Source organism: Capra hircus, chromosome 13 (assembly GCF_001704415.2).
Source record: "Capra hircus breed San Clemente chromosome 13, ASM170441v1, whole genome shotgun sequence".
Taxonomy (NCBI): Eukaryota; Metazoa; Chordata; class Mammalia; order Artiodactyla; family Bovidae; genus Capra; species Capra hircus.
Window position 1 is genome coordinate 56594430 of NC_030820.1, and position 143152 is coordinate 56737581.

Here is a 143152-nt window from a genome sequence, read left to right on the forward strand (position 1 = left end):
TGTTTAATATTTTCATAAAGAACAAAAGAAAGAATGAAAAGAAACCGAAATTTCTTACCATGGGTAGCTAGATGGTAAGGAAGGGACACAGGCGAAGGAGACAGGACTGAAAATGAGATCTGTAAGAAAATATTCTGTTTTGCAGAACTGATCTTGGAACTTTGTACATATTTTACATAAGTAAAAGTAAAGCTAAAAGAGCAACCCTAAAAACTGACAATGAGCTGAAATAAATGAATCTGAGTGAATATCAAATTGGTCCCCAACCAGATACACAAAAAGAATTATTTAAATGATTTTAAAACACAGTATCTGGACTCTCTCTCCCTAATAATGTCTATCCAGGATAAAATGAATTGTAAATAAATTTTAACTCATATTTAAAAGTCTTGTTTTCAGTAAAGATATTGGTATTGGTATTTTGAAGCTATTACATGAATAATGCAGGTTAAAGCAAAGAGCAATTATGAAAATATCATAGGGAACTAAAATTTTAAGTTTAAAAGTAAAGAGATATACATATAACACCTGAAGATGTAAAACTCTATCATCTTAAAATATGAATCAGAAAACATCAATATAAACTAATGAGTTATTTTCTCCTCAAAAAACCAGCTTACATAGTTCTTAATTGTATCCACTGGAAATAATTATTAAACCAGTGGCAGTGAGCACCCCAAGGATCTAGATTGTGATCTCAAATTAACATTTTCTACTATAAAGAACTGAAGGCCTCTCAGAGAAATGTCTAGGGCAAGAAATATACAAGCTAAACACAGGAGATTCTGTTCCGAAGGAAAGCAAGAAAACTGTCAAAGACTGATAGGATCCTGTTGAAAGGAAAAAGGATAACACTGGGCTTCCACTAGCCAAAGATGGACCAGCTTGAGCAACAAAAAGAGTAACAATTGTAGCTGACTGAAATAAATCAATAAGGTCAAAGAGATACTTAAAAAAATTAGAAACTCCTTCAGTTCAGTTCAGTCGCTCAGTCGTATCCAACTTTTTGTGACCCCGTGGACTGCAGCACACCAGGCTTCCCTATTCTCCACCATCTCCTGGAACTTGCTCAAACCCTTGTCCATCGAGTCGGTGATGCCATCCAACCATCTTGTCCTCTGTCGTCCCCTTCTCCTCCTGCCCTCAATCCTTCCCAGCATCAGGGTCTTTTCCAGTGAGTCAACTCTTTGCATGAGGTAGCCAAAGTATTGGAGCTTCAGCATCAGTCCTTCCAGTGAATATTCAGGACTGAGTTCCTTTAAGATTGACTGGTTTGATCTCCTTGCATCCAAGGGACTCTCGAAAGTCTTCTCCAACATCACAGTTCAAAAGCATCAGTTCTTTGGCACTCGGCTTTCTTTATCGTCCAACTCTCATATCCATACATGACTCCTGGAAAAACTATAACTTTGACTAGGCAGACCTTTGTTGGCAAAGTAATGCATCCGCTTTTTAATATGCTGTCTAGGTTGGTCATAGCTTTTCTTCTAAGGAGGAAGCATCTTTTAATTTCATGGCTGCAGTCACCATCCACAGTGATTTTGGAGCCCAAGAAAATAAAGTCTGTCACTGTTTCCATTGTTTCCCCATCTATTTGCCATGGAGTGATAGGACCGGATGCCATGATCTTAGTTTTTTGAATGTTGAGTTTTAAGCCAGCTTTTTTACTCTCCTCTTTCACCTTCATCAAGAGGCTCTTGAGTTCCTCTTCATTTTCTGCCATAAGGGTGGTCACTCTTAAAGACTGATATGGTACCAGCCTAGTCTGAAAAATTATAAACAAAGGAAAAGAAATAAGCATTTATACTGTATTTCTCCACAGGTTGATGGCAGAAGGTTCTCTGTAGAAGAATTTTAGTTACTGAGTAAAAAAGGAATAATAGAATTAGAATCTTTATTATTTTGCTATTTTCAGGTTTCCCAGGTGGCCCGAGCGGTAAAGATCCATCTGCCAATGCAGGAGACACAAGAGACTCAGGTTCAATCCCTGGGTCAGAAAGATCGCCTGGAGTAGAAAGTGACAACTACTCCAGTATCCTTGCCTGGGAAATTCCATGGACAGAGGACTGGTGGGGCCTTGGGGCCGCAAAGTCCTTGGGGCCACAAAGAGTCAGACTGAGCGACTGAGCACATTTTGCTATTTCCAATGAAATTTGGATCCAGGACAACTTCAACAATAGGAATTTATTATCTCAGAGTCCATCCTGGCTTCTTCCATCTTCGGGGGGCCCCAGGCCTTCCCTGACTTGTGGCCACATCCCTCCAGTCTCTGCCTCCATCATCCCATGGCCTCTTGTCTGCAACTCTGAGTATCGAATCTCCCTCTTATGTCTCTTATAAAGACATCAGTCACTGGATTGAAGCCCAGCCTAAATCCACAATGATGTCACCTCAAGATCTTTCCTTGGCTTAGGGAGAAGCAGAGGTGGGATAGTTTAAGCAAATAACATTGAAACACATACATTACCATATGTAAAATAGGTAACCAGTGCAAGTTTGATGTGTGATGCAGGGCACCCAAAACCGGGGCTCTGTAAGAATCCAGAGGGATAGGGTGGGGAGGGAGGTGGGAGGGGTTCAGGATGGAGGGCCAGATGTATACCTTGGCTGATTCATATTGATATGGCAAAGACCATCACAATATTGTAAAGTAATTATCTTCCAATTAAAATAAATAAATATATTTTTTAAAAAGAGACCCTTAGCTTAATTATAGCTCAATTAAATTAATTAACTCCGAAATAAGGTCACATTCACATGATGCTTTTGAACTGTGGTGTTGGAGAAGACTCTTGAGAGTCCCTTGGACTGCAACAAGATCCAACCAGTCCATTCTGAAGGAGATCAGCCCTGGAATTTCTTTGGAAGGAATGATGCTAAAGCTGAAACTCCAGTACTTTGGCCACCTCATGCAAAGAGTTGACTCATTGGAAAAGACTCTGATGCTGGGAGGGATTGGGGGCAGGAGGAGAAGGGGACGACAGAGGATGAGATGGCTGGATGGCATCACGGACTCGATGGACATGAGTCTGAGTGAACTCCGGGAAATGGTGATGGACAGGGAGGCCTGGCATGCTGCGATTCATGGGGTCGCAAAGAGTCAGACACAACTGAGCAACTGAACTGAACTGGGGTTAGGATGTAACAGAACATGTGAGAGGGTGGAATTCACCACTTACAGGCCCCCTCCCCAGCAGTAACTCCTTTGCCTCTCGCATAAGCTCCTTACCCTCAAATCCTTATCTCAGGGAACCAAGCCTAGAAAAGAAGGCAACTGAGTCGTGGGGACAGCGGAACAGTTTGATGTCTATCCAGAGAGAAAAGGATGTATCCACATGGATAGAAAGGCCTATTGAGAACCACAAATTAAAAGTGATGTAGGCTTCCCCGGTGGTTCAGTGGTTAGGAATCCACTTGCCAATACAGGGGTCACAAGTTTGATCCCTGGCTCTGGGAAAATCCATATGCCCTGAGGTAGCTAAGCCCATGGGCCACAACTACAGAGTCCGCGTGCCCTAGGGCCTGTGCTGCACAAGAGAAGCGCCTGCATGGAGAAGCCTGATCATCACAACTAGAGAGCATCCCCTGCTCTTGGCAACTAGAGAAAGCCTGCACACGTCAACAAAGATCAGCGCTGCCAAAAAATTTTTAAATAAATAAATAAACGATGTTTTAAAAGTGATGAGGGGTGGATGGGAGTTTGGGATTAGCAGATGCAAACTATTATACTGATATATAGAATGGATAAACAATGAGGTCCTTCTGTATAGCATAAGGAACTATGTTCACTATCCTGTGATAAAACATAATGGGAAAGAATATGAAAAAGTATATATCTATGTATGTATAACTGAATCACTATGCTGTACAGCAGAAAGTAACACAACATTGTAAATCAACTATACATAAATAAAATAAATTTTTGTTAAGAATGATGAAAATCTAGTACTTCCTGTGTCTGAAACTCACAAGACTTCTGCTACTACTTTTCAAACCCCCATTTGATTGAACTGAATACCGAAGTATATGTGTGTGTTCATGTGTATGTGTGTGGATATGTATGTGTGTGTGTGAGAGAGAGAGGTGTATGTGTGTGTTTCCATAGCCACTGTTTATGGAACATTCTCAGGCACACAACCTCATTAATCCTTCAGCAGCCCTGAGAAACGTGACATCTATTTATATCCATATACTTCCCCCAAAGACTTAGGTTGACTTATGATGACAGCCTGAGATACCATCAACCCATAAAACTTTGAAGACAAGCCTAAAAGAAGGTGGAGGGTGAGGGCAGCAGGTCAAGTACAGCCTCATTGTGGAAAACCAGACCAGTTAAACACAACAGCTTTCTCTAAGCTTCCTGGAAACCAAGGCAAAAAGAGAAACAATTCTAATGGTCACAGAGCTCTTATTGTCTAAAGAAGAAAAAATATATGTAAGTTTGCCAAGAAAAGCAAGCTTTTTCCAAGCCCTAACTTTAAAGCAACTTTTCTCCCAAGGGTTGTGAATAAAGGGCAGAGAACAAATTCATGGCTGGTGTTTCTGAGAACAGTTTTTCAGAAAATGGCCATTTCTCCTATCGATGGTGGATAAAAGCTCAGAGCATGATGTTAAATCCTGTTCTGTAAAGGCAGTTCTGCAAGGTGTTTCCAGGTCTGCCCCTTCCAGCAAGCTGGCCCTGTCGAGGGTGGGGCTCTGGGAATGGAGACAACCAGCAGCCAGTCTGCCCTCAGCAGCCAAGTCCTTCCAAAGAACAGCCAACATATCAGAAGGCAGGCTCCACCGCCCTGGAGGCAATGGGCTCTGCTGTGCTGCCTGTTCAGAGGAAAGCCTCCTGCACCGGGCTGGGGATTCTCACACTTGACAAATTTATAAGTTGGTTCCCCTGGTGCCTCAGCCAGTAAAGAATCTTCCTGCAATGCAGGAAACCTGGGATCCATCCCTGGGTTGGGAAGATCCCCTGGAGAAGGAAATGATGACCCACTCCAGTATTCTTGCCTGGAGAATCCTGTGGACAGAGGAGCCTGGTGGGCTATGTAATCCATGCGGTGGCAGAGTCGAACACTACTGAACTACTAACACTTTCACTTCTTTCACTTTCCTTATTTATAGGAAATGATATAGAGTTTCCAACTGTTATTTTGCCAAATAGAGACCCCTCATCCCTCCGCCAAAATGCCTCATCCACTCGATTGTCATTGTTATTTCCTTAAAGTGGAGGTGGGGGCAGTTTATACTGAAAAATGAGGTTCTCTCTTTAAATTGAATAAGTCTAGCTTAATGGAAAAACCCACTACCTTGAGCCTATTTTTTCCCCCTTATTTCACCAGTGAAGTGAAAAGCTGGTCTTGAACCAACTTTTAGGAAGGCTCTGCCCCCCATGTCTGACTGAAGACAGCAAGGCTACATTTGGCTGGGGTTATGTGAAAGCTTGACCTGGTCCTCCATCCGTGACGAGGGACAGCCCTGGTGACCCCTGCTGGTAGCCCCATTTTTGTGTAACCCTCTCGCCTCGGGAGATGTGACTTGTTTCTAACCCATGGAATATGACCAAGGTGGCAGGAGGTCAGTCCCCAGACAGGGTTACATTATGCAGGACTCCCTCCTGGCCAACTGGAGAGAAAGATTCCCCTTACGCACTTGATGGAATTAGCAGCCATGTGGTGGATGCTCGAATGGCAGGTGTAAAAGTTTTCCAGGGCTGCTAATTCCTCACTCTGGGTGGTTTAAACAATAGACGTTTGTTTATGACTGTCTCTGTGTCCCAAGTTCCCCTGTTCAAAAGGACACAGTCAATTATATTGGATTAGGGCCCCCCTCTGACCTTATCTGAACCTGGTCATCTGTGACAACCCTGTTTCCAAACGAGGTCCCGTTCCCAGGTACTAGAGCACTGAGATTTCAACATCTTTGGAGAACAGAATTCAGCCCTAACAGCTGGGAGCTGTTAGCCCCCACTAGAGCCCGAAAGTAGCCCCCATCCAACAGCTGGCAAGAAGCTGGGGCCCAGCGTTCTAGCACCACCAGGAAACGGATTCGGAATTTGCCAACCACCAGGTAAGCATGTGAGAAGACCTCTGCCCCCAAGATGGAAATATAAGTCAGCTGATGCCTTGATCGCAGCCAGGGGAGACCCTGGACAGAGACTCAGCTGAGCCGTGCCCGGACTCCTGAGTCACAGAAACTGTGAGATAAGAAATGCGCGTATCGTGTCAAGCCACCAGATGTGTGGTAATCTGCCACAGAGCACAGAAGACTAACACAGGAGGACGTCCAGCCTCTCTGGGAGAAGGGCTGCTGTGCTGGATGCCTGCAGGCAGGCTGCCCTCGGCGTGGGAAAGACCAGAATCCTGGCCCCACACTTACCCACTGTGGTTTTGACCCTATTGACATGCGTTAAGGGCAGAATAGGGGCTGATCAGTATTTGGGAGGCTACACTGACTTATGGTGCTGAGAGATGTGGGTGCATTAGGGTCTAGTGTGTGGACTCCAGGAGAGCATTCTCTTCTACAGAATAAGGGATGGGGAAGCACCTCGTATCCTAAGACGTTATCGCTGGAGCATCTCCTTTTTTTTATTGGAGGATGATTGCTTTACAGCGTTGTGTTAGTTTTTTTCTGTACCACAAATGATCAGCTATACATAAAAGTATATACCCTCCCTCCCACCCCCACCTCCATCCCACCCTTCTAGGTTATCAGAGAGCAGCAGTTTGAGCTCCCTGCGTCATACAGCAGCTTCCCACTAAGCATCTGTTTTACATATGGTAGTGTATATATGTCAATTCTACTCTCTCAGTTTGTCCCACCCTCTCCTTCCCCCTCTGTGTCCACAAATTGGTTCTCTATGTCTGCATCTCTATTCCTTCCCTGCAAATAAGTTCATTTGTACTATTTCTCTTGATTCCATGATATTTGTTTTTCTCTTTCTGACTTACTTCACTCTGTATGACAGACTCTAGGTCCATCCACATCGCTACAAATCACCCAATTATGTTCCTTTTTACAGCTGAGTAATATTCCATTCATATACGTACATATATATGTATCACATCTTCTTTATCCATTAATCTACCTGGAACGTCTTCTTGACTTATAGATAGAAACAGGCTGACTTTAAATAGGGACACTGAGGATTGAGCTGGTAGACCTGGTAGTGGCCATTTCAGGTCACAGCAAATTCGCCCCAGACATGAGATACAATGTCCCTGTCTCTGAGGTTTCCCAGCTGATGGTCAGCACCCTGATCTTTGCCCTCAAAGCCTCAAAACTCCAGGGAAATCACAATAACTGAAAAGAAAACAAACAAAAGGCTAAGCCTACAATAAATCCAAAGAAACCGTAGCAGAAGGTTTCTGATAAGACCCAGAGAGAGTTCAAGGCCAAAAAAAAGCTGAAAACACTTTGCTAATCATAAAATACCACCCATTCCATGAGGTCCAAGAACCCATGTCCACCTACCAGTTTAATTTTTTTTTTTTTTTTTTTGGCTCCATTGGGTCTTAGTTGTGGCACGTGAGATCTTTGTTGAGAGGGTTTCTCTCTAGTTGTGGTACTCTGTGGTATGTGGGATCTTAGCTCTCTGACCAGAGATCAAACCCGTGTCCCCTGCATTAGAAGGCAAATTCTTAACCACTGGACCACAAAGGAAGTCTCATCTACCAATTTAGAATCCTCAGCTCTCCAAAAATTAAATCTCTGCATCAAGCCTACAGCTTGGTAGCCCAGAATTTGGGCCAAATCACCCTCCTCCTGACCACATTGGTACAGCAAGGTTATGTCAGGAGGCCTGTTTAGAAAAAGGGCCACAGGGGTGGCCAGAGCCAGGATGCTCTAGCAAAGGACAACAGTAGATGCCACTGCTTTCCACATGAGAAAGTGCCTGGGAATGGGCAGCAAGGAGCTGAGGAGATATGATGAACCATCCATCCTCTAAACACCTTCCAGGCACTGGCAGCACAGCCTCCTGCTTGACCCAGTCAGCTCCACCACCTTTTTTGTTTTATTATAATAGGCTCCTGAAGAAAACACACACAAATATAACACTCTCAGTTAGGACCAAGTTAAACATTATCTGGCAGAACATTGTAATAAAGGCAAGGATTATTTATAAGCTAAAGAGAATATCAAAAAGGGTTCCATTCCCAGCCATTGGCACTTTTCAGAGGGTGTGATTGACAGCTTGTTCTCCCTTTTCAACAAGAGGGAACGGAGAACTTGTTGCAGAACTTAGGAGAGTGAAGCCAGAAAGTACTGGGAAGGCATAGGACGGGAGCAGGAAGGATCTAGAAGCAGTTTCACAACCTTGGCTACGTTGACATCTGTTGCCTGTTGGGGGGGGGTGGCCTCTCCATTGTAGGATGTTTAGCAACATCCCTGGCCTCCACCCACTAGATACCAAGGGGACCCCTCCCCACAGAGTCTGACAGCCAGAAATGTCCCCCAACCTTGCCAGATGCCCACTCCTGGTGGAGAAGCAGCAGCTCTGTGACTTACTAGCAGTCTGACCTCAAGCTGACCCCTTCACCTTTCTGAGTCTGCCTTTCCTTATCACTGCCCTGCTGGCTCTGAACTTTTGAGACGCTCAAACAAGATTGAGCTTGTTTGACTTTAAATTATTTTTTTTTAAGATTACTGTTTTTTAATATATTATTCTATTTTATCTTATTTATTTTTGGCTATGCTGGGTCTTCATTGCTGTGTGGGCTTTGTCTCTAGTTGCAACAAGCTGGGGCTGCTCTCTAGTTACCGTGCACCGGCTTCTCATTGCAATGGCTTCTCTTGCAGAGCAAGGGTTCTAGGATGCATGGGCTTTAGTAGTTGCAGCTCGTGCGCTCATTAGATTTGGCTTCCAGGCTCTAGAGCACAGGCTCAATAGTTGTGGCCCATGAGCTAAGTTGCTCCACGGCATGTGGGATCCTCCCAGACCAGAGATCGAAGCCATGTTTTCTGCATCGGCAGATGGATTGTTTACCACTGAGCCACCAGGGAAGCCCTCTAAATTACCTTTTAAAACTCTGAAGTTCTAGAGCCATAGAAGTTATGGGAGTTCAACCACCTGCTATTCAAAAAGTGTCTAACATCTAGAGTTTTTCATTTTCATCAAACATGAACTCTCCTGGAAGCATTTCCCTGGAGAGAGTTTTCCAGCTTTTTTGAGATATAATTGATATATAAAATGTATGCCTTTCCAAAGTGGGTGGGTGAGGGAAGCACTGGAAGTTTGGGATTAGCAGAGGCAAACTATTACATATAGGATGGATAAACAAGATCCTACTGTATAGCACAGGGCACTATATTCAATACCCTGTAATAAACCATAATGGAAAAGAATATGAAAAAGAATGTATATATGTGTATATATGTGTGTATCTGGGCTTCCCTAGTGGCTCTGCATAGCTGAGTCACTTTGCTTTACAGTAAAAATAAACATGATGTTGTAAATCAACTATACCTCAATAAATTAAAAAGAAAATTGTGTAAGTTTAAGTTGTATAATATGACAATCTGACATTATAAAATAATTGCCACAATAAGATGAGTTAACAGACCTATCACCGAACATAGTTACCTTTTTTTTAATGTGTGTGGTGAGAACATTTAAGGTCTCCTCTATTAGAAACTTTCAAGCATACAATACAATCTTATCAACTGTAGCCACCCTGCTCTACATTAGAGACCCAGAATTCATTCATCTTCTAACTAGACGCTTATACCCCTGGACCAGCATCTCTCCACTTCTCCCACCCTGAGCTCCCAGCAACCAACAATCTACTCTTTGTTTCTACAAGTTTTACTTTTTTATATTGTATATTTAAGTGAAATCATACAGCATTTGTCTTTGTCTGATTTAATTTAGCATCATGCCCTAAGATTATACTCATGTTGTAACAAACAATAGACTTTACTATTTTATGACTGAATAATATTACACTATGTGTGGCTAGACAGATAGATAGATAGACAGACAGACAAATAATGCCCTAAAGTTACTTTCATGTTGTAAAAAACGATGGGATTTCCTTCCTATTATGGTTGAGTAATATTCCACTCTGTGTGTCTCTGTGCATGGATAAATGATAGATAGACAGATGAACTCCCTTCCCTTGCAGGCAGAGGTCTTGTGTTACTCCTCTCTGTAAAGTTATTGCCAGGATAAGAGCCTGGTACAAATGAGGCACTCAATTAATGGTCATGGAATAATTGGTTTTTATGTTGCTGACTTTTCCCTAGTATTTCTTTTTTTCATTTCCCAAACCAATATCAGCTTACAACTGAACCAAAGCCAACAACGTCCAACAAGCAAACATTTAAAACCATATGAACACAAAGTTATAAAAATTGTTTTCCATTTCTGATTTCATCCAAGGACACCCAACACTGGGAATGTAAATTAACACTAGATGGAAGTTAGAGGAGAATTCACTGGACTGAGAATGACAAACAAGTGAAAACAACAAGAATATAATCTGTCCCCAAACATAGCATCCAAAATCAGACAGGAAAAGGATTAAGCTTTACAGTTGACTTACCTGCCCAGAAATTCAGCCCCTAGCTGAACAGAAAGAAGAAACCAGGCTATTTACTCCTAAATATTTTTTAAAGACTAAAATTTCATCCTATAAAGTATGGCAAGAAAAGATAACAAGTTGGTTTTCCACTCTGGTAACTGAATTTGGAAGGAGAGAACCATTTATTTTTATCGGTTTCTCATTTGCCCAGGATGGTCCTTTTGAAGTTGACGGAAAGAGCTTACAGATACCCAATCATGAGGTAGCCTGCATCCTTAGTCGCCATCCAACACGATATGAAAATAACAATTATCCCATTGCATAGAATTGATATCACCTTGCCTCTGGAGAGCTCTAGGCAGTCCTCAAATTACATTTAAACACCAAATTAAAATTTTAACTATAAAAAATAACGGGATAAACAAGAGAAATCATATTATAATATTATATTAGTAAAAATATGGCTGGGAGAAGGAAGTGGATTTTCCGTATTAACATTATGCTAAATGCAACGTTATTTCCATTAGAGCCCACAGGAAGCATATGGCCCATTTAGCATCAATCTTCATCAAGGCCCTGATCTCTCACTAACCTTTATTAACGACCCATGGATACCGGCCACTCTCCAAGTCAAGTCACTAGAGAGCAAATTCCTGTACAAGCTTTCCTAATGGTGACTAATGTGGACCTACAATTTCCTATTTTCCAAAAGATATTTTCAAAGAGAATAGAAAAAGGCATCTGGTCAAGTTGAGAATAGGCTGGCCAGTGACTTGATGCTTTGCTTTACGTCCAGGTGTCCTGGCTCATGGGGCCAAAGTCTTGTCTGACAGTTTTGCTGATGAGGGGTCATCATTTGCCTCTCAAGACCCTCCTCTTCTGTCCCTCCTGCCCCTTCGTCTTCCCTGAATGCAGAAGCCACAGAACTATTTCAAGCTATGGAGACTTTTTAAGCAGTATTGGAAAAGATGGAAGGACACATTTTAAAGGAGAATTTGGTCTCAGGATTGATTTATGTAAAATAATAAATGGTGCCACTTGGCTGTTTATAGAGTTAGAGATAAAATTAGATTCTAGACAGACCTTCTTCATGCACATGGGGTAACTCTGATGGATTACTGCTTTCATGTGACTTAGGATAACAGAGCTCATGGAAATTTACAAGGGGCTCCTTGAGAACACAATTCCCAGCCACATCCAATAATTCAGAAGGATATTTTGGGTTCTGAAAATGACTCAAATTTAATTTGGGAACAATACTTGAAAAGCATAAGCTGATAAAAAGTATTAGGTAGTTAACAATTTTGAAGTTAGTTCATGCTCCATAGCTAAGCAGCAACCATTTCTACCCAATTTCTCCCCAGCAACACCTCTATTGACACATTCTTAGCCTGGCCACCCTCAAAAACATTAGCAACAGGGAGCAAGTAAGGACCCTGGGGACTGAAGAGATGAACATTTCATCAGCTACCCAAGAAAGGAGTCTGGATTTTAGTGGGCTAATGCCCTTGACTTTGGCAGTTTTATCTTTTTATAAAGTTAGAAATCAGGCCAACCTGAGCAGCCATATGTTGTTGTTCAGTCACTAAGCTGTGTCAGACTCTTTGTGACCCCACAGACTATAGCACTCCAGGCTTTCTTGCCCTTCATTATCTCCCAGTGTTTGCTCAAACTCATCTCCATTGAGGTGATGATGCCCTCCAACCATCTCGTCCTCTGTCGCCCCCTAGCTTTAAAGACTTCTGGACCTGAGTATTCGCTACCCTCTGGCAGTAGTCAGCTATGTTGAATCCATTCACTTATGTAATAGATACTTAAAGGCAATTGCTGTGTTCTACAGACACACATGGCAGTCAGGAGCAGGCCATGGTCAATATCAGCCTATGAAGCAGGGTGCAAAGTTGATGGGATGAGCAAAAGATAGTTAAACTGAGACCTGAACAGAGAGCAAGCTTGCTTGAAGTGGAGGTGTGAGGTGGGGTACAGAATTAGTATTGATAGAAGTTGAACTTGTGACAGAAAAGCAAGAAGTCTTAGATGCCTGAACTGTAAAGAGAGAAAGGAAGAAGCATGAGCAAGGAGACTGATGAGTCAGTGAGAAGCCTGTTGATGAAAGTCCTGCCAGCCAGCCGCCTGAAGGGGCAAGTGTCTTAGGGAAATAATGTCATGCGACGCTGTCAAATGCTTTAGAAAGTACCCCCGGCTGGAGTGCAAGGATGGATGGAGGCGTGCAACAATGGGAAATTTGAATGGGAAAACCCCTGAAGACACTTCCATGTCCTTCCAGTCATCCAGGTGACTCCCACCAGGATCGGAGGCCACTACTGGAGAGGTTCCACATATATCTAAAAGGTAAAGTGCTCAGAGCTTGCTGATTGGTTGGACGTGCAGATCGAAAGAGCTAGAGACTCCAAGATCATGCCTAGGCTTTGGCGAGAGGAGCACTGGGGGAATTTACTTGGGCCAGCACACCAAAGAGGTAGCTTACAGAGAACAGCTTCTGCAATCAGTTTTGGAGAGAGAGACTTGGAAGGCACTCCTGGGGCAGAGCCAGATAGAGATGTTTCAAAAGGAGTCTACTGCAAGTGATGGGAGTGCGCCACACTCCCTTTATCTCTAGCTTGGAAGAGGAGGAGAAACTATTAGACGAGCAGGTTAAGTTCTGAGGTAACCCTTTTGCTGAAAACTGCAAGTGTCCCAGGAAAATCAGGGTTTCCAGAACAAGCCACATGAGGATGCAGCTGCTGCTGTGCGCGGTGAGAATACCTCAGGGTGCCTCACTCCACGAGGAAGGGCGGGACTTCCGCTGAGGCCGGAAGGCACTTCTTCTGCTTGAAGAAGGCCGGCAACATGGCAGCCTTCTTGGTCCCCTTAGTCTCTGATGGCGGCAGTACATGGCCAAATTCTACTGGAAGCAGAAAGGGCTTGTGCAGCTTCCTTCCTCTGCAGCCCTTACTGTCTGGTTGGGGGAGGCCATGTGTGCTTGCACTGGCAATTGTGAGGATTCCTGAAGTCTCTCGCACCAAAACTGCCTCCAATTTTTCTGCTCAACACCCAGACTCATAATCTCAGAGGGCATGGTGCTTCTTCCCATGTAAGCTCTGGACTTCATGCTTACCTTTCAGGCCCTAGGCACACACTGAGCAATAGAAATTCCAGGCAAACCTCGAATATAATTTTAGATGTTCTAGTAAATACATTTTCAAGTGAAAATTTAAATGTGAAATTAATTTTAATAATATATTTAAGCCACTATATCTGAACTGTTTTTAAATTATCAAGATTGTGTGTGTGTGTGTGTGTGTGTGTGTGAGATCTTTGATGTGATGTATATTTTTACACTTAAACCACATTTCGGTTTGCATCAACTACATTTCAATGGCTTGGTAGCCACATGGGGCTCAGAGATGATGTTGGAAAGCACAGTGTGAGATCATTAGCCACAAATCTTCCAGTCCTGAGAGCTATTAATAATAATAGCTATAAGAGCTAACCTGTATTGGGCGCTGGCTGAATACCAGAGACCATGGTAAGCACTTTATACGGGGTATAATGCAGGTAAGTGCACCGACTGAAACTTTGGTCCTGGCACCAGGGCTTACTAAATGAGGCCAGTTCCTCTATGTCTCTGTGCCTATTTCTTGCAGTGAAATGGGAATGAAAATGTTAGGGTCTGAATGTGTCCCCCCCAAAAAATTTCTTATGTTGAAACCTAAACCCTAAGGTAATGGGATTAGAAGGTGGGGCCTTTGGGAGTGATTAGGTCATTAAGGTAGAGTCTCAGAAATAGGTTTAGGAACTTCCCTGGTGGTCCAGTGGTTAAGACTTTGCCTCTCAATGAAGGGAGTGTGAGTTCCGTCCCTGGATGGGGGACTAAGATCTCACATGCCTCCTGGCCAAAAGAGCAAAACATAAAACAAATAATATTGTAGCAAATTCAATAAAGAGCCACATTAAAAAAATCATAAAAAAAAAAAAAGATGAAGAAAAAGAAATAGGTTACATGCTCTTATAAAAAAAGGTCCAGAGAGCTCCCTTGTCCCTTTTCACCCTGTGGGACACAGAAGGTGGCAGTCTGCAAAAAAGGAGAGGGCCTTCAGCAGACCCCAATCATGCTGGTACCTTGATCTGGAACTTCACAGTCTCTAGAACTGTGAGAAGTAAATTTCTGTTGTTTATGAACCATCATGTGTGTGGTATTTTGTTATAGCAGCCCAAATGGACTGAGATAGTAACATCCGGTTAGGACAGATGAGAGAATTAAATCAGCAAGTAATGAAAAAGTGCCTAGAACAGAGCCTGTTATAGTCCGCTCTGTATTTTGCTATTACTGTTATCCTAGGCCACACGCCTTCCAAAGAGGTCAATGTGACAAAGTTTGAAAACTGCCCATTGGATTTGCATTTAGTTCTTGACGATCCTGCAAATGGCAATTGATCTGAGTGGTGATAAAAACCAAAACCGGACTTCTCTGGTGGCTCTGTGGTAAAGAATCCACCTGCCAATGCAAGAGACACAGGTTCGATCCCTGGGTTGGGAAGATCCCTTGGAGAAGAAAATGGCAACCCACTCCACTATTCTTATCTGGGAAATCCCATGAGCAGAGGAGCCTGGTGGGCTACTGTCCATGGGGTCACAAAAGAGTTGGACATGACTGAGCAGCTAAACAACAAAACAACAAAAACCAAAACCAGCCTGCTGCTGTTGCTGCTGAGTCGCTTCAGTCATGTCTGACTCTGTGCAACCCATAGACGGCAGCCCACCAGGCTCCCCCGTCCCTGGGATTCTCCAGGCAAGAACACTGGAGTGGGGCCATTTCCTTCTCCAGTGCATGAAAGTGAAAAGTGAAAATGAAGTCGCTCAGTCGTGTCCGACTCTTAGCAACCCCATGGACTGCAGCCTACCAGGCTCCTCCGTTTATGGGATTTTCCAGTCAAGAGTACTGAAGTGCGGTGCCATTGCCTTCTCCGAAAACCAGCCTAGCTGTGTGCAGTGAGTAGGCAGTGAGGTGAAGTTATCCATCTTCATTTAGTAGCCATAGTTCCATTAAAACCCAGATCAGAAGTATCCTATGGGCACCTGCCTTATCTACATTACCATAAATTGAACGTCTACAAGTCTCCTTAACACCTTTCACAATACCATTCAACAACATCAGGCAGATGGCACCGGAGAAGCCAGGAGCACAATTAAGAGCACCCAGACAGTGTAGACAGTGTTCAGCTCAGTTCAGTCGCTCAGTCATATCCGACTCCTTGCGACCCCATGAATTGCAGCACGCCAGGCCTCCCTGTCCATCACCAAGTCCTGGAGTTCACCCAAACCCACATCCATCGAGTCAGTGATGCCATCCAGCCATCTCATCCTCTGTCGTCCCCTTTTCCCTCCCAGCATCAGAGTCTTTACCAATGAGTCAACTCTTCGCATGAGGTGGCCAAAGTACTGGAGTTTCAGCTTTAGCATCATTCCTTCCAAAGAACACCCAGGACTGATCTTTAGAATAAACTGGTTGGATCTCCGTGCAGTCCAAGGGACTCTCAGGAGTCTTCTCCAACACCACAGTTTAAAAGCATCGATTCTTTGGCGCTCAGCCTTCTTCACAGTCCAACTCTCACATCCATACATGACCACTGGAAAAACCATAGCCTTGACTAGACGGGCCTTTGTTGGAAAAGTAATGTCTCTGCTTTTGAATATGCTATCTAGGTTGGTCATAACTTTTCTTCCAAGGAGTAAGCGTCTTTTAATTTCATGGCTGCAATCACCATCTGCAGTGATTTTGGAGCCCCAAAAATAAAGTCTGACACTGTTTCCACTCTTTCCCCATCTATTTCCCATGATGTGATGGGACCAGATGCCATGATCTTAGTTTTCTGAACATTGAGCTTTAAGCCAACTTTTTCACTCTCCTCTTTCACTTTCATCAAGAGGCTTTTTAGTTCCTCTTCACCTTCTGCCATAAGGGTGATGTCATCTGCATATCTGAGGTTATTGATATTTCTCCCGGCAATCTTGATTCCAGCTTGTGTTTCTTCCAGTCCAGCGTTTCTCATGATGTACTCTGCATAGAAGTTAAATAAGCAGGGTGACAATATACAGCCTTGATGTACTCCTTTTCCTATTTGGAACCAGTCTGCTGTTCCATGTCCAGTTCTAACTGTTGCTTCCTGACCTGCATATAGGTTTCTCAAGAGGCAGGTCAGGTGGTCTGGTATTCCCATGTCTTTCTGAATTTTCCACAGTTTATTGTGATCCACACAGTCAAAGGCTTTGGCCTAGTCAATAAAACAGAAATAGATGTTTTTCTGGAACTCTCTTGCTTTTTTGATGATCCAGCGTAGTGTTTCCTTTTTAAAGGAAAAGCAAAAAGCCTTGTCCACATTTAAGTAACAAAAGCAAGTTAGGAAGGGCAGAGGGGAGAGCGGATAAAGCAGAAGGAAGAATGAGAAATGGATGGATAAAGAGGTATTGCTCCAGCTGCTGAGTCCTGGATATCTGTGGCCTGTGCCCTTTGCTCACAGTGCATCGAACAAAAGGTTTAAGGATCTTAGAAATGATAACCTTTTATTTAGAAATAATTTTGTTACAGAAAAGTTATAAGAATAGTACAAAGAGTTCCCAATATCTTTTACCCAAATTCACCGATTGCTAGTATTTTGCAGCATATTCTTTATCATTCTCTCTCTGTCTGAACCATTTGAGATTAAACCACATGCATGTTGTCCCTTTATCCCTAAATACCTCAGTGTGCATTTGAGGCATTCTCTAATGTAATGACAGTACAGTTATCAAATTCAAGAAATTGTTCATTGACATAATACTCTTACCTAGTCAACAGTTGCGAGGTGGGGGGTGGTGGTTGGGATGAAAGAAAAGACAGAATCAGAGGGCAGATGAATAATGAGTGCTGCTCCAAGTTCCACCTCCTCCCACCGTCTCAACAATGTCCTGCAGAGCAACTTTTTCTGGCCCAGTGTCCAATCCACTATGATGCCTTGCATCTAGAAATAACTGACTTTTGACTTCTTCTTTATTAAGTTGGATGTCCTGGACATCTGCACTAAACATCCATTGGCCTAGTTGAAAGATGCTTGGAATGTAATTTAAGTGAAGGTATCTTGGGAATTGGCAGGGAAGTTAAGGAAGGCTGGAAAAGATAGAAAGAACACTGAAAAGGTACAACTGAACATGCACTAAAAGAACCCTGTGCTGAGGAGCATGGTGTCATCTGAGTGATCCCCTGTCAAGTTACAGAGACACTAGGGTACAAATACAACTGACCCTTGCCCTGGAAGAGATGACAGATCTTTTCAATAGGAACACAGACCACTTCAATACAAAGTGGTCAATGACATAAATGCCGAGACCCATTGCTCACCTGCGGAATTCTAGTGCACTGCTGGTTCATCTTATTCTCACTACTCAGGGACTTAAAGGCCCTGGACTTGAGTTTCTAGCATCAGTTCAGTCAAGAATTTCACTACCACAGAGCACTAGCATCTCATAGGATTTGGAGGGCATTCTCCCTTTTGCATGGCCAACTACGTCCTGATAATCTTACAGGCATCCCAAATTTCTTCTTTCTTCTTCAGACCTTCTCTCTGAAACTTCCCTCTTTGTATCAGTTCTGTTTGGATCAGGCTCTTTGAACTTCAAAAAATCTAGAATTCTCAACCCAGCTCAAATAAAAGATAATAACTGAAGACCCTCTGCAGCGTAGAAATGGCACAAGACATCTCTAGGATGGTTTCAACAAGGAATTAGAAAACTCCAGGGAAGAATAGGAACTTCAGGGTTGCAGGTAGGTGTCCAAAAGCATTGACAAGTATCAACACAAGTTCATACTAGTGCGAAAATTTCAGTTCTTTTTAAAATAAGTTTGCTATCTCTCTTGAGAAACCAGAAAATCATGAATCCTCTTTGGCTCTTAGAAAAGAACATTACTAAATAAATATTTCAGCCTTCATCATCCATCTTTTTAGATTGCATGTGAAGTAATTTGGATGGCATATATCTGGTAGTGAAATTTACCTCTGCGTTCCTACAACAGTGAGTCTGCTTAGTGAATCACAAGGAGGAGAGAAGCTGAGTTCCGATGCTTCCTGCTGGCACTCCAAGTCTACACAACTGAAACAATTGTTACCCTTGCAGCAGGGTGCCAGGGAAGAGAAAATTAAAAATATGAAAGTCAATACTCTGCAAGTTAAATGGTGTCGGTACAAATAATACAATCATGCATCATTTATCTACCGTTGTTTTGTTCAGTGTTCCCTGGTAATTTTTCAGGAAGCTTAAGTTTGTGGTATAATGACAAAAGCTAACAAGTAATTAGCATCAGGAAGGAATGAACTCTGAAAGGGCGCAAGAGAAACTTGCTGTGGGGATAAAAATGCTCCAGCTTGATTGCAGTGCTGGCTGTAAACAGTCATGGCTACTCAATGCTGCTAAAGAGTAAATTTTATTGTATGTAAATTCTACCAGATAAATCTGACTCTTAAAAAGGGGGCAAGTAATTAGGACACTATCAAGGAAGTGAAAAGACAGCCTACAGAATGGAGAGAAATATTTGCAGACCATGTATCAAAAAAGTCTAGTATCAATATATAAAAACAACACACCAACAAAAGGTAAATCGTTTTAAAGTGGTCAAAAATTGGTGGTTCCTCAAAAAATTAAACATAGAATTACCCTAATGAGCCAGCAATTCCTCTCCTAGGTATATACTCAAAAGATTTGAAAACAGGTATTCAAACAAAAATTTGTACCTATTTTCATAACAGCACTATTCACAACAGCCAAAGGTAGAAGCAACCTAAATGCCCATGGACAGATAAATGGATAAACAAATTGTGATCTATATGCGCAGTAGAATGGTATATACTCAGTCATGTCCAACTCTTTGTGACCCCATGGACTGCAGCACACCAGGCTTCCCTGTCCATCACCAACTCCCGGAGCTTGCTCAAACTCATGTCCATTGAGTTGATGATGTCATCCAACCATCTCATCCTCTGTCGTACCCTTCTCCTCCTGCCCTCAATCTTTCCCAGCATCAGGGTCTCTTCTAGTGAGTCAGTTCTTCGCATCAGGTGGCCAAAGTATTGGAGTTTCAGCTTCAGCATCAGTCCTTCCAATGAATATTCAGGACTGATTTCCTTTAGGATGGACTGGTTTGACCTCCTTGCTGTCCAAGGGACTCTCAAGAATCTTCTTCAGTTCAAAAGCATCAGTTCTTCGGCGCTCAGCTTTCTTTATTGTCCAACTCTCACATCCATACATGACTACTGGAAAAACCATAGCTTTGACTAGACGGACCTTTGTTAGCAAAGTAATGCAGCGCAGCCCAACTTGAACAACCCCTGGGGAAATCTTAGAAACGAGGCGCCCCCTGGTGGTCCTCTTGACCAGGGCTCAGGGCAGATTCCAGAGAATTCTATTGCTGTGATGCACCAAGCAATTCATTTTATCTCGGTTTTTTAAATTGTTTTGATCTTTGAGATTATTTTCATCTTAACCCTTTGTTGACTAATATTTTAGAGACTATTCATTATATACTTATTTACAGCTGCATCCTAAGTTCAAAAATTAGTGGTGTGTACCTATGGAATTAAAATTTCAACTCTTCACTATAAACAACCCCACAAGAGAATCCAAACCCATCTCTCACTCAATATAGAACTTTTCAAGCTTTATGTACATTAACATAGTCATTATGCCTTTGATGGGAAATGTTTATTTCATAGAGGAGAGAATGAGTACATCGCAAAGGAGGTTAATCATTTCCTATAAGTAACTGACATTATCTTAGCAGCCTTAGGGTTATCTTCAGCTTTGAATGAGTATCTTATTATTTATATTATCTATCGTATGTCTTACTTATTCTCTGCCTCATTTATTTTTATGAAAATAACTTGCAGAGTTTTTAGTTCTGATGAATGATTTTGCTTATTTGCTTTTGAGCATTGATCAGGCACAAGTTCTAAGATAAACACTTAATTTGAGTGTATAAGAGCAAAGAGAAGCAAAACGAATTAATTTGCCAATCCACTATCATCAGTGAATATTAAAGTACATATAAATCATCACAATTCTGAATGATTCTATGGGGTTGATGAACCTCCCCATAAAGAGCCAGTGAGGAAATACGTTAGATACCTCTGGCCAGGAGGTTTCCACCACAACTACTAGACTCTGCTGTTGCAACACAGAAGCTTCCAGAAACAATCTGTAAACAAACAAGTGTGGCCATGTTCCTGTAAAACTTTATTTACCAAACTGCATGCCAGAGTTGGCTTGCAGGCCATAATCTGCTGACCCCTACTATAGTGAACCATTTTTCTCCATTGGTGTCTTCCACTTTGGAAAATAGTTTTGGACTATACATACTAAAAGTGTCAAGTAACAATATGGAGTTCATAATTCTATTCCTACTATACTAGTATTTACTTGGTATTTTCTTGATTGTATACTGAAGGATATTTATGAAGAAATGTATTAAATCTTAAACTTTTTATTGCATCTGAGTAAGTTACAACAGTTTAATATTTTGTCATATGGTACATAAGTCATCTTTATAGTTTAGTTACAAAAATTTACCAACCCATTTTTTTTATTATCATTATCTGGGCAGCCTTCTAACAGACATTAAAATGATGAAAACATAATTCTGTTCTACCCACAGGAATTCTTGCTTTCCCAGCCATATATTCTGGTTATTATCTCAAAAGTTTTAGGCAAGTACTGTTTTTATATTTTCATTCAAACATCTGTCTCATTCTATATAAAATCTCCTAAAGAATTGTATAAATTTTGTTAGTAGGGTTATAAGCTTTCTGGCTGATACATGCTTACATTATTTGCATTTAACTTAATTAGAGTTTTGAAGGGAATGCTGTAAAATCAGATTTAGTGTTTTTATGACATTTGAAATTTGTTTCCTATCCAGTTCATGGTATCAGTAATCAAGGATATTATTTTGAAAGTAGTTTATATGACTGTATCTTCATGTTTTTTGATGTTTTAAAAAATTGTCTAGAAGGTAAGACCAATCAAGACTGTGTCTTTTGATGTTTTTTAATACTGTGGCTCATGGATTTTTATCCAAATCTTCATTTATGTAGAATATTTTCATTTTGAATCATACTTTTCCCTCATGATAAGAGGGAATATCTTTATTTTGAGATTATAAACTACTCAGTATCCCAATTTCCTTAAGAATCTTACAGGTGGAGTATTGACACAATCTTGTGTGCATCAAGCAAATTCATTTTTAAATGCAATTATGCATTTGTTTTGCCGCAGACGTCATCAACCGTGGTAGGTCTACAGCCACTGGAGATCCAAAAGACCCAGGCTAGAGTACCTTATTCCTAGTTTTCTTTTTTTCAACAGCTAATGATATTTTGCTAGAAGAAATTTGGAAATGAATAGGGTAATTTGCCCCATCTGTGAATAAAACCCAACATATAAGGCAGGTCCATACTTTCCCTTTATGTCAGAGTTTTTATTTGCACCATATGTCTGGAACTTACAAAGCACCCTGTGAACGCCTTAGTAGAAGGAAAGGGGTCTGGGACTTACCATATTTTCGTCTCTACATGGCAGGTATCCTTTGATTTTCTAGAGTTAAATAGAGATAATTGATAAATCAACCAATACACTGCTCAATCAGTATCCCAAAGGAAACCTGAACAGATCAAAAGCCAGCATTTGTCTTAAGGTCTCTTTAAGTCCCAGCATCCAGAATCAGTGTCGTAACGAGCAAAAATCTTGAATGCTGTGAAGAAACACAGTAATGTCTGCCACAGAGGATATAATTGGATAAAATTTTGATTTACTCTGGTACTTGGCTCTTAGAGCGAAGATTTATTTTCCACTTTCTTTTGAAATGCTGCACATATATGGAGCAGATGAAATGATAAATGCCTGAGAAGGAACATTAAAAACTGTTTTAATGGAGTACTGAAATAAGGGTAGCTTAGCTGTTTCTTTTTTTCCTTTTTTTATTATAGGGAACCTGTTGGTTGCACAGCTGGAAATGGGTGGACGGTTTCTTTAGACCATGGTCTCTGCCAACACCAGAGGAATTCTGCCAGGGACTCAGCCCCCTCTTCTCTCAGGGCGGGTATTGGTTTTGGCTGAGATATGGCACTGCCTGGCCAGGTGAAGCAGTTAACAGTACTTTTTAAAAAATGTTAAATTTTAAATGATTTTGACTAGGAAGTATACTCCCAAGTTCAATATTATCCAGTCTTCCCTCATCTACACTGAGTCTTTACTGTCTTTGTCATGGCCCTGAATTATCCGTACCATTACTCACTTTACATTTTTCCCAGCAGTAGGCTTGTTTATTTTACCTAAATAGATCTGTTTTCAAAGCAAGCTTCATAAAACTAACATGGACAGAAAAACCAGTTATCACCAGCTTGGAACAGAAAATCGCCCTACGAAATGACTAAGCAACTATAAGGCCTACCTGCCCGTCACTTCCGTTCTGAACCTTTTCTGTGCCTCTCATTTTCAGTCTTGCTCCAGATCACATTGCCTGTAATTGTACTAAAATGAAAGCATCTCACAATAATAGTAAGAAACCACCATCTAAGTACTTCATTTTCCAGGGTTAGAACGGTGTGATTGCCAGGTCAGCGCCCTCACCGTTTCTCTGGGCTGCCTTTGGTGTAGGTCCTCAAGTCCCTGCTTCCCACCTAATAGTCTCCAAAGCTCTCCATTTATCCTGGTAGGGATAACAAGTCCTCCCCTCCCTTCTGCTGAGCCTCACCCTGTGTCCCCAGCTTTCTCCCTGCCAATACTGGGCACCTTGCCTGGAGCATGGCAGATGATCTTCAGCCCTTGGTGAAAGAATGGCTGTCAGTCTCTGTTAACAGGAGAGAAAATCTGACATGATGGGGGGTCAGGGGGTGGACAGGACTTCATGATAACAGTTAGTACCATCTAGACAAATAATTGTGGATATAGACAGAAACATAGAGTTGCAATAACCCCACACAAGGAAAAAAACTGTAAATTCCACAACGCTTTGGAAGAGCTCATTCTTTCATAGAGCAACTCCCTCTCATTGCTGCTCATGTGATCTCCCTGTTTTAGCATTTTTATCCAGTTTTTGTATTTTTATCCAGAAAGTGGTAAATAAAATATATTTTATTTCATTCTGGTTAAATTGATCTATTTGATATACTTTATGAAAAAATAAAGGGCTCTTATTAATAAGCAAACTATATTTTTATTAAGTTATGTTTTATTAAATGCAGTTTGTGAATTTAATTTCTTGACATGCTGTCTCTTGGAAGTAGATTTCTTTTGAGTGCATTCAAAAGCCATGTAACATAATTATGTTACTGTAATTGCCTCAATATTATCTCAACTAAGAGGCTTAAGTCTTTGCACAGAAATGCCATAGAGCACTTTGGAGAGCCCCAATTGTTTGCTCAGCGTGCTATATCCGGCTTTCACTGTGTTATTTTGTCTCACAGGACATAATTCACCCAGTTATACAAATGAGCTCATGTAAAAGTTCCCCAGGTTACTGCGAGGTTCTATGGAGGCACTCTGTGAGTCATCAGAACTAATCCTGAATTTCTATTCCTATTTTTATTATATGACCTATACTTTTTCCTTAATACAAAGTGTTGCATGCTAATTATGAGATAGTTGAAAATACAGCTAAGAAAAGAATTCAGTCAATGAGAAACTCATCACGTAATCCCCTAAAGCCCCCAACCTAGGAATCACCATTGTTGATGTTTTGGTATAATTATATATCAGTTCAGTTCAGTTCAGTCACTCAGTTGTGTCCGACTCTTTGCGACCCCATGAACTGCAGCACACCAGGCCTCCCTGTCCATCACCAGCTCCCGGAGTTTACTCAGACTCACATCCATCGAGTCGGTGATACCATCTAGCCATCTCATGCTTTGTCGTCCCCTTTTTCTCCTGCCCCCAATCCCTCTTAGCATCGGAGAATTTTCCAATGAGTCACTGCTTCACATGAGGTGGCCAAAGTACTGGAGTTTCAGCTTTAGCATCATTCCTTTCAAAGAAATCCCAGGGCTGATCTCCTTCAGAATGGACTGGTTGGATCTCCTTGCAGTCCAAGGGACTCTCAAGAGTCTTCTCCAACACCACAGTTTAAAAGCATCAATTCTTTGGTGCTCAGCTTTCTTCACAGTCCAACTCTCACATCCATACATGACCACTGGAAAAACCATAGCCTTGACCAGACAGACCTTTGTTGGCAAAGTAATGTCCCTGCTTTTGAATATGCCATCTAGGTTGGTCATAACTTTCCTTCCAAGGAGTAAGCGTCTTTTAATTTCATGGCTGCAATCACCATCTGCTGTGATTGATACATATATATATATAATTTTTAAGCAAGCAAAATAAATTCTTATATCCACTCTTTTCTTGTCTACTTTGACACTTTTTTCCCACTCAATATATAACAGATTTTTCTCTCATCATGATATATTCTTCTCCATTATCATTTGTTTATACTGAGGAAAAATTCACATAATGGAAACCTAAGCATTAACCATTGACCATTTTAAAGCAAGCAGTCCTGTGGCATCTAGTCCATGTGTGCAACCCTCAGTCTAGTTCTAGAACACGTTCATCACCCCAGTAGGAAGCCCAGAGCTCTCAGTGTTTGTGCTCCAATTTCCTCCTCCTCCCCCCAGCCCCTGCGGTCTTTCTGTCCCTATGGATTTTCCTATTCTGGACACTTCATATAAACAGAATCACACAATACATGGCCTTTTATGTCTGGCCTCTTTCACTTAGCATAACGTTTTCAAAGTTCATCCACGTTGTATCGAGTATCAGGCTTCATTCCTTTCTACGGCTGAAGAATATTCCATCGTATGGCTGGACCACATCATCTCTACCCATTCCTCTGTTGATGGACATTTGGATTGTTTCCACCTTTTGTCTGTTGTGAATACTGCTGCTATGAACATTCATGTCCAGTGTTGAATCTCTGTTTCCAAATGCACCTATTAGGGTATATTCCTAGGAGTGGAATTATTCGGCCTTGCAGTAATTCTGTGTTTAAGTTTTCAAAGAACCGCTGAAGAGTTTTCCACAATGGTTGACCCATTTTTTCATTCAAACTAGCAATATCTGAGGATTCCACTTTCTCCAATCCTCATCAAAGCATGTTATTTTCCAATGTTTTTAATACAGCCAGCTTAGCAGGTATGAAGTGGTATCTTATGGGTTTCATTTGCAAGTCCTCTCCAGCTTAATTTTTAATGTCTGCCTAGCATGCCACTGTGAAGGATTTATTTTCTTAGTGTTCTGATGGTGGACACTTAATTAATAACAAGTTTCTGGTTTTATAAACAATGCTGTAGTGAACATCCTCCTCATACAATCTTTATACAAATTGATCATATGTCTTTTTAATATATAATCTCTAAAAGTGGATTTGTTGGAGCAAAAATAAAGCCAAGGCTTTGAACATGTATACACAAATTGCCTTCAAATAATATCAATCCAATTTACACTTCCTGTCATATCTGACCTCTTTTTGGTAAGTTACTCATTTCTGCCAAAATATATAACAGATTTTTAAAAAATTACAACCTGCATTAAAACCTGCTGATACTAAGTTTGTATAAATCTCTGTCACTTATTTGCACACATGGATTTTTCTCTATGGTTTTGCCAGAAAGGACAACTAGTACTGTGCTTTAAAAGTATCTGAAGGATATGTTGTTATTCAGTTGCTCAGTCATGTCCGACTCTTTGCAACCCCATGGACTATAGCATTCCAGGCTTCCCTGTCCTTCACCATCTCCCGGAGCTGGCTCAAACTTATTATGTCCGCTGAGTTGGTGATGCCATCCCACCATCTCATCTTCTGTTGTCCCCTTCTCCTCCTGCCTTCAATCTTTCCCAGAACCAGGGTCTTTTCTAATGAGTCAGCTCTTCACATCAGGTGGCCAAATTATTGGAGCTTCAGCTTCATCATCCCCTGGAGAAGGAAATGGCAATCCACCCCAGTATCCTTGCCTGGAAAATCTCATGGACACAGGAGCCTGGTGGGCTGCAGTCCATGGGGTCGCAAAGAGTCAGGCACAACTGAGCAACTCACAGCTTTAGCATCAGGCCTTCTAATGAATATTCAGGGTTGATTTCCTTTTGGATTGACTGATTTGATCTCATTGCTGTCCAAAGGACTCTCAAGAGTCTTCTCCAACACCACAGTTCAAAAGCACCAAATCTTAGGCACTCAGCTTTCTTTATAGTTCAGCTCTCACATCCATACATGACTACTGGAAAAACCATAGCTTTGGCCAGATGGACCTTTGTCGGCAAAGTAACCTCTCTGCTTTTTAATGTGCTGTCTAAGTTTGTCATAACTTTTCTTCCAAGAAGCAAGTGTCTTTTAATTTCATGGCTGCAGTCACCATCTGCAGTGATTTTGGAGCCCAAGAAAATAAAGTCTGTCACTATTTCCATTGTTTCCCCATCTATTTTCCATGAAGTGATATGATACTTTCTTAAATATAAGTGAAAAACCCTTTCTCGAGACAGCTCAATTTATAAACAGTCAAATACAACTACTGAGTTGTTCAGGTTCAGTAATTTAGCTCGAGCAATGGTGGTACTAGTGGTTAAGAATCTCTCTGCCAGTGCAGGAAATGCAGGAGACTTGAGTTCGATCCCTGGGTGAGGAAGATCCCCTGGAGGAGGGCTACAGTCCACGGGGTCGTAAAGAGTCGGACACGACTGAGTGACTAACACACATGAATAAATTATACAGCATGAATTTGGATGCTCACTTCCAGAAAAACTTAGTAACCATGAATTGGTGGTATTTTTTGACAGCATGTTATTTTATCATATTTTATCTTTTTGAAGCATGACTTAATAAAGTTGATGCGGCATAAGTAATGGCAGGCCCTATTTTTAAAGGAACGTGTTACTGTAGCCTGAAGAGTGTGCAGAGGTTTTGAGTTCAGCTGGACTATTTGGGAACATTAACATAACTAATTCATGAAGACAGAAAGAAACTGGGAGATATTAAAGAGCGGAATTTTTAGCCTAGATGTATGGCACAATCATTATGATTATAATGACTGGATCATTTCTGCCCTAGGAAGAACAGTTTTGATTTACTGTGAGAAAACAAAATGATTTCCTAATTGACACTCCCAATACGTTAGCATGTTTTGAGAGCATATTACTTCCTGATGTCACAACTGGTCTTTATCTCAGGACAGAGAGATCCCAAGTAGAGCCAAAATATGAGAATATTTATCACACAGTTCATTAGTTTCAACCACTGGGACCTAATTAATAACTCTCTAGTTAATATCTAATTTTCTGATTTCTATTCTAAAACAGTTCCCTCTTTATTAGTATTGAAATAATGAATAATTTTCATTCTCTGCTTTCCAGCTTTATTAAATATTTAAAGTTTCTTGTCTTTCGTGTTGTTAACATAAGTTTGTCATTTAGATTGTATAATTAGTTAAGCTGTTTCTACTCACACAGACCATTTAGATTTTTTAGATCAGTTTGTTCAGAAAAGGCTCATGTGTTTTGAGGAGAATTTGTTCAACCTACTTTAAAAAATCATGGTTGACAAAAGCAAAATTTGTTCCCTAACCTAGTGGACATCACCTCCTCCTTCTCCTCCTCCTCCTCCTTCCTCCCAACCCTCTCTCCCTACCCACACTCTCTCCACTCTGAAAATGCCCTTCTTATCTTGGTGAAATTCTCCACTGTGAGGAGAATTTGACTCCTCTTAAAAGGGAGTCGAGGCAGGGATGCAGATGTCCCCTCCCCCCATTTCCCAGATGCCAGGATATGGGAACATACCCAGGCTCAGCCTAATGGCCCTCCTGTCCATGGCTTTGAAGTTTTAGGGAGTGACCCTAAGAAACAGGTGCACGTACAGAGTACTGAGCACGATGGGTGCAGAATTAGGAGCCGAGGGGTGGCCAGTGCACAGACAGATGCCGGAGGGGAGGCATAACGAGACTCTCCTTAATGGTCTTGGTGCCCTCGGCTTCCCGACCCTGCACAGCTGGCTCACACCCCAGGATGCCATCACCAGCCTTCTCATTGGTTCTGTGAACTGTTGACAGCCTTTCAATGAATTCCTGTCCTCTCCAGTTAATCAGAATCCATTTCTGTTGTTTGGTAATCAGAACCCTTGATTGATATCATCTATATCTGGGGTTAAACTTGAGATACAAATCTTGGGCTTGTCACTGATTGAATCTATTAATAGACAGTAAACTTGAAATTCAAATTCAATAAATATTTGTGGAGGAATGATCCTGTTTAAGCCATTATTCTGAGGAATGAAGAAAGGCTAAAAATGTTTTTGATTTTTTTCTTTCTTGGACCCAAAAATCAAGTGAAGACATGTATCCATCTGATCACACTTGCAGGGCAGCTCACTTGAAGTACTGCAGCTGAAGTAGAAGCCAAAAGTCATGAGCCTGTAGGAAGGGGGAAATCGTTCTCATCTGACTGATCCAGAGAGACTCTGATGGATAGGTGGCTGAGTCGGGCCATATCCCTCTAAGTTGGCCAGAAAGTATCCTTTTCTTGTTGAGGATGGTGATGTGCAAAGAGCTCATGGAGAGTGGTTAGAAAAAACACTATATATGTGTGTATATATGTGTGTACATATATACACACACGTGTGTATATCTATATCGTTTAAGAGCATGCCAGTCTTTTCTGTTGCTGTTTTTAATTGAAGCATAGTTGATGTACAGTGTTATATTAGCTTCAGCTGTACAGCAAAATGATCCTGCTGCTGCTAAGTCGCTTCAGTCGTGTCTGACTCTGTGCGACCCCATAGACAGCAGCCCACTAGGCTCCTCTGTCCCTGGGATTCTTCAGGCAAAAATATTGGAGTGGGTGTCCATACCCTTCTCCAGGGGATCTTCCTAACCCAGGGATTGAACTCAGGTCTCCTGCATTGCAGGTGGATTCTTTACCATCTGAGCCACCAGGGAAGCCCTAAAAAAATGGTATATTATACTGTTTTAGATCTTTTCCATTATAGATTATTACAATATATTGAGTATAGTTCCCTGGGCTATACAGTAGGTCCTTATTGCTTATCTGTTTTATATATAATAGTGTATATCTGCAAATTCAAGCTCCTAATTTATCCCCCCTTTTCCCCTTCCATAACCATAAGCTTGTTTTCTATGTCTGCAAGCCCTATTTCTGTTTTTTAAATAATCCGTTGGTATCACTTCTTTTCAGATTCCTCACGTAAGTGATATTGTATATTTGTCCTTCCCTGCCTGCCCGTGCAGGAGACCTAGAAGATACAGCTTCAGTCCCTAGGTTGGGAGGCCCCTCTTGAGGAAGGCATGGCAATCCACTCTAGTATTCTTACCTGGAGAAACCCATGGACAGGAGAACCCGGCAGGCTATGGTCCATGGGGTTTCAAAGAGTCAGACATGAATGAAGCAACTTAGCAGAAGCAGCAGCCCGACTTACTTCGCTTAGTATGATAATCTCCAGGTCCATCCATGTTGCTGCAAATGGCATTATCTCATTCTTTTCTATGTGAAGTCGCTCAGTCGTGTCCGACTCTTTGCGACCCGTGGACTGTAGCCCACCAAGCTCCTCCGTCCATGGGATTCTCCAGGCAAGCATACTGGAGTGGGTTGCCATTTCCTTCTCCAATTTTTTTCTGTGGTTGAGTAGTATTCCATTGTATGTATACATCGCATCATCTTTATCCATTCATCTGATGATGGACATCTGGGTTGATTCCATGTCTTGTCTGTTGGAAATAGTGCTGCTATGAACATGGGGGTATGTGGATTTTTTTCAAATTAGAGTTTCCCTCTTTTGCAGATACATGCCCAGGAGTGGGATTGCTGGGTCACACATGGTTGTTCTCTATTTAGTTTTTTAAGGAACCTCCATACTGTTCTCCTTAGTGACTGCACCGATTTTACATTCCCACCAACAGTGCAGTAGTCTTCCCTTCTCTCCATGCCCTCTCTAGAATTTATCAGTTGCAAAAGTTTTGATGACACCCATTGTGACTGGTGTGATGCGTAGTTTTATCACTGTAGTTTGATCTTGAGGCCAGTTGTCCAGTGCAGAGAGAAACCTTTCTGCTGCAAGAGAAAGTAAAGCAACTAAAATGTCAGTGATTTCCTTAAAAAAATTTTAGATGGTTTAAATGCAGATCTCTCTCAGGATGGGCTGAAGTTTGAGCAGATCATTCTTGTCATTAACTCCTTTTTCCTAGTAGCATTGACATTGTTTCAAAGTTCTCAGAATTCCTCATCACCACTCCCCCACCCAAATCTAAGTACTCTTTGTCATGCTTTACTGGCTCTCAAAAAATTAAAGAGATAAGTAAAAGAATCAGAAAAATAGAACAGAAGTTTAAGTTTCATTATGACTATGCTACACTCTTGGACACTTCATTTCAACTAATATTTTATATCTGAGCAACGTAAAAAAGAAGCCATTTCTTAGCTCTAATTTCCTATAACGAAGAGGAAAAATATTTTGTAACAATTTGCAAATTGTTACCATATGTTACATAGACCAAGAAGAGGTATTGATTTTAAAATTTGACATGCTGCATTTGGGGCTTTCCAGGTGGTGCTAGTGGCAAAGAGGCCACCTGCTAATGCAGGAGATGCAAAAGGTACGGGTTTGATCCCTGGGTCGGGAAAATCCCCTAGAGGGGTTGCAAAGAGTTGGACACAACTGAAGCACCTCAGCAGGCATGCATGCGTGCTGCATTTAAAATTCATTTACTTGGAAAATCTTACTTCTAACCTTACTTCTTTTGTAAAGATGTTAAATAGTAAAATTTAAATGCTTTCTTTAAAGAAATGCCCTTCCAACCAAGAACATGGGTCTGCAAATCCAGATACAGGGGAGGCGAAAAAATTGAAGTGTAGAATAAGAGGAAACAGCCCCCCTTGAAATCACAAAGACCTGGGTCCCAACTCGAATGTTTCCTCTTATGAACCATGTGAATGCCCCACTCTACAGATGACAACGTTGAGGCCCAGAAGGTTAAGGGACCTAATAGTGAGGCCCAGAAGAAACCAAAGCAGTCTGACCTCAGACCTGTGGGCTTCACTGTTCTGCACAACAGTGCTAGAGCTCACATCCATCTTGGGCTTGCCATTGGGCTTAAAGGGTGAAAAGACTAATCTAGACTGCACATTGTCCCTGTGACATTTTACATTGTGTAACTGGAAGAAAAAAAAATAGCCATAAAATGAGGGGAGGATTTTCTTCCTCTTTCCTTTTCACCTGTGTCCTCAAGCTCTCCCTGCTCACTAATGGTAAAAGCCACACCCCTGACTCATCTGTGATGGTCTCCTCACCCCCAAGGAAGCTACATACCAGTGTCCAGGCTGTGCACTGCACCACACCTAAAGGGATGCCATTCAAAGCGTAGACTGATTTACAGGAGAACACACAGGTGGCGCAGAGATCCTGGGCCTCCCACACAAGTCTTGGTACAGCCAAGGAGCAGGCCCCTTGTGTAAACCCTCGCTTTCACGTACTAAGAGGCACACGTATGCACATGATCTCTGAAACACACGCTCTCGGGGCTGCTTTCAGCTCTACAACGTCAAGTCTCCACTCCCTCACCTGATTGGAATCTGACTTGGCTCCCTCCTAAGAATGGAGGGGATGTGGGGTGCAGAACCAGAGTGAGAAGAAACATGAATGCTGCCCCTCCTTTCTCTTGCCTCCTACATTCTCACATAACCCAGTCATTCTGAACTCAGGGTTCCAGCAGCCATCCCCTCTCCTGAAAAACTCTTCTTCCTGCCAGCCAGGGGCTGCATCTTTTTCACCTTTCAAATCTCAGGTCTTAACCTGTCAGGCTCAGGTAGCCAAAACGACCTGCCTCAGGAGCTATCTGCCTCTCTGCTCCCACACGACATCCTCACTTTTTTGACCATATTTGTAACTCTCGTGCTCTCCCATGCTTTGTAATTAACAAAATGTTTGCTTGTTTAGAATTATCTTCCCCCTTCCCCCCACCAACTAGAGGGAAAACTCCATGAGGTCAGATGCCATCTCATTTTTGGTCTAATGGGCATGTAAATGGCAACCCACTCCAGTATTCTTGCCTGGGAAATCCCACAGAAAGAGGAGTCTGGCAGGCTACAGTCCATGGGATCACAAAGAGTCGGATATGACTGAACGACTCCCCTCTCACCTTTCACCTTTCAATGGACGCATAGTAGATACTAGATATATACTGGTTGAATGCATAGATACCTAGATTGGAACGGTAGAAAAGTCTTTTAAAAATCATCTTTCTCGGGAGATTCATACTATTTCCTCAGAACTTCTTAATTCTTCCATGGAAATTTCCTTTGGGAGAAAAAATAGCAGGTGCCACTTTCACATGGAGAAAGTGTTTATAGTGACAGCAAAGCTGAACGATACGAATACAGGACTTGAATCAAAGCTAACCTGCTAACCTTCCTCGCATAAATCCATTAGTCTCTCTCCTCTTTCGTAAACGAAGACAGAATGCAAAGAGCACTCAGTCTGTTTCTGAAGTTTTCTGCTTTGAAGTTTTGCTGCCAAAGTGAAATCTCCATCTTCCATATTGGAGCAGGAAACTGAAATGGAGGAGATCTGACTTTTCATAAAGGTGTTAGAAATTAGTCAGCAGAAGCAAGTAGAACATGGTTGCGAACTGGTAAGTGTGAATCAGTCTTAATTACTTCGGGCTCTATTTTTCTCTTCTAATACCCTGTCATTGAAAAGACACCAGAGTGAAAAACCCATTGTGTCATCTCTCCAGGATCCGTCAGTGCCAAAGGAGATGAAACAAATAAAGCCACCCCAAATTTCTCCTTCCCAGACATTGACATTTCTCACACCGTGCTTTCAAAAAATACAGTATTCTTAAATTATCCAAAACGTCTTGACTGTTCTTGGAGAATAAATGAGGCCATTTTCAAAATTATAGGCGAATAAAGAGCCTTCCTTTCTCATTAGAGCTTGACAATAGAGCCCGCATTTAAAAAGACTTTTCAGTGTATCCCATTGCATTCTGTAAAAGTTATGAAAGTGGTACCTATGGAACTTCCAGATGAAGTTAGGCAATTAAGTGCATTATCTTGGAATAGTATTGCTTTTTTTTAATGATTGATGGCCTGATCATTCATGATTTCTTATGGTCAAGATAACTCTCTGCAATGCATACGGCAGGTCAATTTTTTTTTTTTTTGTCATTATGAAACTCTATTTGAAACTCCAGTGTCAGTGTTATTATGAGTCAGCCAGGTTGGATACTTTATTTCAACAAGTGCTATGAGTCATTTGAAATTATGTATCATTCATAAGCAGAAAACTTTTTAAGTTCTGTTGTATCCCACCTACCTGTGACATTTTGATTCTCTATAGAGTGGGAAAAAAACAGTATACATTGTAATTTGGTGTCTATTTTTCAGGTAATTGACTTAATAAGTTGAAATGAAATCTTGTGCCACCCAGTTTGCATAAGAGCTGTAGAATTAAGCAGGAACTTTCTGAGCAGCTTCCAAGTTCAACATGGTAATTCTGAAAGTTGTTTTTCCCCATTGGTGCCTGAGAGCCAGGAGGATAATTAGCAAGTTTTTCTATCTCAGAAGAGCTAAGGAGTTGATCAGAATAAAGTATATTTAGTAAATTTATACTGAATTTCAAGCATAAAAGTACATATTTGGAGGAGTCACCTCTTACAGATAAGATGCATACTGTGAGGGGTGCTACTGTGTGTCAAGCAATGTGACCTCATATTTTAATGCATTTCAGTCTTCCTTACTCAATACATTGACGTGCTACTTCACTGAATTCGTCTTGATTTTGATTCTTCTTTCTTAAGAGTCCATAGAATCAAATAACAATGCCTTCTAGGCAGAGTGCCTGAGGAAAAGACATCCACTTTTTCAGTAGTGTTTCTGAATTGATCTGAGTTGCCCTTGACTTGTTTCTGAGAGGTAGAAAGGTTCATCGGTCACTTTCTCTTCATCTGTATCACCAAGTGACCTGTATGGTGTCTCTACATTTCATCATTGTCATTACCAGTTGATGGAAGCCTTCCCACACTCATTATCCCATGCTCCCTGATCTAAGAACTGTATGTCCTAAGCTGATCTTCTCCTGCCCATACCTCTCCCACCCACCTCCCCAAGAAAGAAGTTAATGAACTCCCAAGAACAATCCCATGTACTTCAAAGACTGCCGTGCAATTCCATTTATGCCCGGTTTCTCTTAAAAAGCAGCAACATAAAGCAATGGGGGAGATCAAGCCCTCTGTGACCAAACAACAAGACGGTCCTCAAAATCTGAAAACATCCTATTTGGAAGAAGCTACTAAGTGGAAGCAGAAGGAAAGACACTATTCTTCATTTGGTCAGGAAGCACTGACAAAGCATTGCTCCGAACCAAGAGCTGTGCTGGCTTAACCATTCATGGACCAGGGAGGAGATCTGGTGCTGTCAGGGAAGATGAATGGGATCTGAAGCCTGTAGACCTGCCAGTGATGAGCTGTGTGACCTTAGCTGAATTTTTCTTTGAGTCTGAACTTGCTTAGTGGCCGCAGCAGCGATGTTACTTTCATGTTAGAGTTTGGAACTGATGGGATGAAGGTGGGTAAGAGTGAGGGAGAGAGGGGGTCGCAGGAACCAGGTCCCCAGCCTGGGAAACCGAGGGAAAGATAATAGTTTATCACCTGGGTGAAACACAGGGCCACGGGAAAGGTAACTTTGAAGTTGCACATCTTATTAATTAATGATTGGCATCCCTCCCTCCCCCCAACCCACCCATTGCCATTAACATATCCCTGTCTTCTGGGGCCTTCCAAGGCCCTGCCCCAGCCTGGTACCTGCCCTCTGGTTTATTCAGAAGCCACTCCCCAGGCAGCTCTTCTTGGTCAGTAGCACCATAGCTGCCAGCCCATGGGAGTGGTTCCCCTTTCTTACGTGGTGGACAGGGGGGTTGTAGAGAAGCCCTGGTCACATCTTCATCTTGGAGTTCTAGACACCATGACTATGACACAGTAAATTTCTGCTGTCTAAGCCGCTTAGCTTATGGTGCTTTCTCATGGCAACCCTAGCAATCAGAAACACTCACTCTCAATCTAAAACATAACATCATCCACTGAAAGGTGCTCATGCCCTTTTCCCATCACTGGAAGCATTCTTTTTTTATTTTAATTTACTTTAATTGGAGACTAATTACTTTACAATATCGTGGTGGGTTTTGCCATACATCCACATGAATCAGCCATGGGTGTACATGTGTTCCCCATCCTGACCCTCCCTCCCACTTCCCTCCCCATCCCATCCTTCTGGGTCATCCCAGTGCACCAGCCCTGAGCACCCTGTCTCATGCATCGAACCTGGACTGGGGATCTATTTCACATATGATAGTATACATGTTTCAATGCTATTCTCTCAAATCATCCCATCCTTGCCTTCTCCCACAGAGTCCAAAAGACTGTTCTTTACATCTGTGTCTCTTTTGCTGTTTCGCACATAGGGTCATTGTTATCATCTTTCTAAAGTCTATATATATGCGTTAATATACTGTATTGGTGGTTTTCTTTCTGACTTACTTCACTCTGTATAATAGGCTCCAGTTTCATCCACCTCACTAGAACTGATTCAAATGCATTCTTTTTAATAGCTGAGTAATATTTCATTGTGTATAAGTACCACAGCTTTCTTATCCATTTGTCTGCTGATGGACATCTAGGTTGCTCACTGGAAGCATTCTTAAAAGCATCTGATTTCTACAACACTGTGGACAGGTCTTGCCTTCCTTCCCACTTTGAGTGACCTGGGCTCTCTCTTGGTCCTGAGGATCCTCGGTAATGCCTGGCTCCCTCCGTGCACCTGCAAACTCCCCACATGTGACATGCACCTATTTTTCCCAATAACAAATGAATTAAGAACTGACAGTTAAACTCCCACCTGAACCAACTTCTCATAGCTTCCTATTCAAAAATTAATTTTTTATAAGGAGGCTTTCTTTTAAAAGATAAAACAAGGATGACTGAGTGTGATGTTCTTTCTACCAATATTTTTGAGAACATTCACCAGTGGAAGTGCCCAGTAAAATCCTAGGACACAGGGAAACTTTCAACTTTTCATTTAAATGCCCTGAATAACAAAACAAGGAAATAAATGTTTGGAGTTCCTTTTAAAAATACATTTTAAGGAACCAAACCCTCTTTCCAAAGAGGTTTCAGTTGAAATAGTTGATGAAAGCAAAATTACCATTGAGAATAAACAATAAATTTGCCCCATCTATGTTCTACAATTAGTTACAGTTTTTTAAAATGTTTAAATTATTTGTGGAAGGCATTCCAATACAAATATAAGCTGTTAATGAATATCAACATGGGTATGAAATATAAGCTAGAAAAAAAAAGGGTGATTTATTCACTTTAACAATAGGGCTTTGGGATTCTTTTGCAAATGATTTCACTGTTTTACCTTATTTCAGAGCACATCTATTTAAAAAATAAAAGCCTCCAATTCTTAATCAAATAATCAAGCAAAAGATTGGCTGAGAAACTTCTAGAGGCCAAGTTCTAAATTTGGTGCAATGAAGGAAAAAATGTACTGAGATATAAACTTCGACCTCAATAAATTTATGGAATTCATTTTTAGCCTGCTTTCAAAGATTAGAAAATTATACAGTTAAGGGCTAAATGGATGGAAAGATTTATACGTGCAGTTGATATTCTGAGCAAGGTCCTCCCAGCTGTCATGAAACCCTGGGGAGGAAATGGACATTAATTCAGGTGCACCTCAAAAAAGGGATGCAGTCTGGGTACCGTAAAGAGATTCCATGGAGTCCCCATGAGGATCTCTTCTCGCCTCTAGCTTCCCAGGCTTTGCTGGCCATCTGGGACATCCTTGGCTTAACAGAGGCATCGCCTCATCTCTGCCTTCATCCTCATGTGACTGTCCCTTGTAGGTCCATGTCTGTATCCAGATTTCCCCTTTTTATAAGGACATGCTGGTGTAGGGTTCATCCTAATGACCTACAAAAGCCCTATTTCCATGTAAGGTCATACTCGCAGGTATAGGACTTCAGCATCTTTGGGGGTTGGGGAGCATAGTTTAATCTGTAACAGTGGGCCATCTTTTTCCATAAAGAGCTGTATAGTGAGTCTTTGAGGTTTTGCTGGCAATGGGGTCTCTTTAGCAACTACTCCTGCCTGTGGCTACACCATGAAATATTCGGTAGATGATACGCAAATGAGTGGGGGTGGCTCCATTTCAATGAAACATTTTTTGTGGACAATAAAATCTGAATCTCTTATTTTCATGTGTCACAGCGTATTATTCTTATAATTTTTTTCCCCCAACCTCTCAAAAATCTAACAACCATCCTCAGCTCATGGGCTGTGCAAAAACGGGGCTGGCTGAATTTGCCCACTCATGCTTAAGAGCATGCATATACATTCTTCCCACAGCACTTCTGTACACGGAGGTATACAACTGCAAAATATGCCTGCAGCAACGCAGGAAGCAAGAATCTAATCCTTGTCTATTATGTGAAAGCAAAACAATTTACAGAGAGTCAGCATCTGAGGCCTGCAGCAGCCCTGACAACCTTTGAAGAAAGGAGAATCAGTCAGTGGAAGCCTCTGAATACTCAGAAAATGGAAACGCTGGAGACAGCATTGAAAACCAAGCAAACAAGCGCCCTGCTCAGTTAAAAGAATAGGCCATCATGTTTCCTGTCAGGTAGCTGAAGATATTTGGGGTGGGGAGGGGGATGCATGATATCTTACATTTAAGTGCTGCTCCCAGATAGCAGTGTGAGGAAGTAACAGGAAACTGAAACAAGTTATGAAATGGCCATCAGAAATCTTTTATGTGAAAAAATCTTTTGCAAGTTTCATTGCCTGTGTTTGACTCTCTAATGAAAGCAATAAATGAAGAGTTTTGTGGCTTCTTGGGTTAGAGGCTGAGAGATGAAGACATCTCCCCCAATCTGGATTTGAGGGTATTTTGCTTCCTCTGGGTTCTCATTTGAGCAGAGAAAGAGAATGGAAATGGAGTCAGATCATCACTGAGTGACATCCCCAGCCCATTTTCAATCACACAATTACTAAACTGCTGACATTTGTAGCAACGTGGACATGCAATAGAGATTTTAAGTCTATGTTAATTGACTTGGAAGAATAGCTATGATAAACCTCGACAGTGTATTAAAAAGCAGAGACATCACTTTGCTGACAAAGGTCCATATCGTCACAGCTATGGTTTTTCCGGTAGTCACATATGGATGTGAGAGTTGGACCATGAAGAAGACTGAGCACCGAAGAATGACGCTTTCAAACTGTGGTGTTGGAGAAGACTCTTGAGAGTCCCTTGGACTGCAAGGAGATCCAACCAGTCCATCCTAAAGGAAATCAGTCCTGAATATTCATTGGAAGGACTGATGCTAAAGCTGAAGCTCCAATACTTTAGCCACCTGATGCAAAGAGCTGACTCATTGCAAAAGACCATAATGCTGGCGAAAATTGAGGGCAAAAGGAGAAGGGGGCAACAGAGGATGAGATGGTTGGATGCCATCACTGACTCAATGGACTTGAACTTGAGCAAACTTAGGGAGATAGTGATGGACAGAGAAGCCTGATGTGCTGCAGTTCATGGGGTCACAAAGAGTCAGACACGATTTAACAACTGAACCACAAAATGTTAATTGACAAGTCCTCCTCCAAACACACTGAATATTTAACTTTTACCAGTACTTGGCATTGTGGTGAGACCAGAAACCAACTGCCAAATTTTGAAACAATAACACTTCAGTAAAAATATTTTGATCGGAATAATTTTATATCAGTTTTGAGGTTTCCAAGCAACTGCTTCCTGTTTTATTTACAGCTAAATGTCCCTAATAATTTCAGAAGACCATCAAGATCCTAAAACTGCACTTCTCAGTAACTAGAAAGAGATTAGATTGTGCATTTTTGCATATTTTAAATAAAGGATAGACGTTAGACCCATTCAGAATGGTTTAACACCCAAGTAAAAATACCTGTTAGGATATTTATTTTCTTTTTCTTCTTTATTGTGGTATAACTTATGATAGTACAGTACTCTGATCTTAAGGCGCAGCTAACAAAAACCCTTTAGCTAAAATCATTTCTAAGATTGGGAGCAAGATACAGATGATTATTATGAGTACAGCTAGTTGATATTGTGTTGGAGACTGTAGCCAGTACTACAAGCTTTTGGATAGATTCTAACTTATTTTTAAATACTTTATCTTTTCATCTATCCACATTTGTCTCTATTTTCTTACTCAGTTGTTTTGAAGCACTTTTTTTTTTTTTCACTCACTCCAGTATGTGAATAACTTCCAGGTCTGCTTCTACTGATTCTTTGAACTTCCAGTTAAAGTCATATCTCTTGTATGTTCTCAAATCAGCTAATTTCTTACTATATGCCAGACATTCTGGATAACACACTGCAGTTTTTGAATTACTTTCTTCTTAAATATGTCTTTTAAAATATTTCTGGTTAATTTTTATACTCCTGAAAGTAAAAGCTGTCTCCCTTACTCTGTCATAAGTGAGAATATTTAACTTATTTATTTTGAGCCAGTATCCTTGTTGTTTATCCTTTAGGCTGACAGTTTTCATCTAATCTATAGAATCAGTTGTTCAGAATAGCTTGGAGAATAGTGCAAGAGTATTCTTGAACATATTTCATTTCTAAGCCATTCTAAATCATTGCACACTCCAATATAATAGCTGCCTACTTATCATAAATGTATTCTATGCCTCTGAAGCCTTTCAGGAAAAGAAGACAGTGACTGTCTCTTCTTCAGTGTGACACAGATGTGGTTTCCCTCTGAGAAGTCATGAGATTTTATCTGAAGAAACAATTCTTTTTCATCCCCTGGGGCCATTTACATTATCTTTATGGTAATCGGAGAATTAGAGTCATCATGTCCAGTTCTAGAGTCAGAATCTTTACCTTTCTTGATATCCATGTGATTTTCTTTGAAAAATATAATGAAGCCTAAAGTTTTATGTTTCAGGCTCTTTTCACTTTGCAATTCCCAACTCAGGTTTCCATGACAAAAATTCCATGGACAGAGGAGGCTGGAGGGCTACAGTCCAGAGGGTTGCAAAGAGTAAGACCCGACTGACAACTGAGTGCACTACACACATCTTCTTCTTCTCTGTAGATGTACTTGATTTCCCTAAAGCCTTGTGCATGAGCGTTTACTGATATAAGTTACTAGAACTGTAGTCAACAGCACAAACTGATCCTGGTAGCGATTCCTTATCTGTATCTCCTTGATAGAACTAAGCGCAAGGAGGGAAAATAAAAGGTAAAATAGAGCATGCTTGATTGACTACGTCAAAGTCTTTGGCTGTGTGGAGCACAACAAACTATGGGAAATTCTTCAAGAGACGGGAATACCAGACCACTTGACCTGCCTCCTGAGAAATCTATATGCAGGTCAAGCAGCAACAGTTAAAACTGGACATGGGCAACAGACTGGTTCCAAATCAGGAAAGGAGTATGTCAAGGCTGTACATTGTCACCTTGCTTATTTAACTTACATGCAGGGTACATCGTGAGAAATGCTGGACTTGATGAAGCACAAGCTGGAATCAAGATTGCTGGGAGAAATATCAATGACCTCAGATATGCAGATGACACCACACTAATGGCAGAAAATGAAGAACTAAAGAGCCTCTTGATGAAAGTGAAAGAGGAGAGTGAAAAAGTTGGCTTAAAATTCAGCATTCAGGAAACTAAGATCATGGCATCTGGTCCCATCACTTCATGGCAAATAGATGGGGAAACAATGGAAACAGTGACAGACTTTGTTTTGGGGGGCTCCAAAATCACTGCAAATGGTGACTGCAGCCATGAAATTAAAAGATGCTTCCTCCTTAGAAGAAAAGTTATGACCAACAGACAGTATATTAAAAGCAGAAACATTACTTTGCCGACAAAGGTCCATCTAGTCAAAGCTATGGTTTTTCCAATAGTCATGTATGGATGTGAGAGTTGGATGATAAAGAGCGCCAAATGCCAAAGAATTGTAGCTTTTGAACTGTTCTATTGGAGAAGAGTCTTCAGAGTCCCTTGGACATCAAGGAGATCCAACCAGTCCATCCTAAAGGAAATCAGTCCTGAATATTCATTGGAAGCACTGATGCTGAAACTGAAACTCCAATACTTTGGCCACCTGATGAGAAGAACTGATTCATTTGAAAAGACCCTGATGCTGGGAAAGATTGAGGGCAAGAGGAGAAGGGGACGACAGAGGATGAGATGGTTGGATGGCATCACCGACTCAATGAACATGAGTTTGAGTAAGCCCCAGGAGTTGGAGTTGGTGATGGACAGGGAAGCCTGGTGTGCTGCAGTCTGCGGCTAAGTCACTTCAGTCGTGTCCAACTCTGTGCGACCCCATAGATGGCAGCCCACCAGGCTCCCCCGTCCCTGGGATTCTCCAGGCAAGAACACTGGAGTGGGTTGCCATTTCCTTCTCCAATGCATGAAAGTGAAAAGTGAAAGTGAAGTTGCTCAGTCATGTCAGACCCTCAGCGACCCCATGGACTGCAGCCCACCAGGCTCCTCTGTCCATGGGATTTTCCAGGCAAGAGTACTGGAGTGGGGTGCCATTGCCTTCTCCGTGCTGCAGTCTATGAGGTCGAAAAGAGTCGGACACAACTGAGTGACTGAACTGAACTGAACTGACAGCATGTTTACTTCCTGTATCTTTTTTGCTAGTATAATATTTAATTCTACATTGATGTTTTGTCATGTGGACAAAACATACATGAAAGGAAACAGGAAAAATCAAGGGTGCTTCATTAAACTACCATTTCCCTGTCATCTCACAGCTTATGGCCCCAGCTTGATGGTACACAAAGACAAACAACAGAAACTGAAATTAATTTTTGTCCCTAAGCTGTATCAGTCTAGTTAAGGGGGAAAAAAAGATAGGTCCTCTAGTCTCTCCTACTATTTATCATTTAAATATTAGAGCTAATTTTATAAAAAGACTAAAATTTAAATGCTACTTTAAAGAACTATAGGGTTTAATTATTGGTCTTGCTTGGTTTTTATGAATAGAACATGTTTTTTCTGTAGGTAAATCCTATTTTTGCACTTATTATCACAGGCTTGTGAATCACTAAAAGAAAACAAAAAATCTAATTTTCACAGGTGATTGCTTTTATTATTAATGTCACAGAATAGATTTTTAAATTTAGAACCACTGATACGGTCTGACTCTTTATTTGTGATTTATTAAATGCCAGCTTTGTGTCAAAAATATTATTTTTGTGATTAAATGCTTGTACAAAATCATTCACTAAAGAACTTAACCACCTCATGATAGAGAATTTACAAAGACTTTCCAGGGAGGGGGTGTAATTTGGAACAATTGCTAATACATTTCTATTTTCCATCAAAAGAGGAAAATCAAATTAAAGCTGGCTTGGCCCTTCTTCAGGTTGAATCTGGCTGAGTAGGTAGGTGAAAGTGTTAGTCGCTCAGTCCTGTCTGAGGCCTCGCTACCCCATGGACACTATAGCCTGTGAGACTCTTCTGTCCATGGGATTCTCCAGGCAAGAATACTGGAGTGGGTTGCCATGCCCTCCTCCAGGTGATCGTCCCAACCCAAGGACAGAACCTGAGTCTCCTGCATTGTAGGTGGACTCCTTACCATCTGAGCCACCAGGGAAGCTTGTAGGTACCTAGATACCAGTAAGCAGCCTGGACTATTCAAGTCTGGGTGTCTTATGTAACCCTAAAACAGACTCAGGTTCTTTCCTCTTTGGGGTTAACTTCAACAATTCAGGTTTTGTCATCCACACCCACTGATAACCCCATCCTGAATTCTCTCTCTTATGGACCCAGCAGAGACATGCTATTTGCCCTAAAGCAGAAGCCAGTCATTCCACCCAAGCAGGTGACCCCAGCGGAAGGGGAGTGAGAAGAGAGTCAGGTATCTCTCTCTTCAAGACTGTCCAATCATCTTCATTGTACAGAACACAGTAAGTTCACTCCAACTCTTTTTGTTAAGTTTCTGAATGCTTAAAGCACTTCGGAATCTATTTTGATTGGTAACTTTTGCTTGTCTGGAGGTCAAGCATAAATTACTTTCACGAAGCCACAAAACCTTACATCGTCCATTTAGTTGTTGTTATTTTTCTTTTCCCCCATAGAATCATTTTGATTCACAGTGAATTTTCACTATTTTTAAAGCCCGGCTTCGGGCCTGACGTCAGGATTCCTGACCTGCGTTCATCTCCCGCGGTGCCAGAGCCCTTTTCATCCTCGCCCTCCTCCACACTCCCCCTACTCTCGGTGACTCACGCTGCCATCACGCAGCATCACTCAGCGCCCACGCGGACGCGGGGCCTTGCTCCGTCCCGCGCAGAGCTGCGTGCCTGTCTCCCGTCTCCTGGGAGGTTAGGATCTGCTCAAGCAATTTCAGAGGCCGTGCAGGGAGAGGAAGATAAAGCAGCCAAGCAACACTTCAGATAAATTACCCACCGAAAAGAAAGCACTGTGAAATTACAGAAGGCGTCAGTGTTTGCGGTTGGGGAGTTAGGATGGCTGTGAGAGGAATATAGAAATGAGTATTCGCATCTTGGAAGGACGCGGCGGGGGAGGATGAGGGCAAAAAAACAAGACAGGTTTAGGCTTCCGGTTTTCCAACTTCCTTCTCAGACTCTGTTCTTTTCCCAGTCCCCAATTTGGGGCGGGGGTTGGGGTATAGCATTTGAGGGTCATATTTCCAGTTGGATTTGTCTGTGTGGCTTTGTTTATCCTGCTGGAAGGAAAACCTAGATTCTACAGCTGTTTTGAGGGAGTCAGATTTGTACTTATGCATATTGTATGTAATCATTCTAAAGGGATCTTGCTCCATTTGGGCCATTTAGTGTAAAAGGGAAGTCTGCTCACACTGTTTTACCTTGAAAAGCTGTCAGCTTCTGACCTCCATCTGAAAATGGGCTTGAGAGTCTGTGCTCAGTTCACTCATTTTAACAGTTCATCTCCACATTAGGATAGTTTCTGCAAAATAATATCAACCATTAGTTTTCCATCCACCCCACAGTACACACAAAAAACCATTTTCTCCTGTTTATGTCACCCACTATTAATGTTCTGTAAATAACCTGGGTGGAGACTAAACAGCTGCATATGTATGTAAAATAATACATATGTAAAAACACTTAAAAGCACTTTACTCTTTGTAAGTTTATACCTCAACCAAAAATTAAGTAAAATCACCCATTTTTTTTCCTCTCTGCACAGCAGCCGTTTTCTTTCTCAATGTTAGTAATTCTATTGCTAAAATAATATTTTCAAATAATTAAAAAAGAATTTTAAAAATCCACCAGTAACTCCTGACTATAATAGAAATGTTTGTTTTCCAGTATCTGCTCTCATTTTGGACCTATAGTTGTGACTGGGAAATAGATGTTATTTTGCATTCTCTTGTTCCCTCTGTAATATTATATCAAATATTTTCCTGTCTTTCATGACCCTCATGATTTTCCATTTTAATGGCTGCAAACTCTTCAGCTAAGTGATTACAACATCATTTGCTTATCCACTCCTCTTGTTTTGGACATCTAGGTGACTCTAGATTATTCATTAAAACAAATTACCCTCTTGTAAACACATGCATGCATGCATACATACATCCTCCCAATGGATGGAATATTAAGTGAAGCCCCTGTTCTTTTCAGAGGGTGCAAAAACGGAATGCAAATGTGAAATCCCCTCTAAGGAACCCTGAGTGTGGTCTGCACCTCAAAGCCAGAACTGCTAATTAATTACAGTGTGGTCGTGTCTGTTGAGAAATGCATCATGGGACAAAACTATCCCTGAACTCAGCTCCAGCTGGACATGGAATGGCCGATTGGGTATACTTGGCCCACCCAAGTGTGGCCAGCACGAGTCAGCTCCCTGTAACTACTCAAGCCTGGCGGCTAAATGAATTAATGCATTTATCTGACCTCACTATCCCAACAAACTTGTTGAGATAGGCATCATTACTCAACAGATAAGATAAAGAAACTGAGTCTTGTGGACAGAGGTACAAATTGTCACAAGAACACAGGGCTTTTAGCTGACGCGCATGATTGCGTCTCTCAAACCCCCGGAAAAAATGGAGCATCAGAGAGAAATTAAACAGCTTTCCCAGGGTCACTCAGCCTTCAAGTATTAGAATCAGAAATCAGACCTAGAATTTCCAACTCAAAATTCTGCATTCTCTTCTGATACTATGCTTTTTCTCAGATGTGGGATCATGGAGTTAAAAGGAAGAAGCATATTTATTATTCTATTTTTAATATTGCAAATATTCTTTTTTAATATTGCAAATATTCCTTTTATTTCTGTTCAAAAGTATCACCTGTAACGTATACAGTTTTCAGTATACTAGCAATAGGCATTATCTTTTTAAATATTTTTGCTAATATAAACTGTTTAAATAGCACCTATTGTGCATTATTTAACATTTACTTTACATGGAAGCCCAGCTCTTTTTCATATCTGTTCTTCTGTACATTGTCTCCCTATGAACTTTGTCTTTTTGTTTATTGGACTCATCATTTCACTGAAGTGTATTGAAGTGGCTTCTTTAGATATTAACCCTTTGTCTTATTTGACTCTTACATTTTTTCCCAAATAGTTGTTTCCTTTTTTATTTGGTTAATTTTTATTTTGTAAAAGTGGTCTAGCAGACTTTGCTGGTGGTCCAGTAGTTGGGACTTTGCGCTTTTACTGCAGAGGGCACAGGTTCGATCTCTGGTTAGAGAGAATTATCCTTCTTAGGAAATTTATTATCTTCCAGAACAGATTGCTCTATCTTCCATTATATCCCTTTATGTGCAGTGCTGTGCTGTGCTGTCGCTTCAGTCATGTCTGACTCTTTGCGACAGTTTGGACTGTAGCCCACCAGACTCCTCTGTCCATGGGATTTTTCAGGTAAGAATACTGGAGTGGATTGCCATTTCCTCCTCCAGGGGATCTTCCTGACCCAGGGATTGAATCCACGTCTCCTGCGTTGCAAGCGGATTCTTTACCCATTGAGCCATCAGGGAAGTCCTTATCCCCCTTTATACTTTCCAGTACATTCTTTATTATTTTCATACATCTATCCTTTATTAAATGTATCCTTGAGTAATAGACTTGTAATTAATTTTCTTTTTATAATTTATTTCTTGTTATAATTAAAGAGATATTAATGCTACTACACAAGAATATTATTGACTTTACACATTTCTTCTATATCTGGCAACTTTTTGCAGATTTATTTACATTTCTAATCACCTGAAATTGAATATTTTGTTTTTATGGGCCCAATATGTATTATTCTTATGTTTTAATTTTATTGAAGAGAATAAAACAATATTAAACCAAGGCAGCACCTTAATTTAATTCTGCTTTTAAAGAACTATCACTAGGATTGTCCATTGATTTAACACTGTGGCTCAGCTGGTAAAGAATTTGCCTGCAATGTGGGAGACCTGGGTTCGATCCCTGGGTTGGGAAGATCCTCTGGAGAAGGCAAAGGCTACCTACTCCAGTATTCTGGCCTGGAGAATTCCATGGACTATATAGTCCATGGGGTTGCAAAGAGTTGAACACAACTAAGCGACTTTCACTTCACTTCACTTGATTGAAAAAAAAAAAAAGTTTCATAATATGTTTAGTCCTTTTAAGAAAATATGTGCTTGGAATGTGTATTGAATTTTTTCAGATTATTTTTTAACTTCTATGGAAATGACCATATGTGAATTTTCATTTAACTCACTGATGTCTTAGATTTTGCAATTGAACCATCCTTGAATTCCACGAGTACATTTTCCTTTCTAATGCAATCCCCTTTTAAAGGGCTTTGTTTCTGACTTCCCCATCTGTATTTATGACATTGGCTATTTGTTTGGAGTGCTTATCCTTATCAGTATTGTATTAAGTGTCTCTAGTCAAGAACACACTTTGTAACATAGTGTCATCTATTTTCTAAACATTTAAAAAATTCAGTCTTATTCAGAGACTTTTCTATGAAATGGTAATTCTTCTTTGATGACTTCCCTGGTTTTCTCTTCTCTTACCAATCTGTAAAGGTTATCTTTGTCTTGCATCAACTTTAGAAATTTTTATTGTATATGGAATTTCTTTGAGAACTACAAATACAGTAGCATACTTTCAATATTTATTTCTTATGGTTTTTATTTCAATAGTTTCTTTTTCCTTTCTAATTTCTACTTTTCAGAGATTTTTCCATTTTTCTTAATTAGAATTATCAGAATTTTTTTATATTATTAGACTTTCAAGGAATCAGCTCTTGTTTCTGTTCACTCTGTCTTTTGCTTTCCAATTTATGACTTTATCTTTAATTTCTTTCACTGTGTGTTTTCTTCTCTGAGATATTAAGCTGAATAATTTATTTCCTTTATCTTTTTAATTTTAGCAATAAAACATTTTAAACTATCATTGATGTTTTCTCTAAGCACTGATCTTGATATGTAGGATATTATCACTATATTTTCTAAATTGTCTTTTATTGAGTTCTTGATTTTCCCATTGTCCCAGTTGTTCTTTAGGAGATTATTTTAAAATATCAAAATAATTTACAATTTTTTTTTTATTCTTAGGGCTTCTAATTTTAAGTTTTAGTTGTATTTTGGTTAGAATGTAGCCTATAAAACCTCTGATGAATTTTATTCATTTAATTTTATGTAAACCACCAAGAGGTAAGATTGATAAGTGTTCTTTGAGTAATTCTTTAAAGAATTATATCTTATTTATATATGACAGAATTTTGCTTACTTATTATAGTTTTGGTTATAAGGAATTTAATTCTTCCCTATAACTGAATTTTTGTTTCTACATGAAATTCTTACACTTTTTGCTTTGTGTGTTTTGTTGCTATGTTAGTTGGTGCATATGAATTCACAGTAATTACACCCTTAACTATGTACTATGTTTATCTTTGTATAACCACCCATTTATTTCATTTAATATATCTTATCTTAAATTATTTGAAATTATTATTCCAGACTTTACTGTACTTATTATCATTGCTATATCTTTGCAGACACTTTTAATTTTAGGTTGTCTGCATTATTTTATTTTTTTTTTTGCATTATTTGTTATATGTATGCTATTTGTGAGCAGGACAATGCCAAACTATTTTTTAGAATTCCTTCTGAGCATCTTTGCCTTTTAGTGAGGGTTCCACTTGATGTTTTCTTTTTCTTTCAGTTTCATTCTTTTTCCTTCTAGAAAAGTTTTTAAACCTTTAATTGAATTTGTTTCATCTGAGTGATCATTTTCATAGCTAATATTTTTCTTTGTTTTAAGTCACTTTATAAACATTTTGAAGGAACTGAAGGAGAGAAGATCCCTAGTGTTCCTTATATCATCATTTCAAAAGAGCACAGCATTGACTAATGAAGTATAGGCATCTCCAAGTTTCCAAACTCCCCACCACCACAAGTAGCTCTCTTTTTGTACTGAGATTGTGCTTTCCTAAATTCTATAATTGTGCATTTGTCTTCAAATGCTGATTCTTATTATTCTGGTCCACTGGTTTTAGCTATCATCTTCAAATTTAAAATATGTCATTCAAGTTCCTTTCTATACCAAAAATACTGTATATAAACCTCATTTTACTTTCTTCTCAACTCTTCTACACAACAGTTTCCTTTTTTGTCTTGAAATTTCAGTATAAACCATAAAATTTTGTTAATCCTGTTTCATGAAAAACTTTGAGAAAAAAAGTCTCAAAAGCCAATTCCTTCTATTTTAATGAATGCTTTATGAAATATTCTTTCTTTAGTGGTCACTATTATTCTTGTTCCAATTATAGTAATATTGTTCACATGAACCATTAAAGTACTACCTCCATTTTTTCCCCTAGTGCTTTCCCACCTATTCTTATGGAAAATTTGTCCTGAATAAATGATAAACACAATATAAACTCTTCTCCTTATGGCACTAATTTTTTTTAAATCTTCCACTTACCTGTAACAACTATAATAAATAGCAATATTAAATTAGCTTTTTTTAAAACCCAGTTTTGTAACTGGTGGTTTTGAAGCGTTATTCATGTAATAGTTACATATGTATGTGATAGAAAAATTGTGGGGACAGGAACACAGTGGAAATAGAGTGTAACCAGGATAAAGAACCATAAGATTAACAAATAAGCATCACTCCGTATTAATATTAGAATTTCCAGCATCTGTGCACCCCCTACTGACTGAAGTTCAAATAAATTTATTTTAAAATATCATTTAGTGCATGTCATAAAAATAAATCAATAGTTACTTAGGAAGAATTTATCAATTTTCTTCCTAAGAAACTTTGCTGTATCTTCACTGTTGGTAGAGTAACACCACAACTCAATAACATGGAACTCAAAGTCACTCATCATCTGAAAGAACTTTATTTATAAACTAACAGACATTTATTAAGCACCTAATAAGTACTTGGGAAGACAGAAAGATGACTAACATTAAAAAAGAAAAAACACTGGAAAGAAAAAGATGACCGACACGGAATCCCTACATCATAAGTTCTCGCAAGTAAGAGAATACTGGAGTGAGTTGTCATTTCCTTCTCTGGAGAATCTTCCTGACCCAGGGACTCAACTCAGGTCTTCTGCATTATAGGCAGATTCTTTACGACTTAAGCCACCAGGGAAACCCATGAGAGAGAAGGCAACTGCATAAGAGCTTCTGAGCCTCACCCCTTCCTACCCCTCCACATGCCTCATGTTCTCCAGGACAGAGCACGTGACAGTCTCAAATTAGCCATGCACTGAATTCTCACACACCCCTGACACCAGCCAAGCTCTTTTTTCTCCCTAGAATTCCACCTTTTCTTCTTCTTCCCTCCCCTTGAAAAGCTTGTGTTCTTTCCCAATCCAACCAGGGAATAATTGTATGAACATTTAAGTTTTTCCAAATTTACATTATCACAAATAATTCTGTGATCTAGATCTTTGTGCAGTCTTGGAATATTTCATCACAGTAGTTTCCTGCATTAGGAATCACAAAGAACAAAGAAGAATGTTTAAGTCTCTGAAGAAATGTTGCTAAATTGCTCTCCAGAGAGACTGTACCAATTTATATATTCAACAGAATCAGATAAAAGTGCCTGCTTTGCTTCACACTCATCACCTCTGAATAAGAGCTATATTTTCATCATTGTTCATTTAATAGGCAAAAATAATAATAATAGTAAAATTGTATACTGTCTTGGTTTCTATTTCTTCGATTACCAGTACAGCTATTTTTTCGCATCTCGTTGCTATTTTATTTTTCTACCAATTGTCTGTTTGTGGTGTTTTTATTTTCCAACTTCATAGGAAATAGATGGGGAAACAGTGGAAACAGTGTCAGACTTTATTTTGGGGGGCTCCAAAGTCACTGCAGATGGTGATTGCAGCCATGAAATTAAAGGACACTTACTCCTTGGAAGGAAAGTTATGACCAACCTAGATAGCATATTGAAAACTGGAGACATAACTTTGCCAACAAAGGTCTGTCTAGTCAAGGCTATGGTTTTTCCAGTGGTCATGTATGGATGTGAGAGTTGGACTGTGAAGAAAGCTGAGTGCAGAAGAATTGATGCTTTTGAACTGTGGTGTTGGAGAAGACTCTTGAGAGTCCCTTGGACTGCAAGGAGATCCAACCAGTCCATTCTGAAGGAGATCAGTCTTGGGATTTCTTTGGAAGGAATGATGCTAAAGCTGAAACTCCAGTACTTTGGCCACCTCATGTGAAGAGTTGACTCATTGGAAAAGACTCAGATGCTGGGAGGGATTGGGGACAGGAGAAGAAGGGGACGACAGAGGATGAGATGGCTGGATGGCATCACTGACTTGATGGACGTGAGTCTGAATGAACTCCAGGAGTTGGTGATGGACAGGGAGGCCTGGCATGCTGCCATTCATGGGGTCGCAAAGAGTCGGACACAACTGAGCAACTGAACTGAACTGAATAGTTTATGTGAGTTTTTTTGCATATTAAGAAAATTAATACTTAACCCACCATATTTGTAGTAAATATTTCCATACAATATTTTCCTCTCAGTTTTGTTTTTGATGATATCTACTTTTGTGAGTCTGTGCTATTTGTACAGTTGAATAATTAGATTTTTAACATTTATTTCTTTAGTTAATTAAGAACTGATTTAGGTGTGTAGCCTGTGATAATATAACTTATTTTTCTGAATACTTAATTAACTGTCCCAGCACCATTTATGTACTAAGCTGTCCTTTCCCCTTGGGTTTGAAATGCTGATTTTAATCAAATGCTAGTACTTGCCAGCAGTCCAGTGGTTAGGACTCCATGCTTCTACTGCAAGGGGCACAGGTTCAATCCCTGAATCCCTGGTCAAGGAATTAAGATCTCACATGCCACAGAGTTCAGCAAAAAAAGAAAAAAAATCAAATGTTAAAATATCATATATACTAAGGTTAATTTCAAAGCTTTCCATTACTTTCCACCCATTTTTGCCCAGTATCATGCCGTTTTGGCTACTGTTACTAGATAATATGTTGCAATACCTGGTACATCAAATTTTCCTGTTTGTATTTTCAGAATTTTCTTGGCAATTCTCAACTCTTTCTTCTTCTAAATGAGCATTAGAATCACTCTGTCAGGTTAAGCTTCCTGTTGGGCTTTTGATTAGAATTTCATTAAACTAATCTTCACGACCCAGATAATCACAATGGTGAGATCACTCATCTAGAGCCAGACATCCTGGAATGTGAAGTCAAGTGGGCCTTAGAAAGCATCACTACAAGCAAAGCTAGTGGAGGTGATGGAATTCCAGTAGAGCTGTTTCAAATCCTGAAAGATGATGCTGTGAAAGTGTTGCACTCAATATGCCAGCAAATTTGGAAAACTCAGCAGTGGCCACAGGACTGGAAAAGGTCAGTTTTCATTCCAATCCCAAAGAAAGGCAATGCCAAAGAATGCTCAAACTACCACACAATTGCACTCATCTCACATGCTAGTAAAGTAATGCTCAAAATTCTCCAAGCCAGGCTTCAGCAATACATGAACCGTGAACTCCCTGATGTTCAGGCTAGTTTTAGAAAAGGCAGAGGAACCAGAGACCAAATTGCCAACGTCCGCTGGATCATGGAAAAAGCAAGAGAGTTCCAGAAAAACATCTATTTCTGCTTTATTGACTATGCCAAAGCCTTTGACTGTGTGGATCACAATAAACTGTGGAAAATTCGGAAAGCGATCGGAATACCAGACCACCTGACCTGCCTCTTGAGAAATCTGTATGCAGGTCAGGAAGCAACAGTTAGAACTGGACATGGAACAACAGACTGGTTTCAAATAGGAAAAGGAGTACGCCAAGGCTATATGTTGTCACCCTGCTCATTTAACTTCTATGCAGAGTACATCATGAGAAACGCTGGACTGGAAGAAACACAAGCTGGAATCAAGATTGCCGGGAGAAATATCAATAACCTCAGATATGCAGATGACACCACCCTAATGGCAGAAAGTGAAGAGGAACTAAAAAGCCTCTTGATGAAAGTGAAAGAGGAGAGTGAAAAAGTTGGCTTAAAGCTCAACATTCAGAAAACGAAGATCATGGCATCTGGTCCCATCACTTCATGGGAAATAGATGGGGAAACAGTGTCAGACTTTATTTTTGGGGGCTCCAAAATCACTGCAGATGGTGATTGCAGCCATGAAATTAAAAGACGCTTACTCCTTGGAAGAAAAGTTATGACCAACCTAGACAACATATTCAAAAGCAGAGACATTACTTTGCCGACTAAGGTCCGTCTAGTCAAGGCTATGGTTTTTCCTGTAGTCATGTATGGATGTGAGAGTTGGACTGTGAAGAAGGCTGAGTGCCGAAGAATTGATGATTTTGAACTGTGGTGTTGGAGAAGACTCTTGAGAGTCCCTTGGACTGCAAGGAGATCCGACCAGTCCATTCTGAAGGAGATCAGCCCTGGGATTTCTTTGGAAGGAATGATGCTAAAGCTGAAACTCCAGTACTTTGGCCACCTCATGTGAAGAGTTGACTCATTGGAAAAGACTCTGATGCTGGGAGGGATTGGGGGCAGGAGAAGGGGACGACAGAGGATGAGATGGCTGGATGGCATCACTGACTGATGGACGTGAGTCTGAGTGAACTCCAGGAGTTGGTGATGAACAGGGAGGCCTGGCATGCTGCGATTCACGGGGTCGCAAAGAGTCAGACACAACTGAGCGACTGAACTGAACTGAATTTGGGGAGAATTGACCGTATCAAAGCATTCAGTCTTCCTGCCCAGAAGCATGGTAGATCTTCCCATATTTAAGTTTCCTATTATATTCTGAAAAACTTCATGATTCTGTCTATATAAATCCTATACATCTCATTAGGATTTCTTCCTAGGTATTTCATATTTGATGTTATTTTGAATGGAAATTTTTTATTATTGCTTATAAGTAATCATTACTGTTATAAAAGAAAGCTATTGATTTTTCTATTTTTTGATTAGTTATAAGTTAAATGTAAACAATTTCATATTAAAATGTAAACAATTTCTTATTAGCTTTTCACAGAAATCACAGTTACCTAAAGTATAATTTTAGGGGACCTACAACCAATTCTACATGCTGATTGATACTGTTAAAAATGTAAACATCTGTATGTATTTGTGCTGAGCACCAGTTCAGCTGATGGGAATAACTAAAGCTATATGAGGATTTTGTCTTATTTAGAGTTAGTCAAGAAAGAAATGTGAAATCACTGAAATGACTTCTTACAGCAGGCTTTTTCTATATTATTCTTTAATGAATAGACACGTCAGGAAAGGAAGAAGCCTGGACATGCCAATATGATCTCACTCAAGTGCATTCCAAAGATTCTCAACACAGGCCCTCTGGTGCCTCTGTTTCCCATCTGTTAGGTGTCTGATGAATCTAGAAGGAAGATCTATGTAAATCTAAGATTCCATCATGATATATCAGTCTGCAGGCACTCATAAACATTTTAACCTTGTTTAACGTCAAGACGTAATCCGTAAAAGGGCATGTTTTCTACTGGAGTTGATGGTTCCCTCCTGCACCCCACCCGGCCCTTCAGAAACTGTCTGACTTTCCTTTCTCCCCTGGTGGTTACAGTATGTGCATTTGTTAGACATTTCTTTGATGAAAACTGGAAGTGGATGAAGTTGAGTAGGTTTTGGTGCAGTTTGACATTAAACTACCTCATAGCACATGAGTAAAGTAATTCGCAGGGGCCAGCTGATTATTTTCTAATCAATCATTTGGGCACTTTTTCTAAGTGGACTGGCACTGACTTAATAAGGACACATGGCTCAGCATTTTTCCCCAACAGCTGTTCTCAAACGACAGCAGATTGGGCTCCAGGCACATCCTTCCCTCCAGGCCTGCTCTGAGCACTGCCCCTGCTCCTCCCTGCTCCAGCCTCCAAGATCATGCTCCCCCAACTGACCCATCATAGAGCACTGGGGAGCACTGTTCAGACTCAGGCACCTGCTGGTTCTCTCCCAGTTCCCTTGTGTTCTTTCTAGCTTTCTGCCTTCATACTGTGCCTTGCAAGTTCCAAATTCTTATAATTACTCAACTTCATAAAGCTGTCAACACTGTTACTGACATCCATTAATACAAGGGGCTTCCCTGGTGGCTCAGAGAGTAAAGTGTCTGGCTGCAATGTGGGAGACCCAAGTTCAATTCCCCAGGAAGGAAATGGCAACCCACTCCAGTACTCTTGCCTGGAAAATTCTAAGGACAGGGGAGACATTACTACATGAGGCATAGTGTCACCAAGGCAAGGGCTTGGCTTGCTTTCCATTCATTCTTCTATTCATTCAACCAACGCTTATTCAGCAGCTACTATGTGCGGAGAAGGCGATGGCACCCCACACCAGTACTCTTGCCTAGAAAATCCTCTGGACGGAGGAGCCTGATAGGCTGCAGTCCATGGGGTCGCAAAGAGTCGGACACGACTAAGCAACTTCACTTTCACTTTCACTATGTGCCTAGCACTGTGCTAGGTCGTGGGTACACACTGGGGACTTTGCTGTCAACAAGACAGACCACCTCTCTAGACTGTTCTATCTATCCAAGTGAGTACCTTGGAACTAAGAAGATCAAAACCCTGGTTCTTATAGGCTGCCAAGTCCCTCTGAGCCTAAATGCTGAGGTCTGGTTTGCCTCACAACCAGAATACTATGAGTTTATCCTCCATAGAAAGATCTCTTGGCAAATTTCCCACATCATGCTGGAGCATCCAGATGTGAATAGACCCATTTTCTCAGTGGAGAAGCTCACAGATAGGAAGCTCAAGATAGGAAGGATACACTGTTTTGTTTTGTTTGGGAGGAGGCATGAGAACACAGTGTGGGAAGGCAAGCTGACATCTTGGTGTACTGTCTCTTCCTAGAGGATTTCCAACCTGATGCTGGGGGCAGCAGGCTGAGCCCACACACTACCAGGGAGAATGACCACCCAGTATCCTGGTTTCCATCTTGGATGCCAATCATCCAGCTTTGTTTTCCTTTCATTAACCAATTGAATCACCTAGTTTAGGGATCGTGTCAACATGAAAGCAACTGACTCCCACAGGTACCTGTTGTTAGTATTCCTGACTCAGAGCCTTGGAAAAGAATTGTCAAATACTCCTCCTGAACCATATTCCAGAACCTTCTACCCACATGCTGTGAAGCACCTCAGTGTGACCCACAGTATCATGTGGTCCTTCTGTACTAGGGAGTTGAGTCTCGATGATAAAGTTATATATATATTTTTCAAAAGTCCCAGGGACTTCCCTAGAGGTCCAGTGGTTAAGAATCCACCTTGCAATGCAGGGGATGCAGGTTCAATCCCTGGTCAGGGAACTAAGATCCCACATGCTATAGAGCTACTGAGCCTGCACACCACAACTAGAGAGTCCGTGTGCCACAACAAAAGATGCCACATGACGTAATGAAGATCACATATGCCACAACTAGGACCCAACACAGTCAAATAAATAAATCTTTAAAAAACAAAAGATCCACATCAGTCATTTCAAGATGTTTCATGACAATCCACTGACTTTCCTCCCATACTTTTGTGCTTGTTTTTCACAGTTTCTTGAACATACATAAGATGTCACCTTTCTGCAGAAGGGACCTCTCAGGAAGACCATAAGAGCTGGCTCTACCTAAAATTCTGTGAATAGAATCCAGCCAATATTTATTGTACTTCCACTTATGTTCAGAACATTATAACACACCCACCTCCTCACCAAATTAAGATCAGTCACCAAGCAGGTCAGATTCTGCGATTTCACACCATCCAGCTCTGGGTGGCTGATCTTGCCACCTCTGACCTGGGAAACAAGACAAGTACATTGCACAAGTTCTGTGTTGAGTCATCCCCTTGCCCTGCCCTCCTTGTCCCCACAACACAATCCAGTAATGAGAGGACAAGGCTGGCCAGTGGAAGGCACGTGTGATGGAAAAGGCACTGCCAACTCTTTTCTGGCTGTAAAGCAGGGAAAAGTCCCTACTTCCTTTCTTTACAAGATGTCACACTGACCAATGAGAGGATGTATGGGATGGCTTGAGCTGCCTCGGAGAAAGACAAGGTATTTATTCAACCTAGAATTCAGCCCAAACACTCATTACTGAGTGGGTTGGACCCCAAGGGGTTCAAAGAGGTGCCAGCTTGATCCTTTGAAATGGTAGTCAGCTGGATCTCTTTCAGGAAGAGTATCATGGCAGTAATTGCTTGCTCCCTCGGTGTTCACACTGTCAACCACTGAAATGTTAGATCCAAAAGGTCATCCAGATAAAGTCAAGAGAGAATAGGCCACACAAAAAGAAGCTCTCTGAGTCCCGGGGCCAGTATGTGGTTGCATGTGTAATTCCGTTTCCAAGGTCCCCCGTGGATGAGGAAAGGGAGTCCTGAACAAGGACCCTCTGCTTCTGACTTGCTTGGTCCATATGCCTCCAGCAAAGTGAAGTGAAGTGTTAGTCGTTCAGTGGTGTCCGACTCTTTGCAACCCCATGGACTGTAGCCTGCCAGGCTCCTCTGTCCATGGAATTCTCCAGGCAAGAATACTGGAGTGGATCGCCATTCCCTTCCCAACCCAAGGATCGAACCCAGGTCTTCCACATTGCAGGGGAATTCTTTACTGTCTGAGCCACCAGGGAAGCCCACCAGCAAAGATGAAGAACTAATTTACCTCCAGCAAAATGGAAGAGACTGCCAAGTTCAACAGCCAGCAAAGAAAATGCTCAGTCCTCTTTTTATTATTTTTTTTTAATTGAGGTATAGCTGACCCCTCTTTTGTAAATCTAGTGACTCTTCTCACTAAGAGGTTGGGACTCAGTACAGACTGTCACCCCCCCTCCCTTAAAAAAAAAAAGTATTTATTTATTTATTTTTGGCTGCACTGGATCTTCATTGCTTCTCACAGCCTTTCTCTAGTTGTGGCAAGCGTGGGCTGCTCTCTAGTTACAGTGCTCAGGCTTCTCATTGCAGTGGCTTCTCTTGCTGCAGAGTTTGGGCTCTAGGACACCCAGGCTCAGTAGCTGTGGTGCATGGCCTTAGTTGCTCCATAGCATTTGAGATCTTCCTGAAGCAGGGATCAAACTTGTGTCCCCTGTACTGGCAGGCAGGTTCTTAACCACTGGACCACCAGGGAAGTCCCACCCCCTTCTCTTGATGGCACAGAGCTGAGTTATGTTGGCCATGGTCTTGCCATGTTGACTGTGATCACCAAACAGCAGGTCATGGTCTGGGTGACTTCAAATAAAAATGTCCTTTATAAGAGACAAGAAAAAACAGATAACACAGACCCTACCTACATGGAGGTAGACACTGCTATGAACCTTCTCTGGTCTTCAGACACTTGGCAATCAGTTAGGGTACCTCCTTCCACCTCTCCATCTCCTGATATGGTCGCAAGAACCAAACAAAGTCCATTAAATGACCATGAAAGAAGGGTTGCTACAACTGTTCATCTCAGAGACATATATGATGGTGACATTTTTATTATCACAGGAAGGATTTCTGGCCAGGTTTATATGTCTTTGTGTGAGAGTGTAAGGGGGTCTTTTCAGAGTTAAAGCTTTCAACACAGAAAGAGAGTGAAGGTAATTTTGACATGGACTGCCCAGTTATGGGAAGATGGCTCATAAGACAAATTGATTTAGCCTGCAGAAATTATCCTTAATTTCTCAGGATGAGGAATTACTGGAATAGTCAAAGTCCTCCCAGAAGAAGGGATTCATTTCTTACGATAGGAACTTAGGGATAACTTGGTTAGGTACTTAGGTAAACAGAGAGCACGGGCGGGGGAGAAGGGGACTCATATAGATAGGAAGCTCTGGACAATTAACCAAAATCTGCAATCACTAGCGGGAGCAAAATTGAATTGGACTCAAGATACTTGTTGAATGAAAAGTAATGACAGATTCCTGAGATGAGGAGGTGCCCTCTATAGAGTCAAGCAGGTAGTCTCTGGGGTCCCCACAGCCTCTGGGTCCCTCTCACTTTTTGGCCTCTCCTTCCTGGCCAGTGAAATCCCCAGGGAGCAGAGGCCATGGAATGGTGAAGTCCTGGGTTTGTCATGCAGGTTGCTTCTCTCCCGCTTATCCCCTGGCCACACAGAACCTTCCTCTCCATTTGTAAAGGTTGTGGAAAGGTGAGAGTATGGCCTAGACATGCCTCAAACCCCTTCCCTTCCTTCCATCTCTGCTTCTGCTCTTTCTCACCCAAACTATTGAATGCTTCTGCATTTTCCTCCTAAACCATCTCCCTGAGTGACCCCGAGAAGTCTCAGCTCTTGAGGTTTAAGGAAGCCCTCATTCTCAGCATCCATCTGGTATCCAGTCAACCCACTGAGTCCACTTACAATCAACACCAATGCTTCATAGTAAAGAATGAACAGCAAAAAAGTGTGGCTAGGACTTCATCCTGGAAAATGAGACATACACACACAGGCACATGTATATATATGCATATATGAAGTGATACATATATATTTAACACATGTTTATATATTGTATGAGACACATACATGCATGATTTAGGGTAAAACTGTAACTCTATACAAATTCTTCTACATAAGATGAATCAAGGGCTGGTTTTTGTCATCATTTTCCCCACCAAACTGGAAAAAGTGCTATACAATATATTTGAATTTCACAACCCAATTACAGGGATGAAGATGTTTGCAGAAATATTCAAAGACTTGATTAGTTTTCCCATGGGTCCCTCCTACTCCTTAGCTATTCAAAGCATTACCTTATGACACACTTTTACTTTAGGAACCATCTCTCATCAATTTTCTCTTCTCAGTTGTTAGCTGCCTTGATTCCACAGGAAGTCATCCACCAGTGGTTTCACATGTGATGGAGGAGGTCTTGAGGGTCACCTGCACAAACCTGATAAAATCCTGCATCTTTCCTCAGAATTGCCACTTCATTTTCCAGCCATGGGTGGTGCACTTTCAGCCATGGACAAGTACTGACAGACTAACCAGAAGCCAGCTGGGCTCAACAGGGTCTAGGCTAGTGTTTTCAGAGGGTGCTAAGTTTCTAAGTGTTTGGCTCAGGAGCAAATACATTCATGTTTTGATGATTCTCGCCACCCAGTATGGCCACATTAAAGTAAGGCCTTGAAAAATGAAGAGTTGGACAAGGAGGCCCTCTAGTCCCTCTAACACAGAGGTTGCTATGGTCTGAATGTTTGTGTCCCATCCCTCCACCCCTCAAAAAAAATTCATGTTGAAACCTCAATGTGCTGACATTAGAAGGTGGGGCCTTTAGGAGGTCCCCAAATGAATGAGATTGATACAAGAGAGGCACGAGAGAGCCCCCTTGCCCCAGTATACACCAAGAGGCTCCAACAAGAACTCAGAAACCCAACCTTGCAGACATCCTGATCTTAGACTTTCATGGAGCCTCCAGAGCTGTGAGAAATACATTTCTGTGGTTTATAAGCCAAGCAACCTATGGTATTTTGTTATATCAGCCTGAACTAATATACACCACCTTGTATTTTACATTGCAGTTGTGGACACATACACACACACATACACACACACACACACACCACACACACACACACACACACACTGTGATCTTAAGGTCTATATTAAATGCCAACAGCACAGAAGAAGAAACAAAGCATTGGGCGGTGCAGGGGAGAGGCAGCCGGGGTACGACCATGAGCATTTGCAGCGTCAAGATAGGAGCAAGACTCTTTAGAGCAAATAAGGGGAAAGTGCTTTCTGGGCAGAGAACACCATGTACAGAGTTCAAGGGTGTGGCCTGTGTGGCCTATTGAGGGACAGCTAGTAATCGCTGTGGGGCTCAGGCGACCTGGCGGCTGGAAGGACACAGATGGGTGGAGTCCAGGGAGGTAGACTAAGAGTCTGTTAGATGCAGCTCAGCGGGACACTACTGACACTTAGGCTGGCACTTTTTAGACTTGGGGGAGGGGGTGCTGTCTCTGTCCTGTGTCCCGAAGGTGTTAGCAGCATCCCAGATGCCAGGAGCACCTCCCTCCCTCACTGTAACAACCTCCAGACATTGCTATGTGTCTCCTGGAGAAAATCATCCCTGACCATGAACCGCTGCTGTAGCATCAGCTCCATGAGTGCAGGGAGGACCTAGAATAGGTGACCTGTGGCTATTCGTTGAATAAAAAAATGAAAGGAGCAGAGGCAAAAAGGTTGGAAAGAAAATGTCTGAATGCAGAGAAATAAGGAGTATTAATGAGATTATCATGGCGCTAGTCCATGGGGTAGCTACTAGTCGGACACAACTGAGCGACTTCACTTTCACGCATTGGAGAAGGAAATGGCAACCCACTTCAGTGTTCTTGCCTGGAGAATTCCAGGGACGGGGGAGCCTGGTGGGCTGCCATCCATGGGGTCGCACAGAGTCGACTTAGCAGCAGCAGCAGCAGTGCTAAAGAACCTGCCTGCCAATGCAGGAGATATATAGAGACTCAGGATCAGTCCCTGGGTCAGGAAGATCCCCTGGAGGAAGGCGTGGCAATCCAATCCAGTACTCTTGCCTGGAAAATCCCATGGCTAGAGGAGGCTTGCAGGCTACAGTCCATGGGTCACAAAGAGTCAGATACGACTGAAGCGACTTAGGACAGCAAGCATGCAATGAGATGACAAGACATTTTCAAGACGAGGGGACACAAGTTGAAGAAGCTCTCAGTAAATTCAGAGACAAATATCATGGCTGAGAGGGTCAGAGGTCAAGGTGGGTTTGGAGTTTGAAAAGAACGGGCGAGAGTTGAAGAGCAGTTAAGAAGTTAGGGGGACTTCCCTGCCTTCCAGTAGTGGGGACTTCACCATCCAGCACAGGGGGTGTAGCTTTGATCACTGGTTGGGGAGCTAAGATTCCATGTGCCTCTGGGCCAAACAACTAATATGTAAAACAGAAACAATGTTGTAAGAAATTCAATAAAGACTTTTAAAATGGTCCACATTAAGGAAAAAAAAAAAAGAATCTTTTAAAAAAAAAGCAGCTTGGAAACTGACCCCAATGTGAGACACACCCACTTCTGGACTCTGTGAAAGATGGTGAGGAGCCCATGGACTTACTGTTTGGCTTTAATAGTTATGTGTTACGTGAAAACCAGGAGAAAAAAGAAAACAATTTTCTAGTGATGGTAGTTACATAAAGTTTCATTTAAAGTGTATTTGTAAGAATGCTGATATTAGAAACTTAATAATGGAACAGATGGTATGAAGACAGGGCACGTTGTGAAGATGGCATGAAAATGATTGAAGTTTGGGAATAAAAGGTGCTGGCGCCCAGCTGCAGCTGGGGCACGTGACTCCACCCACTTCTCCTGCGAGGTCTGTCTCTGAGCCCTACAAAAGAACGAAGGGGGCTCTGCTGCCACCGGGGCTGGCTGCCAGTTGCCTCACTTCCCAGCCCCTGATCTGAGCCCAGGATGACAAGGCTCCACCCACCATCTCACAAGAAGAGCTACCTTCACAACCATGGGCCTCTGTTCTGAACACCTAAGCCCTCCACCCCCGCTTTAAATGTCCTCTACTTTTTAAAAAAATTATTGAAATATAACTGATTTACAATGTTGTGTTAGTTTCTGGCATACAGGAGGGATTCAGCTGTACATATATTCTTTTTCAGATTTTTTTCCATCATAGTTTATTATAAGAGATTGACTATAGTTCCTATGCTATACGAAAGCACCTTCTTGTTGATCTTCTAGTTATTTTCTGACTTGTGTTTTGGCTCAGCCAGGTGTGAAGCTTCTGGTTCGAAGGAATCCCCCACCCCACCCCAGGCACAGGGAAGGGCATGAGGCTCTGGGCATTGTGTGTCACTCTAGTAATTAAGTGCCATAAGAGCCAGTCACCTACTTAAACTTAAGTCAAATTAATGACCTGCTAAAGACTTCCCTGTTTCTGTGAGAGGCACGGCAAGTGACACAAGGCTTTCTCGTTGTTCAGTCACTGCAACGTGTCCAACTCTTTGCGACCCCATGGACTGCAGCACACCAGGCTCCTTTGTCCACTGTCTCCCAGAGTTGGGTCAAATTCATCATGTCCATTGAGTCGGTTTCCTCTGTGTGTTTCTAAGTGAGTCTTCAGCAGATAACCTATGTAAAGGTCCAGCTCTCCAAGTACAAGACGGTGTTACTTCCACACAGAAAAACACTTGGACCTAGAATCCTAGTCTTCCTTTCGCACTCCCACCCCCATCACTCCAGCTTTAGTGAGTAAAATCGATAGACTGACAGAGGGATAGGAAGATAGGCATCATTTAATTTTCACGACTCAAAAAAACCAGAAATCTTAGAACTAAGGGGTTGAATAACCTTCTCTAAAATAAACAGAATAGGGATCCTGGATGGTGAACAGCTTCAGGGATCTCCAGAAATAGCAGAGACAGACTGTTCCGTGCTGATGGGTCCCAAACCAGTATTTTAAACACCCAGCGACATTAACTTTGCATCTTAATGGAGGCTGAGGCACTCTCAGCAGCTGATAAAGTATTACCTCCCCAAGACTTCCCTCTAAGTACTATAGGTTTTGTTTTTAAAGTCCTGGGTACCACAAATTACACTTAGCAACAACCCAACCATATTATTTCCTTCCTGTCTAATGTAATTTTTCTGTTTCTTTTTATAAAGGACTTCGGCTATTTTAAAAAATTATCCTCACTCCTAAATTAACCTGACTTTTGTTTTTAACAATCGAATGAGCTAAGAACAAGAATGAGGCAGTGCTTCTAACTAGCTTCTAAGAAACTAGATGTAAACATTTTCCTACAGAGCCATCATTTAAAACGGTTAATTGTTCTATTAGAGGGTACAGGTTGTGGAGTGTGGTGGGGACCAGGAAGAGAGGACAAGCCACTGAAGGAGGCTCCTCTGTGGATGAAACCGCATGGCATTCCTTCCCACCAGCTCACCTCTTACTCAATCATTTATTCAACAAACAATGATTATGTAAGTACAGGGGGATTGCTGGACAAGTCTGGCAAGGCCCTCCCCATTAGGAGCTCACAGTCTAGTGGAAGCCAAACAGGTAAACTAGACGATTCCAGTAATTCATTCATTCCACGAGGAATTTTCATTTTTTAATAAATAACCATTGAGTCTTTACCGAGAATCATTATTGAGCAAGACAGGCAGGATCCTTGCACTCAAGAGCTTATGTTTGAGTGGAAGTTAAACAAACAAGATGATCTCAAAGAGTGAGAAGTGCTAAGAAAAATACAACAGGCTATGTAACAGGATCTAAGGCTAGAGGAACTGCCAAGCTGATGAAGGAGGGTGACGAATTATAAGGGCTCTCTGGGCGGGGGGTGGGGTGACACTTGAGCTGAGATCCATCCTTCAGCCCTGGGATTTCTTTGGAAGGAATGATGCTAAAGCTGAAACTCCAGTGCTTTGGCCACCTCATGCGAAGAGTTGACTCATTGGAAAAGACTAAGATGCTGGGAGGGATTGGGGGCAGAAGAAGGGGACGACAGAGGATGAGATGGCTGGATGGCATCACTGACTCGATGGTCGTGAGTTTGAGTGAACTCCGGGAGTTGGTGATGGACAGGGAGGCCTGGCGTGCTGCGATTCACGGGGTCGCAAAGAGTCGCACACGACTGAGCGACTGAACTGAACTGAACTGAGGAGGCGTTCCATCTCTTCCATGAGCGCTCGTGCTTCCTAATCTCCTAACCTAACACCCTCCTTCCACCGGACACTAATTGTGCTGCCTGATGTTAGCGTCTCCGGGTCTACCTTGCGTTACCTGCTCCCCGCCCAGGGGCAAAATCTCCGGAAGGCAGGTGCAATGGGATAGGAGATAGGAGGAAGCTCTTAATAGGTCACCATGAACATTTGCTCAAACACACAGGCGCAGTCAGCGTAAGCGGCCAGACTGAACCAGTCAACAGGCCTCAGAACCCCAGCCAAGCACGGGCCGGGAGGGAAAGCGGTGACGCGACCTGCCTGCGCGCCGAAGAACCGGCTGTGCTGGGCCCAACTCTGCCCTGAATACCGCGCTCCCGCCTACGCCCTCGAGGGGGCGGGCCGTAGGCCGTGTGTCGCGCCTGCGCAGTACAAAGCCCGCGCCTGCGGCCCCGAGCGCTGCCCTCGAACTGCGCCGGCGCGGTGCGCCTGGCGCTAAGGGGCGGGGCTCCGTTGCGCCGCGCGCAAGGCTGGGGCAAAACCCGGGCAGGGATAGGGCGTGGGGCAGCGCGTCGGGACGTCCCTCGCGTCGGGCCCGACGGCGCGTGCGCACTGGGTGGCCGGCTGGGCGGCTGAGGGGCGGGGCGGGGGCAAGAGTGGCCTCTTTGCCTCATTTGTGCCCTAGCGCCGCCCGGACACCGTGCTGGCCGCCGACACCATGAAGATCTGGACTTCGGAGCACGTCTTTGAGTAAGTTTGGGGTAGGAGCAGGTTGGCGGGGGTCACGGGGCACCTGGGGGTAGGAGGGTAGTTTGGGCCCGGAGTCGCGGCGAGGCCCCGGCGCACCTCAAGAAGCTTCCGGGCGTCGGGCCTAGTGTGGGGAGCTGGGCCCGAGCGCCTCGGAGCCCGGGGCGTGGGGTCCAAGGTCACGACCCTGGGGACACCTCAGAAATGGGCTCCCAGGGGACACGGCCGGACGGGAGGGGACTGGGGATGGGGCCCTTGCGGCCTTCCTCTGGGGGACGCGCCCTCGGGTGGCAGGGGCGGCGCCGAACACGAGGTCCTTGACAGCCCCGTAGCCCTGAGAATCCGGGAGAAAGGCGTGGGCTGTCGAGATTCTGGTCGCCCCGCCACCTTCAGGTAGAGTTTCTTAACCTCGGAATGTGGATTTAGGGTGAGATCAGGGGACCAGGAAGTGGAACTTTTCCAGCAGCTTCTTGCTTTGAGGAATTGCAATTTATGGCCTTGGAATTGGAGTCCAAGGTACAGCCCTGACTCTGACAAGCTGTGTGACCTTGGGAGTTACCCATTTCCGTCGTCTGAGACATGGAAGGTGACGGGTTGTCAGGGCCTGCCAGCACTGAGATGTCTTTGAGGCCATGTTCATTAACATCTCCTGGTTAAGGGGAAATGTTTACTAAGGAAAAAGGTCTTAAACCAGTTGGATGTTGGGAATTAAATTCTTTGCTGCTTCCACGATTCATTGTACAGAAGAACCATGCCTTGAATCACCTGTATCGTTTTTGCCTGAACGATTGTTGAGCAATTATTTCATCACTGTTAATTGACTGATAATTTTTCCTCTCACCGGTTTGAAATGCTGCCTTCATCCTAAAACACTGCTGTCACTTATAATTTAATCCATTTCTGAGCTGTCTGCCCTATTTGACTGATCTTGCTGTTGTTGCCACACTGTTTTAATTTTTATAGCTTTGGTAGTGTTTTAGTATGACCACTTGATTTAAAAACAAAACAACGTTTCTGAAGGCAATGTTAAAACAGGTTGTAGACTGTTTACATTCTTATCAAATCAGACACATGCAGGAGTTCGCTGGATCTTAGAAAGCAGAGAATGTTAGAATCAGAGGGAAGGTTTCTTTTCTCCCTGATGTTTACCATTTTTTAGGGGGGCGACCCTAAATTTGCAGTCTTTTTGATATTCTTTAACTAGGTCAAATTCTTCTTCTCTGTTTGAACCATTAGGATCATGGGTGGTTTCTTCTTGGCAGTTTTCTTCTGGGTTTAAATGCTTAAGTTCTTTCCACTGTGTCATAACTTTCTTCCTTAACACTCTTCTCCCTCGGTTGTTCCCCACCCCTCCTCTCCACTCATTCTGCCCTTTTCTTTAATGTTTCCCTCTCTTTTTCTCCTTCAGTGTAAATGCTCAGTGAAATTCTGCTATTGGCCTTCTTGCATTTCGTCAGAGATTCTTAATTTTTCTCTTGTTGCAGACTTCTCTGATATTTGATGAAGGCTCTGAGACTCTGCTCCCAGAACATCAACATACTCACATAAATGCTCTGCATGTTCTGGGAGAAGCCCTGATTCTCCCCAGATAATCTGGACTTCTTGATCAAGGTCCCAACTGATACATACACATTTCTAGCAGCCAAATCTGTACCTAGGGCTCCAGCCTCTCTTGACCTTCAAATCCTTATTTTCAGGTTTCAGCAATGTGTCTCTGCTCCAGTGTTCTGTGGGCTTTTCACACTCAGCATCCCTGAAAATGAAGTTGTTTATCTCCGCTCTCAAGTTTTACACTTTCCCTGTGTTCCCCATCTTAAGGATGTTACTAACCAGCATCTAAGTCGTCTTAAATGACTTTCTGTGTCTTTCCCATCTTTGAGTTGCCAGACTTCCTTCTGAGGACTAGCATGTAATTGGTATCTAGTTGAAGTCATTCATTGATTCTTACACCAAATATGAAAGCCCAGTAGGCACCAGGAGCTGTTCTTTGGATCGATTCCACTTTGGTAAATAATCAAGACATCATTGCTGCCTACAGTGAACAGTGTTCCCATGTTTTATAGGTGAAAAAACTGGACAATTCACTAAGCCATCACCAGTTCCACTGATTGACTGCCCTTTGGCACTATCTTTGGATGTCTTGCTGTGTGAAGTCTTTTCACATGATTACATTAATTCAGTTAAAATGAATTTCTGGGAGATTATTAATTGTAATATGTATCCTTTGTGATTTTTGAGGTAGACGTTTTTATAAAGCTAAGTCAACATCAGTGTTTTCAGGTTGGTCCAGAGAGGAGAGAAGTACTGAATTACAAATAACATACAACCATTCTGAAACCTTGCAATTGGTAATTTTTTAGAGGAGGTGGGGAAGAGATAAGTTCCAGGAAGCCAGCTATCCAGAGTCTCTGACGAGATGGAGACAGGGAAGGGCTCACTCATCTGATTCTCATTTTAGATAGTTTCCTTGGCAACAGTCAGAGTGCTTGGCCCCTATCACTTCTTTTTGTGAGGACTGTTTAGATTTGTGAAATAGCTTCGCTTGTATGCCTGCACTTAATGCTGAATAAGGCTTGAGATTAAAAATACAATGGGATTCATTTCTGTATAGTATAGCAAAAATGAAGGCATTAAGAGTAATGGTGGAGTGGGAGGGAGGTTCATGAGAGAGGAGACATGTATACCTGTGGCTGATGTATGGCAGAAACCAGCACAATATTGTAAAGCAATTATCCTTCATTAAAAGTAAATTTGTTTGAAAAAGAAAAATGGTATTGGTTGTCCAGGGTTTTGCAAAGCGAATGGAGTTGAGATTTTCCTTCTGTCCACAAAAAGTTATCAGGCTTAGTTCTCTGAAAAGTTGAAATAGATTAGTACCTATTTGTTTTGCTTTTAGAAAAATAAAAAGCCGTGCTGTGTTGTTTATCAGTAAGTGAAGTTTGAAACACCATCTCCAGATCTTATCTTTCCTTTCAGTGAAGACGTAGAATCAGTCACTTTTAATGTTCATTGTAATTAGTCAGAGGCTCACTTGAAAGGGGTATCTTTTGTATAAGTATATTGTTCAGATAAGCTGTGAAGAGAACAAATGCACATTATGTTGTAAATCACCCAAGTACATGTGTCTTTCCAGAAATATAAAGATGCTGCAAGTTCCATGATGATGCTGTTGCCATCTTAATCCTTCATAAGCAAAGGCTGATGAAGAGAAACTATTAGAAAATGGCACATTAGGAGTACCTTAGAAAACAAACAGTATATTGAGTGACCTTTTCAAAACAGATGTCAGAACCACTCCTTGGAGGAAAGTGAAGAATAAAAGATTGGCTGGAGGGGTCACGATTATTTATTACATTATTAGAGGCAAGTACATGTTTAATATGAATCAGTGATTCTTAGAAACAAAATTTACATGTGAGAGGATACTGGTGAGTGGAAAATATGACTCAGGAAACTACTAGAGTGTTCTATAGGTTATTTTAACCTTGCAGGCATCAGCTGTGACACATAGCCTATGTACCGAAAAAAAGAGTGAAATCTGTACATGTTCATAATGTAGACTGAGTCCCCTGAAATCATCTTCCGGTCAACATTTCAGAAAATAATTTTCTGTAGGCAAATTAAGTAAACTTTAATTCTAAGGAATAATTTGGTGAGTTATATAAATGGTTTAATTTATATGCATGTTGCTAAAGGTTTGATTTTTGATTCGTGTCTGCAGCCATCCATGGGAAACCGTTACAACAGCTGCAATGCAGAAATACCCAAACCCTATGAATCCGAGTGTGGTTGGAGTTGATGTACTGGACAGACACATAGATCCCTCTGGAAAGTTGCACAGCCATAGACTTCTCAGCACAGAGTGGGGACTGCCTTCCATTGTGAAATCTGTAAGTGTGCCTTTGTTCCTGAAGCAATGTGACTGCTGTAGAGAAGTTTTCTAAACCACATTATAATTTCAGATAGGTGGTGGGAGCCGATTCTGAATGTCATTTTTGCATCAGTTCAAATTGTATTATAATAAACTTGAGTTATGAGTGTATAATGAATTGGAAATATTATTACAGTCTTCATGAAGTCACCTGATAAAACCTTCTGAAGGAAGCCAGCTAATGCTCTGTGATCTGAAAGTTTTATTCTGCTTTTCCTACCTTGGTAACAGCTTGAGCTATGGCAGCTGGGATTTGGTGCTGGTGGTGAGCGGGCAGCTGCTGGGGTCAGTGGTGGTGCGATGTTAAGTGAGGCATAATCTCAGTTTGCCGTGGCCATGTTTGTTCCAAGATCTGGTGCTTCTGTCTGTACATTGGAAAATGTAATTCTATGTTCTTTCAAGGGAGCAGGTTTTAGGGATCCAGTCTATCATGATGGGAGAGAATCCTAGTATAAGGACCAAGTTATCTGTAGAAACTCTCTTCATAGAAGGTGGGCCCACGCAGAAAACAAAAGTACATGTTTTTCACCAGGAATGTGCTAATTGCTTCCTTTGTACGAACTACTGCACTAGATGATGTGGACAAAGAAGTGAGCAGGGTTGGGATGGGCGTGGGGTCAGAGCGTGGGAGTGCCCCTGGATGTGCCGTGTTACCTTTGTTGTGAAGTGGCTGGTTTTCTGCCTGGAGAGTAGAGCCACCACATCCTCCCCCTTGGACTGCACCAGGGAAACCCTGACAGACACTCTGAAGCTCTCCTTTCTCTCCATGTTTCCCGAATGTCAGGCTCACTGCTCCACGTCAACCTTGGCAGTTTCCGCATCCTGCCTTGTCCTGCATACGTTCTCAGCTGGCTGGTGGCTAAATTGTCTCTGCAGAGGGTTTTTGTGTCTGGGAGTCTCATCTTCTCCTTTAAGTGGGCCTCCTTTCTGATCTTTGTCTCATTCCTTGTGTTTTTTATGAAAACACATTTTTGGTTCAAAATACACATCTTTACCTACAAATAAAATTTTAATAACACTAGTTAAGAAATCCTCCTCTGATCACTAATTCCAAATGTTTTTACTTAGATTATTGGTGCAGCAAGAACCAAAACATATGTGCAAGAACATTCTGTAGTGGATCCCATAGAGAAAACAATGGAACTTAAATCTACAAATGTAAGTAACTACCCAGCTTAGTTTTTTCTTCTCTTGTGGTGGTGGTGGTGGTTTAGTCACTAAGTTGTGTCCAACTCTTGCGACCCCGTGGACCGTAGCCTGCCAGGCTCCTCTGTCCATGGGATTCTCCAGGCAAGAATACTGGAGTGGGCTGTCATTCCCTTCTCCGTCCCCTCTTGTAGTTGATATAAAAGTGGACATACACTCTTCAGCCTGGTCTAAGAAATTCGTACTCAGATGCTGGACCGACTCTGCCTGTTTGCAGCCTCAGTGCTCTAATGAGCCTGCCTGTTGCTTTCTAGGAGATAGCACTCAATAAAATGAATTTGGAATCAGTGTATATTATTACTATTATGGTGCTTTTGTCAAGTTTATTACTTTTTTAATAAAAAGCAATGAATATTGAAAACTTCTATTTACATAGTAATATCAAAGTGGTTTATATGCTGTTTTGCATATTTACCTAGCAAGATTTTGGTTTGTGAGTTAATTTGGGAAATGTTTTTAATCTTGATTCCCAACATTATTTGACTTTTTTTAATTCTGTAGATTTCATTTACAAATATGGTTTCAGTAGATGAGAGACTTATATACAAACCACATCCTCAAGACCCAGAAAAGTAAGTGAAAAGTATTTTAACAAGCTTATTTTACAATATATTTTAATTTTTCTTAAGTATGAAAGATGAAAATTAGTCATCCTGAAGCTATGCGAATGTGTTTTGTTCTAGAACTATTTTGACTCAAGAAGCCATAATTACTGTGAAAGGAGTCAGTCTCGGCAGTTACCTTGAAGGGCTGATGGCAAGTACAATATCATCAAATGCTAATAAAGTAAGTAAGGCTGCTCTCACTTAATGTCGGGGGTGGGGTACAGGCTTGTGGGATCTTAGTTGCCCAGGCCCCCTGTAATGGAAGCACAGAGTCTTAACCGCTGGGTCACCTGGGAAGTCCCTCCCTGCTTGCTCTTCTTCCTGGGTCCTTGTGAGCTGCCTGAGCCACTGCAGTGTGATGCCATGTGGGCTGTTACTGGGGTCTAGTGTGTTTGGGTTCACATTCCACCTGTAACTCTGACCAGCCTTTCATCTTGGGCAGTTAACTAAGTGAGCCTTTCTCTGCCTGAGTTTCCTATCTGTGAAGTGAAGACTAATTACCCACCTTTCAGGGTTGGGTGTGAAGAGTAAATGAGTTATCATGGGAAATCTGTGGCTGGGGGCCCAGTACTTGGGGACAGGGGGAGGCGAAGATGTGTGTTACTGTTTAAAGCATAGATTCTCAGCCTGTTTCTCATTATCATCTCCCTTCACCCCCAGATCCACTGTAGATATTTTCTCCTAACTATCCCCACCCTGAGAAATTATTTAATGCCAAACATTATGCCTACAGATGCAGAGATATATGGGTCTGCATCTGTGCTTTGTACGTTAAAAAAAATGAGATTTTTCCCCACTACCCCCCAACTAATTTTTGCCCTGTTGAGAATGTATGATTTAAAATAAAGTAAGTTTAGAGAAAGAGATGCCTAATGCACTGTTTTATAACGTGTAATATCATTCAGCAGTCCAAAGATATTCATAGATGCCTTCTCTATGTCAGGCAGAGTGCTAGGCTAGACTGGGGACACAGCGGGGAGCAAAACAAACGTGGTGCCTGCCCTCGTGGAACTAAGAGGAAGGCGACATTAATCATACAACACGGCATTAGGAAAGGAAAAGTACAGAAAGGTACGAGAGTGCTTCATGAGTGCTGAGTAAGTGGTGTTGCTGCTGAGTTCTGAGCGAGGGGTGGGTAGGCCGTGAGGGGTCTGCTAGGGAGTGGTCCAGGTGGAGCAGCTGCATGTGCAAAGGCCCTAAGGCCAGAAGCAGTCAGTGCTCCTCATTCTGTCCCTCAGGGAAGTGCACAGAGTGCCAGGAGAGAGGGGTTGGAGAGGAAGTTAGACCAGAGCCTCGGACAGGAATTTGGTGTAAAATATGGACATAAAAAGAGAAATGGAGCTTGACCTCACCATCAGAAGGGGGACTGTTCTAATCATAAAGTAAAACATCACTATCATTAATTGTAGATTCTTTTTAGAACATCTTTTGAAAACAAAAACCAGTTTTAGATCAAGCCAGTTTCTCAAAGCATTTGATATTTGGTAAATAACATTAAAGAAGAAAATACAAAGAGAAAAACTATCCTAGTGAGGTTTAGTTACGCTTGTTCCGCCCATTGTGACTTCCTGATGTACTACTTATGCATGCCTTTGCCCTCACTTGGTATCAGTAAACATACTGGATTTTTTTTTTAAGGGCCGAGAAGCAATGGAGTGGGTAATACATAAATTAAATGCTGAAATTGAAGAGCTGACAGCTTCAGCAAGAGGAAGCATACGGACACCAATGGCAGCAGCAGCGTTTGTGGAGAAATGATAATGGAAGTGGATAGATGGCACCCAGTTCCCCAGGTCTCTACAAGCTGGCAGTATATTTATTTGTTATTTAAAAAATACAACTCTATTTTAGGTAGAATTTTTTTTTTTTTAATAAGCTTAAGAAAAGCTATGTGACTTGATCAAACAGAGGTTCAGGGTTTCTAAATAAAAGGGATCAGCTGAAATTAGTATTGTCTGAAATGACTGATTTTGAGGATTCCAGTATTTATGCAAAATTTTAAGTTTTTTGAAAAGTATGCTTGGAAATTGCTATTGGCTGATGAAACCTCCTTAAGGTAGAATTTTAGAGCTTTTCATGCATTCGAACTTTACCTGGCTTTGGACCAACCGCAGAACCAAGCAGAGCCCCTTCTGCATACGCACGACCGCCCTGCTGCGGTAAACTTGGGAGAGCGTCCATGAGGGAACTCACTTTTAAAGGAGAAACTATCGTTTTAAAAAGACATTAATTGTATGAAATAATTTGCTCTGCTATAAACCGTTAAAAATCACAATGCGTAAATTTCATACTCAAATGACATTTTTTGGAGTAAAAATTATCACGAAAGTAATGACTCCAACAGAAGTACATTTTATTGTTATAAAGAGTACTGTACTGATTTGCCAAAGTTTTGTAACTTAGTAAAGGTATTACCTTCCTTGGATTTGTACTTTATGATTTAGTATGCTGTATCGTGGGCTGGTTATGTTAACTGAAAAAATAAAGTCATTACCAGAATTTTGCAGCGCTCTAAACTTAAACAGAAGAACAGCTGTTCATATCTTTTAGCATTTCACATTTGCCTAACTTATAAATTGCCATGTGTCAAAATCATGGTTCTGTAATTGCTAAAGCATGATATGTCAGGTTATTTGCATATAATTACTTTGTGAAGTAATTATGACCACAAAACATCTTTGTTACCTGAAGAGCTGTACATCATTTGAAATTACTCAAATGATGTCTTGATCTGAAGCATAAATCCCAGGGACTTAATGTTTTTAATAACACTGTGTCACTGCGGGGGATGGGGGTGGTGGAGAAGAAAAAATAATAGGGTGGGGGAAAAAAAAGCATTGGCCTAAAGCACCCTATGAACTGCTTTGCAGCTTTTATTTATAGGAAATCCTTGCTCTGGATGAACAGTCCAATATGTGTCTTTTGTAGCAGGCAATTAATTATCAACCACTAAGGAAGAATAACTATGATCCTTGGAATTGTTGCATACAGAGTACTGTTATTAAATGGTGATGAGCTCTTGCTTTTATTTCACAGTACTTAATGCTATAAACTTACAGTCAGTTTTCCTACAAAAGAAACTAGTTAATATAGGTACATAAACCACAAAAATCGTATAAAAAACTAGTGTTTTTCTACTTAAAATACTGTTTAGCTTGAGGCTATTTGTAAAAGCACATTAAAGCCAATAAGGTTTTTTATCATTTTTATGATATTTTTTACAATTCGAATAACATTTCAACTAAACAAAACATTGCTAAATATTGATATTTAATAAATTACCTTGTATAATTTCTGAAAATTATACTTGTTCTGGAAAGTGTCAGAATAGCCTAATGATAAAAAGATTTCTAAACAAAATGTTATCCTAACTTTTTAAATTCTAATAATTGTATAAATTTTCATTTTCCAGTGTAGTTACTTTTAGTAAAGTAGCTGGTAGTTAATGGCTTTTACCTGTTAAAATAAGCATTTGAGAGGACTGGAATACTGGTGTTCGTGGGTTAGAATTAAGGCTCTCAGACTGTGTAGCATATTTTTTAATATTAAAGGTGGATCTTATATGAATTAAGAAACGTCCTGTTAATAAAAACTTCCTTTTAACTATGATGTTTTTCCTGATTATAATTTCTTTCTAATAACTGCAAGGAGTAAAAGAAGTGTTTTATCCTTGTGAGAATCCGCCTAATGCCACGTGCTGGAGCCGGCTCAGCGCCCAAGGTTTAGATTCTAGGTTGGTCGGCCCTCCCTTCCTCCGATGTCCAGTCTAATTCCCCGGCCGGACTCTGCTGCCCAGTCTGGTTACCCACCCTGGGCCAGCCTGAAACCCCAGAACTCTCGAGGGTCGGCTCGCCATGGTTAACTGTTAACTCGGGACGGTCGTGCTGGCGCGTCGTCAAGGTCCGGACCCGGCTGTCGGGTCCAGGGGTGGGAAAGGGGTGGCGCGCCCAGAACACCGGCCTCGACGCGGTTCAGAGTCCCGCGCTCCCGGAGCCACGCGGTCACGCCTCCCCTCTAGCCCCGCCAAGGCTACTACGGAAACCCGCGGGGCACACCTGCACTGGCAACCGCAGCATGGGTCGCGCGCCCCTATTGGCTTACGGCGCTGGGAGCATTCTGCGACGAGGCGGTGAGGCCGTCCGGGAAGGCGGGGCGGGACAGGAGGAGGCGGGACTGGCAGGCTCGGAGCCCCGCCCCTTCCGCTTCTCAGACCTGACCTTCCGGCAGTCGGGCCGCGGGCTGAGCCGACATTGATAGGTCTTCGCGATTCGGCCCGACGCGGCCCCTCTCGCGACATCATGGTGGCGTACTGGCGACAGGCTGGACTCAGGTAGGCCCAGGCCTCGGGAAGGGCGGACCTCTGGAGCATGGGGAGGTACGGGGCGGCCCGGGGTCGGAGGTCATGCCGGGCACTTCGCGGATGGGGGTCGGCCCGGCGAGTGAGGTCCCAAGATGGCGGCCTGCGAACGCTGGGCCAGGGTCACGGCCGCCGGGGCGCAAGCACCTGCCGGCACTTGCCGAGTGTCGCCGAGCACCTGCGTGTCCCCAGGAGCGCCCTCGACAAGTGCCATGTCTTCTCAAGGACGGCGCTTCTCACTCGCGCGGCCTTTGGCCTTTGAATTGGACTCAGTTGAGGTTCTGGAAGTAACAGAGCTCGAGAGAGCAGAGGGGTTCTCTGGGTGTAACCACGGTCACCGTAGCTGGCGTTTCTTCCTAGAATCATTAAAAATTAACTCCTGTTGTCAGGTTTATCGGTAAAACGGGTGAAAGCCCTTGATAAGGTGTAAAGAGCTCTGCCACAGGTGAGGGGTGACTCCTGGGAAGCCAGAATATGGAACACACTGGAGGCCATGGTTTCTGATGAGATGGAGAAACCGTGGATCTAGATGTCACACCTGGTTTCTTTGCCCGTACACCCGATTGAGTTGCTCACCTGGCTCAGGTTAACACAGTTTGTTACTTGACTAGACTAAGTAGCACCTCCTAATGGTGACCTGTGGGTATGTGACTGGGCAGCCCAAGAGTTTCCTGATTTTCAAGGTTGAGGCAGAGTTCTGTAAGATTGAAGGCATGATGGTCCCCCTCAGAGGCAGCACCTACCACGAGATAGGTGGGGCAGTCCTGCTCATCTCACTTGGTCTTTCATCCTCCCAGCCACCAGTGGGACAAATACTGTATCCTTCTGCTTTGTCCTGTTGTTTTTACAGGTGAGCAAATTAGACAAAAAGATGCAAAGATCACCAATTCCTAGGAGTGGAAGCAAGAATCTGAACTCCTATCTCTGGTCCCCCCAAAAACAAACCTGAAAACATGAGAAAATAGTCAGCAGCAAACTCCCCTTCCTGTTTTCAGAGAGTGTTAAAAGTGAGGTTACATCTCCTGGAAAATAAGGTGTTGATGGAAGTCCCATGTAGCAAACAGGAAGCAGGCTGTGAGATACTTTGCTTGAATTGATGATGTGCTCCAAGGGCCTCTCAGTTTAACTTAGAAACTTTGATTGGAAAGTTATGATTTTCAGTGGCCGACCTGTGAATCAGAATCCAGTATTCTGAGGAAAACCTTTAAATAATCAGAAGTAGAGCTCTTTTCATTCAAAGTAGGTGTTTTTTTTTCTCTTTTAATTATGTATGCTTTATCTTATAAGACTAACAAAAGACAAAATGTTGAATCAAATGGGAAAAAGTACAGTCATGTTATACCCTCTGTTAACAATTTAGGGCTGTGCTGTGGGTTTTTCCCTCTAATAAATCTGTGTATCTTTAGTTCAAATTAATATGTAGTGAAGAGAAAACAGTGCAAAGAAAAATAAAAAATCTTCCATTCTAATACCAGTGAAGGCTTTGATACATTTCTTTCTGGTCTTATTTCTCTTTGTGTATATTCCTTTTGCATCAGTCATTTATTTTAAAGTTCAGTTCTACAATAATGTACAACAAAACCGAAAGTATAGGCAGGAAAACAAAAGCACAGTCACACAACCAGTCTTGCTGGATCATTGATTATTAGCTTTCTTGCTCTCTCATTTCCTCCCAGCTACATCCGATACTCCCAGATCTGTGCAAAAGCAGTCAGAGATGCACTGAAGACCGAATTCAAAGCAAACGCCATGAAGACTTCCGGCAGCAGCATAAAAATTGTGAAAGTGAAAAAGGAATAATCTGTAAGTTATTGATAACATTTAGAAAAAGTTGCCCCATAAGTTTTTAGAAAGCTTTTAAAAAGCAAATTTCAGCTTTCTGAAATAACTGTCCATGTTTGGTCAGCTGGTACATTTAGAGTTAGTGGGATGATAATTTGAGGCATACAGGTTGTAGAAGTCCCGTGGCTTAATCAAAGAATGTCATTGGGAGGCCCTCACAAGCAGAAGTAATTGCCACGTTGATTTTCAGTTCATTTAGCAAAGCTTAGGTAAAGAGCCATCGGCCATCTTATTTTAATTAAACCTGTTTCATTTGTCTACACAAAATCAAATAATTCGGAGGATAAACTCCCAACTTTTATAATTGTTATTGGAGTTATGTAACTCCTTCAGAAGCTTGAAAAATTACACTTCTTTGAGAGTTTATTTTCCCCACATCTGCTAGTGTTCTCAAGCATAAGGGCTGCCAGTACAGGCAAGGGTCCTGATTTCTTATCAAGCATTAAAATCATCAAGACCCTGCAGTGAATACTGTTTTGCTAAATTTATTATGGTTTCAGAGTTTGGTTCATTTCACCTCTGATGTTGGCATTGCCAAGTAAGACAGTTTCGTACAGTTGATAAGTTCAAACTACTAAAGTGATTTGATCTCTAAACCACTTTCTTGACATTATTTCAAAGATAAAGTGAGGCAAATTACCAGAGGGATGTTTTTCAGATTCAATTTTCTTGTTTTGCTTTAAAAAAAAAGCTTCAGATCTGCAGTAGCCAGGAAATGTAATAAATATTAATCCTTTGGCAGCTTGTGGTTATGAGCAATTTTACTTATTGGAACTGTCTCCCCCAAGCATTCTTTGTTTTCATTTTAAATTAGTAAATATTTTATTACAAGTCTGGAGATGCGGTGTTTTGAATTGAGCCCTGTTTCTGTTGGGACTCTCTGTCTAATCTCATCATTCTGAGGAATGAGAGCTTTAGGTTGGGTTGTTTTTGTTTTAACAGTGAGCTAACTGAGAAAAATCACCCCACCTCTGCCTGCAGCATGGCCAATCCAAACCCTGCATCGAATGCCCTCAACCTTGCTATGTCCTTGGGGCCAGGAAGTAGGGTTTGGCTCCAGTAAACAGCACAGTAACCATTGTCTATACCTCATACAGGGAATGAGCCCCCACTGCCTCAACGTCTTCTAAAGGCAGAGTGTTTCTTAACTGTGGGGAGAGTGTTTGGCTTTACTTAGCAGGGAAGTGCCTCTTTGGCTAGGGCCTCTCAGGTGAACCCACACTTTTTACATCTGAGAGCCAAGGTTTATCACCAGCCGAGTGAACTGAAGCTGCAGTCATATTGTACAGCTCACTGTAAGGAAGTTATTTCCCCTATTTGTGTTGGATTTTTAAGAAAACATAAAAGGACCAACAACTTGGATTTTCTCTTTTCCTTCTAGACCCTGAGTACAGCCTGAATGCTGCATGTTCAAGGTGAAGCTGTGGGCACATATTATAGCAGATTGGAAACCATCTCCCTTCATGGAAAAAAAGCAATACCTGTCTTGTTCATAGATTGGCAATGCCAGTAAATTAAAGTACAGTTCCCTCTAGCTGTTGGCTTTTGATTTCTATCAGACTTCTTCTTTATGGGAGCCATCTGCACGGCTGAGGAATATGATAAAGGGAGAACAGGGACTTGTTGTCCATCCAGTGGCTAGCACTCCGAGCTGCAGGGGGCATGGGTTCGATCCCTGGTTGGGAAACAAAGATCCCACAGCCACCAAAAAAAAAAAACCCAAAAAGTTAAAGGAAGAAGAGATGTCATATCTAGTGACCAAAGGGATCCAGGAGACATTTTGAAAATGTCTCAAAATAGTGCTCTTTTTCATGACATTAATTGACAGAATTGGGCTCTGTCATCAAAGCTGTCTTACTGCTTATCTTCAAATTGCAGACATCATGTCAGAGCTAGTGGCCAGGGGTGGGGGAGGGGAGGTGGGTTGTCTGCTGGCCTCATCCTCCTTTGCAGGCACCCGTCGTATCCACGTGATGCCACTTAGCCTAAGTGAGAATGATTATTAAAAGCATAGATTAGAAGACAAAATACTAAATCATAGTATTCATTTCTTATCATGCACTTCAAACCTATAGAGGAGTACTTTTAATGTTGAAATTATCAAGCACAAAATACCTTTCACTTTGTCTTATAAATGGACTTTGATATCCTGGGAGTGTTTCTCATAGGAAACTAGACAAAACCACTCATTAACTTGCTTATGGAGTTGATGGCTGAGCTGACATGAAAATCTAAGGCTCTGGACTGCAGGTCTCAGGCGTGATCATGACAGCCGTCCACTGTACTTTTGGGGGTATTTCATTTACCCTTTAAATACTTAAAGATAAGAATTGTGGCAAGTGCAGTGTTTCTCTTTCTTTAAAACTTGAAAGCACTTGGCTAAGTAAGATCCCACTGCTAAGTGAGAACTGCTTGATTGTTAACCACTTCTGGAGGATGGAGAAATACAGCTGGACAGGAAATTTTGAAACACTTCAGCTTTTGCCCCAGGAACGGCTCTCACCTTGGTGCTTAAGCTCACTGTATAATTTATCAGGGCCACTCAGCCACGCTGAGGACGAGCCCAAGAGAACGTTTTTGTTCTTGGCTTCTGGAGAGGACTTCCTGCCCCAGACTCTTGACCTGTATGTAAGTTTTATCTCGTTCTCGGCACAGGGCACACAAAGAGGAGCGGGGGTGCTGAACAGAAGCAGCTTAGGAGCCCCTTGAGCCCTGTGCCTGAGGCTTTTGTCCTGAGCTTTTGAAGTCAGGGCCCCTCAGTTGTCATGCTTCAGTCCCCACAATTAAGGTACCAGGAGGCATCTTTCATTACTGGGACAGAAACAAATGACTCACAAGGCCATGGGGCCTCTGATACCAGACGAATAAAGTAACTGATAGGCAAAGGGCTGAATCATTTCCAGCCAAGTTAATTAGAGATAAGTCATTTTATTCAGGAGGCAGATGGAATAATTAGAGTCGAGACTTAGGGACAGGCCTTGTGATAAGGAAAGGATTAAAGTTAACTGAGTAAAGGACAGATTCACTGCTCAGTAGAGATTCTGTGCAGTTCTTTCTCCATGATTAAAAAAATCCTGAACTGTTACCATGAGGCCCTGCATCACGCCCCACTGGGTAGCTGGCAGGACCACTGTGTCCAGAATACCAGGGGGCCTGGTCAGATCAAGTTGTGGGTATTTCACTAACCACCTGTGTGACTTGTGAGGGATTCAGTCTCCTCATTCAAACAAGGTTCTTGTGTGTGAAGTGAAGGAGTCAAACACGCTCTAAAATCCTGAGTCTACCATCTCAGTCTCAAGACAGACCAATGTTGCTATAACCACTGAACAGCTAAAGGAAGAGGCCCTTCAAAATTGGGACAGATTTCTTTTGGTTTTAGTGTTGTTGCTTTTTTTTTTAATCTATATCTACTTAGCTCAGCTGATAAAGAATCTGCCTGCAATGCAGGAGTGAAAGGGAAAAGTCGCTCAGTCGTGTCCGACTCTGCAACCCTGTGGACTGTAGCCCACCAGGCTTCTCCATCCATGGGATTCTCCAGGCAAGAATACTGGAGTGGGTTGCCATTTCCTTCAGGGGATCTTCCCGACCCAGGGATTGAACCCAGGTCTCCGGTGTTGCAGGCAGATGCTTTAACCTCTGAGCCACCAGGGAAGCCAATACAGGAGACCCCGGTTCAATTCCTGGGATGAGAAGATCCCCTGGAGAACAGATAGGCTACTGCACTGCAGTATTCTTAGACTTCCCTGGTGGCTCACCTGGTAAAGAATCTGCCTGCAATAGGAGAGACCTGGGCTTGATCCCCGGGTTGGGAAGATCCCCTGGAGAGGAACAGCTACCCACTCCAGTATTCTGGCCTGGAGAATTCCATAGACATGGGGTCACAAAGAGTCAGAAGTGAAAGTGAGCAATTTTCACTTCACCATACAAAAGATTAGGATAGTGGGATGCATTTTGAAATATTTTTAACTACTCAACATTAAGTCTGGGCAGTTAGGCTCCAAGAAAAGGAATTTATTTAGTCTGAAATAAAGCAATTTAAAATTGAATTTCTTTGTGCTTTAATGATTACTATTGAGCAAACAAAAATCTTTATAGTAATATAAATCAGCAGGGTTTTTGTTTTTTGTGTTTTTTTTTTACTTTAGATCTGTATCCTTTCCTGCATCTATTGAATTGCCTTTTTAGATTTGAGAAAGTAAAAAAAGTGCCAGAGGAAGCATGTGTATAAATTCTTATGTAATCACAGGTTATAAGTCTTTTTAGCATCTAAAGAAGTTATGAACTCAAACTAAGTAATTCAGGGGCAGTTTCTTATTAAATCTGCTTTTGATTTTGGTGCTTTTTGAACCACAAGTAGAAAGTGTTTAAAACTTTATTTTTTTTTAATTCTGTAGATAAAAGGCATGTCATACAAACATCGAGAGAATTTTTCTCTTGGTGCATATTTTGGTTATTTCCTTGTGATATGCATGTGAAGAGAGTGAAGTTTCTCAAAATGAGCTACTATCACCCATCCACTGGCTTCCCTATTACTGCAGGTTACAAAGCAAATAGGAGATGAAAACCCAGTTGCCTGCAAGTAAATAGTTCCTCCCATCACTGGCTGCCCATGGATCCAATTGGATAACTCCGTGGTAATTCTGGAAAGCCATTAAAACCCTTCGGGCGCTGGATGGGATGGCAGTGCAATATGTCAGAAATAGGTAAACTGTAATTAAGTTATGGATGATTTGATCACGCTCTTGTGTATTTGGTCCTGTTGTAATGTGAACAGATTAAAATCGTGTAATGGCTAAAGCAAACATTTATGGCAACTTCTGCAAATTAATCTGAACTGTAAAAGTTCCCTAATGAGACAGTGTCCTCCATAACCTCTAAGGACACTACAGCCACCGCTGCTTAATTCCTCCGTTCCAGTGGTCCCTGGGCGTGCATGTGCCCTTTCTAAAGAGCAGAGTGCCTGCAGAGCCCTTTCAGGAGGGTTTCTGCATTCAAATGAAAAGGGCATTTCAAAATAGCCTTTACGAGAAGAACCAAAGATGATGAATGAATTCCCAGAATCAAACATTAATAAGAAACTTTAAAGTATCTACATATATGTTAAGAGCTAGTTATACAGGGCACTTCCCTGGTGGACCAGTGGTTAAGACTCTAAGCTCTCAGTGCAAGGCATGCAGCTTCAGTTCCTGGACTGGGAACTAAAGAGCCCACATGCTGCACAGCACAGCCAATTTAAAAACATTTTTTAAAAGGTGGCTATTCAGACATAAAGATCAGAAGACTGGAGTCATTTTGTGGGGCTTTTTGCCTGGGTATTTTTTGGGGAAGGACTGCCACTTTCCTCTCCTCCCTTGTCCCTTTTGTAGTTGGTATGCTGAAGTGTACACACAATCTCCACAATTTACTAGTGGTCACTGACTCCCGTTTTCCTCTGTGTGGCTTCCAAACACCAAGCAGTCACCTGACTTTCCTGGAGGTCAGCAGGTGTGAACAAGTGGGCAGCAGGCCATACATTAAGAGAGAACCTACAGTGAGAGCCTTAACAGTCCCGAGATGCCAACAAGTACAGATCCCCAGGCACTTACCAGGGTAGCTAATGCCTATACAACTTAACCTCACCTGCAAGGGTTCCCCCACCCCATCCACACAGTCCATCTCCACACACAGCAAGTAGCCAAATCAGATCTTTAAGCAAAGGGAGCACTTTACAGTTAATTCACCTGCCTATTAAAAAGAATAAAACCAAGCTTGTGCACAGAATACCACACTCAAGACCCTAGTGCCCGTCAGTACTTCCCCACCCCCCACCCCCTGAAGTCCCCCATCAAAGCTAAGGCTGAGTGGCTGCAGGTGGGTCTCTGTGTTGCAGTACAGAACCGGCCTGCCATCCCGGGGAGGGTGACTTGCTCATCCTAATAGCGCTCCGGCCGAGCCAGCCTCAGGCAGGGCCTCTGGCAGTTAATGTTCCTTATCTGCCGGTTCCACTTCTGTTTCTGCCCCCACCTCCTCCTTCTCTTCCACATCCGCTCTGGCATCTTGAAACTGTTGGTATTCGGACACCAAATCCTGGATGTCACTCTCAGCTTCAGCAAACTCGTTGATGTCCATCCCCTCACCGGTGTACCAGTGCACGAAGGCCTTCCTCTTGAACATGGCCGAGAAGTGCTCGGAAATCCTGCCGAACAGCTCCTGGATGGCTGTGTTGTTGCCGATGAAGGTGGCCGCCATGCTCAGCCCCCGGGGTGGGATGTCGCACACGGCCACCTTGACGTTGTTGGGGATCCACTCCACGAAGCAGCTGCTGTTCCTGGTCTGCACGTTGAGCAGCTGCTCATCCACCTCCTTCGTGGACATCCGGCCCCGGAAGATGCAGGCCACGGTAAGGTATCGGCCGCGGCGGGGGTCGCAGGCGGCCATGGTGTTGCGGGCATCAAACATCTGCTGGGTGAGCTCGGCCACGGTCAGCGCGCGGTACTGCTGGCTGCCCTGGGCCGTGAGCGGCGCAAAGCCGGGCATGAAAAAGTGCAGGCGCGGGAAGGGCACCATGTTCACGGCCAGCTTGCGCAGGTCAGCGTTGAGCTGGCCGGGGAAGCGCAGAGAGGTAGTGATGCCGCTCATGGTGAGGGACACCAGGTGGTTGAGGTCCCCGTAGGTGGGAGTGCTGAGCCGCAGCGTGCGGAAGCAGATGTCGTAGAGCGCCTCGTTGTCGATGCAGAAGCAGGCGTCGGAGTTGAGCACAAGCTGGTGCAGCGCCAGCACGGCATTGTAGGGCTCCACCACAGTGTCTGACACCTTTGGTGAGGGCATCACGCTGAACGAGTTCAGGATGCGGTCAGGGTACTCCTCGCGGATCTTGCCCAGCAGCAGAGTGCCCATCCCCGACCCTGTGCCCCCGCCCAGCGAATGCACTAGCTGGAAGCCCTGCAGGCAGTCGCAGCCCTCGGCTTCGGCACGCATCACGTCCAGCACGCTGTCCACCAGCTCGGCGCCCTCCGTGTAGAAGCCCTTCGCCCAGTTGTTACCGGCCCCAGAGTTACCTGTGGACACAGGGGACTCGGTCACCCCCCTCCCTCCCCCACCCCCCCAGGATCGGGCATGGGGGCTGGGGAGGATGCGCACCTCCAGGAGGCGCTCTTGCTCTCTCCCCGGTGGAACCTTCCGGAAAAACCTACCGTGGACAAAGCTGTCCGGTTGGAAGAGGGCCCCCACTCGGCTGGATCGGATGCTGTCCATGGTCCCGGGTTCCAGATCCACCAAGACTGCCCGGGGCACGTATTTCTTACCTGCATAGAAAGATATGAAGTTAGCAAACTTCTAACTTGTTTTTCTGAAGGTTCATGTTTCATCAAAGTACAACCTGGGTGAGGGGGAAAGTCCTTCTAGAAAGTGTCTTGGGTAGAAAGATTGGCAGTGATAGCTTGGACCCCGACAACAATCATAGAAATCTGTAAAAAGCTTCAGAAATCACTTCTTCCGCCATTGTCCATTTTGTTTGTTCTCTTGCCAGTGATGAGGATTTTGTTCCTATTGGAACTGACTCTACTTTTTATTTAAAAACCAGAAAGGGAAGGTTCCCTGGCTGTGCAGTGGTTAGGACTCTGCAGTCTCACTGCCCAGGGCCCAGGTTCAATCCCTGGACCAGGAACTGAGATCCCACAAGCCACATAGCATGGTAAAAAAAAAAAAATTTAATAAAATAATTAATTAAAAAATAAAAACCAGAAGAGGAAGATAAGGGAAAAAATAAAATAATAAAAACCAGAAAGGAAGGTCAGGGTCTAAACAGTCTGTGTTGGCAGCATGGCCCTCCAGTGACCAGAGACAGCCTTGCCAGGGCTATCCTCTGTAGCTCTCAGAACATCACCTGCCTGTCCCTCTGGTCTCACAGGCCCTCCTGTCTCTGCTGTGTCCCCGGGGCTGGTGACCGAGGCCAACAGTGCAGTGTCTTACCATGGGCCTCATTGTAGTACACGCTGATCCTCTCCAGCTGCAGAGCGCTGTCCCCGCAGTAGCTCCCGGCCCAGTCTATCCCATGCTCCTCTCCAATCACCTCCCAGAACTGAAAGCAGAAGGAGAGAAGGTCAGCGTCCAGAGGGATCCCGCTGAAGGCCAGGTTGGAGCCGGCAGATTGAGCAGAAAGACAGGAAGCAAGGGCTCTGGGTCTGCTTTCCTCCCTGAGATTTATCTTTGGGGCCCTTTTCCCACCTGCCCACCCCTTCCTAAATTTATGCTTTGTCCCTGTTGCTAGCCATGAAGATGAAGACTGCGTTTTATATCCACCAAACTGCTTCAATACAATGTCAACACATAAAATGTCAAATTGGATTTTGTTATTATGAAATTCAGGCCCTCATGTACATTAATGCTGTTCTTTTAGAATTTCACATCAGACAGTGTATCTCTAGTTCGGCCTTACAATGCATCCAGCTAGCAGAGTATAGATCCCATTAAGTGAAAATAAACTGAATTCTTTTCTGACTACACGATAACATCTCATTTCACTTTGCGGATTTATTTTCATACAGTTTTTCCCAAAAGCCCATCAAGAGGACACCTATGCATGATTTTAAACAGTGCGCATTATGGATGATCAGATATGAGCTCGATTCAAAATTATGCATAGCCATTTTCTGGTAACTATTTGAAACATATTATACCTTCAGTCACATACACATATTATTCATATAGATATGTGCCAGGCTTTTATGGATACAGTTACTGAAATGGCCCCTTTTCATTACCCTGGAGAAGCATGAATATACATGAAAATGTATTCGTTTATGTTCAATCCCCAAGGCTGTTTTTCCAACCACATTTGTGAATGATAGCTCTGCTTCGGCCTTGATCTTATTAATATAAGACTCTGTTTTATAGTAAATTATCAGCAGAAAAAAAAGAGTTGTCTGAAACCACAAATTAAATGTCTCGAGTATACTTATGGATGACTCACATTGCTGTATGGCAGAAACCAACACAACACTATAAAGCAATTACCCTCCAATTAAAAGTTTTTTAAATACCAAAAAATAAAATCAAATCAGGAGTGAGACTAACAAAAAAATATGTCCTAAAAGTTCTCATGGCCCCAGATAATAAGTTTTTGCTGGGTCTTTAACCATTAGGCAGCACATTTCTGGACCCAGAGCTGAGACCCTGCCTAGACCCTGCACTCTCTGCCTGGATCCTATCTTCATCTTATCTTCCAACTTCAGAGCAGTAGAGGCCCATGCCTCCCTTCTCTCTGTGTTTTAATTTTGAACGTCTTATCACTCCAGCAAGGAAGGATGACATCTTCCTTGTAAGCGGTCATTTTCTTTGCCCCGGGTTTTAAACACCTGTATTAAAAGACTTTCATTTTTCCCATAGCTGCATTAGTTACAGTAGCCAAAATTTGGAAACAATCCAGATGCCCATGGACAGATGACTGAATAAACAAACGTGATCTATCTATACAGATGGATTGTTATTCAGCCTTAAAAAGGAAGGAAATTCTGACATGTGCTACAACAGGGAAGGACCCCAAGGACACTATGCTAAGTGAAACAGGCCACTCACAAAAGGCCAAATAGTGTTATATGTTCATGAAATTCATAGAGACAGAAAGAAGAATAGCGTGCCAGGAGCAAGGGAGAGGAATGGGGAGGCCTTGTTTAATGGTGTGCACCACGTTTCAGTTGCAAGAAAAAAGCATTTTAAATTCAGTTTTTCAAGAAAAGCATTTTGGAGATTGGAGGCATGACAGTGTGAATGTACTTAACACTACTGAAGTAGATACTTAAACATGGTTACAGATGGTAAATTTTACATCATCTTATCACATATAAACTTTCAAGTTGTAATGCAATAAAGTTTTTAATGCAATTCATACTAGTAGAAGTAATTTCAAAATAGTAAAGAGAATAATCAGATAGCTGTTTCATAGTAGAATTGATCACTTTAAAATTAGAGTTAAGAGGGCTGCCCTGGTGGTCCAGTGGTTAAGAATCCACCTTGCAATGCAAGGAACACTGACTCGATCCCTAGTCTGGGAGGATCCCACATACCATGGAGCAACTAAGCCTGTGAGCCACAACTCTGAAGCCCAGGCTCCCAAGAGCCCATCCTCTGAAACAAGAGAAGCCACTGCAATGAGAAGCTTCCCCCCGTCCAGCCCGACTGCAATGAAGAATAGCCACCACTGGACACAACTAGAGAAAACCATGTGCAGCAGCAAAGACCCACCACAGCCAAAAATAAATAAATCTTAAAAAAAAATAAATTAAAAAAAACTTAGACTCAGAGGTATTGGGCTCTGGTATCTGTTTTTTAGCATTGGTCAATAGAACCAAGTACTTTTTAGAAAAATGTGATGGAGGAGGAGAAAAACTTATTTATATCACAAAGGATATATTTTAATTATTTCTGCTGCTGAACTCCCAAAATTTTAGGTTTACCACTTTGATTTTTGGTTGCATTCAAAATAAAATAGTTGTTGATCTTTTTTAACTGGAACATAAATACAGGAGGGGAGGGAAAGCTATCTTAGTGATACAGTGGAAAAATTTTCCCAAGAAATTTTGGAAAACTATTTTGAGACAAAATTACTGGTTTTAGATATGAATGCGGAGGTGATCAAAGTAAAAATGATTGACAGGTGTTTTATACACACAGAACTGTCCACAGAATTAACAGGAGTTAGATTTACCCTTTAAGCCTTTTCCTGTGCCCTCGGTCTCTTTAACTACTACAGGTGTCATTTGACATCAGTAAGTCAGACACTGGGCAAGTGCATGGATCTGCTGGGCCCAGGTCCTCCCTGCTACCTTAGGGGCTTTTCTGAGCTGGCTATGCTGTGGATCATGGACAGGCCAACACTAGCAACTGGACATTCCTTACCTTGGCTCCAATCTGGTTGCCACACTGGCCAATCTGGATGTGTACGATCTCACGCATCCTTGCTTGGTGCCCAAGGATCAGACCTGCTGGAACGAGTCCCCAGTCTGGGAGAGCTGCTGGTAACTGCTACAAGCCTTACACAACTCTGGTCGTCGCAGTGACAAGACCCACTGACCAGGCTGCCTCCCGCAGTGACCCACGGGTGTGTCCAGCCTGGAGGCCCAACCCCTGCCCCCTCTGCTCTGTCATCCTTGTAAAGGGGGAGTTCTTCCTCTCCCAACACAGAATATTGCCCGATCATTTCCTAGAGTTCAAAACCAAAGGCTGCTGTTGTGTGCGGTGCCTATAAGACTGGCAATAGGCCTCGGCATTGCATGGTAGACTCTGGGCACCAGCACTGGCTCTGGGCCCCCAGTTGGTCAGACTCCTAGCTCACTGGGGCGACCAGGACCACCTCCAGAGACCTTTCCCACCCAAACCAGTTGTATTATTAGAAATCCTTTTGTCTAAATGCATTGCATGACAGATGAATCCACAAATTCCAGAGTATGAAGTGGCTTCACTATGGCCATGCATACAACCAATTAGATATCGCCCCACCCTACCTCTAGTATTTGCCATGGCTCCCTCGTCTTCAGCTATGCTTTGTCTAAAAGCCACTGATGGCACTGAGGTGGAACATGGATGGACAGTTCTTATTTTTATGTTGCATATTCTAATGTTAATAGGAAAAAAAAAAAACTTGCTAAGTCCTTCAGTCGTGTCCAATTCTTTGCAACCCTATGGACTGTAGCCCACCAGGATCCTCTGTCCATGAGGATTCTCCAGGCAAGAATACTGGAGTGGGTTGCCATGCCCTTCTCCAGGGGATTTTCCCTACCCAGGAATCGAACCTAGTCTCTTATGTCCCCGGAGGTTCTTTACCGCTAGCGCCACGTGGGAAGCCCAATAGTAAAATGATAATAAGAGAAAGTCTGCTTTTTCAACTTGGCCAAATTTGTATGGGTGATGTGTTCTTGGGAGTTTGGGAAATCAGAGTGGAGACGTAAGATCTAAACTCTCCGGCTTGCCATCAAGGCCTTTGCTAACCTGGCTCCAGGCTTCCATCTCAGCACCCCCTCCAGACTTTGGTCCTGCGTGGTCAGGGTTCTGGAATATTCCCTCCTCCACACTGGGCCATGGGGTTTTCAGCCCACGACTGCTCTCTCCCAGTACATTGTTCATACTGGCGGTCACTCGCCCTCCCTGGCATGACAAGGCCCCTTTTAACATAAAAGCCTGTGACTGCCCCACCCACCTTTCTGCCCAGGACACAGCCTGGCGCCCCTTTGCACCAGCACCCCTCGCCCAACTCTGCTCTGTTGCCCCTTTGCTCTCGGCATGGGGGTCTCACTGACTTTGGTTCCTTTACCAAACGATGAAGTCCCTCAGACCCAGAGTCCCAGCCACATTTCCCTGACACCCAGTGAAGGCCAGCTACACAGGAGATGCTCAGCCCCGCGCTCCCAGCAAACCAGGCTCACCACCAGCCCCCTGCCCATCACCTCTCACCCTGCAAGCCCCAGCCTGACCATCAGCTCCTAAACTGCGTGCCTTCCTACAGGCCTGGGGAGACCCCGATGTGAGGTCAGTGACATGAGCAGGGAAGTTATCCCCAGTGGACTGTCTGGGGAAAATAGTCTCCAGTCCTCCCAGGAGTTCAACCACAGAGCCAAGAGCTGAGGTGAACACTGGGAGGGAAACCCACAGGTGGGGAAGAACGACTTCATCGCATGGTGCTGGCCGCAGGCCCACTCCTGCCTGTTGTCCAGTGATCTCACCCGTCACGTGCAGACTAAGAGCTCCGTGACCCTTGGTCAGGTCCTGGACTAGGGAAGAGTTGCTATAAGGACACGAAGGAGACAACTGTGGACGATTGAGCACAGACTGTGTGGATAGGATAATAACATTGCAGCCACCTTCTATTTCCTGAACTTGATCTTGGCCTGGGGACTACGTGCACGTAAGCCCTTATTTTCAGGAGACACTTTGAGGTATTCAAGATCACCAGGCAACTTTCTCTGAAACAGCAGGGCAATGATGACTGAGTGACACATGAAGAGGGAGGTTAAACAAACTGGGACGTGTTAAGAGTTGGTGAATCTTTCCAAACTTAGAAATGAGGACTCTTGCGACATGTCTCTTAGTTTGTAAAGTTCTTTCTGCTCCAAGTTGAATGACCACATCATTCACACCTTCGTCTGCTCCAAACTCGGCTGCCCCCAAGGTAAAGAGGAGACAGTGTAAATCTATGAGGAGAAATATGCATGTGCTTAGCAGTATTTTTCACACAGTAAAAAATATACAGCAGGTAGGGATAAATTCAGAAGTTAAGTTTTCCTGTTTTTTTTGGCTGTGCTTTGTCTTAGTTGCAGCATGTGAGATCTATTTCCCTGAGCAGAGAGTGAACTCAGGTCCCCTGCATTGGGAGAGTGGAGTCTTAGCCACTGGACCACCAGGAAAGTCCCAGAGGGTTGGGATTAACAGATAAACACTACTATATATAAAATAAATAACCAACAAGGACCTACTGCACAGCACAGGGAACTCTACTCAATAGTTTGTAAAAAACTTTACAGGAAAATAATCTGAAAAAGAATAGATATTTATTAAAAAAAAAAAATCACTGTGCTAAAGACCTGAAACTAACACAATATAGTTAAATATATATTATGAAATACACACACACACACACACACAGAATGAGCCTTTCAGCACCCACGGATGTCACCCCACTTGCTTTTACTCCTTTCTCTTCCCTTGGTGCCCCCACCTGCCCTCCCCGCCCTCCCCCGGCCTGGCAGGCCCCTGCGTCTCTGAGGCCAGAGCAGGAGACAGACCCTGGGGGGTCAGGGACACCCCCCTCCTCCGGTGGCCCCAGAGCTTTGGTGGCACTTTCCAATGCTCAGCCTTGTTTGCTCATCACTTATATTCCTGCCTTATCTCCCCAACAGCCTGAGACTTGCTGCATCGCTTCACCTTCGAGTCCCCAAAGTGCCTCAGTCAATGTTTGCTGAGTGCAGACCAACAGCTGGGCGAGGGTGAGCAGCCCCACTCAGAAAGGCAAGCTTCCCCAGAGCCAATAATGTGTTTACTCAGGAGTGTGTCCTAACGGGCGGGGCGGGACTCTCCTCCTTCCCTAGGAAGTGGTCCAGGCTGACTGTTTGAACGGTTCCAGGGAACAGGGATGGTACGTCGAGTCAGCACAGACCTACTTTGGAAAGTTACAGGGGGCACTGGAGGGCAGAGCTGCTGGGGGAGTCTGGGGGGTGTCCTCCACCTGTGTTTTCACTCCATGCCAGAGGAATGCAGTCCAGCAAGCTGGGCGCCCCCAGCCTCCACCCTGGAGCCACCCTCCTTGGGTCACCTGAGTTTGCCAGCATTTCAGATGAGCGCTTAAAAAGTTTTTCTGTTAATGGTGGCAAAAAGGGAGAAGAAGAGGAACCCTGTTTGCTCTGATTCCAGTGGGGCCAGTGATGTTTACTCAGCCTGGGCGGCATGCGCTGTCAGGGGTGGGGGCTAATGGTGGGGGGGTGCGGATGCCAGGCAGGGAGGCTGGGATTGGGGGCCTACCTCCCTCAAACCTGGAAAGCCCAATAGTGGTCCCAAGGCCCAAGTCTGAGGTAAGGACTGAGCAGCGCTCAACCATTGCACCGGCAGTGCTTTTCAAGTCAGCTTCACATGATGGAAGGCAGCGATGCAACTGACTGTGTAGATGCCACTGTCTCCCGGGCCTGGGTCCTGAGCGCCTACTGTGTGTCTGGCCTGAGCTGCTGCTGGCACAGGAGTTAGCATGTCGGGTAGCACCAGGACATGCGGCGGGGCTGACACCAGCCTGTCTCTGCCCCTTTGTCCTTATTTATGAAGGTACCCGCTCCCCTGGGGAACACGCAGCCCTTTGGCTGCCAGGTTATCAAGAGCCAGTGAGGCGGTGAAGACACAATGGCTTTCTCAGGCCCCTAGGAGTGCCCCCTTCCTGACACACAGGTGAACAGGCCCCCCTGGGGAGACCAAAGGTCTGCGCTCCTGCCAGGCAGAAGGTGACCCCTTGCCCTGAAGCACAGCAAGGGGTTTAAAGCGGCCATCCGTGATGAGTGACAAAGCCATCTTCTCCCCCGAGAAAGGCTGTGACAAAGGCAGGTGACAGTGATAGGGCCTGAACTGAGCTCCAGGGGGCAGAGGGCAGGAGTCCCCTGCATGCCGGGGGCGACCCCATGCACCCGAGGACCCTGGAGCTGATTAAGCACCCTCAGGCCAGCCCTTCGTTGTGAGGAGCAGCCCTTGGCAAGATGCTGTGGCAGAAAGCCCCTTCCTGGATGACACTCGGGTCTATTATGGGAACAGGACCAAGATGATAAGGAAAACCAGTGTCATCAAGAAACCCCACATCAGCTGCTCCCAGACTTCCTGCAGAGGTGACTCCCGTGGTCAGACGGAGCTCTCCGCATCCTCCATTGGAAAATGAACTTCAAGTAGGAGAAAAACAAAGTTCTCAGAGAATTCATTGATTTCATCCGCCCCGAGCTTCTACTTCTGAGCACATCAAAGTTCCTTGCATAACTTAGAGAAGACTGGTGAATTACAATGTTTGCTTGTGATTCAGAGGCAGAAATTTTTCCAAATGTCTTAGTAAGAAAATGACATCTGAGGGGCCATTAGGAGTGACTCAGCGGATGTGGGCAGATCATCAGATGAACTGAGTTCCACTTGCTTGTACTCTCCTCCTCGTGCATTCTCCTACTGTAAAAGAAAGTTCTGGGAGAATGATTAAGTAACTGCAAGGAGAGAAAAAGTAACCAAGAAACTAGCTACTGTTTTTCTTTAAGCCAGGCTGCCCAGGTCCACGGAGGAATTTGAGACCTTCTCTCCCTTGGGTGCCCCATGCCGACGGCTCCCCATCCCTCTCCAGCCTCACGTCCAAAGTGGGGATGATATGCCGTCTCTTGGGTACATTGAGAATCAGCGTCCTGGGCTGTGGCACCACTTATTTGCAGGAGGAAACACACATACACACACACTTCCCGTGACCCGCCATGATTCTGAGGTGTACAGAAATATTAACCTTCTCGTTCATATCTCCCCCATCTCCCAAGGTGTGCAGCTCCTGATAAGCCATGTTCAGTGGCAGAAAGAGAGATAAGCACAACACGGATGAAATCAAACAAAAATATATATTTCCTCAAGCCCAGTGTTTGTCCAAGCAACCTCCGTTGTACAAGCCTCAGAAATCTATTTGTTTAACCACCAAATGTTGGCTGAGTACTCTTTGAGGAACTCAGAAGAGCTTGAAGGACCTCAGAAATGCAGGAAATGTGGTTCCTGGCCTCCAGGCAGGAGAGACTCACGTGCCAAACCTCCCTTCTCTGTCCTTTACCAAGTGCTCTGCCACCATCTCTCCTGCTGCCCCCGTCTCCAGTCAAAGGTCTGTAGAGTCAAAGCTGTGGTTTTTCCAGTAGTCATGTATGGATATCACAGTTGAACCATAAAGAAGGCTGAGTGCCAAAGAGTTGATGCTTTCGAGTTGTGGTGTTGGAGAAGACTCTTCAGAGTCCCTTGGACAACAAGGAGATCAAACCAGTCAGCCCTAAAGGAAATCAACCCTGAATATTTGTTGGAAGGACTGATGCTGAAGCTCCAATACTTTGGCTACCTGGTGCGAAGGGCCGACTCACTGGAAAAACCCCTGATGCTGGAAAAGATTGAGGGCAGGAGGGGAAGCGGGGGGACAGAGGGTGAGACGGTCAGAAGGCATCACCGACTCAGTGGACGTGAATCTGAGCAAGTTCCTGGAGATAGTGAAGGACAGAGGAGCCTGGTGTGCTGCAGTCCATGGGGTCACAAAGAGTCGGACACAACTTAGCAACTGAACAACAAGTCAGGGGATGGTTCTTTCATTTGGTGGAAGAGACTGAAGCTCAGAGAGGGACCTGACAGGTTGACACATGTCCCAGGATGACATGGCAGAACCAGAGATGGTTCTAAAAAGATGACTCCAGGTGTGGAGAGGCAGGTCGGCCAGACAGCCTTTAGCCAGGCCTCCTCACCTCTGGTCCATAACTGGGTCCTGCCAGCGCTGCCACTCATCTCAGCATCTCTCCAGCAGAATCAGTGACCCACCACCAGCAGCAGCTCTCCCACCCACAACCGCAATAGCCTCTAACTGACCACCACCCCCCTAGCCTTCCATCCTTCCATCCTTCCTCCCAGAGGGAGCTCATAGAACATAAAGACCTCACCACTGCTCCCCAGGAAACTAGCGGCCACCGGGTTAAAACCACCCCTCTTACCACAGCTGATATATTGTTCCGATTGATGGGGAAACCCCTGGGGTGAGTGGGAAGCAGGGAGGTAGCCAAAGGAGGCGGAGACACAGGCCTGACCCAGGGAGGGAGGGACAAGGGAGGGCTGGGTGGGACCTGGTGGCGGAGGAGGAGCCCTGCACTTGAAGACAGTGGCCTTTGGGAAGCAGAAAGCTGGCCTTAGATCCCAGAGCGCGGCAGCTGAGAGGTGCGTTTACAACCCAGGGACCTCGCCCAGCCTCCTTCTTCTCCAGCCATCTCTGAGGCCACTTGGTCACACCTACCCAGAGTGTCCGCCTTTCGAGGTCCTTGCGCATGCTTGAAAAGTCCAGCACTTTTCATAGCTGCATCCTCGTCAGTCAATCCCAACTCACAGGATGGCTAAGAGAACCACCCCAGAGCAAACTCCCAGAGGCCCCGTCTCTGAATCCAGCTCTTTCTACTTGGACACCCTTCCTGTTTCCACGTGGCCCCTTACCAGAATGTCCACTCCTGGCAGGCAGGGACTGACACTCCTGTGTCCCCAGGGCTGGGACAATGACGTGGCACATCCTAGGTTCTCAGTGTGCTTGCCAACTTCCCTTCTGGGTCCCAGAAGACTGGATCTGGTGCAAGAGGCAGGCCACGCTCCAAGGGCTCCTGGGCAGGCTCCTGGGTGGGCCTGATGGGACCTGCCGGGTGGACAGTGGGAGGCATGCTCTCAGGGTGAGACTGACAGGCCGGTCTCACAAATGTGACCCCCAGGAGGCGAGTCCCCTCCCAAGCCAGCCTGTGTGACCAGGATGTGGTGTCAATGGCATTTGGGGACCACATTCACAGCGCAGGGTCATCTAACTGAGTGACTGTGTGGACAGAGGAACAGCTGGTGAGGGACCCATGCTGCCCACGAGCCAGACATGCCTCCCAGCACACCAGCACCCATCACAATAAAGGCAGTATCCAAGACCTGGCTCAGCCTGGGAAGGTGAGAGAATAGGAAGTGTCTGCCGTCTGCCGTGGAGGGCAGGCAGCATGGTATGAGCCAAGAAGGAGGAGAGGGCTCAGAGGCAGGTCCACAGTAAATGAAAACTCACCTGTGTTCTTCTTGTGCAAGTGGGCAGGCTGGGTTGGCCCCAGCCTGGCTGTAAAGTGCAAGATTTCTTTATCAGGACAAGGGGACAAATCAACCTTATTTTTAGAAATGAATAGGCTTTTGTGTCATGGCGTTGCATCACGTGTTTGCCAGGAGACTTTATGGGGCAATAAAAAAGAACAGCCTAGATTCAAACTTGCCACCCATGAACCTCAGTCTGAGTATAGGTCTCTCGTCCTCTTTGGAGCCTCAGTCTCCCCACCTGTAAAATGGGTGATAGCATCTGATTCCCACCTCACAGGCTTGTGCCAAGGATCAAAGGAGAGAAGACTTTCCCAGACAGGAGTTGTCTAGACTGACTTTGTATCTGCCTTCAAGCACGTCTGAGCGGCAGGGACGAATCAGTTACTCAGTTACAGGCCGGCTCCCTGAGCCTCTGTCCCCGGCAGATAAGACAAGTCATTATCCACAAAACACCCTCCCAGACACGCAGAGCACTGGTGGCATCAGGAAGAGACAGAGCTTTCATATCCGCAGGGTCCCCAAACCTGCAACTCAGGTGCACCTGCTCTGGGGAGAGACAAGCAGGTGGGTGGGGCGGCCAGTCCAGCAACTCCTTCCTCTCTGCAGTCCCAGCAGGGTTTGAGTTTCATCGGTGCACCTTCAGAGAGCTCCTGGAGTCAAATGCCCTCCCCTCACAGCAGTGGCCAGAGCTAGGGCCCCTCCCTCAACAGACCACAGCACTGAGGGACTCCCAAAGTGACGCGGCCAGCTCATCCCTCAGAGCTGGGAGCCAGGCAGACGTATATCTGTGGACCAGAGCCAACTTCATGGGGAAGAAACGGCCCAGAGGCTTGACTCCACGTGGTGCACGCATCACAGGTGCTGAAGAGGCAGAGCGGGTCACAGGAGAACTCACTCGCTTCTTCTTGCCTTGCAAGTTGTGGTTTCAAATGTCTGGCCTCCCTCCCTGCTCCACCTGCTAGATTTTCCCATCATCCTCTGAGTCTGCATAGCTTCCAGGGCAAGGAAACCCTGGTACACTACCTGTCAGCCTGAGAATGTCACTGTCCCTCCCTTTAACCTGCCTTCTCCAGGGCCCAGTGCGTAACCACTGCCCCACTCTGACCCTTCTTCAGACCCTGGCCTACGGAGGTTGTATCATCAGGCAGGCCCAGCTCCAGAATGTGCAGCTCAAAATGAAAATGGGGGCCTTGGCAGACCAGCATCTCACCAAGTGCTCAGGGCCCTGTTGAAGTCAGGTGTCACACGCCCACGACACCAGCCCTGACCATCATAATACGGATGCACGTGGGCCTCCTACGAGAAGCCTAGAACACCTTCAGAGCATCCAGGTCCCCCAACACTGCAGGAACAGAAGAGCTTATAACCTGGCACATTTCCACCCAGCGTCAGGGATGCAGCCCCAGACCTCATAGCACTCCCCTGAGGTGGGGCCGAGGGGCCATCTGTGTCCCGTGTTGCACTTCTTGGGCCCTGACCATCTATTGGCACTCGGGAGGTCCCCACAATATTCATCACCCTACAATGACCACTGTGGTCATTCTTCAATAACTATGAGCTTTTATGATTTTTTTTCATGTTTATTTATTTATTTTTGACTGTGCTGGGTCTTCGTGTCGGCTCAGGCTTTTCTCTAGTTGTGGCGAGTGGGGCCTGCTCTCCAGCACATGAGCTTCTCACTTCTTCTTCTCACTTCTTCTCTTGTTGAGGAGCAGGGACTCTGGAGCACAGGCTCAGTAGTTGCCCCTCATGGGCTTAGTTGCCCCAAGGCATGCGGGATCTTCCTAGGTCAGGGATCAAACCCATGTCTTCCGCATTGTCAGGCAGATTCTTTAACACTGCATTACCTGAGCAGCTCATATTTTTATTTAAAGGAGACCCAAAACCCACCTCTTAGGAAGACCCCACCTGGATGGTAGATGTCACCGGGGTCACTCAGGGACAACCCCGCTGGCTTGTTTCCTCCTATGGATGGAGGACCCATTGGCTGGTTCACCTTGGCTGTGGAGGAGAGAGGTGAGAGATGGGGAAACACCGACTGGAAACTCCCTTCCCACACCTGCTGCACCCAGGGAAAGGGAAAGGCTTTGGGACCAGACCCAGGACACATGCTAGGGCAAGCACCAAGGAGCCAGCTTTCCAAGAAGATAAAGGACACCTCAGTGGATAGAGGCCGTGTCTACATGTCACCTCAGAGAGTGCCTCTCGGGAGCGGGGACCAAGCTCTACTGGGATTCCGTGGGCACCTCAGGGCTTCCAAGGGCGGCCACAGAAATGGCTGGAGGTCCGCAAGGCAGCTACTGTGATTTCTGTGTGCAGGCTTGGTGCCAGCAGAGCAAAAGACAGGGATCAGGGGGAGGTGTCCATGTGGTAAGAGCAGGGTGCCCACATCGGAGGACCCTACGCCAACACTGGACTCTAGGACAAAAAGCCTGGACCCTTTTCTCCCAAGACCAGGGAGGCCCTTCTGTGGCCAGCTCAGGTCACGAGGAGTCACGAGGAGCCGGAGGACGAGGGAACTCCTGAGTTATGAAACCCAGGCCCCTGGGGTCGAACTTCTGCTTTCGGTTGTTTGAAGATGAAATGCTTTGTTAGCAGAAACCTCCCCAGGCAGCTTTGGGAGTTGGCAGGGAGAAAGAAGATTCAGGCTCCAAGTGAGACTTTCCTTGAGGGGTCTTTTCTAGAAGGATTCGGTCTTCCTTCTCTATGTAGGAGCAACGTCTCTCCAGAATGGGTCTTAGCCTCATGGAAAGCTAGGGTGCTCAGGTGCCTGGTCATGCCTGACTCTTTTGCAACCCCTGGGACTGTAGCCTGCTAAGCTCCTCTGTCCATGGGATTCTCCAGGGAAGAATACTGGAGTGGGTTGCCATGCCCTCCTCCATCAGGAAGCTAGAATAGGGCGCGGTTCTGCCGGGAGACCCCTGCCCATCATCCCTGGAGGCTGGACCCAGGCGGGATGAGGAGATCCGGGGCATCTCTCCGGACCGAAGGGTCCCAAGACGCCAAGGCTGGGGCGGGGGGCCCTAAGAATGAATGAGATCTGATAGATCAGAGGCAAGAGGCAAGTGGCGGGGTCGGGGCGGGGTCCGCCGAGGCCTGGCGCGTGACCCGAGCCCGGACGGGCCGGGCGGCCGGGCGGGGCGGGGCTGGGTCACCGGGGGCAGCAGCGCGCCCCGCCCCGGGGGAGTGTCCCGCCGGGCGCAGACACCTTAAGGGCCTGCGGGCCAGGGAGGAAGCCTGCGGAGGGGTGACCGGCGCGAGATCTGAGTTAGGATTCGAGTCGGGGTCCGATAGCACCGGCGAGGGAGCCATGGCGTCGTCCGGGCCGCTGGTGCCGCCGCTGCTGCTGCTGCTCGTGCTGCTGGCGGGCGCGGCGCGGGCCGGCCTCCACTTCCGCTCGGGCCGCGGCTGCTACCGGCCTCTGCGGGGGGACCGGCTCACCCAACTGGGGCGCAGGTCGGGGCGGCTGGTCGGGGGGCTGCCCATCTCCCGGGGCTGCGCGCGCTCTGCCGCCTGGGGAACCCTGCCGCCTCCTTGGGGTGCCAGCAACCAGGGCGCCCTGCTTCCCTTGACCTCTGCGGGTCAGGGCCAGCCCCTAGGCTTTGGGAGCGCTTTCTTTCACTTGTGCGGGGTTGGACGGGCCTCACCCGTGCTGGAAGCAGGCCAAACTCACCGACCTGCATTTGGGGCGTTGCTGGCCAGAGCAGTCTTGTTCCTGCATTGGGGGTGGGGGTAGGGGGCTGCCCCGCCAGCTTCAGAGTCTGAGAGGGCGGGGATCTCCCGGTGTGAGATGGGTCGCCCCCATTCCCTCTCACCCTTCCACTGGGGAAGATGTCGGGGCCCCCCACCCCCACCCCAGGAGAGGGGAGAGGTGCCCAGCGCTGATTCTGTTGGTGGTGTCTGTTCCCAGGACATATCCCCGGCCTCATGAGTACCTGTCCCCGTCGGATCTCCCCAAGAGCTGGGACTGGCGCAACGTGAATGGGGTCAACTACGCCAGTGTCACCAGAAACCAGCACATCCCCCAGTACTGCGGCTCCTGCTGGGCGCATGGCAGCACCAGTGCCATGGCGGGTAGGTCAAGGGCCAGCGAGGCCCATCCAGCTGCCTTCCTGTCAGCATGGGTCCCGGGGATTCAACCTGGGATGGGGAGGGGGTGTGTCTGTGTCAGGCCTCGGGGAGCGGATCTGGGGCCTTGTGCATGCCCAGCGTTCACAGAACTGAAGCTCCAGGACCCTTATCTGTCTCAAAGCTTGTGACCTGGGCCACTGGGGCCCAAACCACAGACTCACCCAACCCCCTGCTGGAGTTGGGCATGTGAATGTAATGCTGCTTTTCAGGGTAGTTAATATTTGAAATGAATGCTTGACCTAGGCTGGGGCTATTGAGAAAGGCCAGCTTTCTTCTCATCTGGACCTTAGCCACCTGGCCACAGTGAAGGCCGGAAGGCTTGAGGCCTGGAAGGAGGGGACATCAGAGGTTCACATCACTTGAGCAGGCTGCTGGGCCTGCCTGGGAGGGTGGGTTGCAGACTTCACACCAGCCTGTGTCTTCTGGCAACCCAGGTGTCCCACAGTAGAATCTATGAAACTCCTGCCCTGAGACTCTGTGCTAGGCAGACTGACCACAGTGTGGCTACTGCCTCTGGCCAACGTTCCATGTATCATTGAAGTTCCTGACTGCCCTGTGATTGCTCCCACTTTGTAGATGAGGAAACCAAGGCTCCTGGCTGAGCGGTCAGGAGACTAGGCCTTTGTGTGAGCATGAGTGACAGCCGGGACCTGAGCCCAGAAGCTGGGCTGCCTTGAGGGTGAAGAGTTGGGTGGAGGGGTGGGATCTGGACCCCAGGGTCCACCACTGTAGCAGGGACACCTGGTGGGTCTCCGAGGTGGCCCTGCCCCATCTCTTCTGGGGGCTGGATGGTACTTCTGACTCTTCAGGAAGGAGGAGGGAAGGGGTTGGTAGGCTGAGCCCCATTTTTAGCTGGGGAGGCCCCCACTGACTGGAATGGAGATGGACAGGGCCCCCTGGAGAATGTGGAGCCAGAGGCTTAATCAAGGAGCTACTGGGAGATGTCTGGGCTGGGCAAGCAGGCAAGGTGTGGGCGGCCTTGAGCTCAAAGCTCATGGCAAAGGCCTGGCAAGAATGGCACTCACTGGCTTAGAGGAACTGAGAGGGCCTTTGTGGCGGGGGCCTGAGGGTGCGGTAGGGGAAGCTGAAAAGGTCACCAGGGGCCCTGCGCCCAGGGGAGGGGCCTGGCAGAAGCCTGAGGGATCTCAGGAGGGATTTACAAGCCAAAGTTTGTATCTGTAAAGGAACACGGTGCCTGGAAGGGCTGTCTGGTCCATTGACCTTTCCCTGATCAGAGGTCAACCCTCCACTGACTGGAGTGGACCCTCCTGGGCAGACAAACAATGGCTTCCCCCTCCTGACCCTCAAACGTACTCCCTAGCAGCAGACATCCTCTTCCTCTTTCGCTGAGAAAAGAGAAGCCCCCAAAAGGGGACTTCCAGGGTGCTGGCCCAGCTGCCACCTACCACAGCTGGTCATTGTTCGCCTGCCCTCCCATCCCTGGGTGTCTAGCATCTGAGCCCCTGGACGAGGCCACCCCTGCCAATGCCCACCCCTGCCCATCGCTGAACCCCACTCTGCCTCCAGCTGCCACCCCACTTCTGGGCTCTCAGAGGTGCCTGCAGCCCCCACTTCCTCTCTTACCTCCTCAAACACCTCCAGCCGCAGCTCCAGCTCCTTGCCAAGGTCTCCAGCATGGGGCCGCCATGGGCAGGCCAGGTGGTCGCCCCTGGCCTCGCCCTGCCTGATTGTGCTTGATCCGTGACCCCCAACCCCAATGCTTTCCTGGCTTTCAGTCACAGTGGACCCCTGATCTCTGCCTCCCTGGCCCCTTCAGACCCTCTTACCGGCTTCTTATCCTCCCAACTAAACTTCTGAACGTTGGGTCCCCAGGACCCTAGATCTGGACTTGGCCTTCACGTCCACCTGATGCTCTCCCTGTCACTTGGACGCCTGACACCTCAAACCTCACCTGCTTCTCCTTTTCACCACCACCCTCACCCCCAAACCTGTTCTTCCCCAGCCTCCTGATCACTCCAGGAGAACGCCTTCCTTCCCTCACTCTGGCTGAAGCCCAGAAGCATGCCAGCCACCTGCTTTTTACCTTCAGACAATCAGGCCATAGGGCTGGGCTCTCCCTTCAAGGTATATCGAGGATTCTGCTGGAACTGGGCCCTGGCCTCGCTGCTGGAGCTGCCTGACTGGTCCACCTGCTGCTCCCCTGCCGCCCCACCTCAGAAACAGCTCCGACCCAGGCTGTCCTAGGCCCCTTTCTGTCCTGCTTGAAACTATTTTAAGACTTCAGGCAGTTTAGTCAAAACCCTGACTTGCCTGCAGACCCTATGTTAGCTGACTCCTTATTTGGTGTTGGGACCCAATTTGGATGTCAAGAGCTGAAGAACGGGAGGGTGCCCTCAGGCCCGGCCCTTGCCCCCTCCCATGGGTGCCCCCCACTGTCTGTCTGTACCCCCCATCCTCTCCCCTCTTTTCCTGGCAGCACTGCATCTACTGCGGCCGTGGCCCATCTCCCCAACCACAGGAAGCTCACAGGGTGGGAGCTTTGTTTTGCTCACTGAACAGGGCCTGGCGCACAGCAGGTGACGAGGCAGCCGTGGATGAGTGGGGAAGATGAGGGGTGGAAAGGGGAAGTGCCAAGTGCAACCCTCCAGGGGTGGTTCAGGTGCAGACTGGTTGGGAAACAGCAGTGGGGGTGAAGGGGGCCCTCATCCCACCTCCAGGCCTTGCCCAGCGTGCGGCCAGGGTGGAGAACCTCCGCGTTCATGGCAAGGGGGCTTCCAGGGTGAGGCTGCAATCAGTAAAACCTCAGTGAGTTCATTTAGGCAGCTGGTATTTACTGAGCAGGCTTCCCAGGTGATGCAGTGGTAAAGAACCCACCTGCCAGTGCAGCAGACACAAGGGACGTAGGTTCGATCCCTGGGTCAGGAAGATCACCTGGAGTAGGAAATGGCAACCCACTCCAGTATTCTTGCCTGGAGAATTCTGTGGACAGAGGAGCCTGGCGGGCTACAGTCCATGGGGTCGCAAAGAGTCGGACACGACTAAACGCATTTATTTACTGAGCACCAACAATGTGCCAGGCAGCTTAGGAACTACGCTATGCCAGCACTGCAGGATGGAGATGGTCCATTAACAAGGGGACTAAGGGGTAGGGCTAATGGCTGAAATGATGTCAGCTGGAGGGCCATCAAGGCTGGGGAGGGATTGTGAGGGTTGAGAGCAGATGGCTGTGGGAGGCTGCTGAGAAGGGGCTTGGGGAGACGTGGTGGGGAGGGGTTGGCCACACAGGGCTCTGTAGAGGTGTCTGCAGTAGGGCCCTGGGGGAGTGTGGCCCAGGCACTGGGGAAAGAGCTGGGGCACTGCTGGTAACTGGCTGTGGGTTCCAGGAGGCCGAGGGCAGGTCACAGGGGCGGATGTAGAGGCCTGTGGGCCCAGAGCCTGGGAGGTGACCCCAGCGATGTAGGGGGGCATGGGACTGTGGGAGGGAAGGAAGGAAGCGCCTGGAGGGGGCTGCTGGGGGGTGGAGGACCTGGCTGCTTTCTCACTGTAATCAGGGAAAGAACAGGCTTGGTGAGTTCCGACTTGGAGGTGGGATCTCAAGATGTGGGCCGGCGTGGATGGTTGTGGGATCATCACCTCAGGAGGTGGCAAGTGAGGTGGCCGGCTAGGGTAGGACTCGCTGGGGGACCCCAGGACTCTGTGCGTGCAAGGAAAGGGGCGTGGCCACCCTCAGCTGCCTGTGGGGTGTATGGGCCTAGGCGCGTGGGGAATGAGAGGGGTCACCCCACCGGCCCCTGGTCTGGACTCTCCAGTGCCCTAGAGGGGGCTGGTCACTAGCCGCCTTCAGGCAGGACACCCCTGGAGCTGTCCTGGTAGTTGGCGGTGGGGGTCGGCATCAGTGCTGAGAAGGGCATGAGGAGAGAGAGCAGAGGCCCCGCGGGAGGAGGGGAGCGTGCTGTGGAGCGGGATGCGGGGGGCCCCCCCAGAACAGCAGGAAAGGGGGTGGGCGCCGACCCATGCGGCTGTTGCCCCTGCAGACCGGATCAACATCAAGAGGAAGGGGGCGTGGCCGTCCACACTGCTGTCGGTGCAGCACGTGATCGACTGCGGCGACGCGGGCTCTTGTGAGGGGGGCAATGACCTGCCGGTGTGGGAGTACGCCCACCGGCACGGCATCCCAGACGAGACCTGCAACAACTACCAGGCCAAGGACCAAGGTAGGCTCCGCCCACCCCACGCTGCCGCCCAGACACACGCACATGGGCGCACGCATGCCTCCCTCTTCCCAGGGCAGGGATGGTCCAGAGCCCAGGCCCACGCACTTCTCAGGTCCTGTGGCCGGCCCCGGGGGAGGATGGGACGGAGCCCCTTGGGTGGGGCTGGGGGATCAGGAAATGGGGGCCTGGTGTCCTTGTTGAGAAAGGACTTGGGGCGGGGTTCTCCAGCCTGCACCTACTGTGGCCAGGCCAGGCCCTGGTGTTTGGATCTGGCATTTTAGTGGTTTCACAGCCTTTGTAAGGGGAACGTGGGTCTAGGGAAGAGTGTTTCCAGGAGCCGGGTGGGGAGAGCCAGCAGGCAGCAGGAGGGCCTGGCCTGAATCACAACCCTGGGCCGATGGCACTGCATGGACCAGAGGACACAAGCTGGCCTTCTTGTGCCTCCAGTCCCTGGAGCTGGCACGTTCCTTTCAACCTGCTCCCCTTGGAAACCAAAGGAGAGAAAGAGTCCAAACCCCAGACCCACAGTGGGTAGTTTTAAGTGTCCTGTCTGAGCTCCCTCATAACCAGAGCACAGAGCTGGGGCCAACTCAAAAGGCCTTCTGAGACAGGAAAGGGGAGGATGGGGATGAACAGGGGCCCAGGGAGGGTACTTTTCTGCCGCCCCCAACCCCATCTATAAAACGTGTGCTCCCACCCCTGAGCCTTCTGAAGGCGCCATCCCACGCCCACGGGTGCCCCCGCCTTGCCTCCCAGCCATACTCCCAGCCAGAAAGCATCCCCCCAGACTGGTTGAGTGAGTCTTGTTGAAGCGGTAGATGCCACAGGGGTCAGTGGATCAGGGAGAGGTGCCCAGGGTGAAAAGGAGAAGGGGGGCCCCTGAGGGCTCAGAATTGGGGACCCAGGTGGTCTTGGGGCCCCACTCTGCCCAGAGCTGGTCATGTCCGTCCTCAACCAGGCCCTCGAGCCCACCTAGAACAATAGGGCCAGATGGAATTCACCGGCCCCTGGTTGTTTGCAATGTGTTGCCTTTGTGTTAGCAAATGTGGCCACAGATCCACCACGTTTCAGGGTGTCCTGGGCATTTGGTGTCCAAGAGGTGAATTAAACCAACAGTTTAATCCTCAAAAGAGTTACTGTCCTGGGGGGAGGAATCTGGACAGACATCAAAATTATGGCAGAAATAGGTAACATGAAAGCAGTAAAGAGGGGGCTGCAGGCTCGAGATGGTGTGGAATCTTCCAGATCTAACAGCTGCACTTTGTTTTGAACCCTAATTCTTGATGCCTCCTCAAATGAAGAAAATGCTTACTTTCCCCCTAGATGTGTTGACCTATTCACTAGCCAACAATATAATCTTATTAGAAGTCTGCTCCCCTTGGAAATCAAAGGAAATTACTAAAAATTATTAAAAATTAAGAATTTAATTACCCTCTATTCTCAGCTATAGGGTATTATGCAAAGGCCTTTCTCCTGGCTTTCAGGAAAAGTTGAGCTTTTGAGCGCCTACTTTATGCTAATTAGTGTTGTCTTTTTGCTGAGAGCTGGGGAAGGAATGGTTATCCTTACTCCTGTAGCTGAAGGAAGAGGGTAATTAAACACCTGAGCATAAGGTGATTTATGTTATTAGCGGGTGGATGGAGCACTCAACTAGAAAAGTGAAGACTAGGGTCTGGGCGCGCTGCTTTGTTCGCGTGTTAACGAGGAAAAGGTCTCACGCTGCCTCTCCGTGCGGTCCCCAGAGTGTGACAAGTTTAACCAGTGTGGGACGTGCACTGAATTCAAAGAGTGCCACGTCATCCAGAACTACACCCTCTGGAAGGTCGGTGACTACGGCTCCCTTTCGGGGAGGGAGAAGATGATGGCGGAAATCTACGCCAATGGCCCCATCAGGTATGGAGCTGAGACCCCTGCCCTAGTTGGGTGTGCAGGCTTCAGGTCGAGGGGACCCAAGTCATTTTCACCCCTTTTCTTCTGGCCAACTTGACCCACAAGGCTAGAAACAGCTGCCATGGGACTTTTCTCAAAATTAAGCTCAGGGCTCTCCCAGTGGCTCAGTGGTAACGAACCTGCCTGCCAATGCAGGAGACATGGGTTTGATCCTTGGGCTGGGAGGATCCCCCGGAGAAGGAAATGGCAACCCATTCCAGTGTTCTTGCCTGGAAAATCCCATGGACAGAGGAGCCTGGCGGGCTACAGTCCACAGGGTCACAGAAGAGCCTGACACAACTTAGCAGCTAATCAAAAGTAAAGCTCAACAGTCTGTGTGCCCCTGGTAGGATTATTGGGAAGGAGGCACACGTGTGTGGGAAGGTCCCAGGGCACGGCCCATGCTGTGGGGCTGCCAGTAGAGCAACCATAGAGGGGACGCCAGGTGAGTAACAACAGAAGTTTGGACAGAACCATCAGGTGTGAATTATGTGATTTGTTCCTAACCATGGTGAACAGTGGCTGCTGAAAGTGCGCATTCTCTAAAAGTGCGCATTCTCTAAAAGTGCGCATTCTCTCCCTGCTTGCTCTCAGCTGTGGCATAATGGCAACTGAAAAGATGTCTAACTACACTGGCGGCATCTACTCCGAATACAATGACGAGGCCTACATAAACCACATCGTCTCTGTGGCCGGGTGGGGTGTCAGCAATGGCATGGAGTACTGGATTGTCCGGAACTCGTGGGGAGAACCATGGGTAAGACAAATCTACTGAGACTGCTCTCACCTGGATGGTTTTGGGGGTTTGTAGCTGAGAACTGCAGCCCTGAGCAGTGGGGCTTCAGGCTCCAGATGTGGGGCTGGGGGGATTCTATACTGCATGGTGGGGGGAGGGGGCCTGTCCTGGGCATCTCAGTGTGTTCAGCAGCTTCTTTGGCCCTTACTCATTTGATGCCAGATGCTCCTTTTCCCAGCTGTGACCACCACAGCATCCCCACACATCTCATGGGGGTGGGGAAGACCCTGGCTGAGGAGCCCTACTTTAAACGTTTCCATTTAGCTTGCTTTATTCCTTTACAACCATCTCATGCTTTCTCTTGTTATATTTTCTGGTCTCCTAAGTAATAACCACGGTTTCCTCAAAAATACCTTTTTTTTAAAATTTTGGCTGTGTTGGGTCTCTGTTACTGCATGGGCTTTCTCTAGTTGCAGTGAGCAGGGGGTACTCTTCATTGCAGTGACTTTTCTTTTGGAACCCGGGTTCTAGGCACTCGGGCTTTACCGTAGTTGTGGCGCGTGGGCTCCGTAGTTGTAGCTCCCAGGCTCTAGAGCTGACTCAGTAGTTCTGGCACAATGTGACCTCCGTAACAGATGACTTGGCAGCTGTGGTCTGGGAGGAAAAACAGCTCGCACTCACCACCAGTTCCTTTGTCACCTTGAAACCAATGGGGCGCATGGGGGAGATGGCAATTTCGAGTTGCCCAAGTGATGAATAAAATGCACACTTCACACCAGAACAGGCCTAGTTGCTTTTCAGCGTATGCAATCTTCCCAGACCAGGAATCGAACCTGCATCCCCTTCATTGGCAGGGGATCTGCTCTACCACCAGGGAAGTTCAAAACACTATTTGAGTTGGGTTAAAAAACCCAGGGGAGTTACAGCAACTGCCAGAATTTTCATTTCATTTCTGAGATCTCATGTTGATTACAGCTTCAGACACTAATTCATTATGATGAAATCCAGGGAAGATGATTTATGTCAAAGTGATGAAATGTCAGTACTTTTTATTCAGGGACTATAAAGGGGGGGTGTTAATAGGTAGTCCAGACATCTGGCTCACAAGAGTCAACATTTTAGCTACATTAATTAGCTCTTGGTATACAGACCCACGTACCCTTTAAGGATTAACCAAGTTTAAATATTTCACGAAAGTGCTATCTGAATGGGGGTCCTAGGAAAGGGGAGGGGCAGCTAGGCGGGTGCCTTGGACACTGCAGGTTCCCTGAGCGCAAGGTGGATTGAAGAGGGAGGAGAGGGTCTGTCTGCTAGGTAGGAGATGCAAGGCGTGGGGGGGTCCCCAGTCCTCACGCACAGTCCCACTCCTCACAGGGCGAGCACGGCTGGATGCGGATTGTGACCAGCACCTACAAAGGTGGGGAGGGCGCCCATTACAACCTGGCCATCGAGGAGAGCTGCACATTTGGGGACCCCATCGTTTAAGGCAGAGCAGCTCTTACAGAAAGGATCGCGGGAGCCGGAACCAGAGGGGATCCCATTGTCAGGCACCGGGGAGGCGCTGCCGTGGTTTGAAGGAACTGGGGGTTGACGTTCACATGATGTGACAGCCAGTGATGGCCCTGAGCACCGAGGACAGGCACGGTGGAAATGACAGAGGGGCAAGCTGGGGAGCGGCCTGCTCTGCACCTGCACTGGATGGCTTCCTGCCGCCAGAGCCTGGAGAAGCAGGATCCGAGGGGCAGTGAACAATGTGACCTCCGTAACAGATGACTTGGCAGCTGTGGTCTGGGAGGAAAAACAGCTCGCACTCACCACCAGTTCCTTTGTCACCTTGAAACCAATGGGGCGCATGGGGGAGATGGCAATTTCGAGTTGCCCAAGTGATGAATAAAATGCACACTTCACACCAGAACTGAATCTGAATGCTTTATTTACACATAAGAACGACATGACATCAGGATCCACACCTTCCCACCACAGAAAAGCTTTTATATTTCTTGGAAAATAAAAGTAATCACAATAATATGAGCTAACCAATCAGATCTTGTGCAAAAACAAAAATCAACTTTGAAAACAGTTCATCTGAGTGTCTCAGTCTCTGAATTCTACCACCCCAGGGCTGACGGCTGGCTACAGCCTAAGGGGTCTTGGGAGCCCAGTCCACTACCAGGGGAAGTGACGCTAGACGGGATCCAGGGGGCAGTCCTGGACTTACAAGGAGAGGGCCCATTCCCGAGTTTTCCCCTTATACTGCTAACATTTTCCTTTACACAGAAGTCCTTCACCTCCTCCCATCAGAGCCCATTTCCAAGATGCTGGCGGGGCCTCTTCAACAACGGCTTCTGCAAAGGCTTATTCCACAGAGGTCTCCTGGAGGGCCTGGCTCCACTCTGGGGATGCTCTGAAGATCAGTTCACCAGGATGAAGTTAGACTTGCAGTGAGCTGTAACAACAGAAGGGACCTGGGTTAGAAACAAGAGGGAAACGATGACATCAAAACTGCAGCCCAGAGATGCTCACGCCAGCCTTACCTATGAATTCTGTCACGGGGTCATGTTCACCTTCGGTTTTAATGGTGCCAGCAATGCTATCGTTTTCCAGGATGGGGAGGAAAAGCTGCACAAAGTCAGAGGTGTAGGGGGGCGCAATGACATCCAGCACCTGTAAGGAGCACACCCTGTGAGCTGGTCAGATGGCAGCAGTGTGGAGGGACTCTCACCCCTGTCCCCACTTCCACCCTCTTCTTCCTGGAGACCATCCCAAACTCCAACATGAAGATGGTCAGGGGTCATAAAGGTGTAACAGCTCCTGCAGATAGGAGGTGCCTGATAGCCAAGTATCCAAATCACTGTCGTCACCATGACTGTTGGGTGCAAGGTGACAACATCAAGCCCAGAGAGCGCTGCCAGGACACTGACCTCGGTCACAAAGTGGCGAATGAGGGAAATGTCAGTGTCCAGCTTCTCCAGACACTTGCGGATGTAACTGACCACGGGAAGCACGTAGCCCCGGCTCAGCAGGTGCACCATCCTGTCCAGGAGCGTCTTCTTCAACTCAAGCTGCGGGTGTGGGGTGACAAGTTTGAGAAGGGCCGTCTCCCCGCTGCCCAGCTCACCCCAGGCCACCACTCACCTGCTCCATCACGTCCAGCTGCGAGTGCTCTGTCTCAAAGAGCTTCACCAGCAGCTGCAGGACCTGGGGATGCAGGAGCTGATGGCAGGTGCTAATCTACAGAGAGGCCAGAGGGAGCCACCCTGAGCCACAAGGCCGCGGCTCTGGGCTCCCCATAGGCCTCAGGGGAGCGCCTCCAAACACAGCTCGTGGAGGAAGACAGTGGTTCCCGGGGCCAGTCAACTTCTGTCCCATTCCTCATCCTCTCAAGAACACTTGATAGAAACTGCGAAGTCTACAGAGTCAACGAAACTAGTTTCTTAAAAGGAAACTCATTTGGAGTAGAAATAACTAGCTTTGAAAAGACTGTCTTCTGAAGGCACGGAACAGACACGTGGGAGGTGAGGACGCAGAGCTGCTCCGAGCACCTTGCAGCCCCTACCTCATCCAGCAGCGCCAGGTGCACCGGGGTGTGGTCGGTCTGCAGCTGGAAGTACCTCGGCTCCGACACAGTCCAGTCCACCCACTTCAGCACCCCCATGGCCACCACTGGAAACCTACCGGGAAACAAGGCAGAATGCAAACACCAAAACCAAACACCTCAGTCCAGCCTATCACTTCACTCTTCGACATGCTCTGCCAGGGAGACGCCATAAGTGCAAAGAGTCTGATGCGAGCGGCACCCTCTCAGACTCAGGTGCCAGAACCCGAAACCCATGCTCTACTGACTTTAGACTAACTTCGCTGGTTTAGAAGAAAGCCATTATTGCAGCACTCTGAGGGCTTTGTGGACTGGGATGAAGCAAGCTCTCAGTCTCTAGTACAAATTAACAGACGAAAATTCACATGCCTACAAGGAGAGCTGTGTGTAAGCTTTCCTAGTGAGTGCTCATAGAACTGGCATAACACACATCTGTCCAGGCAAAACTCTGTTGGTCTAACTTTTACTTTCAATAGACCCTCTTCTTCAAGTCAATTTTTGTAATTCTGGTTGGTCTTCCTTCTTCTTAGTCTAATTTGTGAACAGATTTCTGGCAGGTAAATATCTGAAAATTACTCATGCTGCTAAAACAAAGTTCTCTCTATATATTTACAGAAAAGAAAACAAATTAAATGAATAAGTACCTCTGAATCTTTTGTGATATATTTTGAGCTGTTAATATGAAAATTCAAACCAGCTCCTCCCCAAATAATTACATCTAGAACCTTCATCTGCTCACCGGATACACTGATAGAGGGTGCTCAGCTCAGCCACGAGCTCTGACGCCCCCTTGTTCTCGTTGCAACACAGGTTGTGAACAGTCTCAACAGCTTTTGACGTGGACTTCAGCTCGTCTTTATTGATGCTGACACGCTTGTTCTGAAAACACAGCAAGTTGGTAAATCCTGATGGCATCCGTGTCCTTGAAGTTGGGGTAACCCAAGACTCCACCCTTCCCTCTGCAAACCCCTGTCTCTGAAGTCAAGGGTCCCTGTCACACAGCGAACACACACTCCAGACCAGGGTCAGTGTCTTAGGGAATCAGTTTCATTTCTTCAGGCACACTTCAGATTACAGTTTGAATTAGTATCATAGATGCGATACACATTTCCTTAAGACATTGAGCACTTTGGCTGTTTTATGCAGAAACACCAGAAAAGACATTTCAGACACTAGTTGGGCCTGTGACTCTCTAGAGCCAAAATTCACACGTAACACCAAACAGAGGTGGTTCATGTCTCCCTAAAGCCCGTGTGCTCTCAGCACAGACACTACCTTCTTCCAGGTCTCTACCACGCTCGCTGCATAGGCCAAAATGTGGATATACTTGTGCTTGTGGTCCTGGTTGATCCTGGCCCCGGGTTTAAAGAGTGACTGCATAAACAGGTCCAGGAAGGCGGGTACCCGGATCTGAAAAGAAACACAACTCAGTGAAAGGAGAGCAGGAACGAGAAGGGGGTGAGTCCACACACGCCCACGCAGGAGTGCCAGCTCAGGTCCTTCGCCGAGAGTGCTCCAGGGGGCTTGAGGACCGAGGACGTGATAAGGAAGGACCAGGGAGAGGACAGCAACATTTCAACAGGCATGTGCGCTCCCTAACTTGAAAGAACTAAGAGGAGCACCAACATTCCAAAAGAATATACTTCCAGTTGGCATTGAGGGTGTCTCACCTTATGGTTAAAATGAAAGGCCACTCACGAGTTCAACAGGGGGCGGGTCCATGCTTGTAAACATCTTGAACAGGACTGTGATGTCGGCCGGGTTCAGGGCTCCCTTGGACAGCATGGCCCCAAGGGCCTGGCACGCCCGGGGGTAGGAGGCAGCTGTGCCCAGTGCCAGTGTGATTTGACTGGCGTCGTGGCCTCTTGATGAAACAATATCACATATCCCATCATCGATAAGGTGGCTCCCTGCCCAGCCCTCTCCTGCCTTCTCTCCCTCCCGCCTTTCACATTTATGCTTTGAATTGCTGGAGTCTCTTTGTTTTTTCATATTTCTCTCATCCACTGGTATTTTTTTACCTTCTGACCCATGAAAACATTTGGAGCTAACTGGGAAAGAAGGATCCAGTGCAGCTTACGAGCTTCCTAAAAGGAACCATGCACTTTTCAGTATCTTAAGACTCCATGAGTAGAAAATAAAGCAATTTAATTAGTAAAAATAAACTTCTATTAGTTAATAAAGCTAATAATTCTGTTCCGTAAAAGATGGACCACAATCTAACAATCGGACTACTGAAGAATTGTTTCAAGACTACTGTCATTTGCTACTGATGAATCCCAATATACTGGGAATAAATAAATTCATAAATACAGTGAATTAAACTGTAAGCAAATCCTTTACAAAACATTCATCAAAGCAAAACTTCAGAACGCAAGCTCTCTTTCCCAGCTCTATGGATAAGAGGAAGTTATATCAAAACAGGAGGACCTAGGGTCTTCAGTTGTGGACACTGGGCAATGGTGTGGGGTGAGAGAGCAGAGACAGTGCCTCTCACCTCTCCTGGGCAAAGCGCTGAACCTCTTGTGCAATCCTGCGCACAGCCGAGCCCCCCTGCTCCTCCTGGGCCAGCACAGACATCAGGGCCTGTGCGAACAGGTACGTGTGCTCCCCGTGGCACACCATCTTCTACAGAATGGAGAGAAGAGTGTATTTGGGCTTTGTGACCACAGCAACAGCAAAGGCAGATGGGAGTCAGATGCCAAAAGTTCAGCACCTTCTGGGAAGCTGACCTCTGATCCAGACATTCTCCAGAGTAAAGAGCATTTTGCTTTTGAAAACACATGACCTCAAACGGCCCACTTCTAATCTGAGCCACATAAAGAACTTACTGCAAACTCAGGGAGATTTTTTTCAAGGTTTTCTTCTCCTCCATCCAAAATTGTAGCTAGAGAAGTACGGAGCACTCTAGAAAACACCTCCAGCTGCTGGCAGGCTGTGGACACACTGGTGATCTCCCCTTGGTATCCTGCGTCAGAAATAAGCTACAACACGGAAATAAGAAGCCAAACACACGAGCCATGCTCACAGGTCCACAGGAAGGTGGCTGACGGCGGGGTCTGGGGTGAGAAGGGACATGCACTGGTTTTGGGTCTCAAACTTTTACTCGGGTGCCCATTTCACCACTAACTAGGCTGGTGGCCCCAGCCAACTCCCCACCCCTAACCCGTGACACTTAATCTGTGAGACAGAGGAGACTGACCAGACATTCGTAAAGGCTCCTCTCAGAACACACTGGGTTCTCTAACACGTTCCTGCCAAACTCTAAAACACAGTCCACGTCAACCCCAAAACACATATTCTGTGCTTTTCTTTCTCAACATTTAACAAGACTTACTAAAGTGAAGCAATGAAGACCTTTACCAAAAAAGCACATAGGACCTTTTCAGAGGGAACAGACCACCAACCAACCAACTCAAAGTAACCCTCATTCATAAGTAGTTTTATCTTTTCTCTGACTCCAGGATCCTTCCTACCTTAACAGTGAAGTTAAGCATCAAACAGTCTGGGTGGGCTTCAGCCAGCTTGTAAAAAAGGTCTCTCCAGGTGGTGTGTGCAATCATTTGTTCAAGCCAAGCAGGGGTCTGACAACAAACAAACAGCAAGGTAAGAGGCCTGGCTCTAGCTTAAGATTACATTGTGCCAACAATCACAGAGGAGTCCCTGGGCTCCTGGCTTCCGCTGCGGTGTCCTGTGCAGGAGGAAGCAGGCCCAGGACTGGTGAGGTCATATGGGGCCGAGTGGTAGAGCCAGGGGATGCCCTCCCCTCCCCCCACCCCAATTTTTAGACGCTCCAGCCTCCTGCACCCCAAGCAGGGGCATTTAGCAGGCAATTCAAAAGCTGGGCCTCCCAGCCTGACTTCAGCCCCCAGCTCTCTCATGACTGGCACGCCAGGTGCCGGTGGGCATGCGGAGCCAGCAACGTGCGCCAGGAGCTGGGGTGGGGGGGGACGTTCCTCACCTCTCCTTCTTCAGTAAAGATAGAGTCTGCTTTGCGGGGGTCGAAATGTTTGATCAGTAAACTCTTCAGGTGATTTTCCACAGTTTCCTGAACCTGCACTGGCTCAACACCTGGAAGAGAATGAAAGCAACGAGATAGAAAATGGCTACTTCTCAGTTCGTGTTACTTCAGAGAAAGTAGATCAAAAGTCCATGTGCAAATTATGTATTACAAAACTGCTTCTAACCACTTAGGATTTGGAGTTTCTTATTAAAATTAATATTACACATATTTAACATATTGGTAAGGCCCCAAAAGGAGACCAGGGCGAAACAGACACGGATGCTTGTTTACATGTAAAGCACGGTGACGTCTTCTGAGGCTTGCAGGGAACAAGGACAGACTGCCAAAATAGACAAGGAGGATGACAGAAGAGCCCCCACAGCAGAACAGATGCCGGCCAAGAGGCACTCCTGTGTCGTCACCATGACAGCAGCAAGTCGACTTGCTTCTGGGCAGCACTTACCCCACCATGTCATCCCTACTCAAAGGAGCCGATTTCCAGTAAGGCCCTACTTTGATCGTATTAGCTAAAAGCCATACTCATACCTGGTCCTCAATTACCCATCATCCACTGCTCACTATAATAGACTTCTTAAAAATGACACATTGAACATACACCCTTTAATTCTACAACATGGCAGGAAACAGCTCAATGAGAATTACATTCGCAAGCTCTCTGTAAACCTCAATTATTGAATCAAGCAGATGAAAATGGGTAAGAAGTTCAATTCTTACTTAGAGAAGTCTTTATTTATTTAAATTTATTTATTTGTTGCACTGAATCTTAGTTATAACACATGACATGTTTTGTTGAGGCATGTGGATCTAGTTCCTGGACCAAGAATTGAACCCAGGTCCTCTGCACTGGGAGCATGGAATCTTACCCACTGGACCACCAGGGAAGTCCCTCTTACTTATAGAAGTCTTAAAACCAGAAAAAGAAACAAAAGCTTTCCAATTTATCAGCATTAAAATGATCCATATTTGCAGCAACATGGATGGACCTAGAGACTCGTCTACTGAGCGAACTAAGTCAGAGAAAGACAAGTATCATATGAAAAATAAATGATACAAATGAACTTATTTACAAAGCAGACTCACAGACTTGAGAGAATGGGAAGGGTGGGAGAAGGGACAGTTAGGGAGTTTGAGATCAACATGTACACACTGTTATATTTAAATGGATAACCAACAAGGACCTACTGTACAGCACAGGGAACTCTGCTCAATATTATGTAACAACCTAAATGGGAAAAAATTTGAAAAAGATACATGTATAGGTATAACTGAATCTGCTGCACACCTGAAAACAACAGAACATTGTTAATCAACTATACTCCAATATAAAATAAAGTTTAAAAAAGATATGATCCAGTTGGAAAGATGGGGGCGGGGAACAGGCAGGCCCTAGGCCCCCCACAAAGCACCTGTCTGGATGAGCCACTCGGCCAGGAGGTTGACGGTCTGCGCCACAGCCGTGTAGTTCTCTGACAAGAGCTGGATAACGTTTTCTGGAGATCCTCCTGCCTGAAAATACCTAGAAAAGTGACAGACAAGCTGTGGCACTTGAATGGACGCAGAGGGCATGCGGACAGACAGAGGCCGCAGAGGGAGGAGGAAGACGGGTTGTTCATGCTTTTAAAGTGGGGGCCCCTGGAAGCCTTCCACTCATGCATCATGTCCCTCTGACTTTACATGTCATCTTTGGGTCTGTTATGCAGCTTTCTCTTCCCAACGCAGCCAGACTTTTTCACGTACCTCTTCAAAGTGTTAAAGATGGAGGGCTCCATTATATAATCCCGGGTAGAAAATTTATGTAGGCACTCCTGCTGGACCTCGGCGTCGTCTTCTCCCTCTCCATAGTCATCCTCCTGTGGTTGGCAGTAACAGCCAGGTTATTTTTTCATTACCACAGACACCCTGAAATTTCACCTTAAGACCATGTAACGCTGTCCACGTCAAGCATTCCACATTTATCATTTCATTTGACTTTCGAGTAACAAGTGACCAAGAGAACGGAATTGAGAATCATAACCAAGTGGGCCTGCAGCATGACTCCACGCTTGCGTAACGTGTACAGTGGTCACAGAAGTTACTGCATCTCATAGAGGACACCTCATCCAGCACCTGTTTCTCTTTTCCTGAACAAAGGTAAGAGCAGTGCCCTTACCAATGGGCTGCTGTGAGATCCCACGACCTGATTTCTGGAAAAGCCATGCCTAGTACCTGACATTTAGTAAGAGTTCAGCATATTTCAGCTACGATTACTGTCTTCACTATTACTCTCTCTTATGTGCCACGGAAAGCTTCACAACAAAGACTGATGAAGCGGTTCTTGAAGACACAAGCCATCCATTTGCTGTTTGGACTCTAGTCCCCGTTCTGCACAGAAGTTACCTTAGGCCAGTCACTGAATCTAAGGGTAAAGCAGGATGAGGATGTGGAGGCAATGGACTCAGTGACCCCAAGGTCTGTCCAGCTTTAACACTGTCATACCAACAAGCAGATGCTCTTTGAACATTCACTCTGTACTGAGCACTGTACTTGTCACTAGGAAAATTAAGAAAATGAAAGACAACGGACAGTTTTTTTCTGCTGAAGGAGTTTACAAACTAGTAGGAGAGACCAACCTCAGTGCAACTGACCCTTACGCACTGCAGTAAGAGATGGGCCAGGGATCAGCAAACTGGCTGACTTTCTCTCCCTACTCCACAAAGTCATGGTTAGAGTGAACGTGAAATGAACATCTAGTCCACCCCTCATCGTGGGAGCCTAGTGGGGCCAGATCAGGATTGTGCTTCAAGTTTCCAAAAAGTCGCCTCCCTTGTCTGTGGGGTCTAGGCTTGGCTCTGCTATTCAAAACAGCATAAACCCTCAATTTACAAAATGAGGGCACTGATGGGACAGCCCCCAGATATGCCCCAGGTGTATAACTATAACTGGAAGGCTTAATGTGACAAATACTAGGGCATTTTGAACAAATGCTTGAACCACCCACCACTGAACTGACTGATACCCTACGTGTCTCTCTTCTGGATCTCCTTGGTGGTCCAGCATCTGCTACAGTGGTGATGGAGACAAAGGATGTAGGTGGGATCCCATTCCTTCATGTATTACTTTCCTGACTATGGGCAGGACCAGGTCCTCCTGTCTCACTTCATTTACAAAATCAGCAGAGTAATACCCAACTCAGTATCTTGTCTGTGGAATGAGATAATGCATGAAAGCATCTGACCAGCCCAGATTTTCGGTTAGCTAAATCTGACTCTATCCTTCCACTCTAAGCCTCCAACACCATGGAGTGAGCCAACACTCGAATCTTGGAGTGTCACTCCCTGCTCCAACTCTTGAACAAGTCATGCTTTTCAGCAGCTCTCAAAGGCCCTTTAGAACCCACTGCTTCCACCAGACAACTAAGCACACAGGCCTCCTTTCAGGTCCTGGAAAACAGTGCCCACCTTTGCACCCCTGCACCCTGGCTTCGATGTCTTCCCATGCCCCACCTGCCTCTTTCAAGGGAGAACATGCCGCTGCAGGCTTTTTTCCTTCAAAACATAACTTCGATTGTCCCCCACACACCTAACCTTGACTCCTGTTCAAAGGTAGGTTCCACCCTAGAAACTAGCACAACACTGTAAAAAAAACTAGACCACCCCCCCGACCCCCCCCCCCCCCCCCGCCCCCGCCGCATTAAAAGTTACTTCAGTTGTGTCGGACTCTTTGTAACCCTGTGGACTGTAGCCCCTAAGCTCCTCTGTCCATGGGATTACCCAAGCAAGAATACTGGACTGGGTAGCCATAACCTCCTCCAGGGAGTCTTCTAGACCCAGGGATCCAATCTGCATCTCCTGCATTGCAGGCAGATTCTTTACCGTTGACCCACCATGGAAGCAACTATACTCCAATAAAGATTAAATAAACAGATAAATAAAAGGCAGGTTCCTCGCTTCCTGCCCTCTAAACCGCTTTCCAGTGCCCAAGGGAGGAGCCTGAGAAACGGGGATTCAAACATCACTTCGGGAGGGTCTTCCGATCAGAATCAGGTCAGGGTCCCCTGACCGAGCGAGAGCGCCCAGTTTGGGACCTGCAATCCTAACTTCAAAAGAGAAGCTTGTGACCACCCCCTCACCATCCACAGCAAACTTTTGAAGGTCAAGGATAGACAATCCTTTTGTCGTTACTTAGGCCAAGGACAGTCTGAATCAGCCAGAACGCCGAGTGTGGTTTTCAAACAGTAAAGCACGTGTGAGAAAGTCCAAAGTTGCACTTTTCCCCACTCCTGACGCTGAGTTGGATTTTTTTTTTTTTTTTTTAAGTATGACTACTTTTTAAACTGTCTGAGCCCCATCCTTCACTTTGGAGCTTGTGTCCGCCCCGCCCCGGGGGCTAAGAATTCCTAGGACCTGCCTCCGAGGCCGCCCCACGGTGGTCCGAGGGCCAGCTCGGGTGACGACTGGGGGGCGGCGCCCGTGCCTGTCCCTGCGGGGACCAGGTCATCGCCCCGCGCCCCCGCCCCCCAGAGGCCGCGCGGTGGGTCCCGGCGGCGGCAACAAGAGGGGCGGGCTCGAGGCAGGGGCGAAGCGCGCGGCGGGAGGGGGCGGGGCGGGCTGTGCTTGGATCACGCGGCGGGGGCAGGGGCGGCCAGCCGGCGTCGGTGACCAACATTCCTCGTCGGGGGCGCCCGGTGCCCCCCTCACCTGGCCGCCTTCCGCCTCGTCGCCCCACTCGGCCGCGTTCCCGAAGTAGTCCTCGTCCATGATGGCGCCCGGCGCGGCCCCCGCCATCCTCTCTCGCGAGCGCGCGCGAAAACACTGAGCATGCGCACAGTGGACCGGCGAGCGCACGCGCGGCCCCGAGGCCCCGCCCCCTACGGACGCGCGCCTCGTCCCCAGGCGGGAAGCGCAGGGTCCCGGCGGAGAGGCGGGGCCAGGTGGAGGGGCGTGGTCGGAGCGAAGGGGCGGGGCGCAGAGGGCGGCCTACACGCTGCAGAGGGAACCGCTGGAGTTGATCCCCCAAGGTAACCTGGCTGGGCTCCAGGGATGTTGGCTCCAGATAGGTAAAAGTTTCAAACTAGACTCATACAGGGCCTGGTTTCTGGTCCCATGTCTTTCTCACCAGGACTTTTGGTCCTCTGAGCATCACTTTCCTCACGTGACCCCTGGGCTCAAGAGAAGGGCAACAATGGTTTATGATATCACTTATACGTGGAATCTAAAATAATGATACAAATGGACTTACTTACAAGGCAGAAATAGACTCACAGACATAAAAAACAAACATGGGGAAAGGGAGGGAACAAATTAGGAGTTTGGGATTAACATACACATTCGGTTCAATTCAGTTCAGTTCAGTCGCTCAGTCATGTCGGACTCTGCAACCCCATGGACTGCAGCACACCAGGCTTCCCTGTCCATCACCAACTCCTGGAGTTTGCTCAGACTCATGTCCATCAAGTTGATGATGCCATCCAGCCATCTCATCCTCCGTCATCCCCTTCTCCTCCCGCTTTCAATCTTTCCCAGCATCAGGGTCTTTTCCAATGAGTGAAGCTGAAGCGCCTTTGGAAAATGATCTGATTAGTCTGCTGCAAGTCACATGCCCACAGCAGAGTGATGGGTATCAGGGTCTTTTCCAATGAGTCACCTCTTCACATGAGATGGCCAAAGAACTGGAGGTTCAGCTTCAACATCAGTCCTTCCAATGAACACCCAGGACTGATCTCCTTTAGGATGGACTGGCTGGATCTCCTTGTAGTCCAAGGAACTCTCAAGAGTCTTCTCCAATACCACAGTTCAAAGGCATCACTTCTTTGGCACTCAGCTTTCTTTATAGTCCGACTCTCACATCCATACATGACCACTGGAAAAACCATAGCCTTGACTACATGGACCTTTGTCACCAAAGTAATGTCTCTGCTTTTTAATATACTGTCTAGGTTGGTCATAGCTTTTCTTTCAAGGAGAAAGCGTCTTTTAATTTCATGGCTGCAATCACCATCTGCAGTGATTTTGGAGCCCCACAAAATAAAGTCTGACACTGTTTCCATTGTTTCCCCATCTATTTGCCATGAAGTAATGGGACCAGATGCCATGATCTTCGTTTTCTGAATGTTGAGCTTTAAGCCAACTTTTTCACTCTCTTCTTTCACTTTCATCAAGAGGCTCATTAGTTCTTCGCTTTCTGCCTTAAGGCTGGTGTCATCTGCATATCTGAGGTTATTGATATTTCTCCCAGCAATCTTGATTCCAGCTTGTGCTTCCTCCAGCCCAGCGTTTCTCATGATGTACTCTGCATAGAAGTTAAATAAGCAGAGTGACAATATATAGCCTTGACGTACTCCTTCTCCTATTTAAAACCAGTCTGTTGTTCCATGTCCAGTTCTGTTGCTTCCTGACCTGCATACAGATTTCTCAAGAGGCAGGTCAGGTGGTCTGATATTCCCATCTCTTTCAGAATTTTCCACAGTTTATTGTGATCCACACAGTCAAAGGCTTTGGCATAGTCAACAAAGCAGAAATAGATGTTTTTCTGGAACTCTCTTGCTTTTTTGATGATCCAGCAGATGTTGGCAATTTGATCTCTGGTTCCTCTGCCTTTTCTAAAACCAGCTTGAACATCAGGAAGTTCACAGTTCACATATTGTTGAAGCCTGGCTTGGAGAATTTTGAGCATTACTTTACTAGCATGTGAGATGAGTGCAATTGTGCGGTAGTTTGAACATTCTTTGGCATTGCCTTTCTTTGGGATTGGAATGAAAAGTGACCTTTTCCAGTCCTGTGGCCACTGCTGAGTCTTCCAAATTTGCTGGCGTATTAAGTGCAGCACTTTCACAGCATCATCTTTTAGGATTTGAAATAGCTCAACTGGAATTCCATCACCTCCACTAGCTTTGTTTGTAGTGATGCTTCCTAAGGCCCACTTGACTTCACATTGCATGATGTCTGGCTCTAGGTGAATGATCACACCATTGTGATTATCTGGGTCATGAAGACCTTTCTTGCACAGTTCTTCTGTGTATTCTTGCCACTTCTTAATATCTTCTGCTTCTGTTAGGTCCATACCATTTCTGTCCTTTATTGAGCCCATCTTTGCATGAAGTGTTTGTTCCCTTGGTATCTCTAATTTTCTTGAAGAGATCTCTTGTCTTTTCCATTCTATTGTTTTCTTCTATTTCTTTGCACTGATCACTGAGGAAGGCTTTCTTATCTCTCCTTGCTATTCTTTGGACTTCTGCATTCAAATTACACATTACACATTACTATATATAAAATATATAGCTCCAATATGAAGTCCAATACTTTGGCCACCTGATGCAAAGAACTGACTCATTAGAAAAGACCCTGATGCTGGGAAAGATTGAGGGAAAAAGGAGAAGGGGGTGGCAGAGGATGAGATGTTGGATGGCATCACCGACGTGATGGACATGAGTTTGAGCAAGCTCCAGGAGTTGGTGATGGACAGGGAAGCCTGGAATACTGCAGTCTACGAGGTCCAAAGAGTCGGACATGACTTAGTGGCCGAACAACAACAACAATATATAAAATAGATAAACGACAAGGACCTACTATATAGCACAGGGTTAAGTCCTTGAGGATGCGGCAGCTTTGGGATTGGCCAAGGAGCCTGCCCAGGAAGATGCTGCTGAGACCTGCAGCCTTGTGCCAGGCATGGAGCACCACAGAGGTAGGGAGTCCAGGGTTTGGCCAGGTTTTGCAGGGGACCCTCACGAATCCAATACTGAGTTCAGATTGTGTCGTGCTGATTGGAGATGCAGTCAGAAAATAACTCATGCCTGGGTGTCTTGCAGGCATCCAGATCTGGGAGTGTGCAGTTCTTGATTCAGTGACTCGGATCCAGCTTCTGTTCACAGGATTAAAGCATATCAAGTTAACAAGTGTCCCTGCAGTTGGCTTGTTTCAGGGATTATTTTCATTTGCTTTCTGAAAATGTCACAAAGAATAGATGGCTGTTAAACTCCCACTGCTTCTCCTGTTGTATTTTTTTTTAATAGTACCTGAGTTGAAAGCAGGCAAATTAATGTATGTATAACTAATTACTTCTATAGAATCAGGGATTATTTAACTTACCTCTCTCTCAACCAAAAGGCTACTTACTATTAAGCAGATTAACAAACAGCCTGTAATGAAAGCATTACATTCAGTGTATAAGTAGTGATGAGTTAGAAAAATTGAGTCTGTAGGTCTTACCTCCTAAGATATTGTTGACCCATTGTTTTTGAAAAGCCTCATCTAAACTGTTCAAATTAGCTTACATTACTGAAAATAAGGGCTCTAAAGTCTTTTAAGAGATTTTCCTATTTCAGAAAAATCCTGGTGGAGAATTTCCTTAGAAATGAGAATGTGGTTTCACTTAATCTATTAAAGAAATATTTACTGAGTGCCTACTCAGTTTCATGGACTGTGATGTAGCTATAAATTGTGGAAACAGTTTATCTAACCCTAATGGTGGAAAAGAGAAAAGAAATGTCATTTGTGACAATAGAAGAAGTGTGGAGAGGAGCGGGTCTAACCTCGTAGAGGTCAAGGGAAGCCCTTCTAGGGCAATGACGTCTAATCTGAGACTTCAGACTTGAACCTGGAGGACAAAGAGAGTAGGGCACAGTAGAGAAAATACAAGATGACAGTAGAAGAAAATGATCGCAGAGCAGAGATGAAGTGCGAAGAGAGAGAGACAGAGAAATACCGAGAGATACTGAGATCTAGGCAGGAGCCAGATGACCTAAAAACTTACAAGAGGTTTGGACTTTATCCCCGGGTCATGGGTAGCCATCAAAAGTGTCTAAACACAAGAGTGGCATGATCAAAGGTAGGGTCTTCAGAAGGTTCTTCTAGCCCCATAGAGAAAGGGCTTAAAGGGAGCAAAGTAGAGGCTGGGTATCAGTTAGGATGTTGTGGATTAAATGTCCAGGTGAGGCTTGATGGTAACTGAGAGTGAGGCGGGCATGGGGATGAAGTAAGTACACTTGGGAAAGGCTTAGGAAGCTAGACAGGTAGAGAGTGAATGGTCTTATCCAGTGAGTGTATATTAAACACCCCAATATTTAAATTTTTTATCTTCTAGTCATGCTTCAGCCCTCTCCTCTGTCTTCTTTTTTTAATGTGAGCTTTTAAATTCATTAATTTGGCCATGTCAGTTCTTAGATGTGGTCTGCTAGATCTTCCTTGTGACACGCAGGATCTTTTGTTGTGGTCCACAGTCTCTAATGGTGGTGCACAGGCCTAGTTGTGCCACACAACTAGGCCTGTGGGATCTTAGTTGTCCAACTAGGGATCAAACTCTCATCCCCTGCGTTGCGAGGCAGGTTCTTAACCACTGGACCACCAGGGAAGTCCCCTCTCTGTCTTCCCATCTTCTTCATGCCGCTGAACTACACCTGCCAATGGCAACCCTCCTTTCCCACCCAAAGAACACTTCTGCGACTTTATTTGTTTGATCTGTTGACAGTAATTGGCAGGGGCAGCTCTGACCTTGAAATGCTGTTCTTCCTTGGCTCTGGCGGCCCCTTGCTTTCCTGGTTTTCCTCCTCTTCCTCAGCTGCTCTGTCTCAGACTTCCTCTCCTGTGGTCCCTCTACTAGTTCTCTAGGCACCATGGAGCCTCAGGACCCAGGCCTGGACTCTTTCTTTCCTCACTTTCCCCAAGGGATTCTTTTCCACCCCCAATCTTTGAAGCCATCTGTGCTCTCAAATTTGTACTTGCAGCCCTTGTGTCTTCTCTCATCTCCAGACTCATGTATCTACCCACCCAACTGCCCCCTGACTTCACCATTAGGCTTCCCCATGGTAGCATCTCCATGAGCACCCCAAACCTGGTGCTTTTGCCTCCATCCCCTCTCAAGAAATGGGGCCACCGGCTCCAGTTACCAACCCCAAATACCTACAAGTCATCCTTAACTTCTTTCCCCTCCCCCATCCAATCCAAAGGCAAATCCTCTATCAGTCCCACTTTATTACTTTTTATTTGCTCATTTATTTATGTTTGGCTGTGCTGGGTCTTTGTTGCTGTAAGGGCTTTCTTTGGTTTCAGCAAGCAGGGGCTACTCTTCATTGCAGTGTATGGGCTTCTCCTTGAGGTGGGTTCTCTTGTTGCAGAGCATGGGCTCTAGACAAGTGGGCTTCAATAGTGGTAGCACATAGGCCCAGTAGTTGTGGAGCAAGGGCTTAGTTGCTCCACGGCTCGTGGGATCTTGGCAGACCAGGGATCAAACCCGTCTCCCCTGCATTGGCAGGAGGATGCTTAACCACTGCACTGCCAGGGAAAGTCCTTCATTCCCACTTGAAAAATACACTTCACATCTCTCACTTCTGTCCACCTCCGCTGCCACCCACTGTCCAGGTTTCCACTCTCACCTAGATACTACAGGAGCCTCACTTAGTCTATTCTCCAAACATCGGACAATGTTTCTTCTTTTTAACTTTGCTGAATCACTTTACCATAAAGAAAAGAATCCAAAGATTGCAAGATGTTCATTTTTTCTTATAATTTGTACCCTATGATGCAACCAAAATGAACAAATACTTACTGAACTTCTGGATGCAAGGTTACACACCACAGAGGAAACAAGGTGACCAAGGTGACTATGACGCCCACCATCAAGAAGCTGAAAATCCACTAAGGAGAGAGATTATTTAAATATGAAGATGAAACTGACATTTTCTGTGACAGAAGTGCTGATAAAGTTCTCTTGAAATTCAAAACGGGAAGATTTTATTTATTTTTTCTATGCTCATATTTCTTTTTTTAATTAAAATTTTTTTTCATTTTGTATTGGAATATAGTTGATTTAGGGCTTCCGTGATGACTCAGACAATAAAGAATCCACCTGCAATGCAGGAAATCTGGGTTCAATCCTTGGGTCAGGAAGATCCTCTGAAGGAGGAAATGGCAACCCTCTCCAGTATTCTTTCTTGCCTGGAGAATCCTATGAACAAAGGAGCCTGTCCACGGGGTCGCAAAGAATCAGACACAACTGAGCAACTAACACACACACACACCAAAGTTCAGGTAAGAACAGTATGAAAATCATATATATATATATTTTCTGCCTGAGAAGACTTCTATGCCCGAAAGCAACAAGGGGAATACAGTTCATGATTAACTTCTCATCAGAAACAATGGAGACGAAAGGCACCAGAATGACATACTCGAAATGCTGAAATAAAACACATTATCAAACAAGAATTCTCTATTTAGCAAATATAAAGCATGAAGGTGAAATGAATACATTCTCAGATAGACAAAGACTGAGAGAATTTGTTGCTAGCAGACCTGCCTTATGAGAAATACTATAGGAAGTTCTTCAGGCTGAAATTGATGCTAGACCATAACTTGAATTCACAAGAAGAATGGAAGAAAACCAGGAATGGCAAATATAAAGGGTTCTTTAAATAGATTCCATTTCTTCTCTTGCCTTTTAAAAAATATATGATTGGACAAAGCAATATTTATAACACTGTATGGCTGGGTTTACAATAGCACAAAAGAGGGAGGTTGAGGCATATTGAAGCAAAGTTTCCAGATTTTGCTGAAATGAAGTTAATATTATTTTGAAGCAGATTGTGCTAAATTAAGATGCAGGTTATAATCCCTCAGAGCAATCACTAAAAAAATAACTTTTAAAAAGTAGAAAAGAATGAAGTGATAAATTAAAGTAGTTCATGAAAACACAATTTAATGTAAAATAAGGCAGTAAAGGAGATGAAAAGAGACATAAGACAAATAGAAATCAAATAGCAAAATAATAGGCATAAATCCAATCATATCAGGAATGCCATTAAATATGCAAAGACTGAAAACCTCTAAAGATAGAGACTGTCAGACTGAATGAAAAAGCAAGACTGTACCATGTGCTGTTTTTAACAGAAACACTCTGATTCAAAGACACAAATAGGTTGAAAGTAAAAGGATAGGAAAAGGATACCATGCAAACAGTAACCAAAGAAAGTTGGAGTTTCTTTATCAGTATCAGATGAAGAGACTTTAAGTCTTACAGATAAATCTAATGATAAATGAGCCAATACAAGAGTTAGCTGTAACCATTATAAATATATATGTATGTGTCAACTTCTATCGGTTAACCCAAAGTAAATGAAGGAAAGACTGACTGAATTGAAAGGAAAAATAGAAAATTCAACAATCACTGGAAAATTCAGTACCTCACTCTTGACAATTGGTGGACAAGTGGACCAAAAAAAAAAAAGTCAACAAGGGTAGCATTGTAAAGTGCAGCAACATCTATGGAAAACAGTATGGCAGTTCCTCAAAGAATTAAAAATAGAATTACCATATGATCTAACCTGGTGGCTCAGAGCGTAAAGTGTCTGCCTACAATGCGGGAGACCCGGGTTTGATCCCTGGGTTGGGAAGATCCCCTGGAGAAGGAAATGACAACCCACTCCAGTAATCTTGTCTGGAAAATCCCATGGACTGAGAAGTCTGATAGGCTACAGTCCATGGGGTCACAAAGAGTCAGACACAACTGAGCAACTTCACTTTCACTTTCACCATATGATCCAGAAATTCCATTTCTGAGTATATATCTCAAAGAACTGAAAGATATATTTGTACACTCATGTTTGTAGCAACATGATTCACAATAGTGAAGAACAGAAGTGGATGCAGCCCAAGTGTCCACTGATGGATGACTGAATAAGCAAAATGTGGTCTACACAACAACGGGATATTACTCAGCCTTTACAAGGAAGGAGGTCTGATCACCTGCTATAACATAGATGAAACTTGAGGACATTATGGCAGATTCTTTACCATCTGAGCACTTACATGAACTAAGCCAGTCACAAAAAGACAAACAATAATTCCACTTATAGGAGATAGCTAAAGTAATTGACAAATAGATGACAAAGGTCTGTCTAGTCAAAGCTATGGTTTTTTCAGTAGTCATGTATGGATATGAGAATTGGACCCTAAAGAAACCTGAATGCCAAAGAATTTAAGCTTTTGAACTGTGGTGTTGGAGAAGACTTCTGAGAGTCCCTTGGACTGCAAGGAGATCCAACCAGTCCATCCTAAAGGAAATCAGTCCTGAACATTCACTGGAAAGACTGATGCTGAAGCTGAGGCTCCAATACGTTGGCCACATGATGCAAAAAACTGACTCATTGGAAAAGACCCTGATGCTGGGAAAGATTGGGGGCAGGAGGAGAAGGGGACTACAGAGGATGAGATGGTTGGATGGCATCACCAACTCGAAGGGCATGAGTTTGAGCAAACTCCAGGAGTTGGTGATGGACAGGGAAGCCTGGTGTGCTGCAGTCCATGGGGTTTCAGAGTCAGACACGACTGAGTGACTGAAATGAACTGAACTGAATCAAATCCTTTCCTGTTTTAGAAAATAAAGTTGGAAAGTTTTATTAATAAACATGCAATAAATATTGGAAAACAGCCATACTTCTTAATTTACATCTTGTCTATGGCTGCTTTCACAAACAACAGCAAAGTTGAATAATTGCAACAGACACTGCATAGCCCACAAAGCTGAAAATATATACAATGGTCATTGATAGAGAATACTTGACAATCCCTGATCTAAAGCATAATTCATGAATTCTCACTGATGAGGTCTTTAGAGCTGCTCTGGATGGACCTCTCTAAAGCCAGCTTGTCTACTTCTTGTCAACTTTGTGACTTCAGCAGTATTCCAATAACCCTCTTTTTCCTACTCCCTTTCTTGGCTTTGTTCAGCAGAGTAGATTTCATATGCCACTTAAGGAGCCTTAACTAACACAGCAACTCTACAGATGTGTGTTATATAGCTTAACATCGCTGTAGGTTGAGTGGTGGCCCCCGAAACCCTAGGTCCATGTCATAATCCCCAGAATCTGTGAATGTGACCTTATTTGCAAAAGAGGTCTTGAAGATACAACTAAGTTAAGGATCTTAACTTAATCCAGGAGATCATCCTGGATTAGCTGGATGGGCCGTAAATCCAATGACAAGTTTCCTTATCCACAGAGAAGAAGGCCAGGTGAAGACAGAAACAGAGATGGAGAGATTTGTTGGTAGACACAGCCGAGGAATACTGGAACCAGGCAAAGATGGAAGAGGCCAAAAAAAATCCCCTAGAGTCTTCAAAGGAGGTATAGGACTGCCCCTACCTTGATTTTGCACTTTTGCCCTTTAGAACTATGAGAGGACAGATTTCTCTTAAGTCCCCAGGTTGTGGTCGTTTGTTACAGAAGTCATAGGAAACTAACACAACATCCACCAGCCATTTTTTAATGTTCTGAGGATAAGATCTGCGGTGTGGAACAACTAAGCTTGTGTACCGCAACTATTGAGTCTGTAGTGTAAAGCCTGGGAGCTGCAACTACTGAGGCCTGAGTGGCCTAGAGCCCATGCTCCACAACAAGAGAAGCCCATGCACCACAACTAAAGAGGAGCCCCTCTCGCTGCAACTAGAGAAAGCCCATGAGCAGCCAAAGAGTCATTCAATCATTCATTCATTTTTTAAAAATTGAATGGGAGGTACAGAGATTTCCCATTTCTCCTGCCTTCACCTGTGTGTAGACTCCCCCAATATCAATATCCTCCATTAAAGTGGCACTTTATTAAAAGTGATGATTCCACCCTGACACATCCTTATCATCCAAAGGTTGACACTTGCTGACACATTATAGGTTGACACTTGCTGTTGTATACTCTATTGGTTTGAACAAATTTATAATTACATACCCACCTTTTCAGTATCATGCACGGTAGTTTCACTGCCCTAAAAGTCATTTGTGCTTTACTTACTTATCTCTTCATCTCCCTTTAGCCCTGATAGCTTCTGACCTTTATACTGTCTCCACGGGTTTGTGCATGCTAAGTCACTTCAGTCGTGACCAACTCTTTGCGACCCTATGGACTGTAGCCCACCAGGCTTCTCTGTCCATGGGATTCTCCAGGCAAGAATACTGGAGTGGGTTGCCATGCCCTCCTCTTAGTGTTTCCACAGTCTTATCCTTTTCCATAATGTCATGTATTTGGAATCATACAATATGTAGCCTTTTCAGACTGGCATCTTATACTTAGTAATATGCATTTAAATCTCCTCCATGTTTTTTCATGGCTAGATAGCTCATTTCTTTTTAGTACTGAATACATTCTGTTGTCGAAATGTACTCCAGATTATTTATCCATGTGTCTACTGAAGGACATCTTGGTTGCTTCCAAGTTTTGGCAATTATTGATAAGGCTGCTTAAACAACTGTATGCAGGTTTTTGTGTATACATAAGTTTTCAACTTCTTTGAGTAAATAATAAGTAGTTTGATTGCTGACCCTGGAAATGGCAACCCATTCCAGTATCCTTTCCTGGAAAAACCCATGGACGGAGGAGCCTGGCAGATTTCAGTCCATGGGGTCGCAAAGAGTTGGACACAACTCAGTAACACTAACACTTGATTGCTGAAATGTATGGTAAGTGTATGTTTAGTTTTGTAAGAAACCACCAAACTGTCTTCCAAAGAAGTGGTATCATTTAATATCCCCCTCAGCAGTTAATGGGGCTTCCCATGTGGCTCAGTGGTAAAGAATCTGCCTGCTAACGCAGGAGATGAGGGTTCAATCTCTGGGTCAGGAAGATCCCCTGGAGAAGGAAATGGCAACCCGCTCCAGTATTCCTGCCTGGGAAATCCCACAGACAGAGGAGCTTGACGGGCTACAGTCTGTGGGGTCACAAAGAATCAGACAGGACCTAGCAACTCCGCATGCAGCAGTTAATGACGGTTTCTGTTGCTCCACATCCTCACCGATAGTTGTCATTGCCAGTGTGTGCAGCTGTGGCCTTTCTAACAGGCGTGTAGTGGCACCGCCTTGTTGTCATAGTTTACATTTCTCTAACGGCATACGGCCTGGACCATCTTTCATATGCTGATTTGCCATCTCTACATTTCCTGTAGTGGGAAGTTTGTTAAAGTCATTATCCCAATTTATAACTGGGCTTTTTGTTTGTTTGTTTTCTTATTGTTGAGTGTTAAGAGTTTCTTCCATATTTTGGAAGTCCTTGTCAGATATGTCTTTTACAAAGATTTTCTACTGGTCTGTGGCATGTCTTTTTATTCTCTTGACACCTTCTATTGCAGAGCAGAAATCTTCATTTTAATAAAGTCCAGCTTATCAATTATTTCTTTCACATCACTGAACTCAACGTCATTCGGATTTTTTTTTTCTTTGCCACACCATGCAGTATGTGGGATCTTAGTTCCCAGACAAAGGACTGAATTTGTATCCCCTGCATTGAGAGCACGAAATCCTAACCACTGGACGCACGAGGAAATCTCTGGACTTTCTCTTATGTTATCTTCTAGGAATTTTATAGTTTTGTGTTTTACATCAAAGTCTATGACCCATTTGGGGTTAATTTTTGTGAAGGGTATAAAGGCTGTGTCTAGACTGTTGTTGGTTTTTTTTTTTTGCATGTACCAACCACTTGTTACAAGCATTCTCTTTTCTCCATTATATTGCTCTTCATCCTTTGTTAAAAATCAAGTGACACATTTATGTGGGTATATTTCTGCTCTGTCTATTCATTTCCATCACCTTGCTTGTCTATTCTTTTGCCAATATCACACTGCGTGATTATCATAGCTTTATTGTAAGTCTTAAAGTCGGCTAATGTCAGTCTTCTGACTTATTTATCTCCCTCAATAGTGAGCTGCCTCTTCTGGGTCTTTTCTTTCTTTACATGAACTCTGGAGTCAGTTTGTCAATATCTACAAACTGAATTATTGGGATTTTGATCAAAATTGCAATGAATCTTTCAAACAAGTTGGAGAGAATTGATATCTTGACCTTATTCAATCTTCCAATCCATAAACATGGAATATCTCTCCATATTTAATTCTTTGGTTTTGATCATCATAGTCTTTAGTTTTCCTTATATAGATCTTGTACATATTTTTTTTGGTTTGTTTTATACCAAAGCTCATCTCTTTTTTTGGTCTTACTGCAAATGGTACTGTGTTTTTAATTTCGAAATCCATTCATTCATTGCTGGTATATAGGAAAGCAATTGCTTTTTGAACATTGAATTCTGCAATATTGCTATAATCACTTTTTATTAATAGTTTCGGGAGTTTTTTGTCGATTCTTTTATAGACAATCATGTCATCTGCAAATAGTGACAGTTTTATTTTTTCCTTCACAATCTGTATACCTTTATATTTTATATTTGTGTGTGATAACCTTAGCTAGGAGTTGCGAATGTTGAAAAACAGAGGAGTTATCTTTGCCTAGAATCTGATCTTAGTGCTGTGCTGTGCTCAGTTGCTCAGTCATGTCCAACTCTTTGTGACTGGACTACAGCCCACCAGGCTCCTCTGTCCATGGAGTTTTCCAGGCAAGAATACTGGAGTAGGCTGTCATTTCCTACTCCTGGGGATCTTCCCCACAGAGATCGAACCCACATCTCTTGTGTCTCCTGCATTTGCTGGCAGATTCTTTCTTTACCACTGTGCCACCTGCTTAGCCCTGATCTTAGTGAGAAAGTTTCAAGTTTCTCACCGTTAAGTATGATATTAGCTGTAGAGGGTTTTGGGGTTTTTTTTTGGTAGATATTCTTTGCCAAATTGAGTAAGCTGAATTTCTATTCTTAATTTATTGAAAGTTTTTATCATGAATTGGTTTTGGATTTTATCACCTGCTCTCTCTGCATCTGTTGATATAGTCACATGATTTTTCTTTTTTAGCTTGTTGATAATGTTGTTTTTTCAGTCCGACCCTTTTTGACTCCCATGGGCTGCAGCACACTAGGCTTCCCTGTCCTTCACCACTGATACAATTGAGTACATTCATTTTTGAATGTTGAACCAAAATTTGCAGACTTGGCATAATCTCACATGGTCATGATTCAGAATTCTTTTTATACATTGTTAGGTTTGATGTCTTAATGTTCTGTTGGTGATTTTTACATCTATATTTATGGGAGATATAGATCTGTAGTTCTCTTTTTATTCTTTTGGCCATGTGGCATGTGGGGTCTTTGGTCCTGAACAGGGATTGAACTCATGTTCCCTGAAGTGGAAGCATAGAGTCTTAATCATTGGACCACCAGGGAAGTCCCTAGATAATTGATTTTAGATCTTTCTTCTCTTCAAATATATCTAGTCAATGCTGGAAGTTTTTCTCTAAGCTCTGCATTCGTTTCATCCCACAAATTTTGAAAAGTTGTATTTCATTTAGGCCAAAATTAAAATTTTTTCTTTTAAGATTTTTTTCTTAGGTCCTAGTGTTATTTACCATCTGAACTGCCAGGGTTGGGAAGATCACCTGGAGGAGGCAATGGCAATCCACTCTAGTATTCTTGCCTGGGAAATCCCAGGGACAGAGGAGCCTGGTGGGCTATGGTCCATAGGATGCCAAATAGTTGAACATGACTGAAGCGACTTAGCACTAGCACTAACGTTCTCTTTATCTGTGGTAACCTTCCTTACTCTGAAGTCTGCCTTGTCTGAAATTAATATAGCTGCCCCCATTTTGTAAATTAGCATTAGCAGGCTATAGCTTTCTCTATCGATCTACTTTTTAAAAAATATTTACTTGGCCATGTTAGATCTTAGAGCATGCAGGATCTAGTTCCCTGATTAGGGATCAAACCCAGGCCCCCTGCATTAGGAGCATGGAGTCTTAACCACTGAACCATCAGAGAAGTCCCTCTAACTACTTACTTTTAATCTATATGTCTTTATGTTTAAAATGCGTTTCTTGCAGACAACATAAAGATAAGTAATGTTTTTAATCCACTGTGACTAGTTCTTTTAATTGGCATATTTAGACCATTGCTATTTAATGTGACTATTGATATTGTTGGATTAATTAAGGTCAATTGGATTAATCATTTGGATTCATTAGATCAATAAAAAATATGAAAAATAAAAGTTTGGATTTTTCACCTTTACTTGTTTATTCTCCAGTGCTGTTCCTTTCTGTATGTGTGTCCAAGTTTCTGACCTCTATTACTTTTCTTCTCTCCAAACAACTTTTAACATTTCTTATGAGGCAGGTCTACTGGATCTACAAATATCTTCAATTTTTGTTTTTCTGAGAAAGTCTTCATTTCTCCTTCACTTCTGAAGGATCATTTCTGAGGGTACAGAATTCTAGGTTTGTGTTTCTTTTTCTCTAAACACACATATTTTATTCCACTCTCTTCTTGCTTGCATGGTTTCTGAGAAGAAGGTGAATGGAAATCTTTGATCTTCTATAGATAATGTGGTTTCATTCCTCTGGCTTCTTTTCAACTTTTTTTAAAAAAATTTTTTTGCCCTTAGCTTGTGGGGTCTTATTTCCCCAACCAGAGACTGAACCCTGGTCCCAGGAGTGAAAGCGCCAAGTAAGTCCTAACCGCTGGACCACAGGGAATTTCCTCTTTCTTTATTTTTATTTTCTTAAGTTTCAGTATGATATACCTAGGGTCGTCATGTTGTTTTTATTGTGTTTGGTGGTCTCTGAGCTTCCTGGACGGAGAAGACAATGGCACCGCATTCCAGTACTCTTGCCTGGAGAATCCCATGGATGGAGGAGCCTGGAAGGCTGCAGTCCATGGGGTTGCTAAGAGTCGGACACGACTGAAGCGACTTAGCAGCAGCAGCAGCAGAGCTTCCTGGATCTGTGCTTTTTTGTCTAACTTGGGGAAATTGTCATCATTCTTTAAAGTATCTCTTCTGTTTCTTTCCTCTCCTGGCTTTCCCATTAATGACTATGTTATACCTTTCATAGGTGTCTCACAGTTCATAGATACTCTGTTCTTTTTTTTTTTTTTCAGTGTTTTTTCTTTGCTTTTCAGTTTTGGAAGTTTCTATTGTCATAACCCCAGGTTCAGAGAGTCTCTCCTCAGCTATGTCCAGTGTACTAATGATTCCATCAAAAGCATTCTTCCTTTCTGTTGTGGGGTGTTTTTTTTTTAAATAATTTCCATCATTTCTCTTTTATTCTTTGAGTGTCCATCTCTCTGCTTATGCTATTCTTATATTCTTGCATGCTGTCTACTTTTTTCATTAAAGCCTTTAGCTTATTTTTAAATTTTTAATATTTTTAAAAATTGAAATATAGTTCATTTACAATGTTGTTCATTTCTACGGTACAGCAAAATGATTCCGTTGTACATATATATATGTTTTTAAATATCCTTTTTCTTTATGGTTTCTCATAGGATATTGGATATAGTTCTCTATGCTATATAGTGTATGTTAGTCCTTCAGTCGTCTCTGACTCTTTGCAACCCCGTGGACTGTAGCCCCCCAGGGTCCTCTGTCTATGGGATTCTCCAGGTATACCTATATAGTAGGATTCTCCAAGAATACCTATATAGTAGCACCCTACTATAGGTACTATACATATATATACCCATATAGGTATATATACTACTATAGGTACTACAGATATATATATACTATATAGTAGGACCCTACTATGCTATATAGTACGACCCTGTTGTTTATCTAGTCCATATATAATAGCTTATATCTGCTAATCCCAATCCTCTCCCAACCCCCTCCCCCTTGGCAACCACAAATCTGTTCTCTATGTCCATGATTCTAATCCATAGATAGGTTCATCTCTGTCATATTTTAGATTCCACATGTAAGTAATATCATATGGTATTTGTATTTGTCCTTCTGGCTTAGTACAATAATCTCTAGGTGCATCCATGTTGCTGCAAATGACATTATTTCGTTCTTTTTTTATGAAAGCCTTTAGCAGATTAAAAAAGAAAAAAAGAAAAAACCTCCTGATATGATAATTCCAACCTCCCTGCCATCTCTCTGGTTCTGATGTCTACTCTGTTTCCTTAAAATTGCATTTTTTACCTTTTAGTATGCCTTTTCATTTTTTGTTGAAAGCCAGCTTTCCGGGAACTTCCCTATGGTTCAATGGTTAAGACTCTACACTTTCAATGCGTTGGGGGTGTGTGTGGGGGTTTGATGCCTGGTCTGTGGGTTTGATCCCTGGTTCTTGAGCTAAGATCCCATGCTGCCTGGTGTGGTTAAAAAAAAAAAAGCAAGTCAACTTTCAACTTGCTGTCCTGGGTAAGGGACTTGCACGTCCTTCAGTGCTGAGGTATGACGTGGGGGTAAAGGAAGGGTTCTCCAGTCCTAGGTCTGGTCTTGGTCTTTGGTGAGCCTCTGTCCCTGGCTTAAGAGCTCTACCACTGCCTCCAGCGCCGCTCCCCACCTCCACCGGCTCTTAGGTGGGCTGGGAGGGCTGGAGGGGGCTGGAGTTGTGTATTTCCACCTCCCGCCCCCTGCAGGCTACGCCTGGTAAAAGCCTAGTAAGTTGGGCTCTGCTAAAGTAGTTTCTTGGCATCCGGTCCCATCACTTCATGGGAAATAGATGAAGAAACAGTGGAAACAGTGTCAGACTTTATTTTTGGGGGCTCCAAAATCACTGCAGATGGTGACTGCAGCCATGAAATTAAAAGACGCTTACTCCTTGGAAGAAAAGTTATGACCATCCTAGATAGCATATTCAAAATCAGAGAAGTTACTTTGCCGACTAAGGTCCTTCTAGTCAAAGCTATGCTTTTCCCAGTGGTCATGTATGGATGTGAGAGTTGGACTGTGAAGAAGGCTGAGTGCCTAAGAATTGATGCTTTTGAACTGCGGTGTTGGAGAAGACTCTTGAGAGTCCCTTGGACTGCAAGGAGATCCAATCAGTCCATTCTGAAGATCAGTCCTGGGTGTTCTTTGGAAGGAATGATGCTAGAGCTGAAACTCCAGTACTTAGGCCACCTTATGCGAAGAGTTGACTCATTGGAAAAGACTCTGATGCTGGAAGGGATTGGGGGCAGGAGGAGAAGGGGACGACAGAGGATGAGATGGCTGGATGGCATCACTGACTCGATGGACATGAGTCTGAGTGAACTCCGGGAGATGGTGATGGACAGGGAGGCCTGGCGTGCTGTGATTCATGGGATCGCAAAGAGTCGGGCACGACTGAGCGACTGAACTGAACTGAAAGTAGTTTCTCCTGAGGGCATGCCTTGTTAAATACCGGATGCTCTGGAATATTCAAACCTGGCTCCTCGCCTCTGCTTGCGAATGGAAGGCGGAGGGAGCTTTTCTCTGGTGGTCACTGTGAGGGCCGCAGTGTGAAGCTCCTGGAGGCAGAACCAGGAAAGCTTGGGTGTTCTCATATCACTGGGTCCCCCTGAAGTCTTTAACTCAGAACTGTCTATACTGAGACTCCAGCAATTTGTCCAAAAAAGATGAGATTTTCCGAACTCGACTTTACTTGCCTAGGCGCTGGTTTCCATGGAGGTTTCTGCTCAAGTAAGTTGTGATTCTGTCAGCCTGTGTGTCTTTCTAATCTGGGAGCCAAGACTGGTTGATTTTTCAGTTTGTTCAGTTTTTTACTTGTTCAGGATGGAGTGGTGACTTCTAAGCTTCTTACGTGCCAGACAGGAAACCAGGAGTCCCATATTTTTTCTTCAAAAAATTATTTTGGCACTTATAGTTCCTTTGCCTTTACCAATAAAATTTTAGAGTCAGCATATATATTCCTACAAAAATCATTCTAGGATTTTGCTTGGTGTTTTAAAGAATTTATAGATAAATTTTGGTGGAATTACATCTTAATAATATTGAGTCTTCCAACCCATGAAGGTAAAAAAATATCTCTTTGTTTACTTAGGTCTTATTTCTTTCATCAGGGTTTGGTATTTTTCAGCATGCAGGTCTTACACATATTTTGTTAGATTTTAGCCTGTACATTTCATGATTTTTTGTGTGTCCTTGTAAATGGTACTTTAAAAATATCCATTTTGTAATTGTTCATTGCTAGTGTCTAGAAATTTAATTGATTAAATTGACCTTGTAATATTGTGACCTTGCTAAATGCATTTATTAGTTCTAGAAGGTTTTTAAAAACAGAATCTTTATATTTTCCACATAGACAATCATGTAATCTGTAACTCAGTTTTATTTTTTTATCACCAACCTGCATGACCTTTATTTCCACTGGCTGTAGCCTCCAAAATGATGTTGAATAGAAGTGATGAGAGTGAACATTTTTGCATTGTTGTTTTTAGGAAAAAAGCGTAAGTCTTTCACAGTTAAATGTAACATTACCTGTTGGTTTTCTGTAATTGCTTTCAGTGGTTTAAGGAAATTCATTGTATTCCTAGTTTGTGAAAAGATTTTTTTTATGACAAATTAATGTTGAATTCTGTTAAATGCTTAAAAAACTTGTTTTTCACTTGCATTGAGATGTTCATATGGATTTTCTTCCTTGCTTTATTGAATTCCATATTAAATTAATCCATCTTTGAGTATGGAACCAATTTTGCATTCCCAGGGTAATCTAATCTCCTTTTCTTTTTCAGGATACATTATTCCTTTTATCTATTGATGGATTCAATTTGGTGATGTTTTGTTTACAATTTTTGTATCCGTGTTCATGAGCGATATGGTCTGAAGGTTATTTTTTCTTGTAATATTTATCTCAGGTTTTGACAGTTAAGTAGGGCCCTCAGAAATGAGTTAGAAAGCAATTGCTTCTCTTCCATTTTCTGAGAGATTTTGTGAGAATGTATATTATTTCTCTCTTAAATGTTTGGTAGAATTCACCTCTGAATACATTTAGGCCTGGACTTCTGGTTTGGTTTGATGTAGGGTTTTGAAGGGAAGGTTTTAAACTACAATGCAATTTATAGATTATATAGTGGACCATCTAGATCACCTGTTTCCTCTTTAGTGAGCTGAGGAAGTTTATATCTTTCAAAGAATCTGTCCATTTTATCTAATTATCAAATTTGTAGGTATGATGTTTAAAATACTTCCTTATCCTTTTAATGCCTAAGCTCTATAGTGTAAGATCTTTCATTCTTTTTATTTTTTCATTCTTTATTATGTTGGTAATTTATATCTTCTCTCCGCCTTTTTATTTTCCTTAGTTAGGCTAGAGGTTTATAAATTGTATTGATCTAAAGAACTACTTTCTGGTTTAATTGACTTTATAATTTTTCTGTTTTCAATTTCATTGGTTTCTACTTTTATCTGTCTTATTTGCTTCTTTCTGCTTACTGTGTGTTTAAAGTTACTCTTTTTCTTGCTTCTTAAGGTGATAGATCACTGACTCCTTTTTCCTGATATAAGTATTTAATGCTATCATTTTTTTCTCGAGGCACTATCTAGCTTCATTTTACTTTTGATTAGTTGTGTGTTCATTCTCATTGAATTAAAAAAATATTTTCCATTGCCCTTGAGACTTTTCCTTGACTTGTGGGTTATCTAGAAGTGTATTATTTAATTTCCAAATATTTGAGGGTATTAATACTTTTTGCTCTTGGTTTCTAGTTTAATTCCTTTGTGGCCAGAGAATATACTTTGTATGATTCCAGCTCTTCCAAACTTGTTGAGATTTGCTTTATTTCCCACGATATGGTCTAGCTTGGTGAGTGTTCCACGTGTCCTTGAAATAAACGTGTTCTGCTCTTGCTGTGTAGAGTGTTCTATCAACACCCCTTAGCTTTTCTTCTTTCAAAAGCATGTTAGTTGGGTTTTCTGTGTATTGACACTTACAGTGTTCCTACCAATACAGAATTATGGTTGGCCTGAGTCACTTTCCAGGCCTGGTTAGAACACAGAATGAGGTCCTCTGATTGGCACCCGTTTCACACCACTGGATGGAGCTGAAGATAACTTCCCTAAAGGCATCAGCGTACCTGGCCAAACCAGTCATTGCTGACTGCTTCCACCTCTTAGTTTTTATGTGTGCATGTACACATGTGTGTTTGCATAGACACTTGCTCATAATCCCGTATAAGGTTTAAAATTCCTCCATGTCCATCTCCTAGATAATTCCAGAATCTTGCTTACTTTCCAAATGAAGATAACGCAAAGTCATAGCCAATTAAAACACAGCTGCAAGCCTGGGTTCTCTGGGTGAGATACACACATGGCTTTTTGTTGTTGTTCAGTTACTGAGTCATGTCTGACTCTTTGCAACTCCATGGACTGCAGCACACCAGGCTTCCCTGTCCTTCGCTGTCTCCTGAAGTTTGCTCAAATTCATGTCCATTGAGTTGGTAATGCCATCCAACCATTTCACCCTCTGTTGCCCCCTTCTCCTCCTACCCTCAATCTTTCCCAACATCAGAGTTTTTTTTTTTCCCAGTGAGTCGGCTGTTCGAATCAGATGGCCAAAGTATTGGAGCTTCAGCTTCAGCATCAGTCCTTCCAATGAATATTCAGGATTGGTTCCTTTAGGACTGACTGATTTGATCCTGTCTGAATAATAATCATCCTGCTGAAGAAACCAAGGTACTACGTGACGAATGAACATACTCCTGCCCCTGCAAGGATCTCTTGGTGCAGAAAAACTCTAAAGAAATTTTCATGGCAGCTGTTACTTCTTACCTTCATTGTTTATCAGACACGAGACTTTTGGGAATTCCCTGGCAGTCCAGGGGAATTTTCACTGCTGAGGGTGAGGGTTCAATCCCTGGGCAGGGAAATGAGATCCTGCAAGCCACATGGCACAGTCAAAACAAACCAAAAAATGATGCTTTCAGTGTAACTGACCAGCTAGTGTAACGTGTTTATTTAATGGGACCAATTTAAGCCCTAGAGTGAGAGAGGGCTTTGAGGAAGGACTGTAGAGGAATTAAGAAAACATTTGCTAAATCAAAGTACAGCACCAGTTTCCAGACAACATTGCTGTTTTTGTCGGGTAAGGAGAATCCACTTGATGAAGTTTGTGTTAATTCACTGACATCTTATGCGATGGGCTGTGTGGATTCAGTGGGGATGTCAATGAGAACCACCAAACATGCCCCTTTTAAATATTTGATGGTTATAACAGTCCACATTTTTTATTCAAGAGGTGATACTGCTTTTTGACTGCTATTTTGAAAGGAAGGAGTTCTGGTGTTTTCCTCTTGATCCTGCATACCATGGAGACACTCCATGCCTTAGGAAGCCAGTCCAGGCTTTCTCCCTGAGGCTGACAGTCCATCTCAGCTGTTTCTGTTTGAACAGAAAATAGCCTTTGGATGAACTTACCATAATGCAGGAGACTGGGTTTGATCCCTCGGTTAGGAAAATCTCCTGGAGAAGGAAATGGCAACCCACTCCAGTAGTCTTGCCTGGGAAATCCCATGGGCAGAGGGGCCTGGTGGGCTATAGTCCATGGAGTTGCAAAGAGTCGGACATGACTTAGCGACTAAACAACGAACTTGCCATAGGCACACCTGGTCCGTTTATCTCTAGATCCACATAGCCCTCACTCCAGAAGGCAGACAATAGTGCTGCTCAAGGTTTATAGGATCCCAGTAATTAGCATTAACTTGGAATAAGTATCCAGCAGACCAAAGATTTGAGTATGTTCATTCCTCTGGGGCACATTTCTCTTCAGGGAACACGAGGAAGCAGACTTATAATTTGCTATGATGCTTCGGTAGGTCTCAAGGCTACCTGACATCTACTTGAGTATAGATGGAGATTGAATCAGTGAAAGGACGCAGCATTAAGAATTACGTATAATTTGTTGGTTTTCTTAAGTTGGGCATAGTACCATTAGAGCTGGACTTATTTTATGGGGGAAAAAATGAGTCATCTGTCACTTTAATTCCTGAGAACTTTATAATGAATTAATCACAGCTAAGATTGCTGGGCACCACACCAGTTCATAAAGTTAAATAAACATACCTGTTCTGTTGCCAGTTACGATAACTAGGTCCACTTTAGTTCTGGCAGGTAACACCTGGATCAGCCACCCTTGGTTCCACCCATCCCTGCTGCAATTGATCAGGAAGGCCCATTGCAGCCGCCACCACCAGCAGCCTTCCCTAGTTAGGAAAACAGTCAATTAAAGCCCATTTTAAAAGACTAACATCTTTCTCCCCAGACCATTCCTCAAGGTGAAGGAACACATGGTCTTTCCAGGTCTAATGGGGAACGGAGAGGGGGTGGGAGATGGGGGCACTGGGGGAGTTCATTCAAGTTTCAGCATTCCTCTCTCCTGAAGTCTTTGAATCCTTTTCTCTATCTGATGCCAAAGTGTTACTGGCCTCCCCGTGTCACTTTGCACGGAGGAGTGTCCAGAACATTAGCTAAAACAGCAAACTGCAGAAGCAGCTGTCACGCCTTCCTAAAGAATGCACTCAAAGCCCTAACCTCATTCCAATGGAAAAGAGAACCCCACCTTCCCTCTCCATGCACCCCAAGTCCATTCTCACCGGCACCTCCAAGGTGTGTACCTCTATGAGCTAGCCAGTTCCTGCCCCTCTTCCACAGTGTAATGCATTTTTCTTGTTCTGCATTTCACTCCCATGCCACACTGGATTTGGATGCTGTTTCCCAGCCAAGCAAACCTTGGAGAGAGGAGGATGGGGGATGGTGTCTTTCCTGGGAAGGGGAAGGTCTTAGGGAGAAGACCCTAAATAGTGAGGGGTGTTTCAGGGTGATGGGGTCTCAGGGAATCACAGACTATTCCTGCATGTTTTAATTTCATTTTCAGTTTGTTGGCCTTTCTCAACTACTGCTATAACTTTCAGTTAAATGTACTGTAGACAGTGAAGTCGACAGAGTATACTCTGCAAGCCACAGGATCCATCTGTGATGGTTTGGTTTTCAGTGGTGTTGGGCCTTCTTATAGTCAGTTCAAAGGTCTTTGAACATAGTAGAGAGGCTCTGGGATTCTATTCCTTTCCTCAAGTTTCGGGCTACTGGTAATTTAAAGTTTGCTGATGCCGAGAGAGGCAGCCACTCTATTTCCCAGCTTCTGCATTTCTCACCCCCTTTAAATTGGCCTCTGGACACTGTTGGGCTTCCCTGGTGGCTCAACTGGTGAAGAATCTGCCTGCAATGCGGGAGACCAGGGTTCGATCCCTGGGTTGGGAAGATCCCCTGGAGAAGGGAACGGCTACCCACTCCAGCATTCTGGTCTGGAGAATCCCACGGACTGTGTAGTCCACGGGGTCGCACTGGATACTATTAAGGGAAAAGGGTGCGTGTATAGGATGCTGCCTTATTTTATGGGGAAATAATGCTCACACCATATGATTCACCTTTTCAAAGTGTATGATTCAGTGGTTTTTGGTATATTCACAATGTTGTACCACCATCACCACTGTTTAGTTCCAGAACATTCTCAGATCCCAAGAAGAAACCCTGTTACCATTAGCAGCCACTTCCTTGTCTTCCCACTTCCCAGCCTCCAGCAACCACTAACTTACTTTCTCTATGGATTTTCCTTTTATGAACTTTTCCTGTAGATGGAATCATATAGTATGTGGCCTCATGACTGGCTTCTTTCAGTTACCGTGATATTTTCAAGGTTCAACCAGGTTGTATTGTATATCAGTACTTCCTTTTCATGATTGAAAGATATTTCATCATATGAATAGACCACATTTTGTTTATTCACTAGGTGATGGTTATTTATTTCCACTTTGGGGCTATTAGCAGTAATGCTGGTAAGAACATTCATGTATAAATGTTTGTGTTAACATGTTTTTATTTCTCTTGGGTCTATGTCCAGGGGCAGAATTTCTGGGTTATATATAAACTCTTTGTTTAACTTTTCGAGGAATTGCCGATCTGTTTTCCAAAGCAGTTGCAGCATTTGCCATTCCCACGAACAATGTGTGAAGGTTTCAATTTCTCTGCATCCTTGTCAGCACTTGTTATTGTCTACGTTTGACTGTTGCCATATCAGTGGGTGCGGAGTATGTTGCCTTTTATGTAAAGATGAAGAGGAAAGAAGAGTATAAACGTGTGTAATTACTTATTATTTTACAGAATAGCTCTGTGACATTACATGAGAAACTAGCAACCTTGATTTTCTTCCAGGGGGATCAGGAGCTGGTGGCCGAGGTGGAAGGGAGATTTTATACTCTCTGCCTTTCATGAACTTATTCCATTTTA

General features: G+C 44.4%; 5 protein-coding genes across 8 annotated transcripts; 3 read left to right on the plus strand and 2 right to left on the minus strand.

Moving 5' to 3' along the window:
- PRELID3B (PRELI domain containing 3B) lies at positions 65213-74797 on the plus strand. Of its 3 annotated transcripts, none has more exons than XR_001919039.1 (7): positions 65246-65449; positions 69168-69336; positions 70446-70535; positions 71085-71155; positions 71267-71369; positions 72132-72259; positions 72827-73007. XR_001919039.1 is itself a non-coding variant. In XM_018057607.1 (7 exons), the coding sequence occupies exons 3-7, from the start codon at positions 69199-69201 to the stop codon at positions 72944-72946; spliced, it is 522 nt and encodes a 173-aa protein (XP_017913096.1). In that variant the 5' UTR covers positions 65318-65449; positions 68580-68809; positions 69168-69198; the 3' UTR covers positions 72947-74797. The 3 variants fall into 3 exon arrangements, 2 of the variants coding, with proteins under 2 accessions (XP_017913095.1, XP_017913096.1); XM_018057607.1 differs by lacking the exon at positions 72132-72259 and adding an exon at positions 68580-68809 and having other exon boundaries at positions 65318-65449; positions 72827-74797; XM_018057606.1 differs by lacking the exon at positions 72132-72259 and having other exon boundaries at positions 65213-65449; positions 72827-74797.
- ATP5E (ATP synthase, H+ transporting, mitochondrial F1 complex, epsilon subunit) lies at positions 75383-78921 on the plus strand. Its single transcript, XM_005688298.2, has 3 exons — positions 75383-75518; positions 77222-77348; positions 78769-78921. Exons 1-2 carry the CDS (start codon positions 75487-75489, stop codon positions 77343-77345), a joined length of 156 nt encoding a protein of 51 aa, XP_005688355.1. The 5' UTR covers positions 75383-75486; the 3' UTR covers positions 77346-77348; positions 78769-78921.
- TUBB1 (tubulin beta 1 class VI) lies at positions 82815-88354 on the minus strand. Of its 2 annotated transcripts, XM_005688299.3 has the most exons (4): positions 88263-88354; positions 85338-85446; positions 84560-84670; positions 82815-84424 (listed from the first exon to the last, which is right to left on the minus strand). In XM_005688299.3, the coding sequence occupies exons 1-4, from the start codon at positions 88317-88319 to the stop codon at positions 83346-83348; spliced, it is 1356 nt and encodes a 451-aa protein (XP_005688356.1). In that variant the 5' UTR covers positions 88320-88354; the 3' UTR covers positions 82815-83345. The 2 variants fall into 2 exon arrangements, with proteins under 2 accessions (XP_005688356.1, XP_017913097.1); XM_018057608.1 differs by having other exon boundaries at positions 82815-84670.
- On the plus strand, positions 98875-108579 carry CTSZ (cathepsin Z). The gene is made up of 6 exons (XM_018057610.1): positions 98875-99152; positions 99607-99770; positions 103823-104002; positions 105745-105895; positions 106526-106688; positions 108042-108579. Exons 1-6 carry the CDS (start codon positions 99007-99009, stop codon positions 108150-108152), a joined length of 915 nt encoding a protein of 304 aa, XP_017913099.1. The 5' UTR covers positions 98875-99006; the 3' UTR covers positions 108153-108579.
- NELFCD (negative elongation factor complex member C/D) lies at positions 108584-119076 on the minus strand. Its single transcript, XM_018057609.1, has 15 exons — positions 118963-119076; positions 116024-116136; positions 115693-115802; positions 114224-114333; positions 113739-113846; positions 113094-113246; positions 112760-112890; positions 111961-112126; positions 111538-111672; positions 111002-111141; positions 110224-110338; positions 109803-109898; positions 109589-109729; positions 109202-109331; positions 108584-109113 (listed from the first exon to the last, which is right to left on the minus strand). Exons 1-15 carry the CDS (start codon positions 119047-119049, stop codon positions 109079-109081), a joined length of 1770 nt encoding a protein of 589 aa, XP_017913098.1. The 5' UTR covers positions 119050-119076; the 3' UTR covers positions 108584-109078.

Coding starts and splice junctions, on each gene's coding strand:
- TUBB1 (XM_018057608.1), bottom strand. CDS start 88,319: ATGCGTGAGATCGTACACATCCAGATTGGCCAGTGTGGCAACCAGATT. Junction 85,447..88,262: donor GCAACCAGATTGGAGCCAAG/GTAAGGAATGTC, acceptor TTCTGCTTTCAG/TTCTGGGAGGTGATTGGAGA. Junction 84,671..85,337: donor GTACTACAATGAGGCCCATG/GTAAGACACTGC, acceptor CTTTCTATGCAG/GTAAGAAATACGTGCCCCGG.
- NELFCD (XM_018057609.1), bottom strand. CDS start 119,049: ATGGCGGGGGCCGCGCCGGGCGCCATCATGGACGAGGACTACTTCGGG. Junction 111,673..111,960: donor ACCCGCCCCCTGTTGAACTC/GTGAGTGGCCTT, acceptor GTTTCTTTTCAG/ATCCGGGTACCCGCCTTCCT. Junction 109,730..109,802: donor AGCTGGACGTGATGGAGCAG/GTGAGTGGTGGC, acceptor CCACACCCGCAG/CTTGAGTTGAAGAAGACGCT.
- CTSZ (XM_018057610.1), top strand. CDS start 99,007: ATGGCGTCGTCCGGGCCGCTGGTGCCGCCGCTGCTGCTGCTGCTCGTG. Junction 105,896..106,525: donor TACGCCAATGGCCCCATCAG/GTATGGAGCTGA, acceptor GCTTGCTCTCAG/CTGTGGCATAATGGCAACTG. Junction 106,689..108,041: donor ACTCGTGGGGAGAACCATGG/GTAAGACAAATC, acceptor CACTCCTCACAG/GGCGAGCACGGCTGGATGCG.
- PRELID3B (XM_018057606.1), top strand. CDS start 65,418: ATGAAGATCTGGACTTCGGAGCACGTCTTTGA. Junction 70,536..71,084: donor TGGAACTTAAATCTACAAAT/GTAAGTAACTAC, acceptor TTAATTCTGTAG/ATTTCATTTACAAATATGGT. Junction 71,370..72,826: donor TATCATCAAATGCTAATAAA/GTAAGTAAGGCT, acceptor TTTTTTTTTAAG/GGCCGAGAAGCAATGGAGTG.
- ATP5E (XM_005688298.2), top strand. CDS start 75,487: ATGGTGGCGTACTGGCGACAGGCTGGACTCAG. Junction 75,519..77,221: donor TGGCGACAGGCTGGACTCAG/GTAGGCCCAGGC, acceptor ATTTCCTCCCAG/CTACATCCGATACTCCCAGA.